The sequence below is a fragment of the Schistocerca nitens genome, chromosome 8 (genome assembly GCF_023898315.1).
Source record: "Schistocerca nitens isolate TAMUIC-IGC-003100 chromosome 8, iqSchNite1.1, whole genome shotgun sequence".
Taxonomy (NCBI): Eukaryota; Metazoa; Arthropoda; class Insecta; order Orthoptera; family Acrididae; genus Schistocerca; species Schistocerca nitens.
In genome coordinates, this window is record NC_064621.1 from 114,536,440 (window position 1) to 114,676,525 (window position 140,086).

Consider the following 140,086-nt stretch of genomic DNA (forward strand, 5'->3'; position numbering starts at 1 on the left):
GCGTTACTCGTTACAGGTACAGAAAAGTGGCGCATACTTTGAGTTATTCCAGATCTAATTATGAATTGAAATCAATAAATTCACAAAAGGAAATTATGCTGTGCTTTTACGTTTCACAAGTGAGTGACTTTATGCTAACATCTTGACATGATTTTCTCATTACAGTATCCAATGTTTTACACTTAAATAATGTTAGATGAGTGATTGTTTATACAGTGCTGTGGATGGAAGAGCATGTGCAACCAGCTAAACTGTAAGACCTTAGTATGTCAAAGTCATCGGGATTTATAATCAATAAATCACTGTCCATTTTTTTCTAATAGAAAACTCAGTGTGTCATCTATAACAATGAAACTGATGATTGTGTCAATTTAGTATCTTACCATCAACTGCACTACATCAAATCGATTTTCAGACACAAGTTACAGTGATTTGTCATTCATTTGCAAGACATCCAAATTTTTTAAACTACTATTAGATTCGAGCAAATATCGCCACGCTAGCTACCGAAGTGGGGAAGCATAAGTAAACGCACCAGGATGCAGCACCCTAACCATCAACATACGTCAATTCGGAGAAATTTCCTTGCCTGCTTCTTTGGCCGCGAAAAATAATAACACTGAACAGAAGCAAATGAAACGAAATGTGTCACATAGTTATAGTGCAGCAGGAGTTTGTATTTTCAGTCCAAGTTCAGTTTAAAAACTTTCTTTTCTTATTCAATAAAACAAACCATTAATTTACAACCATCCTCAAGCAAAGTTACATGAACGATTGTTATATTCAACTGGCTGTGAGGAGCGTGAGTGAACAAACAGGGTAATAAATCCGAAATCCGTAAACTGCACGTAAACTTGTAGTTGGCCGTAAATTAACGATAAAGTTCATAACAAACAATGTGCAAAATTGCAACATTACTGGGAGAAATTGTAGCTAAATTATACTTCTGACAATTTTGTGCACCTTGATGAATATTATTGTGTGTTTCGAATTCAGTTATACGGAGAAGTAAAAATTAGCATTGGGAAGAAAAAAGGAAGGAAGAAAAGTACCAGGAAAGAAGAAGCGCACAAATATAGTACGGAACAAAACTGACTGAATGTACCTAATGTCTGACGTCGGATACTGAAGTACATCACCATTCTTGCATGCAAAATACTGGAAATAGAAAGACATCTACTTACCTTTATTTTCTGTATATTAACCTGTGAGTCATTATAGTCATAAGAACGTAATTTAGCTATGGATGTCGTAAAGTCACTAAAATTCGTTGTTTGTCTTGAATTCAGCTTTTCACTGTCATCAGTATATGTTGATTCTCCAGGTACACAAGAACAGGAGTGTAAAATCGATGTAAGTTTATCTCATTCCCAGACGAATCTCCGTATATGCTACCCACATAATGAAATTTAACGTTAGTTTCGCACAGGACAATTCGCAAATTATCTGCCTTTTACGAGTAGTGTTCTTCAGGTATGCATATCTCTTATACATGAGCTGCACAAAGACAAACCATTTCGTTATACACTGACCCTCCATATTTCCTTCACAAATTAAAATCACAGACTTAACAGCCAAGTTATTAAGCAGGGCACTCACGTCATCTTGTTACATAATATGTCAGTACACGTTAATTACAAAGTGAAAATAACCGATGAAGACACTGTATTGCCAATATTTGTAGTTACATTTACCAGAAAAACTCACAATCATCAATATCATTTGTAGGGGAGACCGGGACATGTTTACGCCTAGGGCACGTTTACCCAGAGAACTTTTCTGGAAGTATTCTTGCTAGGGCGCTAACGGCGATGAAGGATTACCATTGCCATCTGCTGAGGTCTCTCACAAACTTCACGCCACCAGTCGGGTGAAAGTTTTATCGCGAAGAACATATTTGTGCTTTTGTACAATATGATTACATTTTGTTAAATGTTCAAATGTGTGTGAAATCTTATGGGACTTAACTGATAAGGTCACCAGTCCCTAAGCTTACACACTACTTAACCTAAATTATCCTAAGGGCAAACACACACAGCAATGCCCGGGGGAGGACTCGAACCTCCGTCGGGACCAGCCACACAGTCCAGGACTGCAGCGCCCGAGACCGCTCGGCTAATCCCGCGCGGCTACATTTTGTTACTCAAATATCGAAGCTCCTTGGAAACATATCTTTTGGAATAGAGAATAAGTAAATAGAATGTTCGTTTACAGTAGATTATTCTACTTTTCAATGTACATTTGTGATTGCCATCGTAATATCCCAGTCAAGGTAACTTGAAGACAACTGCAGTAACAAACGCAATTTAAAAAATGGAGGCTCAGAGGAATAAAAGATAGAAATTGCTGAAAAAGCTATTTACACCTAACGAATCTGAACCAGAAAGAATTAATTATATGAGAGCAAGCACTGATAACGGCAACATATTGCTAAAAGCAAGAATAAGAAAAAATGTGGTTAGGCCTACTTTCGATGTCGTCATTAGTGTTGTGCCCAAAGACTGGTTTCCACGTGGTAACTCTCCGTGCTCCACTGTCGTCTGCCATCCTCTTTAGGTCCGCATAATTTCTGCTTCCCTTCATGTCTCTCTATCATCTTGTATCTGCTCCTTCCTATCAGTCTCCTCTCACAAACAATTTCTTCCAATGCGCCTGTTATCTAGCACTTCGATCTCAATGAATCTATTACACAGTTTTCTTCCTTTCTCTTATAACCTGCAGCAGTCTCATAAAGAGGATGAAAACTGCCTTTGTATTTACTGCATGAAAAGATACGAGCAGTAAAAAGGGAATCAAGAATGTGACCGTGGTTTGGATTTAAAAGATGGGCTCATGACGACTGTGCCGCAGGAAACGTAATATTTTTTGTGTATATAAATTGCGACTCGGACAGTGATGAATAGTCATTTAATTCACATTAAAACTTCTATGTAAGGTACATTGTGCTAATAGGCAGAAATTCGCCAATAACCTTTGTTTACGGCCAGAAAAATTGTTGTGTTTCTTCATGCTGTTTGGTGTAAATAGGCCTGTAATTTTGTAAGTAAAACATATGTTGAAAATTTTAGAAGTCTGTTTTGTTTAATCGTTAATGTATTCTGTATGTGTAAATGTGGCTGCCATAAGTGCATAAACCTGTCGCCATACCTGGAGCACGTTTACACACTCGAGCTGAGCCTAAATAAAATTATTCTGCCCTCCGAAATGTAATCTTGAATCAGATGTATGCATACCAACTTACATCACGTTATGAAATTAAACAGTATTAAACACGATAAACCTAACGAAGAAAATTTAAAAATTCCGAAAATAAATCCGCGTAAATGCGCCGTATATACTGCAAAAACCCACTCGATGAAGGTGTAAAGACATATTGCATGCACATTAACTGATCTGCTTAAACTGAAACAATGTGAAGGTGGTATTTTAAGGAAGGGATAATATACGTGGGGATACTTTTATTTGTCGTATTCCACATATTATAATGCGTGCTTTTACAAACGTATTTTGGGAGATATGTACATCTGTGTTAACAGAGAAACACCATTCTTACTACTCTTCTGTGACCCTGGTGAAATAGGGTAAGACATTGAGTGGTGCCGAGTAGTTGGTGAGCCAGATGGGTCCCTCTATGATGGGGTGCTCGGGGTCCACCTCGTCCGTCCAGTTACCACTGGGCAGGTAGATGTCGCGGCTAACGGCGCCCTCCTCCAGCACCGGTGCCACCAATATGTCCTCTCCCAGCAGGTACTCTGCACACAAAATATTAAAATACGACAAATATGTAAAATCCAGTTTTATCTGATATTACAAAACAAGCATATTTGACTCAGCCCACAGGGGCTAATACTTCATAGCGATTCATCGATCCCGCCAGCTCTCACCACTAGGGCGCTGCACCTTCACTTTGTATTGTGTTACATCAGCGAGAGTTTCTTTCGCAGTTAGTTTGATACTCCGTACGTACAGTACTGGCCATTAAAATTGCTACACCACGAAGATGACGTGCTACAGACGCGAAATTTAACCGACAGGAAGAAGATGCTGTGATATGCAAATGATTAGCTTTAAAGAGCATTCACACAATGTTGGCGCCGGTGGCGACACCTACAACGTGCTGACATGAGGAAACATTCCAACCGATTTCTCGTACACAAACAGCAGTAGAGCGGCGTTGCTTGGTGAAACGTTGTTGTGATGCCTCGTGTAAGGAGGAGAAATGGGTACCATCACGTTTCCGACTTTGATAAAGGTCGGATTGTAGCCTATCGCGATTGCGGTTTAACGTATCGCGACATTGCTGCTCTCGTTGGTCGAGATCCAGTGACTGTTAGCAAAATATGGAATCTGTGGGTTCAGGAGGGTAATACGGAACGCCGTGCTGGATCCCAACGGCCTCGTATCACTAGCAGTCGAGATGGCAGGCATCTTATCCGCATGGCTGTAACGGATCGTGCAGCCACGTCTCGATCCCTGAGTCAACAGATGGTGACTTTGCAAGACAACAATTATCTGCACGAACAATTCAACGACGTTTGCAGCAGCACGGACTATCAGCTCGGAGACCATGGTTGCGGTTACCCTCGACGCTGCATCACAGACAGGAGCGCTTGCGATGGTGTACTCAACGACGAACCTGGGTGTACGAACGGCAAAACGTAATTTTTTCGGATAAATCCAGGTTCTGTTTACAGCACCTTGATGGTCACATGCATGTTTGGCGACATCGCGGTGACCGCACATTGGAAGCGTGTATTCGTCATCGCCATACTGGCGTATCACTCGGCGTGATGGAAGGGGTGCCACTGGTTACACGTCCCGGTCACCTCTTGTTCGCATTGACGGCACTCTGAACAGTGGACGTTACATTTCAGATGTGTTACGACCCGTCGCTCTACCCTTCATTCGATCCCTGCGAAACCCTACATTTCAGAAGGATAATGCACGACAGCATGTTGCAGGTCCTGTACGGGCCTTTCTGGATACAGAAAATGTTCGACTGCTGCCCTGGCCAGCACATTCTCCAGATCTCTCACCAATTGAAAACGTCCAATGGTGACCGAGCAACTGGCTCGTCGTAATACACCAGTCACTACTCTTGATGAACTGTGGTATCGTGTTGAAGCTGCATGGGCAGCTGTACATGTAGACGCCATCCAACCTCTGTTTGACTCAATGCCCAGGCGTATCAAGGCCGTTATTACGGCCAGAGGTGGTTGTTCTGGGTACTGATTTCTAAGGATTTATGCACCCAAATTGCGTGAAAATGTAATCATATGTCAGTTCCAGTATAATATATTCGTGCAATGAATACCCGTTTATCATCTGCATTTCTTCTTGGTGTAGCAATTTCAACGGCCAGTAGTGTATGAAATGGCCACCGTTCCCGATAGAAATTGTTTTTTACGACATTTAACAAACACCTTTCTCACCTGTAGATAGTGGCCAGATGGATCGCAGAAACGTTGTGTCAGTATGAGTGTATGATCGTGCTGCAGACTCGACCAGCATGTTAGCAAGGTATTCTGTTAAATTAGTAGTTGTAATGAAATCATAGAAATAATTTCGACTTGTATGTAATAATGTTGATTATTATATGACTGATTGAGCGGGTCCGAACAGGTCCGGAAAGCCCAACGCTACCGACCGGCAGTAGTGTCATCCTCAGCCGGTAGGCGTTACTGAATGTGGATACCGACAAGCATGTGGCCGGCACACAGCTCTCTCGTCCGTTGTCGCTTTTCGTGACCGGAGCCGCTACTCGTGTCAAGTACTTCCTCAATTTATTTCACCAGGACTGAGTGCACCCCGCTTGCAAACTGTGCTCGGCAGATCGGGGACCGGTGTTACCACAGCGGCAACACCGGGTCCGGTCAGATCACCGAAGTTAAGCCCTCTCGGGCTTGGCTAGCACTTGGATAGGTGACAATCCAGGCTGCCGAGCGCTGATGATGTGGGATGCGCTCAGCCCTTGTGAGGTCGATTGAGGAAGTACTTGACTGAGAAATAGCGGCATCGGTCACGAAAACTGACAACGGCGGGGGGAGCAGTGTGCTGACAATATCCTCTCTGGTATTCGCATCCAGTGACATCTGTCGGCTGAAGGTGACACGGTGGATGGTCGGTGCCTTTGGGTCTTCCGTTGCCTGTTCGGACGGAGTTAGTCACATAATAATCAACATAGGCAACATGCGTTTTGGTACCGGTGCTCATTCCTTACATTACAAGTAAATAACACGGCTTTAAAGCTTGTAATTGGGTTGGAAACCTGAATGTGTAACTATAACCATTAAATAGCAACCTTCTGCCATATCTAAGTACTTGACTCTTAATACAGTGGATATACTGCTTGACAAGGAGAATATAATATACCCAATCCCAAAGAAAGCAGACGTTGACAGATCTGGAAATTACCGAAATATCAGTTTAATAAGCCACGGCTCCAAAATACTAACACGAATTCTTTACAGACGAATGGAAAAACTGGTAGAAGCCGACCACGGGGAAGATCAGTTTGAATGTGATTTGAGACTTTCTCGGCGTATTCCATTCGTGAAATCTTCTCGGGTGATCAGCCGAGTAAAGGCGTCGTCTTCTCGCAACGTTTCGAAGGGTTTCGTACCCATCATCTTCAAGCGAAGTGTCGAGATGCTGCTGCTGCTGCTGCTTACATCTATTACTTTCCCCTCTTTGGGGAAGTGTGAGGGGGAGTTTGTAGCCTTTCGGCTTTTACTCCCCTGTGAACGTGTGTGTATGTGTTTTTCTTTTTTTTCTATAGTTTCTTTGGTGTCTGTGACTTGAGATGTTTGTTGTGAGTGAGTCTGGTACTTGCCTGAGGTAGGCGAAAAGATTGGTGTTATGTGGGAAGGAACTGGATTAGGGATTGGGTTTTGGGATTTTCTCTTCGACTTAATCGTCGAAGATCGTCATAGGGCGCTTATGCTTATCGCGGGACATGTCATACCGACCTAGGGAGTGGATGAGCGCGTTACCGGATCTGGAAGAACCCTCATAGAAGGCCCTTGCCAGATCCTGGAAACGCTCTCTCAGGAGTGGGATTTCGGCTGCGGCGTGCAAGTCGTCCGTGGGGAATCCATAAGGTAGACGCAGCGCCCTTCTGAGGGCGCGGTTCTGCAGCCTCTGGAGTTTGTCCAGGTGCTGCTTTGCCGCGTATCCCCAGACAGGGCACGCATACTCCATCACCGGCCTGATCAGGGCCTGGTATACATTTACTGCTACTGGGCAAGGAAGGGAGCTGGTTGTGTTCAGGATAGGGTATAGGATGGACATTCTGGCGCAGACCTTCCTGTGGACCTCGTCTATGTGGGGTTTCCACGTAAGACGAGAGTCCAAGGTTACGCCAAGGTACTTGGCGGTTCTGCGCCAGGGGAGTTGGATTCCATTTAGGTGAAGGTGGAGGGGGGGACGTTGAGGAGGTTCGCGCCTTCCGAGCCTGCGGGTAATCAGCATTGCCTGCGTCTTCTCAGAGTTGATGGTGATGCGCCAGCGACGGGCCCATGTTTCCGTGTCATCTAAAACCTTTTGTAGCCTACGGATGACCAGGTCCTTGTTCGCGTTTCTCGTGTAGAAGGCTGTATCGTCGGCGTACTGCGCAGTGTGCACCAGGGGGGCCGTTGGTGTGTCCGCAGTGTACAAACTGTACAATACGGGCCCCAGGACCGATCCCTGTGGCACCCCAGCACGAATACGCCTTCTGGTGGAGGTGGCAGTTTCTACTTTGACGGAGAAAGTCCTATTCGTGAGATAGCTCTTGATCAGCTGAACTATGCTCCCGGGAAACCCTTGTGTATACAACTTGTAGAGTAGCCCTCTATGCCATACTGAATCAAAGGCTTTGGCTACGTCTAGTAGCACTATCCCGCAGTAGCCTCTGTGGTTGAAGCCCTCTGTGGCTGCTTCAACCATTCTCATAACCTGTTGTGGGGCAGAGTGGTTTCTGCCGGAACCCAAATTGGAAATCCGGCAGAATTTGCTCTCTGGTGATATGTTCTTGTATGGGTCTTAGTTGGAGGCGCTCATAGATCTTGCTGAGCGTTGGCAAGAGGCTAATCGGCCTGTAGTGCTGCGGGAATAGAGGGTCTTTCCCTGGTTTGTGTATCGCGACCACTTCCGCATGTTTCCAGCAAGCTGGGAAAACACGGGATCGAGTAATCTCGTTGAGGACGTTCGCGATGTGTGTGATTGCTGTAGGTGGGAGATTTTTGACTAACTGATTAGTGACACTGTCGTGCCCTGGTGCCCTTTTTGTAGGGAGGGACCTGATTACTCTTGCCACGTCCTCGGGGGCAAAAAGTATGGGTTCGTCCTCTGGGTCCTCCTCGGCATTGAGGAAGACAGTCAGTTGACGACTGACTACCTCTTCATGCTCTTCATCCTGGGGTTCTGCCGCTTGGAACTGCTTCTCTAAGGAGTCGGCGAGGGCGTTGGCCTTTCCAGCATGGCTGTAGACCAGTTTGGCACCTGCTCTGGAGGTTACTCTAGAATTCCAATCAGGATGTTTGGCATTGAAGTCTCCCCCTATTATGAGTTTGCCTTCAATTTGCCCTAGAGCAGCTATGTCTCCCTCATCTAACTGGTCATGTGGGGGTCGGTAGACTGCAACAATTGTTAGGGGTCCAGTGGCAGTGGTTACTTCCACCGCCACTGCTTCGATTTTGTTGGTAGCTGGTAAGAATACCTGGTGGTGGGGGATCCCTCTTTTTACATATATGGCCACTCCTCCGCCTTGGGTTGGCCTGTCTTTGCGGTAGGTAACGTAGTTGGGAACTGTCGCTTTTATTCCCGGTTTTAGGTGGGTTTCTCCCATCATGCATATGTCGATGGAGAACTCCTTCATGAGTTCTCTGAACTCGACCGCTTGATTAACAATGCCGTCTGCGTTAAAGACGCACATTGTCAGGCCTTGAATATTCGGTCGTCTATTCATGATGGGGTTTTGGTGCTACTGAGGAAGTCGCAGAGGGGAGCGACTGCTGGACTGTTGCCTGAAGGGCGACGAGGATCTGTGTGTTCTGCCTCTGGGCTTCCCTGAATTCCTTCATCATTTCAATGACGAGGTTCATGGTCTGCACCATTACGCCTAACAACTGATCCCTGGGGGGGGAGTGTGTGTGGAGTTCCCTAGGTCTTCCTCCGTCGTGGTGGACCTGGTCGTTGTTGCTGTGTGTTTCCCGGTGTTGTTCTTGTGATAGTGTCTGGTGTTGTGGTGATTGGGCCACGCTTTCATGGTTCCTCGGAGGAGAAACCACTTCCGCATATGTCGCCCTCGGTGTGTCCGGCCTTGGTTTTCCCCAGGCCTTGTCTGTGTGTGTTGTAATGTTTTGGTTTCTTGTGTGTCTGGATGGGTTCGTGGTGTTTTCTTTTCGTGTGTGGGGGGCGGCCTTTGCGCCCTTTGCCTGCTGTGTGTGTCTTTTATGGACCTCACAACCTTGGTAGCCCGCTGTGTGGTTTTTGCCACACAGCGCGCACCTTACTTGCGGGTCCGTGTGTTTTATGTTGCACGTACGTGCGTCGTGGGCCTCGGCGCATTTTCTGCACCTCACTGCCATTGAGCAGTGTGCCGCAATGTGGTTGAGGCCCTGACATCTGAAGCACTGCACCGTCTTGTTTTTGCGGCGCAGTGGTTCAGTGGTCACAGGGACCGCCAGGATCGTCTTAATGTCCCTTTTGTTCTGTGGGACGTCTGGCAGTGTGACCTGATACAGGGGCCATTTGCTGCCTATGTTTCCCATCTGTTGGACCGCCTTGACGATGTACCCCTGGGCAGTCAGGTCTGTTTTGATCGCCTGGGGGGCCACTCGTCTCGGTAGGTCTCTTATGACTATGTTTCTGTTACGTGTTTTTGTTGTAGGGAAAGTGTAGTGGGGTATGTTTTTGCTGTTGAGAAGTGTTTTTATTGTGTTGTAGTGCTCGAGTGTGAGTAATGTTATTTTTATTTTGTCACCACCAGCAGGTTTTGCTTTGAAATTGCCTCCCCCGATTGCTGTTTTTAGCATTTCGAAGAGTTCCTCGTAGTTCCGAGCGAACTCCGCGACGATCGGAGGGAGGTGGTGGGTGACCTGGTTTTGTGTTTGTGTTGTTTCTTGCGGTGTCTCTGGCTCATCGGCCACCGCCTGGAACCTGTTTGGGGTGGGTTCCACTCCCCGGGCCGGCAGGAGCCTCGGCTGGCGAAACGTTTTCTTCGCCAGCACGAAACCATCCGCATCCTGCCCGGTTTCGTGGTTCCCTTCCAGTGCCGGTGTTTCCTGGTCCCCTCCCAGGACGACGACAGGTGCTGTCGGGGGCGCTGGCTCCTCAGAGGGTGTGGAAGTGGTTGGGGTGGTGGTGGTGGAGTGTTTTTTCCCCTTGGAGTGCTTCTCCTTCTTGTCCTTCCTTACACGCCGTTGCTTGGATGTGGTGGACTTGAGTGGGGGGGATTTGAGGAACTGGGATCGGGTAGGGGGTTGGGTGGCAGTTGCGGGTTTGGGAAGGATTTTAGCCGGCTGACTGGACTTCTGCTTGCCGTTCAGGTTGCGGATGTGGTCAGCAAGGAGGCCACAGCTGTTGGCAAGCAGGAGAGGGCTGAGGAGTGGGGAGGGAGGGGCGGGATCGCAAATCCTGACGATGTATTTGTCTGTCTGCGTTTTGTGTAGTTTTGCCATGTCGGTACGGGAAGGGGGCTTGCTGCCAGGTTGTTGTCAGTTGCAACTTTTGTTGGCACCGTTGGGTTTTCCGGTTGCAGAGCTGACCCTAACAGCACGATGGCAGACGCGGAATTCTGGACGGGGGCGGCGGAAAACCTCTCTGTGGTTCCGCGGCCCGCTTCCAGGTCCTGGCCTACTTTTTCCCTATTCTTGGGGGGGGGGGGGGGCAGAGACTGACTCTGCGGCAGCTGAAGTGCTCGAGACGGCCGGCCGCGCGGCCCGCGGCAACAAGAAGGCGCGCCTCGTGTCATCGGCGGAAAGAGACCGCCGCGACCCCAAGGCGCCACCCAAGCTCGGCACATCACAACGACGAGAAGACACGACAACTCTGCCAGGCGACGCCATGCAAAATTTTCTCCCAGTGCCGTCCGTGCTAAGACCTCGACGCAAGTGCCCGTCAATGTTTTAATAAAAACAAAGCCGGTGTACACTCCTGTTTGTACTCCCGTGCAAGCGGGGGCCTATGGCTGACAGTACGCGAGTGAGAGGAGCGATGCTCAACCCTCGACTGCTACTCAGCGAGTGTGTGGTGGGAGATAGGATGCCAATCGAAGGTGTTGAGTGGATCGACGGAAACACATATGCAAGCAGTGAGATCCACAAGAGAAAAGCCACGGAAAAACAATGTGGCAAGTTCACCAGACTGTCTGGAGCCCGGCAACATGCCGACCACACAACCAATGCCAAGACTGTCATCAATCTGGCAGGCAAAGAACTGGACGAGACCACAATATCAGTGCTGTCGAGAGGACTTAACTTTGCTCCAGTACCCAGGACACTACCTAAGCGAGACATTATCAGCAGCATCGAGCAAGCCGTGCGCGGCCTCCCTACGGAGGCAGCTGAGGAAGTTAGGAGAGAGACGTGCAGGGTCCTGGAGAAGGCAAAAATGCCCAAGAACAACATAGCGTCTGCTGAATGGAAGGCTCTTAAGGCCCTACGTGAGGATGAGGACACTGTCGTTCTAGCTGCTGACAAAGGCAATGCCACGGTGATACTGAGGAAAGAAGATTATTGGCAGAAGATAAACTCACTGCTACAAGATACTGCCTACAAGCAACTGGACAAGGACACGACAGCTTCCGTGACTCGCAAGACCATCGCCTTGCTCAATGACTCTGGACTGGAAAAGGACGTCATCAGGAAGCTGTACCCCAGAGCACCGGCACCACCACGGCTATATGGGCTCCCTAAGATCCACAAAGACGGAGTTCCATTGCGACCCATAGTGAGCACCATCAACTCACCGACATATGGTTTAGCCAAGTACCTAGCACAACTGCTCAAACCGATCGTGGGTCACTGTGAGCACCATGTCAAGAACTCGGCGGAGTTTGTGAAGGTACTACAAGGCTTTCGCCTGGATAAAGAAGATCTTCTTGTCAGCTTTGACGTCACCTCACTCTTCACACGAGTACCGCTGGAAGACTCCCTAGCGCTGCTCGAAACACGCTTTAGTGAGGACACAATAAAGCTGTTCCGGCATGTGTTAACAAACACCTACTTCAAGTGTGGAGGCAAATTTTATGAACAAGTGGATGGTGTAGCCATGGGGTCCCCCTTAGCTCCAGGCATCGCTAATCTTTACATGGAGCACTTTGAAGACATAGTCCTGGACACCGCCCCATTGAAACCTAAAGCCTTTTACAGATATGTGGACGACACTTTTGTCGTGTGGCCACATGGCAGAGAGAACCTGCAAGACTTCCTGCGACATCTCAACAGCATACACAGCAACATACAATTCACCATGGAGGTGGAAGAAAACGGAAGCTTGCCCTTCCTTGACATTCTAATCAAGAGGCACCCTGATGGCACCTTGGGTCACGCTGTGTATAGGAAGAAGACACATACGGATTTATACCTTCATGCACAGAGTTGCCACCACCCAGCACAACGCAACTCAGTGCTTAACACACTTGTGCACAGGGCCAAGTCTATCTGTGATGATGACAGCCTACCTGCAGAGTTACAACACCTAAGGAAGACCTTCCGCAGCAACGGTTATAATGAGACGCAAATCTCGCGCGCCCTACACAAGAGCAGGAAGATAGACACACCAGAAGAAGAAGATGAGACCAGATGCCTGGCATTTCTACCATACGCGGGACCGCCAACAGCCAAGATTGCCCGCATTCTGGAGAAGCACAACATCAAGACAATTTTTCATGCCCCAAGTAAAATTAAGGACATACTTGGCTCAGTCAAAGACCACCTAGGACTGCAGACTCCGGGCGTATACAGTATTGAATGTGAATGTGGTACGAAATACATCGGACAAACGTAGCGCTGCATCACGCAGAGGCGCGCGGAACACATTAGAAATGTACGCCTTGGTCAGACAGAAAAATCGGCGGTAGCGGAACATAGCCTTAACGAAGGACACACCTTCCTCTTTGAGGGTACGAAGAAGCTGTGTGACGCTAAAGGATTTTGGGACTCAGTTTTCAAAGAGGCTGTAGAAATTCGGTTGAACAGCAACCTGATCAATCGAGACACTGGTTTCCAACTTAGTACAGCCTGGAATCCCGCAATAACTAAAATTAGAAGAGAACGCTCCGGCACGAAGACGGCAGCGGCCACAGACGTATTAGGAACCGGCAGGGACTCGACGCCCGGTCCGCGCCGCGAACCACCCACCACTGGCGCGGCGGCCGATTCCGCAGGTACCTGATTGGTCGGCGCCCGGAATCAGTCACTGGTCCAGGAGCCTTTATAGGACCGCGCAACACAGCATCTCGACACCCACCTAAAACCGGGAATAAAAGCGACAGTTCCCAACTACGTTACCTACCGCAAAGACAGGCCAACCCAAGGCGGAGGAGTGGCCATATATGTAAAAAGAGGGATCCCCCACCACCAGGTATTCTTACCAGCTACCAACAAGATCGAAGCAGTGGCGGTGGAAGTAACCACTGCCACTGGACCCCTAACAATTGTTGCAGTCTACCGACCCCCACATGACCAGTTAGATGAGGGAGACATAGCTGCTCTAGGGCAAATTGAAGGCAAACTCATAATAGGGGGAGACTTCAATGCCAAACATCCTGATTGGAATTCTAGAGTAACCTCAAGAGCAGGTGCCAAACTGCAACAACTAGCGCGCACCCACCACTTCGAAACATGGGGTCCAGTCGAGCCCACACATTTTCCAAAAAATGGAGGCAGGCCCGACGTGTTAGACATAGCTCTCACTAGGAGGATCGCAGGGTTTGTGGCCGCAAGGACGATCAACAGAATGTCCTCCGACCACAACCCAGTGATTCTGGAGGTCGATGTGGGAGAATGGGTAGCACTCCCACGGTACCAGACGTCGTACAAACGTACAGACTGGGAGCGATACCAGGAAACTGTCGCCTCTGATATCGCTCGCGCTCCGCCACCTACTGCCGAAACAGTAGAACAAGCGCTACAAGACCTAACAGGCACCATCTTGCAGGCAGCGGAAGAAGCCACCCCTCCACAAAGGGATGGCCCACCGCCGCAAATACAGCTCCCGGAACACTTGCTAGCTCAAATTCGACATAAGAACAGAGTGGCAAAAGAGTGGAAGATCACCAGAAATCAGGCCACCAGGAGGCTGCTCAATCGTCTACAGAGAGAACTGAAGGTTGCGCTCAATGAGCACAGAAACCAGCAATGGCAAAACCGCCTCACAGCTCTCAAAGTAGACGATCATACTCTATGGCAAGCGACCAAACAGTTTACAAAACGACGCGCTAGGATGCCGCCACTGCATGGCGAGCGCGGACTGGTCTACAGCCATGCTGGAAAGGCCAACGCCCTCGCCGACTCCTTAGAGAAGCAGTTCCAAGCGGCAGAACCCCAGGATGAAGAGCATGAAGAGGTAGTCAGTCGTCAACTGACTGTCTTCCTCAATGCCGAGGAGGACCCAGAGGACGAACCCATACTTTTTGCCCCCGAGGACGTGGCAAGAGTAATTAGGTCCCTCCCTACAAAAAGGGCACCAGGGCACGACAGGGTCACTAATCAGTTAGTCAAAAATCTCCCACCTACAGCAATCACACACATCGCGAACGTCCTCAACGAGATTACTCGATCCCGTGTTTTCCCAGCTTGCTGGAAACATGCGGAAGTGGTCGCGATACACAAACCAGGGAAAGACCCTCTATTCCCGCAGCACTACAGGCCGATTAGCCTCTTGCCAACTCTCAGCAAGATCTATGAGCGCCTCCTACTAAGACCCATACAAGAACATATTACCAGAGAGCAAATTCTGCCGGATTTCCAATTTGGGTTCCGGCAGAACCACTCTGCCCCACAACAGGTCATGAGAATGGTTGAAGCAGCCACAGAGGGCTTCAACCACAGAGGCTACTGCGGGATAGTGCTACTAGACGTAGCCAAAGCCTTCGATTCAGTATGGCATAGAGGGCTACTCTACAAGTTGTATACACAAGGGTTTCCCGGGAGCATAGTTCAGCTGATCAAGAGCTATCTCACGAATAGGACTTTCTCCGTCAAAGTAGAAACTGCCACCTCCACCAGAAGGCGTATTCGTGCTGGGGTGCCACAGGGATCGGTCCTGGGGCCCGTATTGTACAGTTTGTACACTGCGGACACACCAACGGCCCCCCTGGTGCACACTGCACAGTACGCCGACGATACAGCCTTCTACACGAGAAACGCGAACAAGGACCTGGTCATCCGTAGGCTACAAAAGGTTTTAGATGACACGGAAACATGGGCCCGTCGCTGGCGCATCACCATCAACTCTGAGAAGACGCAGGCAATGCTGATTACCCGCAGGCTCGGAAGGCGCGAACCTCCTCAACGTCCCCCCCTCCACCTTCACCTAAATGGAATCCAACTCCCCTGGCGCAGAACCGCCAAGTACCTTGGCGTAACCTTGGACTCTCGTCTTACGTGGAAACCCCACATAGACGAGGTCCACAGGAAGGCCTGCGCCAGAATGTCCATCCTATACCCTATCCTGAACACAACCAGCTCCCTTCCTTGCCCAGTAGCAGTAAATGTATACCAGGCCCTGATCAGGCCGGTAATGGAGTATGCGTGCCCTGTCTGGGGATACGCGGCAAAGCAGCACCTGGACAAACTCCAGAGGCTGCAGAACCGCGCCCTCAGAAGGGCGCTGCGCCTACCTTATGGATTCCCCACGGACGACTTGCACGCCGCAGCCGAAATCCCACTCCTGAGAGAGCGTTTCCAGGATCTGGCAAGGGCCTTCTATGAGGGTTCTTCCAGATCCGGTAACGCGCTCATCCACTCCCTAGGTCGGTATGACATGTCCCGCGATAAGCATAAGCGCCCTATGACGATCTTCGACGATTAAGTCGAAGAGAAAATCCCAATACCCAATCCCTAATCCAGTTCCTTCCCATATAACAACAATCTTTTCGCCTACCTCAGGCAAGTACCAGACTCACTCACAACAAACATCACAAGTCACAGACACCAAAAAACTACAGAAAAATCACACACACACGCTCACAGGGGAGTAAAAGCCGAAAGGCTACAAACTCCCCCTCACATTTCCCCAAAGAGGGGAAAGCAATAGATGTAAGCAGCAGCAGCAGCAGCATCTCGACACTTCGCTTGAAGATGATGGGTACGAAACCCTTCGAAACGTTGCGAGAAGACGACGCCTTTACTCGGCTGATCACCCGAGAAGATTTCACGAGAGGAGAAGATCAGTTTGGATTCCGTAGAAATGTTGGAACACGTGAGGCTATACTGACCCTACGACTTATCTTAGAAAATAGATTAAGGAAAGGCAAACCTACGTTTCTAGCATTTGTAGACTTAGAGAAAGCTTTTGACAATGCTGACTGGAATACTCTCTTTCAAATTCTGAAGATGGCAGGGGTAAAATACAGGGACCGAAGGCTATCTAAAATTTGTGCAGAAACCAGAAGACATAAGAGTCGATGGACATGAAAGGGAAGCCTATCCCCGATGTTATTTAATCTGTATATTGAGCAAGCAGTAAAGGAAACAAAAATTTGGAGTAGGAATTAAAATGAATGGAGAAGAAATAAAGACTTTGAGGTTCACCGATGACACTGTTATTCTGTCAGAGACAGCAAAGGACTTGGAAGATCAGTTGAACGGAATGGACAGTGTCTTGAAAGGAGGATATAAGATGAACATCAACAAAAGCAAACGAGGATAATGGGATGTAGTCTGATTAAATCGGGAATTAGAATAGGAAATGAGACGCTTAAAGCAGTAAATGAGTTTGCTATTTGGGGAGCAAAATAACTGATGATGGTCGAACTAGAGAGGATATAAAAGGTAGACGCAACGGCAAGGAAAGCGTTTCTGAAGAAGAGAAATTTGTTAACATGGAGTATAGATTTATGTGTCAGGAAGTCTTTCCTGAAAGTATTTGTATGGAGTGCAGCCTTCTATGGAAGTGGAACGTGGACAATAAATAGCTTAGACAAGAAAAGAATAGAAGTTTTAGAAATGTGGTGCTACAGAAGAATGCTGAAGATTAGATTGGTAGATCATATAACTAATGAGGAGGTATTGAACAGAATTCGAGAGAAGAGAAATTTGTGGCACAACTTGACTAGAAGAAGGGATCGGTTGGTAGGGCATATTCTGAGGCATCTAGGGTTCACCAATTTGGTATTGGAGGGCAGCGTGGGGGGGAGGGGGGATAAAAATCGTAGAGGGAGACCAAGAGATGAATACACTAAAAAGATTCAGAAGGATGTGAGTTGCAGTGGGTACTGGGAAATGAAGAAGCTTGCACAGGATGGAGTAGCATGGTGAGCTGCATCAAACCAGTCTCAGGACTGAAGACCACAACAACAACAACATAGTGCTTCCGTCTGTCTCAAGTCATTTCAGCCAAGTATATGAGTGTTTCAGGAAAAAATGATAACAGTATTTTAAAATATTGTTTATTTTAATTCACAAGTGAGTTTCGAAGCTTTAATATTTTGTAATTTCTCCTGCATGTCAATTTCTTAGAGATATGAGATGTAAAAGTAGGTCTATATTATTTAGTACCTAGCAGCAACACTATGTTTCGAGGACAAGCGTATTCTTTACACATGAAGACACATCATAAGCAATGAACAATTAAGTCACATTAAAATCCGTAGTAGCGTCAGGACATCCCAGTGATGGTTGAAGGATCTGATGTAGCCACAGGATTGTCTTTTGGCGTCAGAGTAAACGTCTGCAACTACACCAACACTGTCTTCATAGCGTCTCTGCGGTTAAATAGAAAGCTGTTGTCCATTTGTTTCACTGAGTTACGGGTTTCGCTTCCTCTGTTTTTAAGTATCTTCAGTAGCCTGTTTTGTTTCTTACTGAAAACGCATGTATGTTCGTTTGTAGCAGCTTTTTCTGTGTTGCCTTCCTATAATTGGGTTAGAAAAACAAATTTGTGTAGAATTTACTCAATGTTTTCACGTGCTTTGGTTACACTCACTAATTTGTGTGGTTCTTTTTTCGAACCTGTGCCGCATTGAGTTATCCAGACATTCCAGGATGTCCGTGAACATTTCCTCATGTACACCTCACGTCTCACTAGCTTGCTGTCTATAACGTTTCTTTACTGTGTGTATTTGTTATATGACGTATTGCCAATCGATAACACGCGTCCTGCTGTCCGGTTGTATTCCAGTGGCTGTAAGCAGTTCAGTTTTCGTTTGTTTATAATGTACTGTACAGTGTGGTAGGAGGGAGGAGGGGGGGGGGGGGGCGGAGTTGCGACACGGAAATAGGAGGGCGACTTTATATGGTGAATATCGGTTATATTAGTTTGTGTGTTTTTAAATGGATGAAAGATGAGACGGAGGGCTGATTGGTTGAGTTTTTTTGCTGTGGTTGTATGCTATGCTTCAGCTGTATTGTTTCAGTGACCACAGAAAGAGGTGAGTTCCTGCATTCATTCTTTTCGTCATTCATGAATTTCTCATTCATTTCAAGGCCTTGTATATGGGGAAATTTTCCCGTACGTTATTACCTTTCTGTTACGATTTTCCATTGTTATTACTTTATAACTTGTTTCATGTTTCTTAGTTTTTGCACTTGCGTTATTCAGTGATGATCTAAGTTTGATAGCTGTGTTTACACTGCTGTCTTCTTATATGTACCTTCTGCCTTGTTATAAAATTACTGTCTGCCATCCCCTATTATACTGCTTTGCTGTCTGCGTCTGCGGCGTTGCGAGCCGGTCCAGTGGTGCCATTGTGAATCGTTCTCGGAATAAACTCCATGTACATCGCTATTAGCTACACTGGTACTGCAAACTGGCTGAGGAAAAGAAGTGTAGAAAATGTCCAGAAAATAAATGATGTGAAAACGACCAAAGAACACCAGTTATAAATGGCAGAGTTAATGGGACAATAGTCATAAAGGTTGACGAGTTTACTCCTTCTCCCCGAAGTTCAGAGGTAGGTTGGAAATGCATCATGTCAACCCTAGTCGAGGCATGATACATCTTTGGACAGGACACAATCCTAATGGTATTTATCTCTTACAAGTCGATCTCATGTAGAGGGGCGTCTGCGAAGGTGAAAATGAGAAAGCTCCAGAATATGTTGTCTTCCACTGCGCATTATTTAGCACCTCTAGACAGAACATCCCACAAACATCCTATCTATGCACGGCTGTAGGAGCACCGCGAAAGTAATCTGTAGTTGACGGTCTAGCTAACAAATCTCAAAGCGACGGATAGCTAAGTATAGGAAACGATGTCGCCACGCACTCCCCAGGGTGCAGTGGGTGCAAAATAGGGAGAAGGACTACAAAGTGATGGCGAGTTAAGAGGGAGAGTCAAGCATCTATGGTGACGTGTTCAGTCACGACGTCTGGCAAGTCGAGCTCACACCCCCATGGTTAGATGTCCACATCCACAGCGACACTTACACTTAAACCCTATCTGTTCCTACAGATCGAACTCTTAGTTTTCAAAACGATACATTGGTGTTACAGTTATAATACCAGTAGTTTTATCATATTATCAGTGCAAAATTCAATTGAAACTTTACATACAGTTCACCTTAGCTAGCAGCAACATCAACCCTGCAGGGGTAGGAAAAGGCTTTAAATCTACACAGCCTGTGTCACACCTCCGGGCCCACTTGGAAATAATAATAGCATGTTAGTAACCAGTCATAGTGTGCAGACTCGATGTGCATTCCAAGACTACAACCCCAGACGGCTGCAAAGGGACATGCTCAACATCATTTCATAAATGTTATTGTTTCTTTTCGCGTACTATCTTTTAGTTATATATCTTAAATTTGCCACGTTTTTCATATACAAAATGGGCTACACAAACCGCAAGTAGTTATTGCACATTCAAACAACGGACCTTACCGTTGGTGGGGAGACTTGCATGTCTCAGCGATACAGGTAGCCGTATCGCAGGTGAAACCACTACGGACTGTTTCTTTTGAGGGGCCACACAAACGTGTGGTTGCTGAAGAGGGGTAGCAGCCTTTTCATTAGTTGCAGGGGCAATGGTCAGATTGACTGATCTGGACTTGTAACATCAACCAAAACGGCCGTGCTATGCTGGTACTGCGAACGGCTGAAAGCAAGGGCAAGCTACAGACGTAATTTTTTCCAAGGGCGTCCTCTTGAGTAAAATATTCTAGAGGTAAGATAGTCCCCCATTCGGATCTCCGGGAGGACGACGTAGTTATCAGGAGAAACAAAACTGGCGTTCTACGGATAGGAGTGTGGAATGTCAGATCCCTTAATCGGGCAGGTAGGTTAGAAAATTCGAAAATGGAAATGGATAGGTTAAAGTTAGATATAGTTGGAATTAGTGAAGTTCGGTGGTAGGAGGAACAAGGCTTTTGGTCAGGTGAATACAGGATTATAAATACAAAATTAAATAGGGGCAATGCAGGAGTAGGTTTAATAATGAATAAAAAATAGGAGTGCGGGTAAGCTACTACAAACAGCATAGTGAAAGCATTATTGTGGCCAAGATAGACACGAAGCCCACGCCTACGACAGTAGTACAAGTTTATATGCCAACTAGCTCCGCAGATGCTGAATAGATTGAAGAGATATGTGACGAGAAAAGAGAAATTATTCACACAATTGGAGGGGACGAAAACTTAATTGTGATGGGGCACTGGTATTCGATAGTAGGAAAGAGAAGAGAAGGGAAAATAGTAGGTGAATACGTAAGGGGGGGAGATAGGTGGGGGGGGGGAGGGGGGGAATGAAAGAGACGGCTGCCTGGCAGAATTTTGCACACAGCGTAATTTAATCATCGGTAACACTTGGTTTAAGAATCACAAAACAAGGTTGTAGATGTGGAAGAGACATGGAGACGCCATTGGTTACATAAAGGTTATGCAGAAATTTAGGAAGCATATTCAAACTGTAAGACACTGCAGGGGCATATGTGGACTCTGACCACAATTTATTCGCTATTAACTGTAGATTAAAACTGAAGAAACTGCAAAAAGGTAGGAATTTAAGAATATAGGACCTGGATAACCTGAAAGAACCAGAGGTTGTAGAGGGTTTCAGAGGGATCATTAGGGAATTATTGAGAAGAACAGGTGAGAGAAGTACAATAGAAGAAGAATGGGTAGCTTTGAGAGATGAAAGAGTGAAGGCAGCACAGGATCAAGTAGGTAAAAAGACGAGGGCTAGTAGAAATCTTGGGGTAACGGAAGAGATATTGAATTTAATTGATGAAAGGAAAAAATGTAATAATGCAGTAAACGAAACAGACGAAAAGGAATACAAACTTCTCAAAAATGAGATAGACAGGAAGAGCAAAATGGCTAAGCACGGTAGGCTAGAGGACAAATGTAAGGGTGTAGAGGCATATATCACTAGGGGTTGGTTTAAATGGCTCTGAGCACTATGGGACTCAACATCTTAGGTCATAAGTCCCCTAGAACTTAACCTAACCAACCTAAGGACATCACACACACCCATGCCCGAGGCAGGATTCGAACCTGCGACCGTAGCAGTCCCGCGGTTCCGGACTGCAGCGCCAGAACCGCACGGCCACCGCGGCCGGCATCACTAGGTGTAAGATAGATACTGCCAGAGGAAAATTAGAGAGACCTTTGGAGAAAACAGAACCACATGCATGAATATCAAGAGCTCAGATGGAAAACCAGTTCTAAGCAAAGAAGGGAAAGCAGAAAGGTGGAAGGAGTATATAGAGGGTCTATACAAGGGCGATGTACTTGAGGACAATATTATGGAAATGCGTGAAGAGTTTGACAGAGCACTGAAAGATCTAAGTCGAAACAAGGCCCCAGGAGTAGACAACATTCCATTAGAACTACTGACAGCCTTGGGAGAGCCAGTCCTGACAAAACTCTACCATCTGGTGAGCAAGATGTATGAAACAGGCGAAATACCCTCAGACTTCAAGAAGAGTATAATAATTACAATCCCAAAGAAAGCAAGTGTTGACAGGCGGGAAAGTTTAATAAGTCAGGGCTGCAAAATACTAACACGAATTCTTTGCCGACGAATTGAAAAACTGGTACAAACCGACCTCGGTGAAGATCAGTTTGGATTCCGTGGAAATGTTAGAACACGCGAGGCAATACTCACCCTACGATTTGTCTTATCACATAGATTAAGGAAAGGCAAACCTACATTTATAGCATTTGTAGACTTAGAGAAAGCTTTTGACAATGTTGACTGGAATAATCTCTTTCAAATTCTGAAGGTGGCAGGGGACAAATACAGGGAGCGAAAGACTATTTACAATTTGTACAGAAACCAAATGGCAGTTATAAGAGTTGAGGGGCATAAAAGGGAAGCAGTGGTTGGGAAGGGAGTGAGACAGATTTGTAGCCTCTCCCCGATGTTATTCAATCTGTATATTGAGCAAGCAGTGAAGGAAACAAAAGAAAAATTTGGAGTAGGAATCTAAATCCATGGCGAAGAAAGAGGTTTGCCGACGTCATTGTAAATCTGTCAGAGACAGCAAAGGAACTGGAAGAGCAGCTGAATGGAATTGACAGTGTCTTGAAAGAGGAATATAAGATGAACATCAACAACAGGAAAAGGAGGACAATGGAATGTTGTCGAATTAAATCAGGTGATGCTGAGGGAATTAGATTAGGAAATGAGATAATTAAAGTAGTAGATACGTTTTGCTATCTGGGAAGAAAAATAACTGATGATGGTAGAAGTAGAGTTGATATAAAATGTAGACTGGCTATGGCAACGAAAGCGTTTCCGAAGAAGAGAAATTTGTTAACATCGAGTATAGATTTAAGTGACAAACTGCCTATTGCCTTCTGTCTCGGGTTCTTCGGCCGACGTTCATCTAATGATTTTTCTGACGTTTCGCCAGCACGAGTGGCTGGCATTGTCAAAGCTTCACCCTCCATTGCCGGTGGTGAACTGGAGGCGAGCTCGCGGCCGCAGACTATATGTACCTGGCGCGCCAACGTCCGAGGGCTTCTCCGCGGTCATTTCCGGTGCGGTTCTCCTCTTGCTACCTGCGACGGTCGTTCGCTGCAGTACGGGAAGCCAGGATCCGTTTACCTTAAGGCTTTCCTCTTTCTTGTTGAAACTGTTCGCGTGTTTTTGGATTTCTACAGCTTCTCTGAACAAGCGCGTATGATAGTGCTTCTCTACAGCCAGAACTTCCGTGTCGGCGAATTTTATTACGTGGTCGGTCTCATTCAGTGCGTGTTCTGCCACGGCCGATTTCTCCACCTGCCCCAACCTGCAATGTCGCTTATGCTCTTTGATCCTGGTGTTAATGGATCGTCCAGTCATTCCGACATAAACTTTTCCGCATGTGCAAGGTATACGGTATATTCCCGACATTGCAAGTGGGTCTCTTTTCTCCTTCGCCGATCTAAGACACTCTTTGATCTTCCTTGTCGGTTTGAAAATCGTCTTTACGCCGTGTTTGCGCAATATACGGCCGATTCTGTCCGTCACTCTGGGAATGTATGGCAGAAAGGCCGTACCCGACATTTCTTTTTCTGGTTCCTTGCTTCGCCGAGTGTTTGGCTCTGTTACACTTCTAATGTAATCTGTGGAGTACCCATTGCTCCTCAGAACAGTTTCCAGGTGTTGCATTTCTCGTTTGAGGTGTTGAGGCTCACATATTCGTCCTGCTCTCGTTACGAGCGTACTAATCATGCCTCTTTTCTGGCTCGGGTGGTGGTTTGACAGTTTGTGGAGGTATCGGTCCGTGTGTGTCGGTTTTCGATACACGCTGTGTCCCAGGTTTTCGCCGTCCCTTGTGACCAGCACATCTAGAAATGGCAGTTTCCTGTCCTTTTCTACCTCCATGGTAAATGTTATGTTGGCATGGAGGCTGTTCAAGTGTCTCAGGAATTCACCGAGCTGTTCTTCACCATGGCTCCACACCACGAAAGTATCATCGACGTACCTGTACCACACCTTAGGTTTGCAAGTCGCCGAGTCCAGTGCCTGTGCTTCGAATTGTTCCATGAATAAGTTGGCCACCACTGGACTGAGAGGACTACCCATGGCGACGCCTTCCAGCTGTTCGTAGAAATCGCCATTCCACGTGAAATAGCTCGTGGTGAGACATGCATGGAAGAGCTTTTTGATGTCTTGCGGGAACATGGAACCGATGTGCTCCAGAGCGTCGCTGAGTGGCACTTTCGTAAATAACGAAACAACATCAAAACTGACCAGGATGTCGTTTGGCGCAAGTTTCAGTTTCTTCAGCTTCTCAATGAAATGTCCTGAGTCCTTAATGTATGTGTCGGTCTTTCCCACGTGTGGCTGTAGCAGAGAGGCCAAGTGTTTCGCCAGTTTATACGTTGGTGAGCCAGGAGCGCTCACGATCGGTCTCAGTGGAACGTTGTTCTTATGGATCTTGGGTAATCCATACAGCCGAGGTGGTAGGGCTTCTGTGTTGCGCAGGTTTCTCTGTATGTCCGCCGGCAGAGAAGACGCCTTGATTAATCGATTCGTATTCCGAGTGATACGCTGCGTCGGATCTGCGCTTAGTTTTCGGTACGTCGTCGGATCTAATAGGTCTCGGATCTTTTGCTCATAATCTTCGGTCTTCATTACGACGGTCGCATTCCCCTTATCGGCAGGCAGTACCAATATACTCTTGTCGGCGTTGAGATTCTTAATGGCTTGTTCCTCTTCTTTCTTCAGGTTGCAAGCTGGTGGTTTTGCTCGGCGCAGTATCCTGGCTGTTTCAGTGCGTATTTCCTCTGCCCTTTCACAAGGAAGGGTCCGAATGGCTGCTTCGGTGTTGGCAATGATGTCCTCCATAGGTATAGTTCTCGGGATGATAGCGAAATTCCCTCCTTTTTGAAGGACTGACACTTCCTCTTCGGTCAATTGTCGTTCAGTGAGGTTGACCACTGTGTGTGACATGTCGGGAATCGCCTTGTCGGTCTGCTTCCGACATCTTTCAAACTTTTTCTTTTGCCGCTCGGTGCAGCGCTCGAGTTCGTTCTGCATGCTCCTGTGAGTGATGCTGTCGATCTTGTCCCAGTCGTCTCGATGCATTCTGCTACTTAGTTGATAGAAAATGTCCAGAAGTTCCTGATCCGTTCTTGACACGTCTCTCCGTGTTGTATGTATTCGCTCACGAAGAAAAGCTCGTTCCATTCTGTCGTAGATACGATGTGCTTGGGCGGTGGTGAATAGGCGCTTGCATCTCAAGAACTTCGGTGTAGCACATTCATCTCGGCACCGTGACAGAAAGGCGAGAGAGGACATCAGTCGCGCTTTCTTCTTCCGTCGTTGGTCAAGGCGTCGGTACAATCTGCAAATCTCCTCCCCGTAGAGGCGTAATACAAAATTGTTAAGGCTTTCGTGGCCACTTGTTGACAAACTGCCTATTGGCTTCTGTCTCGGGTTCTTCGGCCGACGTTCATCTAATGATTTTTCTGACGTTTCGCCAGCACGAGTGGCTGGCATTGTCAAAGCTTCACCCTCCATTGCCGGTGGTGAACTGGAGGCGAGCTCGCGGCCGCAGACTATATGTACCTGGCGCGCCAACGTCCGAGGGCTTCTCCGCGGTCATTTCCGGTGCGGTTCTCCTCTTGCTACCTGCGACGGTCGTTCGCTGCAGTACGGGAAGCCAGGATCCGTTTACCTTAAGGCTTTCCTCTTTCTTGTTGAAACTGTTCGCGTGTTTTTGGATTTCTACAGCTTCTCTGAACAAGCGCGTATGATAGTGCTTCTCTACAGCCAGAACTTCCGTGTCGGCGAATTTTATTACGTGGTCGGTCTCATTCAGTGCGTGTTCTGCCACGGCCGATTTCTCCACCTGCCCCAACCTGCAATGTCGCTTATGCTCTTTGATCCTGGTGTTAATGGATCGTCCAGTCATTCCGACATAAACTTTTCCGCATGTGCAAGGTATACGGTATATTCCCGACATTGCAAGTGGGTCTCTTTTCTCCTTCGCCGATCTAAGACACTCTTTGATCTTCCTTGTCGGTTTGAAAATCGTCTTTACGCCGTGTTTTCGCAATATACGGCCGATTCTGTCCGTCACTCTGGGAATGTATGGCAGAAAGGCCGTACCCGACATTTCTTTTTCTGGTTCCTTGCTTCGCCGAGTGTTTGGCTCTGTTACACTTCTAATGTAATCTGTGGAGTACCCATTGCTCCTCAGAACAGTTTCCAGGTGTTGCATTTCTCGTTTGAGGTGTTGAGGCTCACATATTCGTCCTGCTCTCGTTACGAGCGTACTAATCATGCCTCTTTTCTGGCTCGGGTGGTGGTTTGACAGTTTGTGGAGGTATCGGTCCGTGTGTGTCGGTTTTCGATACACGCTGTGTCCCAGGTTTTCGCCGTCCCTTGTGACCAGCACATCTAGAAATGGCAGTTTCCTGTCCTTTTTTACCTCCATGGTAAATGTTATGTTGGCATGGAGGCTGTTCAAGTGTCTCAGGAATTCACCGAGCTGTTCTTCACCATGGCTCCACACCACGAAAGTATCATCGACGTACCTGTACCACACCTTAGGTTTGCAAGTCGCCGAGTCCAGTGCCTGTGCTTCGAATTGTTCCATGAATAAGTTGGCCACCACTGGACTGAGAGGACTACCCATGGCGACGCCTTCCAGCTGTTCGTAGAAATCGCCATTCCACGTGAAATAGCTCGTGGTGAGACATGCATGGAAGAGCTTTTTGATGTCTTGCGGGAACATGGAACCGATGTGCTCCAGAGCGTCGCTGAGTGGCACTTTCGTAAATAACGAAACAACATCAAAACTGACCAGGATGTCGTTTGGCGCAAGTTTCAGTTTCTTCAGCTTCTCAATGAAATGTCCTGAGTCCTTAATGTATGTGTCGGTCTTTCCCACGTGTGGCTGTAGCAGAGAGGCCAAGTGTTTCGCCAGTTTATACGTTGGTGAGCCAGGAGCGCTCACGATCGGTCTCAGTGGAACGTTGTTCTTATGGATCTTGGGTAATCCATACAGCCGAGGTGGTAGGGCTTCTGTGTTGCGCAGGTTTCTCTGTATGTCCGCCGGCAGAGAAGACGCCTTGATTAATCGATTCGTATTCCGAGTGATACGCTGCGTCGGATCTGCGCTTAGTTTTCGGTACGTCGTCGGATCTAATAGGTCTCGGATCTTTTGCTCATAATCTTCGGTCTTCATTACGACGGTCGCATTCCCCTTATCGGCAGGCAGTACCAATATACTCTTGTCGGCGTTGAGATTCTTAATGGCTTGTTCCTCTTCTTTCTTCAGGTTGCAAGCTGGTGGTTTTGCTCGGCGCAGTATCCTGGCTGTTTCAGTGCGTATTTCCTCTGCCCTTTCACAAGGAAGGGTCCGAATGGCTGCTTCGGTGTTGGCAATGATGTCCTCCATAGGTATAGTTCTCGGGATGATAGCGAAATTCCCTCCTTTTTGAAGGACTGACACTTCCTCTTCGGTCAATTGTCGTTCAGTGAGGTTGACCACTGTGTGTGACATGTCGGGAATCGCCTTGTCGGTCTGCTTCCGACATCTTTCAAACTTTTTCTTTTGCCGCTCGGTGCAGCGCTCGAGTTCGTTCTGCATGCTCCTGTGAGTGATGCTGTCGATCTTGTCCCAGTCGTCTCGATGCATTCTGCTACTTAGTTGATAGAAAATGTCCAGAAGTTCCTGATCCGTTCTTGACAAGTCTCTCCGTGTTGTATGTATTCGCTCACGAAGAAAAGCTCGTTCCATTCTGTCGTAGATACGATGTGCTTGGGCGGTGGTGAATAGGCGCTTGCATCTCAAGAACTTCGGTGTAGCACATTCATCTCGGCACCGTGACAGAAAGGCGAGAGAGGACATCAGTCGCGCTTTCTTCTTCCGTCGTTGGTCAAGGCGTCGGTACAATCTGCAAATCTCCTCCCCGTAGAGGCGTAATACAAAATTGTTAAGGCTTTCGTGGCCACTTGTTGACAAACTGCCTATTGGCTTCTGTCTCGGGTTCTTCGGCCGACGTTCATCTAATGATTTTTCTGACGTTTCGCCAGCACGAGTGGCTGGCATTGTCAAAGCTTCACCCTCCATTGCCGGTGGTGAACTGGAGGCGAGCTCGCGGCCGCAGACTATATGTACCTGGCGCGCCAACGTCCGAGGGCTTCTCCGCGGTCATTTCCGGTGCGGTTCTCCTCTTGCTACCTGCGACGGTCGTTCGCTGCAGTACGGGAAGCCAGGATCCGTTTACCTTAAGGCTTTCCTCTTTCTTGTTGAGAAGATCCGAGACCTATTAGATCCGACGACGTACCGAAAACTAAGCGCAGATCCGACGCAGCGTATCACTCGGAATACGAATCGATTAATCAAGGCGTCTTCTCTGCCGGCGGACATACAGAGAAACCTGCGCAACACAGAAGCCCTACCACCTCGGCTGTATGGATTACCCAAGATCCATAAGAACAACGTTCCACTGAGACCGATCGTGAGCGCTCCTGGCTCACCAACGTATAAACTGGCGAAACACTTGGCCTCTCTGCTACAGCCACACGTGGGAAAGACCGACACATACATTAAGGACTCAGGACATTTCATTGAGAAGCTGAAGAAACTGAAACTTGCGCCAAACGACATCCTGGTCAGTTTTGATGTTGTTTCGTTATTTACGAAAGTGCCACTCAGCGACGCTCTGGAGCACATCGGTTCCATGTTCCCGCAAGACATCAAAAAGCTCTTCCATGCATGTCTCACCACGAGCTATTTCACGTGGAATGGCGATTTCTACGAACAGCTGGAAGGCGTCGCCATGGGTAGTCCTCTCAGTCCAGTGGTGGCCAACTTATTCATGGAACAATTCGAAGCACAGGCACTGGACTCGGCGACTTGCAAACCTAAGGTGTGGTACAGGTACGTCGATGATACTTTCGTGGTGTGGAGCCATGGTGAAGAACAGCTCGGTGAATTCCTGAGACACTTGAACAGCCTCCATGCCAACATAACATTTACCATGGAGGTAGAAAAGGACAGGAAACTGCCATTTCTAGATGTGCTGGTCACAAGGGACGGCGAAAACCTGGGACACAGCGTGTATCGAAAACCGACACACACGGACCGATACCTCCACAAACTGTCAAACCACCACCCGAGCCAGAAAAGAGGCATGATTAGTACGCTCGTAACGAGAGCAGGACGAATATGTGAGCCTCAACACCTCAAACGAGAAATGCAACACCTGGAAACTGTTCTGAGGAGCAATGGGTACTCCACAGATTACATTAGAAGTGTAACAGAGCCAAACACTCGGCGAAGCAAGGAACCAGAAAAAGAAATGTCGGGTACGGCCTTTCTGCCATACATTCCCAGAGTGACGGACAGAATCGGCCGTATATTGCGCAAACACGGCGTAAAGACGATTTTCAAACCGACAAGGAAGATCAAAGAGTGTCTTAGATCGGCGAAGGAGAAAAGAGACCCACTTGCAATGTCGGGAATATACCGTATACCTTGCACATGCGGAAAAGTTTATGTCGGAATGACTGGACGATCCATTAACACCAGGATCAAAGAGCATAAGCGACATTGCAGGTTGGGGCAGGTGGAGAAATCGGCCGTGGCAGAACACGCACTGAATGAGACCGACCACGTAATAAAATTCGCCGACACGGAAGTTCTGGCTGTAGAGAAGCACTATCATACGCGCTTGTTCAGAGAAGCTGTAGAAATCCAAAAACACGCGAACAGTTTCAACAAGAAAGAGGAAAGCCTTAAGGTAAACGGATCCTGGCTTCCCGTACTGCAGCGAACGACCGTCGCAGGTAGCAAGAGGAGAACCGCACCGGAAATGACCGCGGAGAAGCCCTCGGACGTTGGCGCGCCAGGTACATATAGTCTGCGGCCGCGAGCTCGCCTCCAGTTCACCACCGGCAATGGAGGGTGAAGCTTTGACAATGCCAGCCACTCGTGCTGGCGAAACGTCAGAAAAATCATTAGATGAACGTCGGCCGAAGAACCCGAGACAGAAGCCAATAGGCAGTTTGTCAACAAGTGGCCACGAAAGCCTTAACAATTTTGTATTACGCCTCTACGGGGAGGAGATTTGCAGATTGTACCGACGCCTTGACCAACGACGGAAGAAGAAAGCGCGACTGATGTCCTCTCTCGCCTTTCTGTCACGGTGCCGAGATGAATGTGCTACACCGAAGTTCTTGAGATGCAAGCGCCTATTCACCACCGCCCAAGCACATCGTATCTACGACAGAATGGAACGAGCTTTTCTTCGTGAGCGAATACATACAACACGGAGAGACTTGTCAAGAACGGATCAGGAACTTCTGGACATTTTCTATCAACTAAGTAGCAGAATGCATCGAGACGACTGGGACAAGATCGACAGCATCACTCACAGGAGCATGCAGAACGAACTCGAGCGCTGCACCGAGCGGCAAAAGAAAAAGTTTGAAAGATGTCGGAAGCAGACCGACAAGGCGATTCCCGACATGTCACACACAGTGGTCAACCTCACTGAACGACAATTGACCGAAGAGGAAGTGTCAGTCCTTCAAAAAGGAGGGAATTTCGCTATCATCCCGAGAACTATACCTATGGAGGACATCATTGCCAACACCGAAGCAGCCATTCGGACCCTTCCTTGTGAAAGGGCAGAGGAAATACGCACTGAAACAGCCAGGATACTGCGCCGAGCAAAACCACCAGCTTGCAACCTGAAGAAAGAAGAGGAACAAGCCATTAAGAATCTCAACGCCGACAAGAGTATATTGGTACTGCCTGCCGATAAGGGGAATGCGACCGTCGTAATGAAGACCGAAGATTATGAGCAAAAGATCCGAGACCTATTAGATCCGACGACGTACCGAAAACTAAGCGCAGATCCGACGCAGCGTATCACTCGGAATACGAATCGATTAATCAAGGCGTCTTCTCTGCCGGCGGACATACAGAGAAACCTGCGCAACACAGAAGCCCTACCACCTCGGCTGTATGGATTACCCAAGATCCATAAGAACAACGTTCCACTGAGACCGATCGTGAGCGCTCCTGGCTCACCAACGTATAAACTGGCGAAACACTTGGCCTCTCTGCTACAGCCACACGTGGGAAAGACCGACACATACATTAAGGACTCAGGACATTTCATTGAGAAGCTGAAGAAACTGAAACTTGCGCCAAACGACATCCTGGTCAGTTTTGATGTTGTTTCGTTATTTACGAAAGTGCCACTCAGCGACGCTCTGGAGCACATCGGTTCCATGTTCCCGCAAGACATCAAAAAGCTCTTCCATGCATGTCTCACCACGAGCTATTTCACGTGGAATGGCGATTTCTACGAACAGCTGGAAGGCGTCGCCATGGGTAGTCCTCTCAGTCCAGTGGTGGCCAACTTATTCATGGAACAATTCGAAGCACAGGCACTGGACTCGGCGACTTGCAAACCTAAGGTGTGGTACAGGTACGTCGATGATACTTTCGTGGTGTGGAGCCATGGTGAAGAACAGCTCGGTGAATTCCTGAGACACTTGAACAGCCTCCATGCCAACATAACATTTACCATGGAGGTAGAAAAGGACAGGAAACTGCCATTTCTAGATGTGCTGGTCACAAGGGACGGCGAAAACCTGGGACACAGCGTGTATCGAAAACCGACACACACGGACCGATACCTCCACAAACTGTCAAACCACCACCCGAGCCAGAAAAGAGGCATGATTAGTACGCTCGTAACGAGAGCAGGACGAATATGTGAGCCTCAACACCTCAAACGAGAAATGCAACACCTGGAAACTGTTCTGAGGAGCAATGGGTACTCCACAGATTACATTAGAAGTGTAACAGAGCCAAACACTCGGCGAAGCAAGGAACCAGAAAAAGAAATGTCGGGTACGGCCTTTCTGCCATACATTCCCAGAGTGACGGACAGAATCGGCCGTATATTGCGCAAACACGGCGTAAAGACGATTTTCAAACCGACAAGGAAGATCAAAGAGTGTCTTAGATCGGCGAAGGAGAAAAGAGACCCACTTGCAATGTCGGGAATATACCGTATACCTTGCACATGCGGAAAAGTTTATGTCGGAATGACTGGACGATCCATTAACACCAGGATCAAAGAGCATAAGCGACATTGCAGGTTGGGGCAGGTGGAGAAATCGGCCGTGGCAGAACACGCACTGAATGAGACCGACCACGTAATAAAATTCGCCGACACGGAAGTTCTGGCTGTAGAGAAGCACTATCATACGCGCTTGTTCAGAGAAGCTGTAGAAATCCAAAAACACGCGAACAGTTTCAACAAGAAAGAGGAAAGCCTTAAGGTAAACGGATCCTGGCTTCCCGTACTGCAGCGAACGACCGTCGCAGGTAGCAAGAGGAGAACCGCACCGGAAATGACCGCGGAGAAGCCCTCGGACGTTGGCGCGCCAGGTACATATAGTCTGCGGCCGCGAGCTCGCCTCCAGTTCACCACCGGCAATGGAGGGTGAAGCTTTGACAATGCCAGCCACTCGTGCTGGCGAAACGTCAGAAAAATCATTAGATGAACGTCGGCCGAAGAACCCGAGACAGAAGCCAATAGGCAGTTTGTCAACAAGTGGCCACGAAAGCCTTAACAATAGATTTAAGTGTCAGGAAGTCGTTTCTGAAAGTATTTGTATGGAGTGTAGCTATGTATGGAAGTGAAACGTGGACGATAAATAGTTTAGACAATAAGAGAATAGAAGCTTTAAAAACGTGGTTCTTCAGAAGAAAGCTGAAGATTAGATAGGTAGATCACGTAACTAATGGGGAGGTACTGAACAGAATTGGGAGAAGAAGATTGTGGTACAACTTGACTAGAAGAAGGAATCAGTTGGTAAGACACGTTCTGAGGCATAAAGGGATCACTAATTTAGTACTGGAGGGAAGCGCTGGAGGTTAAAATCGTAGAGTGAGACCAAGAGATGAATACAGTAAGCAGATTCAGAAGCATGTAGGTTGCAATAGTTACTCATAAATGAAGAGGCTTGCACAGGATAGAGTAGCATGCAGAGCTGCAAGCTGCATCAAACCAGTCTCTGGACCACAACAACAAACAAAACACACACACACATTATATATATATATATATATATATATATATATATATATATATATATATAATGTGTGGGTGTGTGTGGGTGGGTGTGGGTGTGAGAGAGAGAGAGAGAGAGAGTGAGTGTGTGTATTTCTTCTGATTAAGTGCTGTAAGTGATTTTCTCGTAGTTTTTACGATTGTTAATTGTATCCACAATCGAATGTACCTAGACAGAAACCTATGAAATTCCTTCAGTAAACAAAAAAATAACAGTCTTGGCACACTACTAGCCATACACCTGTCTTTTTATTTGTGTAAATGTCGATGTGGTATCTTTCTTGTTCTGTATGCTATGTGAAGTTTGTATTTCTTCAATATATTTCTTATGTCATGTGTTGATTTGCGTGGTTACTCTACACCGTTTATCCTTTTTAGTCTTTGGACCAGTGTTTATGCTTTCTGTGCTTGTGTGTGCTGTAGTGTCGATGTTGGTAGTGGAGTTTTGTGATCCTAGGAGTTTTTCATAATTTGTCTGTGAATTGCAGTTTTATTCAGTGTGCCATAAGCTGAAGAACTGCTAGTTTGTGGTTTTGTGGCTGGGTTGATGTGGCTTGTATAACTGTATCTGTTGCTGCTGGTTTTATGTAGATATCAAAGTTATCTCCCTTCATTGTTATATATAGAAAATGTAATTGTTTCCATCAGAAAAGAGCGTTATTTGTTCCATTAATGTCTGCATATTAACACAAATGGCATATACAAGTCATTGACGGCACAAAAAGCAAAATGTATAAAACATGGAACAGTGCCTCATAATTTGTTTCACAAGTATCAGCCTCTCACCAGAGAGTGCAGTTGATTTTGTTGCCACTGACTTAAATTGACTCTTGAGAAAGTATGACTTGTGATTACAATCACATTCCTTTTAAAATTTGTTGAATTTAATTGATGAAAGTACAAAACATAAAAGTGCAGGCAAAAGGCTATAATCGCCCCTAAAAATGGTATCGTCATAAACTTCATAATGGCAAACCGGGAATGGTTAAAGGGGAAGTAAAATATTGTATAAAGATGCATTACGGTGAGAAACATAGATGCCATGTATAGGAAAATTAAAGAGAAACAGTTGTATGAGCATCAAGAGCTCAGATGGTAATCCAATGCAAGTAAACAAGAGGAGACACAATGCAAAGGAGGTGGAAGGAATAGTAGTAGGACTACAAAATTGAAAGTAGCGTTATGGAAGAGAAACAATATGACGATGAGATAGCAGAAATTATTCTATGAGAAAATTTGTTAGCTCACTGATAGATCCAATCAAAATAAGGCATCTGATCTAGAAGACATTCCACCCAGATTATCCTCAGGTGAACATACCATGACGAAACTACTTCAGCATATGCACGATATATTAGATGGGCGAAATACGTTCATATTTCAAGAGGAATGCAATAATTCCAGTTCCAAACAAGGCAGACTCTGACAAGTGGGAATATACAGACCCAACAGTTTCATACAGCATGGTTGTAAAACACTGACATGAATAATTTTTAAGAAGAATAAAAAGAAGATGAAGTCGGTCTCGAGATTGATCAGTTTGTGTTTCAAAGAAATATAGTTGCATCCGATGCAATACTGACACTGTAATTTACCTTAGGCTGACGGAAGGCAAATTTACATTTATAGCGTGTTTTTGACACTGTTGACTTGGATACATTCTTTGAAATTAGAATGGCAGAATGGATCAAATGTAGTGACTGAAACTTTCTTTATAGTTTGTAAAGAAACCGGACTACAGCTAAAAGAGTCGAGGAAAATGAAAAGGGGACGGTTATCTACACATTATGTCAACATGAGATATCGTGTAAGGGAAATATTTTACATGGCATATACCAATTTGTAATGCCCTGTGGTGGTTTCCTTCAAGACACATTGCAAATCTGTTACAATTAACAGAGAGGGAGTGATAAAAGTTGCCTGTTCCTTTGCAGTTTCATTTTTTTCTCATAATATTTCCGGTTTTTTTTCAGTCATGAGTTGTCTTTGAAATGCTTTGAGAGTTTCTGTTATAGTCAGCTTCGAACAGTCAAATAAGCGCCACCGATGCATTTCATATCTGTCTAGGACCTGTATATTTAAGCGTGGATGTTTATTCACTGGAACTACATCTTGCCGATACAGTATAACTTGGATTTGTTTTCTAGTTTGTTCCACTTTGCATATTTGGAATTAGGGTGTTCCTTGTCAACGGTTCATTGCATCATAAGATAGCAAGTTGTGTGATTTTGTTTGATGATTGAATTTTGTAATCTGAAGTGCAGAGTAAAGAAATCACCTTCACCGACTACCTGTCCCCCTTTCTACATATGTACTTGCTGAGGAGGAGTTGTGTTAAGGTAGGCGTTTTCATCTGATTAAAGAGTGCTAAGTATGTTATGATACATGCATACCATGGACTTAGAAAATTTTGTAGTTGGAGCACATCCAGTGTAGTGTTGAGCATACTAAAGGGAGTTGGAACTTTCTGTGCTTCTGTGATCATTCAGATGATGCTTGTGGTAAATAATTCCCTGTATTAGTTTAATAATTTCACTTCTACGGCACTGTCGTAATAAAATCTATTTCTCATACCACATTTTCTTTTATTAAAATTCTGGTACTGAGAAAATATTTTGAGCGGTGGCAGTGTTATTCTTTGTCTTGGTGATCTGGTGGAGTAGTGGCAGGTTTAGTGGAAAATATTTCACTTTTGTATATAAGTTGGGCTTGTTGAATTTTGTTGGAATTGAGATAGGACGAGACAGTTTACAGTTTCTGTTTAGTCATTGGTGGTTTTATTGTTCACTGTATGATGGAAAACCTTGCAGGTAGTCAAAGAGAGGCAAAAAGTGGTCGTTTCTGGAGATGTCAAGAGAGAAGGGAGAAGTGTCTTATTCTGGAACCCTGTGCAGAGTTACTTCTCAAGGAAATAAAGGTGTGTCTTATAGTGATTAAATCAATATATCAATTAGTTACATAGAAAGTGATGCAGCCAGTGACACCAATGTTATAACTCAACAGAAGTGAGTGCAATAGAATTAACTGAGAGACTGGAGGAAGATGCAAAAGAACAACAATCCAACTTTATTTCTGTACAGGGACAGATACAGAGTTAAGAAGAGAAATTTGAATCCACTGGGAAAGATGCTGCAAGGTCATACAATGTGCATACTGCACAAAAATACAGTTAAGGGGAAAGTTAACTTCTGGTCTAGGTGAGAGGGATTTTACACCTGACAAAAACTTGCCAGTGTTCAGAAAGGCCAGGTTAATTTTTAGGAGATTGCCTCTGAACAGAAAAAGCAGTTACTAGGTGATTCAGATAATTTAAGAGAAGAATATGAAAAGAATAAGCAGATATGTGAGCAAAGTGAGTTTAGAAGTTTGTTCAGAAAGTCGTCAAATTCAGGAAAAAGTTTAATAAGAGGAAGATGTATCTGAGAATAGGTAAGAAAATCAAAAAACAGTTGAGAAAATTAATTACTTGGCTATTTCACAATTGGTTGTTGGCACTGAACAATGTTCCAGTGGTATTGTACCTGTGCGTGTTTGAGGATCTGAAGAAGTGAGGTCATTATAGATATTTAAGGAAGAACAGGAGGAGATTAACAGGAGCAGAAGGGAAACAGAAAAGGAATTAAATGAGAACGTATCTAAAACTGAAGAAGAATTAGGAATTGTATATTAAGTTGAACTAATCAATAATGAATCATGATTAGGTGTTACTGTGCCAACAGATGATCAGCAAAATGGTGATGGTGATATACATAATGATATGACCAAGGCTGTGGCTGTTGAGGTTTAAATCAGTTACTAATACAAGAAGTAGAATATGTGATGACAAGACTTGGAATTAAGTTTGCAGAATGGTAAGGACAGTTGTTGAAACTGACGTGAATGCTGTAGAGCCTAACTGGGAGTGAATCACTCATAAGACTGATGTTATACACTCTGGAAGCAGAGAGAACCTTAGTGTCTGAGTGGCACCAATAGAGTTCTTAAATGGGTGTACACTGAAGGGACTCTCCAGTGTCTTTCATTTGTACACTAGTCCATAGTTTTTGTTTTGTGAGAGCAACCACGCAGTTTACATGTGGTTTCTCTTGAAGTGTTCTCAATTAATAGTTTATCTAAGTTGCCAGCCAGTTTTCCCATGTGTTTCTTGTATTATCTTTCTTTGTGTGGTAAGATTTTTGTGGATGATAAGGCACATATCATGTAATTGATGTTAAACTTATACATGGGGCTGCCACATTTGAGGTGAAGGGTGCTGTTAATTTTCAGATGATGGTTAGTGTTCTTGTGATGGATGTAGTTCTAATGTATTTTTGTGTATTTCCTCGGTATTAACGTTATAATCTTTGGTAAGCTGATTTTCTGTGTACCTGAAATCATTTTTTCGCACCGTGGGTGAAGTATGGTATCTTGAATATGAGTAATATTTTATATGGTATCTAATGTTTTCATAAGTTTGCCACAGATGTTTGATTCTTGATGCATGTTTTGATACAGTGATAGATTATTTGAGTATTGTGTGACCCAATGATTTATTACAGAATGCTTTGTTTTGATTTATGTTTCTATATTATTGATAGTCAACCACAGTAGGGAGTGTTTTCTATACACTGAGATGTTGTTGTTCATGGTGGATGTTGAATAATGAAGAAGAGTATTAATAACAGTGTGTCTAGACTGACTTCGTGTATGTGTTTGCGTGTGAATGTAGAGCAGGATCTGATAGTGTCTTGACTGAAGAGCGGATATCAAATTGAACTCTTAAAGGAGCATACACATGTTTGACTAGCACTAACTTTGTAACTGTTCAAACAGGATAAACTTATTTTCTTTGCTGTTTTCTTTGTCTTGTTCTGTTCTATACCTTTATGACAGTGTAACTTTCTCTATAGCATCGTTGATGCGAAAGTTGTGTGAGACAAGTCACCTGTATATAAGTATGTATCTGCATAAGTGTTTGGTAGGCATGAGAGATTTTGGTTTCCTGATGAGGTTTATTATTGAAACTTTTGAAATGATTAATTGGTTTGTGAGTACTTGTGTGGTTTTATATTCCTGTATGTTGTATTGTGTCATGGGTGTTCTGTACAGACTGTGGTTCAACAAATGAATGAGAGTCTGTAAAGTTGTTTTCGAAACTGGATTTTATATGAGTTTTAAGTAATTCCCTCCTGGGGAGGATGGTATTGTGGTTTTTCAACTGTATTGTATTACTCAAGAGATTATTTGGAATGCATATGGATTAATACAATCCCTCCAGAGTAGAAAACTCTTAGTTTTCCTCAGACAGAGGTGCTGTGGAATGATTTTGCAAGTTATGGATAATGATTCGAGATGGGCAGTAATCACAGAGGGCTGTAAAAGACTTCCAGTAGTCAGTTGAACTGATGATTGCCAGTGCTTAATGAGAGGCTTGTGATTATATGAGTAATGTTGACGTACCTGAATAGCTATTGGCCAGAAATGATAGGATCATGCCTAATTTTGATATTTTTGTGTGTGTATTTGCTTATGAAAGTTGCATTATAGTAGTTTCAGATAAACAAGGAAGTTACTGGTAGCTTCAGTGAAGGTGTGACCCTCTTTCTCATGAAGATCTTTAAGGAAATTTCTATATGGAGCGAGGCTAATGATATTTGGTATTCACACTGAGGCCATATTATGATATTATCTGAAGGACTGAAGACAAGAATTTGAAAGTTTTGGTTCATGATGAGCATGGTGATTTTTTAAGATGAGTATTATGGGATAAACTTCTATGATGACACAAATTCAAGTTTTTTTTCAGATGATTTTGTATTTTCAGTGTGAAGTGGATTATGATCAACTATGTTATTACAGGAAATGTAGATGACATGGAATATTCTGTTGTGAGAATTAAGTGTAATTTGAGCCATTAAGTATGTAGGTCTGTGTGTATATGGATGTGTTGTCCTCCATTGGTGTATTGTTTGTACGTGGATGAGATGATGATTTGATGAAGAGTATTTATGTGCATTGGAGCTAATAATGTAATAATATTTTTTTCTCAGATACCTAGTTACCTTAGCGTTGTACATATTTCATGTCTATGATTTGATACTATGATATTCCTTGTAATGTGCTGTCTGATTCACCTGTGTTGTTATACATGCTTTATACTTCTGTTTGATGAGTTCTCTCATTGAATTGCATAGTTTATTTCTAGTTTGTTTGTTCATTGTGAACATTTTCGTATCTCCTTTGTGTGGATCTCTTTATTTAGTGAATATCTTAGTTCGTTGCACTTTGTATGGTCGTTTTTCTTTCTTCTTGCCTTTTTCTGTATCCAAGGAACAATTAACTTTTTTTTGCTCAAAATATTTTTGGTTTTCTTGGATTGGAAATTGTGTTTGAAATACTTAGCGACTTTGTGCTATAATGAGGTCTGATTACATTAGCTCTTTGAACAATCTCTCCACTGTTGCATTTCCTATCTTTTTAGGTCGATTTAGACCATCACCAAGTCGGAGATGACAGTTTTTGGCATGATGAGGTATTACATTTCAATTTGTATTCGCCATGGTGGTAATATTCTCATTAAATTTTGTTCTGTTTCATTTGAGAGACAGTGTGGCTTTGACTGGTGTCGATGGGACCTAGTTTTGAGTTTCTGAAATGATGACTGAAACTGATGAGTTCTTTTCTACTACATGCCATGGTGACCAATAGGCGAATGTATAGGTTATTACCGAAGTGTATTCCACCTATTTCATAGTTAACTTATGATTACTTCCCATTCATGCCTATGATAATACTCTTGTGTATGGTGAAATGGAAGTGCAACAGTTGCTCACTTCTTGTTAAATGTGTGTTGATTACAGGACCAAATATTATCTTTCAATCCATCATGCTGTAGACTCAAAATTATTATCCTAACCTACATTATAAAAGAATTATTGCCTTCTCATATGTTTTGCATTGACAGTACATAACTCTGTTTGCGCTTTGCAAGAATCTTTTTTGTATTTCCTGTACTGAAGGTCTAAAACAGGATCTTTCTCATAATTATTTCACTGAGTTCAAGCCACTTCATTTATTATCTGTAGTTGATGCTGATAAATGCAGCCACACTACTATATTTTGTATATTTATTACCTCCACCTTCGTCACATAAATGCTCTAAGATGGCACAGACAGTTAATAACATTCTGCATTCGCAGACCATTAGTCATACACACTCACTTTCTTTGCATGGAGTTTGGATTCAGATGGGGAAAGGTATGTCACTGGCTGCTATTTTGGAAGATTTCTGAATGCAGTAAGGGGTGTGAGAGGCTCTCTAATTGCTTTATTAGGAGGGTGTTACGTTCTGACCCAGGAAAGTATTGGTTTAACTACTCTTTCAAGTCTAGATTCAGCAAGTGCAGATAAGATGGGACATCGTCATTTCTACTGCTTGAGGCTATAAGTTAAAAACAAACAAAGTCTACTATTTTTGGAAAGTTTCTTGGTGTAAAATTACTTATTTTAATTTTGGGATAGTAATCTATGCAAAATTCAATTCTGTTGCGCCTGCATTAAGTAAATGAGTATGCGTGACTTTTCCTGAAGTTTCCAGTTTGTTTTCTGGACTATACAGGTGCATGTATTACAGCATAGCTTAACAGCCTTTACTCAGTAACAGTTCATGGAAGTACGTCAGTTTTCATCGTAAGCACACTCGTGTTACAAATTGCAGATTAAATTTTAAAAAACTGCTTTAAAATAGTTCATTAAGGAAGTGAGGTCTGTATAAGCTGAAGGAAATGGAAGTTGTTGAGAATTTCAGAAGGTGGAGTAGGCAATGTTTTACTAAAACAGGAGAAAGAATACAGTAAAAGAAGAATGGGTAGTTTTTAGAAATGAACTAGTGTAGGCAACAGAGAATCACATAGGAAATATTTATTTCAATTGACGAAAGAAAAAATATGTAAATGCATCGAATAAAGCAACCAAACACGAGTACTGACACCGAAAATATTAGAACGGCAGAAAGGGCAAAATTTCTAAGGAGGAATTGATAATTAAATCGACACCTTAGCTGCAAACAGTCATTGATATACATCATTGGGGACATGTTGAAAATGTGTGTCCCGACCGGAACTCGAACCCGGGATCTCCTGCTTACATGATAGACGCTCTATCCATCTGCCACCGACGGCACAGAGGATAGTGAACCCGCAGGGACTTACTCTTGCACGCTCCCCGTGGGACCCACATTCCCAACATGTCCACACCACTACATTCGTAGTGCGCCTAATAGATGTTTTCCCATCACGCTCATTATTGGTGGCAGATTAATCTACCGAGTCCCGTACGAGTTGAGCCATAGCGTGTGCGTTCGCACAAGAAGGTCGATGGCCGGGCAGCCATATTTTAACTATATATGACGGTAGTATCTGTTCCCGAAAGAACAGATACCAGTGATGGCCGTGCAGCTCCTCGAGAATGAAATGATAATTAAATCGACACCCTAACTGCAAACAGGTGTTGATATACATCACTGGGGAACTGTTGAAAATATGTTTCCCGACCGGGACTCCAATCTGGGATCTCCAGTTTACATGGCAGACGCTCTATCCACCTGCGCCACCGAGGGCACAGAGGATAGTGCGCCTGCCATGTATGCCATGTAAGCAGAAGATCCCGGGTTCGAGTCCCGTTGGGGGCACACATTTTCAACACGTCCCCAATGATGTATACCAACGCCTGTCCGCAGCTAGGCTGTCGATTTAATTATCATTTCATTCTAGAGAAGCTGCACGGTCATCAGTCGTAACTGTTCTTTCGGGAACAGATACTACCTTCATATATTTTCTAAGTAGGAATATCTAGGGGACAAATGGAAAAGAAACTTCAGTAACTATATGAAAAATAGATACCGCCTATAGGTAGTTTAGAGAGGCCTTCCAAGATAAAAGACGCAACTGTATGAATGAGTATCAAGAGCCTCGATGGTAAAACAGTAAAAAGCAAGGAAGCTTAAACGTGAAAGATACAAAGGTGAATGAAGACAATATCATGGAAAGGGAAGAGGAAGCAGATGATGATGATGATATATGGGATACAATACTGGGAGAACACTTTGGCAGAGCACTGAAAGAGCTAAGTGCAAACAAGGCCGCTGGAACAAACAACATTCCCTCAGGATTTATGAAACCCATGGGATATCCAATCGTTAGAAAAGTATTGAACGTAATGTGCAAGAATATGGGAAAGCTGAAATACCCTCAGAACTGAGGAAGACTGATTCGAATTGGGAAGAGCACAAGTACTGACAGGTGTGAATACTACCGACTGTCATTTTAATAACTCATGTTTGCAAAATATTGACATGAATTATTTCCAGAAGAAATGAAAATTGGTAGGCGCCGACCTCGGGGAATATCAATTTGCGTTCTGTAGAAAAGCGATACTGATTCTATTAGTTATCTTAGAGGATGGTTTGAAGAAATTGAAACCTACCTTCAGAGTGTTTTTTAGATTTAGAGAAAGTGTTTGACAGTATCGTCTGGACTACACTCTGTGAAATTTTGAAGATAGCAGGGGGTAACATAACAGGGAGCGAAATGTTATTAGTAACAAATAGAAAAGCCAGACTGCAGTTGTAAGGGAAGAAGAACATGAAAGGGAAGAAGTGATCGAGAAACGAGTGAGACTGTGTTGTAGCCTATCCTCGATGTTACTCATTGTACATCGATCAAACTTTCAAGGAAACGGAGAAGAAATTTGGAAAAGGAATTAAAGCCCAAGGCGAGGAAATAAAAACATTGCAGTTTGCCGATGACATTGTAAGTCTGTCAGAGACAACTAAGGACTTGGAACAGCAGATGAACGGAATGGACAGTGTCTTGAAAGTAGACCATAATAGGAATACCACTGAACGTAAAAGTATGGTAATGGAATGTAGTCTAAGTAAATCAGGCGATGCCGAGAGAATTCGATTAGGAAATGAAACACCAAAAGTAGTAGATGAGTTTTGTTATTTGAGCAGCAAAATCATTGATGACGGTGGAAGCATGGAAGATATAAAATGCAGAATGGCAAGAAATTAGTTCTGGAAAAGAGGATTTTGTTAACGTCAAACATAAATTTAAAAGTAAAGAAGTCGTTACTGAAGATATTTGTCTGGAATGTAGCCTTGCACGGCAGTGAAACGTCAACGATGGACAATTCAGGTAGGAAGGTAGGAAGGTAGGAAGAAGATAGAAGCTTTTTGGAATGTCGTGCTACCTAAGAATGAAGAACATTAGATGAGTACATTGAGTAAGAAATGAGGATTTAGTGAATCGAATTGGGGAAAAAAATCTATTGTACAACGTGAACAAAAAAGCGGGTGGTCGATAGACACATCGTGCGTCATCAAGGAACTGTCAGTTTGATAACTGAAGAAATTAGGGTGGGGTAAAAGTTGAAGAGGGAGGCCAAGAGACAAATATACTAAGCAGGTTGAAATGAACGCAGGTTGCGGTAATTCTGCAGAGATGAGAGGCTTGAGAAGGATAGGCTAACATGGAGAGCTGCATCAAACCACTCTTCAGACTAGAGACCACAATAACAGTTATCCTTAATGTGGGACTTAAATATAGCAACAAGGTGCTCGTAGAATTATAAACATGAGTGTGACAGCTAAGGCTCGGAGATAAAACCTGCAAAAGGAGAGGAATAAGAAAGAAGTCGTCAGATGGAGAAAGAGAGTGAAACTCGAAAGACGGCGTGAGGTAACACCTGCGGCGTGGGAAAGCTGTACACACGGTACCTGAGTTAATGCCCTGGGCGGTGGTGTCGTTGGCGGCGATCCACCAGATAGGCGGGTTGATGAGCGTGCCGTTCTCCGCGGCGGCCTCCATCAGCTCGACGATGCGCGGCGCGTACCGGGCGTGCAGCTCCGCCAGATCCCGGCTGATCTCCACCGTCTGCAAGACAGGTCACCCAATACAGAACGTACGTTACCTGTGCAATAACACGTTCCAAAATACCATTGTTTGCTCACAGAGACCGAATTTAAATCTACACTACTTGCCTTTAGAACTGCTAAAGAAATGCAGATAATAAACGGGTATTCATTGGACAAATATATTATACTAGAACTGACATGTGATTACATTTCCACGCAATGTGGGTGCATAGATCCTGAGAAATCAGTACCCAGAACAACCACCTCTGGCCGTAATAACGGCCTTGATACGCCTGGGCATTGAATCAAACAGAGCTTGGATGGCGTATACAGGTACAGCTGCCCGTGCAGCTTCAACACGACACCACAGTTCATCAAGAGTAGTGACTGGCGTATTGTGACGAGCCAGTTGCTCCGCCACCATTGACCAGACGTTTTCAATTGGTGAGAGATCTGGAGAATGTGCTGGCCAGGGCAGCAGTCGAACATTTTTTGTGTCCAGAAAGGCCCGTACAGCACCTGCAACATGCGGTCTTGCATTATCCTGCTGAAATGTAGGGTTTCGCAGGGATCGAATAAAGGGTAGAGCCACGGGTCGTAACACATCTGAAATGTCCAGTGTTCAAAGGGCCGTCAATGCGAACAAGAGGTGACCGAGACGTGTAACCAATGGCACCCAATACCATCACGCCGGGTGATACGCCAAAATGGCGTTGACGAATACACGCTTCCAATGTGCGTTCACCGCGATGTCACCAAACACGGATGCGACCATCATGATGCTGTAAACAGAACCTGGATTCATCCGAAAAATGACGTTTTGCCATTCGTGCAACCAGGTTCGTCATTGAGTACACCATCGCAGGCGCTCCTGTCTGTGATGCAGCGTCAAGGGTAACCGCAGCCATGGTCTCCGAGCTGATAGTCCATGCTGCTGCAAACGTCGTCGAACTGTTCGTGCAGATGGTTATTGTCTTGAAACGTCCCCATCTGTTGACTCAGGTATCAAGACGTGGCTGCACGATCCGTTACAAAAAAAATGGCTCTGAGCACTATTGGACTCAACTGCTGAGGTCATTAGTCCCCTAGAACTTAGAACTAGTTAAACCTAACTAACCTAAGGACATCACACACATCCATGCCCGAGGCAGGATTCGAACCTGCGACCGTAGCGGTCTCGCGGTTCCAGACTGCAGCGCCAGAACCGCGCGGCCACTTCGGCCGGCGATCCGTTACAGCCATGCGGATAAGATGCCTGTCATCTCGACTGCTAGTGATACGAGGCCGTTGGGATCCAGCACGGCGTTCCGTATTACCCTCCTGAACCCACCGATTCCATATTCTGGTAACAGTCATTGGATCTCGACCAATGCGAGCAGCAATGTCGCGATACGATAAACCGCAATTGCGATAGGCTACAATCCGACCTTTATCAAAGTCGTGATGGTACGCATTTCTCCTCCTTACACGAGGCATCACAACAACGTTTCACCAGGCAACGGCGTTCAACTGCTGTTAGTGTATGAGAAATCGGTTGGAAAGTTTCCTCATGTCAGCATGTTGTAGGTGTTAACCCCGGCGCCAATCTTGTGTGAATGCTCTGAAAAGCTAATCATTTGCGTATCACAGCATCTTCTTCCTGTCGGTTAAATTTCTCGTCTGTAGCACGTCATCTTCGTGGTGTAGCAATTGTAATGGCCAGCAGTGTAATTACTTCGAGCTTTTTGACAAATAGGATAGATTGAGTAACATGTAGGTCAAAATAACATTCTATCCCATACACATACGGTAGGGGAAAAGTTTACTTCTTTGGCACCGCACATTTAACCCCTTCGGGACACAAGGCCCGCATATGTGGCCCGATTGTCACGTCACACACCCAGCGCTGTATCTAGGGACTGGCTTGGAGTATCAACACGGGACGGGGCGCATCCTGACCAAAGGGTAATTCTTCTCACTAATTTCAGGTGGGGATCGTCAGCGCTTTCTTGCTATATGTCATCATAGCAAAGAAAAGAGGGGAGACACCAAAGAGTCTTTTGCAGTTTTTAAGAGTCTCGTCAAGGAGCTTGTGGGCGACGTCAGGGCTCAACCAACCCATCGAGGAAGAGGCCACGCTCTGAGCATGGTGACCTACACAGCAGGGACGGCCTGTACCATGCTATAGCAAGAACAGGCACCGGAAAACAGGGTGACTGTGTCGTTTGCAGTGATCGCTCCAAGGTAGGAGGGCGAAACTTGTTCGTCCAACCCCTCTCTTTATGTTCCTGAGCGCTTCACCAGGTATCACAAAGTAGCAGAGTACCGAGAGGATTTGTAAAATGTGGTTGCATATGGAAAAATCATTATGCCAAAGTAGTAGTTTGTTTTAAGCAAATATTATGAAATTTTGTAGTTTATGGACATAAATCCCTCAAAATGGACTTTTTATTTTTCTCCCCACGGACGTCCTATTAGAGATAAAATTGTATTTTATATGTCCTTTTAAAGCTAAAACTTTGAAGAATAAGATACAACTAATTTTAATATGTCTAATTCAATGCACCACCTCTCAAAAAAAAGGTAAAAAAATTAAATATTTCATTTTTTTCTATTTTAACACTACCACCAAGTGCACGATATGGAATAATGAAAATAGTATGCCAGTAAAGAGCGTGTATTAGCTTCATTTACAAAAAAATTACACCTATAAGTCAAAAACTGTAGAATTTCTAAGCGATGAAAGAAACCTTAGGGATATGGAACCCGCATAGCGCCTCCGTATTGCTCCGCTTTGGGGAAACTCGTCCCGAAAGGGTTAAACTGACTTACTCAATGCCTCTCACACCCGCTTCCCAAAGCATGCTAGCTATCTTTATTAGATCTATACGTACTTTGTATTTATCGATTTCCAGTGCTTTAAGATGTACCCCTTGGTTTTTGAAGGAAATATGCTCATGTCGATAGCGGATAGTGACGAAACATAAGGCACTAGACCACACATAGGTTCAATTATGTCGTGACAGCACAGTCTGAATCGCTTTCCACCAGTCGAAAGTGACAAGAGGCTCTTGTAAGGCAAGTTTCTCGGACCGAACAGGAAAACGGTATTATAAACTTTATGTACCACTGTAACTAATATTGTGGAAGCATACGATTGTGCAACCCGCAGTTTGCGCTCTATCGGACTTTAAAAATGTACATCACTCTCCTCAACAAATTGCATAAAACAACATGCAGAAACAGAATAGGTCCTTTAGGCGAATACAGTACCTGTACAGTCCTCTAATCACATTCTTGAGCTGCAAAATCAAATACCACTCGACTCACATTCTGGAATTCAGTATCATGTGCGGGAGTATTGTACTTCGTCGTTTCTACAAATATTGAAGCTTAGGCTGATACGCTGGAAAAAAGCTGGTTATGAAGAATAGAATGCAGTTTCATAATGAAAATTCTATTTCCTAATTTAGTGTTGACGGCACTGCAAGAGAGTCCTTATACAATCTGTTATCCTTCTTGCTTATACTTTATTTTTCCGAAGAAATGTGCATTCAAAGATTGTACGTATTTCGTTCTTTTTGACTGAACGATAATGGACACAATTTCCTTCATTTCTTCATTGAGACAGAATGAGTTGTTTTATCTCCAATTCTTTTATTACCGCGTCCTCTAAATGGGTCTTCATTCTGTCTTTGTTTCATAATCAGATATTACTTTGGTGTACTTTATATAGACGGATGTCATCAATAACGAGCTATAGGTGCAACTTTAAATGTAGGTGTATAATACGAGGGTGAGTCAAATGAAAACCTCAAATATGTTTTTAAACATTATTTATTGTTCAGAAGCGGTACAAAGCTGTATCACTTTTCGACGTAATCTTCCCCACGCTCAATGTAAATCATAGAGCGCTTACAAAGTGCATAAATTCGTTTAGAAAAAAATTCCTTTGGTAGTCAGCGCAACCACTTATGCACTGCGTGGGGTACCTCTTCATCAGAACGGAACTTCTTTCCTCCCATTGCATCTTTGAATGGTCCAAACATATGGAAATCACTTGGGGCAAGGTCTGGTGAGTATGGTGGATGAGGAAGACACTCAAAATGCAGGTCTGTGATTGTTGCAACTGTTGTACGGGCCTTGCATTGTCATGTTGCAGAAGGACACCTGCTGACAGCAAACCACGTCGCTTTGATTTGATTGCAGGCCGCAGATCCGCAGATGTTTTTTTTTTTTTTTTTTTTTTTAGGATATCTGTGTATGATGCACTGGTGACAGTGGTCCCTCTCGGCATGTAATGCTCCAGAATGACGCCTTTTTCGTCCCAAAAGGGAGTCGGCATAACCTTCCCTGCTGATGGTTCTGTTCGAAACTTCTTTGGTTTTGGTGATGAGGAATGGCGCCATTCCTCGCTCGCTCTCTTCGTTCCGGTTGGTGGAAGTGAATCCAGGTTTCGTCCCCAGTAGCGATTCTTGCAAGTAAGATATCACCTTCTCGTTCAAAGCGCCGAAGAAATTCTTCACAAGCATCAACACGTCATTCTCTCATTTCAGGAGTCAGCTGCCGTGGCACCCTTCTTGCAGACACTTTGTGAAACTGGATCACATCATGCACAGTGTGGTGTGCTGACCCATGACTAATCTGTAAACATGCTGCAATGTCATTCAGTGTCGCTTGGTGGTTTTCCTTCACTATGGCTTCAACTGATGCAATGTTCTGTGGAGTCACAACTCGTTGTGCCTGACTTGGACGAGGAGCATCTTCCATTGAAGTCACACCATTTTCGAACTTCCTACTATATTCATAGACTTGCTGCTGTGACAAACATGCATCACCGTACTGAACATTCATTCGTCGATGAATTTCAATAGGTTTCACACCTTCACTACGCAAAAACCGAATAACAGAATGCTGTTATTCCCTGGTACAAGTCGCAAGTCGAGCGGCCATCTTTAATCTGATACTGCGACGGTATGTGTGTATGTGCACTATGCTGCCACCTACAGGCCATTCTGCAAGCTGTTTGTAGCACGCTTACCAACTTACAGGGTAAGGGCGCGAAATTTCGATTTGGTATTACAAATTTAATGTTTTCGTTGACACACCCTCGTAACTATCATAAATATATTCAAGACGATCTTCCGAAAATTTTGTCAAAATACTAACAGTATTGGATTTCTTTTTTGGTGAACGTTCATAGTCACCAGAAGACTTAGCTTCTCTTTCAGGAGTACTGTTTCCGCCACTGCCACCAGCACTGCAAACTATAACACTGTTAATCGCGTTATCGTCCATAAAATTGTTTTCTTCGTCCACTACCCTATCCAGCGTAACAACAGTTAAGCAGTCAAATCAATATTCACGTTTCTGAATAATTAGATTCTCCAAAAACATTGCGAAAGTGTCATCATCCTGACCTACACCGTCTTCTGTTGGATAACTCCTTCTTAATTTGGTAGCCACAATATATAAAACATTCCAAACATTAATAGTTTAGTTCATTTTTGCTGTATATGTATGAAAATGCTGTCACACGTATGTTAAGCACGTCCACTACTTGCACAGGTAACTGACTGGTGTGTTCACTCCCTTTTCTCCAAGACTACAAGCACTGTTGTGTACAAACCAAGAGCAACCAAGTCACACGACTTCTTGGGCATAGCTATAAATTAGCCTCTTAGGCAAAAAAATTATGTACATATACAGAAGACAAAAATATGATGTACATCTGTAGATTTAATGACAAGAAATAGTTTCACAAATTGAGCAAGTCAATAACTCGTTGGTCCACCTGTGGCCCCTGTGCGGGCAGTTATTTGTCATTGATTGACAGAAGTGTTAGGTATATTGCTGAGGGATGCCGTGTCAAATCCTGTCCAGTTGGCAAGTCAGACTGTCAAAACCCGAGATGATTGGCATCCCATGGCAGTCTGGGACGTCTTCAGACATATCTCAATGATTGGAGTTGGCTTGTCTTCAGTGATAAGTCCCGCTTCGAATTGAGCCCCAGTGAGCGGATTTCTCCCCAAGTGAGAAAGTTTGGACGACATATGGGCAGGGACCTCCAATCATCTCGGGAGTTTGACGATCTAACGTTCCATTTTTTCAGACTTTGGCACAATATCCCTCAAGAGGACATCCAACAACTCCATCAATCAATGACAAGCCGAATAACTGATTGCGTAAGGGTCAGAGGTCAACCAAAGCGTTATTGACTTCCTCAGTTTGTATAGCCCTTTCTTTTGAAAACTGTGATCATTTGTTTGTCGGTACATGTACATTACATCATAAAACATTCTTCCGTCTCATTCGTATAATTTCTTCATCGTGCGTCTTTGCCTTTATAACTCTAGCCAGCGTAAATGATTTTTTTCTCTTAATGTTTTGTATCAATCAACATATTTTGTAATAAATGTAATTACATAAAAATATTTTAAATGCATGTATCATCATCATCATCATTGCACAGTTCTAGTTTCTTGGGTACTGCTAATGAGCCTTTCCCACTTCCTTTGTCCATGTACAACCTGTCATAGAGAGATCAGCACCGTTCTTCCTCCGGCGGCGATGTCATACTTAATCATCTCTATCCAACGTCTTCTGATCAGTACGTTTTACTTCCACTCTCTTTCTAAATTTATTATGGTTGCTTCTGTAGACTACAACCTCAATACACCGTACCACTTGGATAAAAGGAATGAAAGATTCCATGTTTCTTCCTCACCTCTTGACTCCTCAGCTTACCCTTCTTTGTCTTTTGGAAGGTGAATCTAAGTAATTTGCTGATGCCAGTGGTCTTGCTAACTCTCTGTTCATGACGATGCTTGCTAACTCTCTGTTCATGAGGATGCTTGTTTCCATAAGATAGATCAATACTGGTATGAAGTATCAATGGCTCGTCAGTGATTTTGCTTTTGCTGGAATCATGTCGTCCCAAAACAACGTTTCAGACTCATATATCTGATCAAAACTCTTTCTGATGTATCTGCATGTACCACTGTTATAACAGAGCGCATTTCGACTACCTAAAGTGAACAATGGAGGGGTGCGGTTCAGTTGTGACTAGGTGATTATTGTTTATCTAACATGGATAGTGGGTTGGCATTAGGCTGAACGACAAGGTTAAAACGTTCAAGTTAATGTCTGAACCAAATCAGTGTGAACCGCAGAAAGACAGTAGCAGTTACCGAGAAAACTCTCAGCTCTGCGCTGTGCGCCACACTGTAGCTGCCACAGTATCATTCTGTGGAAGACGTACGTAACGAGCCTGGGTACATTATTTTTAGCGTAGGATCGTCAAATACCGTCATTGTGCATCTTTGTCGCCACACTTCTCGGAATCTCACTACGAGGTGAAGTGTAGCCAGGGGAGAGATTTTTGAAACACAATGCTGAATAGGATCAGCCTTTCAATTACATAAAGTATGTACTGTCGTCTGTTTCCGCGGTGGTGCACTGGTTGCAGCTGTTGAAATCAGTAAAAGCTGTATTTTGTATAGAACGAAACTTGGTCCTCTATTTCACAATTGCATGTAAGACAACCAGAGAATGGGTAAATAAAATTTCTATGGAAGTGATACAGGAGGAGAAGATCAACAGGACGAAGAGAGCGCTGGATGACACCTTCTAGGGATGCCCTGTGCCTCACTAGCTGCAGTTTCGCCTCACGTGTGACACCAAGGTGCATAGGTGGTCAGGGTGGCACAGTCACATACCGTGCAGTAGTACATAAGGAGGAGCAGGCCTGACGATCCCCAGTCGTGATGAGAAGGACTTGTAGAAATGGCTGATTCTCTCTTCGGATCCACGTTCCATAGGGTGGATAACGAACCCAACCTTCTGTGTAGGCAGTATATAAATTAGAAATGGAGAAACGCAGCAAAATATCGTACGATATCAGTAATGATGGTATTGCAGGGAAAAAAGGGGGTTTTGAAAGCTGTACTATCAACACTCTGCATCATTCCAACGCAATTTGAATCGCGCGCCAAAAACACATCAACCAATCAGAGACTGTGCTCGACATCTATTGAGCTTCCCATGGTGACACAGACAGCATCCCAGAGTGCCCCAGAGAGCTACAACACTAAGAAGAATCGCTTCTCGGCTTTTGGCAAGATCAAAGTTTGTAGTATTTGTGGCCCTTAAAAGGGCCGTTTAAGGACAACTGCTTTCAATGATTATACAGAGTACAATCACCCACAATGCGACAATCTTCCAAAGAAGAAGGACCACTAGCCTTCACCCATAAGTGAACGCTGCAATCAGAATTTATCTTACAACGTCTACGACAAGACAAAGACAAACTCCCGTGCGGAAATAGATAAGAACCCTCACTAGCAATAATAATCTCAGAAACCGGTATAGTACGGTAAGCTAAGAGTTTCAAAGGATTCCAAACCGGCTCTTCCTGCATTGTTACAAGCAACGATAGCTACAGTTAACCATCCGTTACCCAAACTGGAGGAAGAAGAAACTTTCATTAAAGAAAAATTTAACTTAGCACCACAAAATAAAGTAGGTCCATGAATAAGAACAAATTGAGTAGTTTTACCAACTCCTCTTATTTCGTTCTTTTTACCCTTCGCAGATGATGTCGAAGCACCAAGGGTGCCGTCCACATTGACAAGTGATTTGTAAACCAGCATTCGCCGGCGACGACGAAAACAACGTTTACGCATCTTTGTCGTATACCTTTATTAATTTCATAGTCATTTGGAATCAAATTTGAAAATTACTTTTACTCTTAGTACGAAACAGATCGAAACCGCAGCGTCCCAAAAAAAGAGGGAAAGTGTTGAAGTTGGACAGAGAAAGTTATGCACGTAATAAAGAAAGGACCCCTTTCATTAGCATCTCCACCACCTGTCAAATATATACCCCGTCGACAAGCAGGATGCATCGCGCCTCAAGTACTCAACAATGCTCCTCGCAGTCGACGCACCAGTGTGGACATCGATTCCTCATTTATGGCCACAGTTATCCAAGTTCTTGTATGCCCATCCCCGTGACTGGAGATCTGGCGGACTACATCCGTTCGCTATTTTAAGAAAATGAGACACCTACAGCCGCCCTTTTGATGTCATTTATTGTACAGCTACCAGTGTCGGCGCTCCAATGCACCATCTTTAGGACTTAGCTGACGCTGTGATGTTGTCTCTCCAACTGTCAACAGCTGATGTTCGGAGAGACAACATCATAGTAACAGGCAGCCTGCCTAAACCAATTATGTTTGCCACTGATGCACTGTGTAATGGTGTTAACCCCTTCAGCATCAGCTAAGGCCTGAAGATGATCCACTGAATGGCCGAAACTGGTAGCCGTACAATAAATGACATCATAATGATAGCTGTAGGTGTTTCATTTTCTTACACTTACCCACTTTTCGAGCCTCCGTTGGCGACTTTCCTGGGACCCTGATAATCTGTATGCACTGTAAAGATCGGTAAGCAAAATCATGCGAGTGAAGCCGTGACACCTGGGCCCCGCGACGAGAAACTGGCGTGGCAGCTCACCAGTCGCTGTTGGTGTTCGTCACTGATCCGGCAAACATTTGTCGCTCTGTGGACCGTATATTCGCTCCTTCAGCCCACGAAAGTCGTCAGCTGCCTCTGTCGTCAGCACGTTGTTGCCTGCGGCAGTCAAGTCTGTTCGCGTCGGTGGGAAGTGAAGAGTCCATCGCATCCATCGGGCAGTCACCATTGCACTCCGCCTAGTGCGTTGAGGTCGTGCTTCTTGCCATTCTGCGGTCGACCGAGCGAGGTGGGGCACTGGACTCGCATTCTAGAGCATGACGAGTCAAATCACAGTCCCACTTTCCAGATTTAGATTTTGAGTCATTGCACCAAATTGCTCCAGGCAAATTCAAGAGTTGAGCTGGCGGGGTTGCTCGGGTCGCCTTTCGAATTCTTGGCGCCACTTGCTCGATCTGTCGTGTGCTGTCCCTCTGGTTTGAGGTCACTAAGATCTTTGTCCGAGTTTGTTAATGGGAGACGGAGCGTGTTGTGGTGTGTCGAGTTTGGTGGTGGTAACGGAGCGAGGTGGACGGTGTGAGAGGTCAGCCCGGTGACAAAGGCGGGAACGAGTGGTTGCTGGGCGTATTTGTGCCTGACTGCGACTGCCGTCTTCGTGACTAGCCTGGCCAGCCAACTGTGGGAGAGGCACACCGATCAGAGAGTTGAAGCCAGTTTCGCTGTGCTGAATTCTGGGCCCCCTTTGGAACTGGCAAGCTTCAGCTTTGATTCGTGAACTTCAGTTAAATTTTGGATTCTGAGATCTTAACTGTTATTAAAGACCTGCCTGTTTTCTGTTTGGTGATTTCATTTGACTGAAGCTGTTATTAAAGAAAACCTGTCGTTTTGCTATTTGGTAATTTTGCTTAACTGAAGCTGTTAATATTGAAGGCCTGCCTGTTTTCTATTTGGCAATTCTACTTAACTGAACCTGTTAGCGTTATAGGCCTGCATGTTTTATATTTGGTAATTCTACATAACTGAAGCTATTATCATTGAAGGCCTGCCTTTTCTCTTTTAATTAAATTAAAAACTATTTCATAATTTCGGTTAGCTGAAACTCTTATTAATCAACGCCTCCCTGTTTTTATTCCCCCCTATTGAGAGCTGATATCTTAATCTGTGTTGTAATTAACTGAAATTGTGAGTGCCAAAGGCGTACCTGTATCAGTGGTATTTATGCCAATAAGGAAGTGACAGGGAATGAAACATGCTGATACATGGACCCTAACCTTTCTCCTTATATCCCTTCATCCATAATTGTAGGTTTCAAACGAGGTTGCTCTGAAAAGGCACGGAAGATTTCCTTCCCCATTCTCGAATGATTCGAAGTTTATGATCCGTCTCTAATGACCTCGATGTCGACGGAACGTTAAATCCTAGTATTTCTTTCGTTCTGCGGTAGACTGTCTGTGGCGGCCACATAAATCTACGACCGCATCGCAGCACAAGTCAAACCCAGTCAATACATTCTCATTGCCAGCAAGTCACCACCTCTTTCCCTTCAGCCAAGCAGGTATCTCCAATTCAGTTGCATACATGTACAGTGCGCTGGTCACCAGACTCGTCCTAAAAGCTCCTGTCGCTAATCTATCCCCCCAGTGGTACACATGGTCGAATAAATGCAATGCTGAAGGCGCTGCCGAACCATAAACCACTCTCAAATAGTCAAGAGAGGACATGGTTCTCAGTAGGGTGTGTGATCACTTCGGATGGCACTGCATACAGTGCTACGTGCTCCAATGCTGGCCACAAAGTTGGTACGGAGCTCGTATGGTAGGGCGTTCCATTCCTCCATCGTCACTGTTTGACAACTGTCGGATGGTCGTTGGACCATACGGACGTGCTGCAGTACGTTTCTCCAACGCATCTTGCAAAGGACAGATCAGACCATTCGTCGAGTATTCTGTCCTTTCGCCAAATGTTTTCTCGTTCCAAGAACTCATACCGAGGATGTTTACGCTTAGATACAAATAAGTGAGCACATGCCAGGAAGACGTGGAAAACAGTCTTAAATCAATTAACAGACTAAGTGCTTGAAGAGAGGTGTAACAAGTAACAAAAGATGTCTCATTTCCAGAAAGCTACATACCTCTTCATCGAAGTCCCAGGGCACGTAGGAGAACTGTATGGCCGGCATGAATACGTTGGCCTGCAGCCAGCGAATGAAGAGCTCCTTGGTGAGGACGTCGGAGCCGTAGCCGTTGCCGCCCACCATGTCCGGCAGCACCAGAACGTAGCCCACCATGTTCATCTGCAGCAGCGTCGTCACCAGTGTGGGCAGTCCGTTGTCGAAGGTCCACTTGGTGTCCTTGTCGATCATGCGAATGTAGACTGGCAGGTTCTGCGTTCGCTCGCCCGTGCGCACCTCTATCATGGGCCCGAACTGCGAGACCGTCTGCAGGTAGTCGGTCGAGAATTGTATGGGGTTCAGATCAATGGGTTGAATGTCGGGCAGCTGGGGCAGCCAGCTGGTCTCGCCGGCGTCGAACTTGAACGAGTCGATGCCAGTCTCCGCGAGAAGAGCCTTGAAAGAGAAGGCGGAAACCGATAAAAGGTGTAGCGGTAGTTTCCACAAACCACGAACACCACATAAGAGGGGTGTTCAATAAGTAATGCAACACACTTTTTTCTCTAGCAGTTGCGGTTGAAAAAATGCGAAATTTCTTGTGGGACATCGTGGAATATTCCAGCTTCAGCCCCTATAGTGTCATGAATTTTCGATAGGTGGCGGCGCTATATGTAACCTTAAAATTGGGGTCTGCAAAGGAGGTGCGTTCCAAGCAGAGGGCTGTCATTGAGTTTCTTTTGACGGAAAACCAGAACATCGCAAATTTTCATAGGTGCTTCCAGAGTGTCTATGGAGACCTGGCAGTGAACGAAAGCACAGTGAGTCGTTGGGCGAGGTGTCCGTCATCATCGCAACAAGGTCGCGTAAGCCTGTATAATCTCCGGAGTGAAGGCAGGCCGCACACAGCTGAGACTCCTGCGCAACTGGAACGTGCGAACACTCTCTTTCGAGGTGATCGACGGATCACAACCGAACACCTCGCTGCTCAAACGGACGTCACTCATGCACCAGTTGGGGTACTCAGAAGTGTGTGCCCACTGTGCTGCCTAACTGAAAACCATAAAGTGCAACGTGAACCATCAATTAGGGCGGTTCACAAACAACTCAAGTACACATGTTATTCCAAAACGTTATCGAGGAAGTAGGGGCCAGGAGGTGCTGGTGAAATAACACACACTGCTAAAGATACCTTTTTATTTTAAAGACTTTCTCAATAATAAATTTTTAAGTCTGACACTTTTTAAGCCCGCATCTCGTGGTCGTGCGGTAGCGTTCTCGCTTCCCACGCCCGGGTTCCCGGGTTCGATTCCCGGCGGGGTCAGGGATTTTCTCTGCCTCGTGATGGCTGGGTGTTGTGTGCTGTCCTTAGGTTAGTTAGGTTTAAGTAGTTCTAAGTTCTAGGGGACTTATGACCACAGCAGTTGAGTCCCATAGTGCTCAGAGCCATTTGAACCATTTTTTGAACACTTTTTAAGAAAACAATTCCAAAAACAGTTTTCAATAGCTGAAAACTTTTGTTTATGAAAAGGAGATTGCAAGCTATGACGTTAACAACTCCCCAATAATAAGATTTTAAACATGATATACACACACACACATATATATATATATATATATATATATATATATATAACAATTAAAAAAACTCTTTTAAATCGCTGACAAATTTTCTCTATGTAAAGGATATTGCAAGGTATGAAGTTAACAACTACCCAATAATAAGATTTTGAACTTATCGTATATATATATATATATATATATATATATATATATATATATATATATATAAAAGAGAACAATTCCTTAAAGAAAAAAACCTTTAAGCAGCTAGTTTGTACTAAAATTAAAATAGTTGTCTCTTGCCAGTGAAATAACTGATATTACACCTGTCAGTTGTTACAAGATAAATGTGAATAAGCCAGCGCACAAACCTTAACATTAAAGGCAGTTCTCAAAAAAAAATTTTTTAGCTCGGTGAGGGAGTGACACGTCTAAAGGGGCCCAGATCACAATAGTCGGAATAGTTATTGGTGGTCTACGGGGCCACAGCAGATCAGCCCCAAAAACTTGCATTACAAGCCACCATCTCCCCGAGTTACCCAAAACCAGAAGATGTAGCAAGGACGGTGCCTGTACAGACTCTGGACCACAGAGACACAAGACACCGACCCTAAGTCACCCAATCAAGGTGTGAATGAAACGGCCCAACCAAGAAGCAACTACCACATTCCCGCGGACAGGCAAACGCAAACTGTGGTGGGAAGAACCCACCAAAGCCACTGGTGAAGAAACTCATACACTTCACTAGAACTTGAAAAACCCCTTTTATCTCTACAGTAAACAGTACTCAACTTCTCACACTCCACCACAGCGCCGGGAACACGTTGCACTTCCTTATTCTCGTCAGAGCCAACCGCTGCCAGTGGTTTCAACGGCCGATAAGAAGACATACGGCCCCACGCGCTGATCTACTGCACCACGGCTTCTAAGCTTCATAAGCCACGCACATGCGGGTAAGGCAGGCTCAGCCCCTGACAGCCAAGAGGTCGGCCAAAGCACGTGGCGAGCAGCTGACGACCCACAACAGCAGGGCCCCGCTCGCGCCACCACCTCTCTCGATCACAGTCCAGTACGTACCCCTCGATCGTCACGCGACCGTACACTTGCTCCACCTCCCGCCAGAGGGCGGTAGCGATCCAAACAGCGCGCCAAACCGAAAGCGCCACCGCAAACACTGAACGGAAGAACTCCGCCTGCCGCGCTTTCCGAAGAGCCGGACACAACTACGGCTCACCCACCGTTATTGGCTAATGGATTATAGCCTAACCGTTTAAAATAGTTTAACCGTGTGCAACTGATAAAGGCTGAGCGGTTAATATTTACACGGTAGTTGTTTCGTATCAAATCCAACAAAGCTAATTAGGATGTGAGATAGCAGTAATCAGTTCATACTTCGTTGTTAATGCTCTGTATCGTTTGTCTAAACAGCACAAATCAGGCAGTTACTCCCTTCGTCTGACAAACTAATATCGGTTAACTCATCACAAGTCGCCTATTAATGTCGTCACTCGCCAATATTCTTCACATAGTACTGAATGCACAATCCTTACTGCAATCCAAATCGTGGGTGTCGTGCGCGATTGTTGCGTAACCGCTGTGCACAAATGAACACTTAAACACATCAAACAAATCACCCAGTTAACGCCATTTACGTATTTGCTGGAGGTCAGGCCCACGGCTTTGGGTGACACACATAGCGTTCAAACAGTTGTAAACGTGGTCGCCGTCCTTCCGAAATCAGCCCTGCTCGCTTAGCAGCCAACTTACTGGCTCGGAGTCTCAACATTGATTACTCTCTGGCGCACTGGGCGCTCGACTATCGATAGTACCTACTGCGACCCGTGTGAGGCAAAGACATATTGTTCTCAATACGTAGGGGCGGTTGACCCTTTACAACCCTCCATTCAAACCGGACTTGGTTCGCTCTATGTTTCATCTCTGCTCTCATGAACCGTTGGCTATGAAGAAAACATTTTGGCACTGACAAGAATCTGCAGATCGGCGTAGAGGGCGGAAAACACAGGCGGTTACACTGTATGACGAGGGTATTGGAAAGGTGGTACAATGCTACGATAAAAGTCTTACTCGTAGCGGCGCCCAGGTAGAGAAGCAGCTGAAAGTTGTAGTTAACTGTTAGAAAAAGATTTGATTTTCGCTGTGGTTTCCATTTCGCAATCGACCGTTGCTTACTTTCTGAACAGCCCTCGTACATCATCTGCATCCCAGGTGGGGATGCAAGTCAATGCCATTTCGAGTCTGCGACAGTCCGTTGTAGTCGCGATACTAGAAACTGTACATCTCTCTTCATTGGTGCGACGGAATGTAGTTCTCAGATCATATTCTGTAGGTCACTTCGTTGCAAACTGAAATCAACCTCGAACAAGATCCCATTTGTGGCACTCATACCTGTTGTCACAGCTTCCACTCGAGTTCAACATTCTTTTAACTACTTATGTATGCTAACGACGTACAGTTGTATCTAGAGATGCGGACCGAAGAATGTAGAGTTCCTCATCACGATGAGCAGGAAACCCTAGTCTTAAACTAAACTGTAAGACATCACATGGTATCCGTATTACACCAAAAACTGGTCAGCGGACATGTCTGTGAAACAGCTCAAAATGGCTCTGAGGACTTACCTTCTGAGGTCATCAGTCGCCTAGAACTTAAAACTAATTAAACCTAACCAACCTAAGGACATCACACACATCCATGCCCGAGGCAAGATTCGAACCTGCGACCGTAGCGGTCGCTCGGTTCCAGACTGTAGCGCATAGAACCGCACGGCCACTCCGGCCGGCTGTGAAACAGTTTCTCAGTTACTTCTATGGTATTATCCATTCACACTACGAAGAAACAGTAAATTTGCGTCAGAATATCAGCATTATTTTGAATGAAAATCATAATTAGCAAGATCAAAATCTCACAGTATGTAGGAAAAATCTCTCTATTGCCTCTATGCACTCTAAAAGTTTACAGTATTTCCACCTCAAACAAAACAAAAATTAGACTTTCTGTAGCTCTGCCAAATCCTTACTAATGTGATGCAGCTCAACAGACTCGACCTAGCTCTGAATGCGGGACCCTTCGGATGTTTGAGCACATCGGTACTTTCTGTGCTCTGTTGTGGTGGATACGACAGCTTCAACGACACACTGTTTCCGTAGTCACTTTCTTAGACTGTGCTGTCCTCAGTACGGCTCCTCGCATACCAGTACATACATCTACATCTATACTGCTCAAGCCACCATTCGGTGGGTGGCGGTGGGTACTTCTGAAACCACTGTCTCCTCCACCCTTCCCTGTTCCAGTCGCGAATGGCATGTTGTAAGAGCGATAGTCGGTAAACTTATCATCATTACATTACTACAATACCGAACCGGATAAATCTTGCATATTGGCTTTACCAATCCAAACTCTAAATCTTTCTGTATCTCTTTCTTCATTCCAGCCATACGACTGTGGAAGAAACTACACAGTAACCTGCGTCGTTACTCGAAACCATTCTCATTTCAAGAGGAGAGCTGTCTGTTATCTTCCACTTAGCTGCCCTCCCGCAATATCCCAGCTGTTCTGTTCTAACCAGAAGTGAACCAGTAGCTCTGTTGTATTGTCAATACCTATATCTTTTACTGTTTTCTTCTTTCAGCCTCATCTACCGACCTTACAAAATTTATTTCTCGTTTTTCATCTGGCCAGTCAGTTTTTTCTCGACATTTGATGATTTGCTTACTGTTGATATGTGCTTCTGTTAGATATAAATACTCGCATTCGACAAGAACGTAATGAGTGTTGACAGAACCGAAAGTTCTTAAACTCCATATATTCATTACTATAGCTATTATTATTATTTTGCACTTCCATTTTGGCCAACTAAGGAGCTGGTCACAACCTAAATTAGTTCTCATTTGAACATATATGTTCGTCCAATATTCATTCTTCTTAATTATTATTATTATTATTATTATTATTATTATTATTATTATTATTATGATAAGCATTATTTTAAAATGTATTCCTTTATCTCAACGTCCCAATTGCACATTTATTTTTAGGGTGACTGGTTTTGATCAGTATTAGATCATCTTGTAACTTGTGTAGTTATGTAACCACACAGATCTGAAGATGACCACATACTGACTGAAACTACTCATTATAAAAATAAAAATAAAAATGAAGGAAACATATAAGCTTCAACACAACTGTGGGATCTATCATGAATAATACGAATATTATCGTTAGTAATGTCCTAATCTGCTGCTAATAAAATATGCATATTGTAATTGTTACTGTATTATTATTATTATAATTATTATTTGCTATGAATGTTAAAATGTTACACATTAAAGATGTCTTGTTAGATGTAAGATAGCACCTCTTTCGTAAAATTCGTACGTAAGTCCGCTAAGTTAACAGTCACCTGAGCCAGCCCTGCACTAGGCTTCACAATGCTGGGGAACTGGTACTCACTCTCCAACACTTCCTGCAACTGCTGGCCCATACATCTGCCATGTGAACTACCTGACAGCAGAACCTCCTTCTTTCTGTTTGAAACTAAAACTGTCTTAGGGTCTTTAATTAATGAGGTTTGCTGCTTGTTTCCTACACCTAAAGCTACAAGAGGCTCCTCTCCACTGACAGTTGATCAAAGCCATTGGTGATATGCAAAGTACAACTGTCTGAATATCTTCTCCTCCTAGCTGTCTTCTTACCAGCTGCCAGTATCCTTCTCCCCGACCTCATCTTATCCAGTTCCTCCTTTCCGCTTTGTAACTGTAACTGTAGGACACATACCTTACTCTCCTGATCCTCTATTAATTTATTTTTGCTACAAATTTTGCATTTCCATAGCTCTAAATTACACACAATTTCTTGTCTAAAACCAAAAGTTGAAGCGTCCAATGCAACACACAACGAAACTAAACACAGCGAACGAAACTTTTTTACCGAAGTATTTCACTAGAAACAGCGAGGAACAGTGACTGAAAACTACCGTACTAAATTTGATAAATAACTACAACGCACAAATAATTTTATGAAACACAGTAAGGAAAAGTTTCCGAAAGTTTATTAAACCGTTCTTTCACCAGAAACAGCATGAGCCACCGTTTGAAACGACTAAATTTAATAACTGAATACAGTGCACAAACAGCTCTGTCAATATTTAGCTTTAGAGCAGCTACAGCTGCAACTACATGCTGTATTACTAACAGCTAATTCTGTTAACCATTATTCCTGTAGAGATAGAGACTGCGGATGGCTAGAATCAGTTGCTAGTGTTATGTGAGAAAGTCTCACTTTTATTACGCTACTGGCAATTAAAATTGCTACACCACGAGGATGACGTGCTACAGACGAGAAATTTAAGCGACAGGAAGAAGATGCTGTGATATGCAAATGATTAGCTTTTCAGAGCATTCACACAAGGCTGGCGCCGGTGGCGACACCTACAACGCGCTGACATGAGGAAAGTTTCCAACCGATTTCTCATACACAAACAGCAGTTGACCGGCGATGCCTGGTGAAACGTTGTTGTGATGCCTCATGTAAGGAGGAGAAATGCGTACCATCACGTTTCCGACTTTGATAAAGGTCGGATTGTAGCCTATCGCGATTGCGGTTTATCGTATCGCTACATTGCTGCTCGCATTGGTCGAGATACAATGACTGTTACCAGAATATGGAATCGGTGGGTTCAGGAGGGTAATACGGAACACCGTGCTGGATCCCAACGGCCTCGTATCACTAGCAGTTGAGATGACAGGCATCTTGCCTGCATGGCTGTAACGGACGTGCAGCCACGTCTCGATCCCTGAGTCAATAGATGGGGACGTTTGCAAGACGACCACCATCTGCACGAACAGTTCGACGACGTTTGCAGTAACATGGACTAACAGCTCGGAGACCATGGCTGCGGTTACCCTTGACGCTGTATCACAGACAGGAGCGCCTGCGATGGTGTACTCAACGACGAACCTGGGTGCACGAATGGCAGAACGTCAGTTTTTCGGATGAATCCAGGATCTGTTTACAGCATCATGATGGTGGCATCCGTGTTTGGCGACATCGCGGTGAACGCACATTGGAAGCGCGTGTTCGTCATCCCCATACTGGTGTATCACTTGGCGTGATGGTATGGGTTGCCATTGGTTGCACGTCTCGGTCACCTCTTGTTCGCATTGACGGCACTTTGAAGAGTGCACGATACATTTCAGATGTGTTACGACCCCTGGCTCTACCCTTCATTCGATCCCTGCGAAACCCTACATTTCAGCAGGATAATGCACGACCGCATGTTGCAGGTAATGTACGGGCCTTTCTGGATACAGAAAATGTTCGACTGCTGCCCTGGCCAGCACATTCTCCGGATCCCTCACCAATTGGTCAATGGTGGCCGAGCAATTGGCTCGTCATAATACGCCAGTCACTACTCTTGATGAACTGTGGTATCGTGTTGAAGCTGCATGGGCAGCTGTACCTGTACACGCCATCTGTTTGACTCAATGCCCAGGCGTATCAAGGCCGTTATTACGGCCAGAGGGTGTTGTCTGGGTACTGATTTCTCAGGATCTATGCATCCAAATTGCGTGAAAATGTAATCACATGTCAGTTCTAGTATAATATATTTGTCCAATGAATACCCGTTTATCATCTGCATTTCTTCTTGGTGTAGCAATTTTAATGGCCAGTAGTGTACATGCTGTATTACTAACTGTTAATTCTGTTAAGCATCATTTGTGTAGAGGCAGACACGGGGGATGGCTTCCATCAGTTGCTGGTGTTATGTGAGAAAGTCTCACTTTTATTATATACGAGGGGCGTTTGATAAGTAATGCAACATACTTTTATTCTAAAAGCAAGTTGGTTTTATTCTGGAATCCAGTAAACGTTATTATTCTCCAATATTTTCGCTACAAAATCTTATTTTTCAGTAGAATGTTAGTTCAGTGCGACTGCCTTACGCCACCTTACAGGTAGTACCTGTATGCCCTCATGGGACCATTCTACTGGTCGACTCGGAACAACGTCTTGCTGCGTCAGTAACGTCCCCATGAATGTTTGCTTCCCTCAGAGTGTGTCATTCGTTTTGACAGACAGATGGAAGTCGGATGGTGCGAGATCTGGCCTGTAGTGTGGATGAAGAAGAAGAACAGTCTAATGCAGTTGAGCTCCTCTCGGGTGCGCAGACTTGTGTGAGGCCTTGCGTTGTCATGGAGAAAGAGAAGTTCTTTTGCATATTCGTGCAGGCGAACATTATAAAGTCTCTTCTTAAATTTCCTGAGAGTAGCACAATACATTTCAGAGTTTGTCGTTGCACCTTGCGGGCGGACATCAAACAGAGTAACCCCCAGAACACCGTCCACATGACATTACTGGCTGATGCTGCGGCTTCGAACCTTTTATACAGAGGAGTAGACATGTGGTGCCGCTCCATGAATTGCCGTTTTGTTTCGAGTTTGAAGTAATGAACCGATGTTTCACAGCCTGTGACGATCTTCGACAAAAAATTGTGACTATCAGCCTCGTAAAGCGCAAGCTGTTCCGCACAGATGGTCCTCCGTTGTGAGCCGTTGCTGTGTCCGGCTCTTCGAAAAGCGCGGCAGGCGGAGTTCTTTCATTTCGCGTTCAGTGTTTACGGTGGAGCTTTCGGTTTGGCGCGCTGTTTGGATCGCTACCGCCCTCTGGCGGGAGGTGGAGCAAGTGTACGGTCGCGTGACGATCGAGGAGTACGTACTGGGCGGTGGCCGAGAGAGGAGGTGGCGCGAGCGGGGCCCTGCTGTTGGGGGTCGTCAGCTGCTCGCCACGTGCTTTGGCCGACCTCTTGGCTGTCAGGGGCTGAGTCTGCCTTACCCGCATGTACGTGGCTTATGAAGCTTAGAAGGCGTGGTGCAGGAGATCAGCGCGTGGGGCCGTATGTCTTCTTATCGGCCGTTGAAACCACTGGCAGCGGTTGGCTCTGACGAGCATAAGGAAGTGCAACGTGTTCCCTGCGTTGTGGTGAAGCGTGAGAAGTTGAGTACTGTTTATTTATATATATAAGGGGTTTTTCAAGTTCTACTGAAGTGTATGAGTTTCTTCACCAGTAGCTTTTTTTTTGGGGTCTTCTCACTACAGTTTTCGTTTGCCTGTCCGCGGGAATGTGGTTATTGCTTCTTGGTCGGGCCGTTTCATCCACACCGTGACTGGGTGATTTAGGGTCAGTGTCGTTTGTCTCTGTGGTTCAGAGTCTGTACAGGCACCGCCCTTGCTACATCATCTGGTTTTGGGTAACTCGGGGAGATGGTGGCTTGTAATGCTAGTTTTGGGGCTGATCTGCTGTGGCCCCGTAGACCACCAATAACTATTCCGACTATTGTGATCTGGGCCCCTTTAGACGTGTCACTCCCTGACCGAGATAAAGGGATTTTTTTTTTTTTGGGAACTGCCTTTAATGTGAAGGTTTGTGTACTGGCTTATTGACATTTATCTTGTAACGTATATATATATATATATATATATATATATATATATATATATATACACATTCCTCCCACACAAAGAAAGAACATATGTTATGTGGACATCTGTCCGGAAACGCTTACTTTCCATGTTAGAGCTCATTTTATTACTTCTCTTCAAATCACATTAATCATGGAATGGAAACACACAGCAACAGAACGTACCAGCGTGACCTCAAACACTTTGTTACAGGAAATTTTGAAAATGTCCTGCGTTAGCGAGGATACATGCATCCACCCTCCGTCGCATGGAATCCCTGATGCGCTGATGCAGCCCTGGAGAATGGAGTATTGTATCACAGCCGTCCACAATACGAGCACGAAGAGTCTCTACATTTGGTACCGGGGTTGCGTAAATAAGAGCTTTCAAATGCCCCCATAAATGAAAGTCAAGAGGGTTGAGGTTAGGAGAGCGTGGAGGCCATGGAATTAGTCCGCCTCTACCAATCCATCGGTCACCGAATCTGTTGTTGAGAAGCGTACGAACACTTCGACTGAAATGTGCAGGAGCTCTATTGTGCATGAACCACATGTTGTGTCGTACTTGTAAAGGCACATGTTCTAGCAGCCAGGTAGAGTATCATGGCGGTGAATCGAGGAAGTACAGTACATACTGACGAAACTAAAATGAGCTCTAACATGGAAATTAAGCGTTTCCGGAAACATGTCCACATAACATCTTTTCTTTATTTGTGTGTGAGGAATGTTTCCTGTTAATTTTGCCATACCTTTTTGTATCCTTTACATAGAGAAAATTTGTCAGCTATTTAAAAGAGTTTTTTTAAACTTGTTGTCGAGTTTAAAATCTTATTATTGGAAAGTTGTTAACGCCAAACCTTGCAGTCTCCTTTTCATAAAGAAAATTTGTCAGCTATTGGAAATTGTTTTTGAAAATGTTATTTTTTTAAAAAAAAGCCAGGCTTAAAAATTTGTTATTGAGAAAGTACTTGTTGTTTGTGAACCACCCTAATTGATGGCTCAGTTGGTTTAATATGGAGTGTTTCAGGGTGAGCAAACAATTCATCGAAAACGCTGAATGTGCGTTCTCATTGCCGCCGCAGTGTGCGACCGATAATTGTCACGAAAAACGAAAAGCATGACAGTTACGTAGTGCGGACTGCATGAAATCAGGCGAAATCTCTCACAGGCACTCATACTAGGGGCGTGACTCTGTTTTCTAGGCATCTTTACGTGCTCACTGTACTGTCAGAACTGAAAAGAGCGACGTGGCCCGATCGACGAGTATACTAGAGGCACCGTTCATCACGTCTACAGAATTGTCCATTGATAGTGGCCGGGACAAATATCTCACGAAATAATCATCAAACGAAAAAACTACAAAGAACGAAACTCGTCTAGCTTGAAGGGGGAAACCAGATGGCGCTATGGTTGGCCCGCTAGATGGCGCAGCCATAGGTCAAACGGATATCAACTGCGTTTTTTTTTTAATAGGAATCCCCATTTTTATTACACATTCGTGTAGTACGTAAAGAAATATGAATGATTTAGTTGGACCACTTTTTTCGATTTGTGACGGATGGCGCTGTAATAGTCACAAACGTATAAGTACGTAGTATCACGTAACATTCCGCCAGTGCGGACGGTATTTGCTTCGTGATACACTACCCGTGTTAAAGTGGACCGTTTACCAATTGCGGAAAAGGTCGATATCGTGTTGATGTATGGCTATTGTCATCAAAATGCCTAACGGGCTTGAGCTATGTATGTTGCTCGGTATCCTGGACATCATCCAAGTGTCCGGAACGTTCGCCGGATAGTTACGTTATTTAAGGAAACAGGAAGTGTTCAGCCACAAGTGAAACGTCAACCATGACCTGCAACAAATGATGATGCCCAATCAGGTGTTTTAGCTGCTGTCGCGGCTAATCCGCACATCAGTAGCAGACAAATTGCGCGAGAATAGGGAATCTGAAAAACGTCGGTGTTGAGAATGCTACATCAACATCGACTGCACCCGTACCATATTTCTATGCCCCCGGAAATTGCACGGGGACGACTTTGAACGTCGTGTACAGTTCTGCCACTGGGCACAAGAGAAATTACGGGACGATGACAGATTTTATTTAACGACGAAGCGTCATTCACCAACAGCGGTAACGTAAACCGGCATAATATGCACTATGGGGCAACGGGAAATCCACGATGGCTGCGACAAGTGGAACATCAGCGACCTTGGCGGGTTAATGTATGGTGCGGCATTATGGGAGGAAGGATAATTGGTTCCCATTTTATCGATGGCAATCTAAATGGTGCAATGTATGCTGATTTCCTACGTAACGTTCTGCCGATGTTACTACAAGATGTTTCATTGCATAACAGAATGGCGATGTACTTCCCACATGATGGATGTCCGGCACATAGCTCGCGTGCGGTTGATACGGTACGGAATAGCATTTTTCATGACAGGTGATTTTGGTCATGGAAGCACCATACCGTGGCCCGCACGTTCACCGGAACTGACGTCCCCGGATTTCTTTCTGTGGGGAAAGTTTAAGGATATTTGCTATTGTGATCCACTGACAACGCCTGAGAACATGCGTCAGCGTATTGTCAATGCGTGTCCGTACATTACGGAAGGCGAACTACTCGCTGTTGAGAGGCATGTCATTACACGAATTGCCTAATGCACTGAGGCTGCCGGCCATCATTTTGAGCGTTTATTGCATTAATGTGGTATTTACAGGTAATCACACTGTAACAGCATGCGTTCTCAGATATGATAAGTTCACAAAGGTACATGTATCACATTGGAACAACCGAAATAAAATGTTCAAACTTACCTACGTTCTGTATTTTAATTTAAAAAACCTGCCTGTTTCCAACTGTTCGTCTAAAACTGTGAGCCATATGTTTGTAACTATTACAGCACCATCTATCACAAAGCGAAAAAAATGGTCCAACTAAAACATTCATATTTCTTTACGTACTACACGAATATGTAATAAAAAATGGGGGTTCCTATTTTTAAAAACGCAGTTGATATCCGTTTGACCTATGGCAGCGCCATCTAGCGGGCCAACCATAGCGCCATCTGGTTTCCCCCTTCAAGCTAGACATGTTTCGTTCTTCGTAGTTTTTTCGTTTGACGCTTATTTCTTGAGATATCTGGCCAGGTCACGATCAATGGAGCACCCTGTATACAAAGCTTCATCATTTCTCACTGCCGTATCCTTTCGCGACCGATCGGCCCTTACTTTCCGAATAGCCCTCTGAAGTTGCATCGCCTACCTTATGGAGCATCGAATTTTTTCCAGGCCACTTTTATTTTGTCCACACCGTACCTTTCCGGCTAGAAAGTCCATACTATCAAGGAAAGAAACTTTTGCATGACTAGAAACTCTTAGCCTGTCTTGTAGGCATACCAGGTATCACACAGTATGACGCAGACTGTACAAGAGTACTCACCGACAGCCGACCCGCCCACCAGGCAGCCGCTTCTGGGTTTGTGAAGTCGACGACACTGCCGTCCCCGTTCCACCAGGTGGTGTTGGGGCTGCCGTCGGTATTGGTGACGAAGTAGCCGTTGGCTAGCGCCTCAGAGTGGTACGGCTCGCAGTCCAGGTTGATGAACGGGTGGACCCACAGAGTGACTCGGAACCCCAGGTCGTGCAGGTCGTCCACGAGCGTCCTGACGTCAGGGAACGTGGTCGTGTTGAACGTCAGGCTCCCGTGACACGTCTCCCACTGGTCGTCTATCTCTATCTGACTGTTGTTGAAGCCGTTAGCGAGTATCTGACTAGCCAGCTCCCTCACTGTAGAATCGTCAATGTCTCTCTTGTACCGCGCCCAGGTGGACCATATGGGGTGTGTGGTCATTCGCTCGTCAGGTATCCCGGTCGGCTTGCCCAGGAATCTCTCTACAGCGTCCTCGTGTGCCTGTCTCGCGTCGTCAAAGTCGCACGTCAGCAGCTGGAAGACTATGTCAGTCCGATCGACTGGGTAGGGGGCCTGGTTCTCAGCGATGAGACACAGCGCGTCACCCGATTCGTTAGTATGCTGGTCTATGAACAGGGGCACGTTGGGAGAAACGTGCAAGTACCTACCATCAGAGAAAAGCCAATACCTCTCGGCGATGCCAACATTGTCCTGCTGTTTCGTGATATACGGGTAATTGCTGTACACATTTTCCTCTATGGGCCACAACTGGTTGTACTGCTCGAGTCCGCCGTACATATAGCTGCCTTGGTGGCTATGGCAGCTTAGGATTCTAGCACTACCTGGGCCGGGGCTCGAGACAGTTAGGTTGATACATGGCCCAGCGACCTTGGTCGAACTCCTGATAGTGATTTGGGAACTGCGCAGTTGGAAGCAGTCTTCGTCGGGAACCATATCAGTACAGGGCGTTGGAGGGCCCTGATCGCCATCGATTTCGACGTAAGCGATGTCTTCACTGTAGCCATCTGCAAGCATAAAAAGAGGCCATTTTCCCACAAAGTTGTGTGCAGATCTGACTGCGAGAGATAATTTACTGACAGCAAAAAGTACCTTAATCTACATCCATACTCCGCAATCCACCTGACGGTGTGTGGCGGAGGATACCTTGAGTACCTCTATCGGTTCTCCCTTCTATTCCAGTCTCTTATTGTTCGTGGAAAGAAAGATTGTCGGTATGCCTCTGATTTTATCCTCATGGTCTCTTCGCGAGATATACTTATGGGGGAGTAATATACTGCTTGACTCCTCGGTGAAGGTATGTTCTCGAAACTTCAACAAAAGCCCGTACCGAGCTACTTATCTTCTCTCTTGCAGAGTCTTCCACTGGAGTTTATCTATCATCTCCGTAACGCTTTCGCGGTTACTAAATGATCCTGTAACGAAGCGCGCTGCTCTCTGTTGGATCTTCTCTATCTCTTCTATCAACCCTATCTGGTACGGATCCCACACCGGTGAGCAGTATTCAAGCAGTGGGCGAACAAGTGTACTGTAACCTACTTCCTTTGTTTTCGGATTGCATTTCCTTAGGATTCTTCCTATGAATCTCAGTCTGGCATCTGCTTTACCGACGATCAACTTAATATGTTCAATCCATTTTAAATCACTTCTAATGCCTACTCCCAGATAATTTATGGAATTAACTGCTTCCAGTTGCTGACCTGCTATATTGTATCTAAATGATAAAGGATCTTTCTTTCTATGTATTCGTAGCACATTACACTTGTCTACATTGAGATTCAGTTGCCATTCCCCGCACCATGCGTCAATTCGTTGCATATCCTCCTGCATTTCAGTACAATTTCCCATTGTTACAACCTCTCGATATACTACATCATCATCCGCAAAGAGTCTCAGTGAACGTCTGATGTTATCCCCAAGGTCACTCATATACATTGTGAATAGCAACGGTTCTACAACACTCCCCTGCGGCACACCTGAAATAAGTCTTACTTCGGAAGACTTCTCTCCATTGAGAATGACATGATGTGTTCTGTTATCTGGGAACTCTTCAATCCAATCACACATATGGTCTGATAGTCCATATGCCCTTACTTTGTTCATTAAACGACTGTGGTGAACTGTATCAGACGCCTTGCGGAAGTCAAGAAACACGGCATCTACCTGGGAACCCGTGCCTATGGCTCTCTGAGTCTCGTGGACGAATAGCGCGAGCTGGGTTTCACACGATCGTCTTTTTCGAAACCCACACTGATTCCTACAGAGTAGATTTCTAGTCTCCAGAAAAGTCATTATACTCGAACATAATACATGTTTCAAAATTCTGCAACTGATCGACGTTAGAGATATGGGTCTATAGTTCTGCACATCTGCTCGACGTCCCTTCCTCAAAACGGGGATGACCTGTGCCCTTTTCCAATCTTTTAGAACGCTACGCTCTTCTAGAGACCTGCGGTGCACAGCTGCAAGAAGGGGGGCAAGTTCCTTCGCGTACTCACTACATTTGTGGTTCGTGAGTGGTTTCTTCCTTTTTTAATTACATAATACCCTTGTGTATTACTACAGATCAACGAGTTCAATTTCTTACAGCGTTTTGTACAGCATTTGTACTGCATCTCATATGCTGACAATGGCGTTTGCTGTCTACTAACTTGGGTTACAATTAAGATGTAACTATACAGAATCCAAAGGCAAGTTAAACAACAAGGCTGTCTGAGAGAACAAGAATAACAACCTTAAGACCGGGCATGTAGGAATAGACGTTAGTAGGAGCAGCTGGTTACATCATCCCATCCCCATAAACATAAAATAGCATTATTCAAAACTGTAATGCATGGGACTAATACCATCCCGCTAAGCCCTAAGAACAAGAACGAATAACTGAAAACGTTTATGAAAATAACGGTAGAAAATGGTTTCGAGGTAGGTTTAACAGATAGGTTACTTATACTGAAGATGGAGGGGGAGAAAGGAAAGGAAAGGGGAGGAACTCATAATGTCACTTCATGCGGAGTCAGCAGCGCCGAGTGAAACAGTGTGCCGGACCGAAATTCGAACTCGGGACCTCCTGCTTACTAGGCAATTACGTTAACTGCTGCGCCATCAGGACACATTGGTTAACGTAACTGCCCAGTAAGCAGAAGTTCCCGGTTTCGAATCCTGGTCCGGCACACACCTTCACGTGGCGCCGCTGACCCGGCAAAAGTCCCGATGGAGTTCATATCATCTTTCCTCCCTTTTCTTTCCTTTGTTGCCGCCGCCTCCCTCTCAGCTTCAGTTTATATAACATGTATCAAAGTTGCGGGTTCCGTGATGCGTCCTGAAGAGCGGACACCACACATTCATATAATTAATAGGTAGAAATCATGTAACGGTAGGACACTGAACGGAACAAGCGATATAAGTCTGAGGAAACATACAGTCATGCCATATTTCGAAATTATCTCATAGCAACCGGCGAGGTTATTCGACAAAGAAGGAGTTAAAATTGCATTCAGGATGACAAACACTGGAGTGGAGACTGAACCACAAGATTCAAACAGATGAGAACTACATGGCGAAGACAATAGATCATGAAATAGTGGTTGTGAGATGAAGTGTGGCGGTCAAACGTCAGGAAATGTGGGAATAGAATTTAAAGAGCATCACAGCAAAGAGAATGGTTCTTCGGCGTTGGCAAAGCGTATCAATAATGTGCAGCATTCGTTGGGAAGCATTAAAGACAATATGAATGTATTGCAATTTGAAAAGAAAAGTTGGTAATTGTTGTATGTAGAAAAAAATGGCATCTTTTGTGATTTAAGACAAGAATGCCTCAACGTGTTAAATGAAAAGGCAGAAGTGTCCAAGGAGTATGGGGTATCTCTGGGCCAATTTTTGTTAGGTCCTCGTTGAGAAGCAGCCATCCATCTCATCTAAGTAGTGGCCGTCAAGTTTTAATATATAATGCTGGTTATTCTGTATAGACGCATCATAGATACAGCTTTTGCCTTTATGAATTGCTCTCACTTGACACATAAACCTTCAAGGATTTTACTGTACACAACAGCATCATTGGGGGCTTGAATGAAAACGTTACATGATAGTATAATTTTTGGTAAATGATGGTAGTTGCCTTTTAGTTAATAACAGAGCTTTTTTTTTGGGGGGGGGGGGGAGAAGGAGGGTGCGTGTTACGCACCAACATGAGATGTTCAAGAAAGAGTTTCTTTTGTTTGACAGTGCATGTTTGCTGCTGGGCTTTTACTTTTAATGGTGCTTAATGCCATAGTAACTTTAAGGCATGTAATACTACAAGGCAATACACATAGATCTACATGGTTGTCAGAATGTGTAGTACTATGGTGTAATTATTTGTGTTTCCTTTTATTATGAAACTTTATAATGGAATAATCGAGGCCCAAAACATTTTGTTGTAAATATGTTGCACATTTTCGACAACTAGCACGGAACATTCTCTTCATCAAAACCAAGACAAAGTACCATTATTTAGTTGTAATGTGTAATTTTATCTTAACGTGATTATTTTTTATGCTTCATTTATTTTTTAAATTGTTGCTATTTCGGAATTTTTGCTATTGGCTCCAACGATTCAAGACTATGGGTCAGCTGTAACAGTATCATAGATTGGTTTGAAGGACGGCTTCTTTCTATAAAAGCTCAGTTCTCATTGAGGCCTCAGTGAAGTGATATTCATGGTGCTAACACTTCTAAATGACAATTACACAGTTTGTTTTGCCGGTGAAACAGATCGGTAATAGCCGTCCGTCAGCATCTTCGTAACTAGTCGCAGGTAACTGAAGTGAACTGTGAAACAGATCGTTTTATTAAGGGAAACGCAAAAAAAAACAATAACGAGAAAGTAAAACATTTAACCGGACATTTTCACATGACCAGAAGATATTTCGAAAACAATTACTTATTGTCTACATCTAGAGCATATGGATACTCCGCACTCCACCTTAGGGAGAGTAGCAGAGGATACCCCATATCACTACTAGTCATTTCCTTCCCTGTTCCACTCGCAAACAGAACGAGAGGAAAACGGCTATGAATATGCCTCCATATGAGCTCTAATTCCCCGCGTCTTATCCTCGTGGTCTTTATGCGTAATGTATGTTGAAGGTAACAGAATCGTTCTGCAGTCAGCTTCAAATGCAGGTTCTCTAAATTTTTTCAACAGTGTTCCTCGAAAATAACGTCACCTTCCCTCCAGGTATTCCCACTTGAGTTCCTGAAGCATCTCCGTAGCACTTGCGTTGTGTTCGAATCCAGCCCGCCTCTGATTCGCTTCTGTGTCGTCCTTTAATCCGACCTGGTACGGATCCCAACCACGCGAGTAGTACTCAAGAACAGGTCGCATTAGCGTTCTATATGCGGTCTCCTTTACAGATGAACCACACGTTCCTAGAATTCTCTCAATTAACTGAAATCGCCTTTTCTACCACAATCCTCATATACTAGTCCCATTTAATATCACTTTGCAACGTTACGCCCAGATATAAGGCGGTCATTTGGTCATTTTCCATTTCCTTGGAACAGGTCGTTTAATGAAATATGTATGTATCCCAGCATCGTACGGTTACGGACGTTGCAGGCAATAATGAGACATGGAGGTAAACAAGGTCACACGCTCGCTGATCTGCGGCACCTGTTAATAATATTTCAAAATGTAAGCCGACTGTAAAATATGGATGTGCAGAACATTCGCACTTCTCTTTCATTGCTGAGTGATTTTAACAGTATGATGCGTTATCTCGGCACGAGTTGGCACAAAATTGGGACACCGAGCACCTACTCAAGAGAGGAGAGGTTCGAATACAGTGCGGCCATTCTGATCGATAATTTCTGTGACATCTCATCCCCCTTCCTAGCCAACGCCAGGTGAAAGCTGGGATGGAGCTGCCGCAGACGTATTTCCCCACCCTTGTCTGATTGAGCTGGTTCATCTTTTTCTACTGACCACGTTGTCGAAAGGTTACCATCCTTCTCCATTTATTGATCGGACGGTGGTTGAAAGTATTTAGGGCGTAAATTTAAGATCCACATGATCTTTGGATATTTGATAGAAATTGCGAACTGCTTCGTAGGCAAGTTCTCAGGTTTGCCAGTCAAGTGAATTCGTACCAGGCAGATGATTATGATGTAAAGTTTGTAATAGTTATGGAGCTATGAACGCATAAAGAATGAAACAAGAGAATGAAGGTCTAATGCTTGTTCTCCTACACCTGTTTAGTGGTACTGAGATGGCTGTCTAGCTGAGTGAGTCTACATCACAGGTGTATCCTCACCTACAGCAACCTGTATCGGCATTCGATGAAGTGCTTAATCCAGAACACTGATTCAGCATTTATTGATATGGAAGAGTATGCCATCACCTCTGATTTTGTTTGTGAAAATTTCTATCGTCCACATTAGAACCAGCTAACTACTTTGAGTTCAACCAAGAAGTCGAATCCTTTATTATTTGTGAGGAGGTAATGTGTGTTTATGATGCTATGTCATAAAGTGTCTATGCACACGTTACTGTGTATGGCGACGAGATTATCAGTGAGACACGTTACTGACTGTTGTCATAGAATTTTATCTGGTGTCTAGTATAAATCGCTGTTTTAGGATCAACGGTGACGCTAATTGTATATTGTTAAAGTATTTCTACTGTGACCACTTCCCAAATTATCCGAGGAAGTAATATACTCAGGAGTAGTGTGTACTACAGCAGTAACAATTCACTTTGCTTCAAAAGTTTTGAATTTAGATACCGACGTCAATTTGAGCTGTAGAAAAACACATTACTGAGCTCCTCAGAAAGCTAAGTTCAGCAGCTCTTGCTCCTGGTATAATTTCCACATATGAAAGGAGGCAAATCCCATTTCAACGTGTTACATATTTCTATTCACAATTTGTCCATGATATAATTCCCTGGAGTAACCTACCACTTGGAATGGGAATTTCAGTCGTAGGGTAGATAAAAGTGAGGACAGTGTGTATTCTTCATCCAGAGACACAGTGTAGGTACCGTTATAAGGAGATACATATGCTAATTGCACCTTGATAGAACATATATTCGTTAATGAAATTTTATAGACAATGCAACACCCTCTGGAAAGAATGGTAATATCCACAAGAAAAACACTGTACTAGAAAATAATCTTCATTACTCGTTTACTAAAATTTTAGTGCTTAGTAGACAGCAAAACAAATTTTAGATACTATCTTAAATCTATCCTTCTGGAGAAGTTCTTTTGTGCTATACATGATTTTTAACTGAAATTTTGGGGAAACTGTCATATATAATAGAAAGATTTTTATTTTCCTATCAAATTTAAATGTGTTTCATAAATAATGTGTGTCGTACCAAAATGCATAGCTCTTGGCAGTGTTCGTGTCCCTCACCACACATCCTACAGCTGATTTGAATACATTTAAGACGAGCACAAGATTTCCTGAGGGTCGATCAGCGAGAAAGTATTTCTGTCTTCAACACATTTATGCCTCTGTGTGATCTATCAATCTATAAATGCTCAATATGTAACCATAAACACAAACACGTCAGGTCTATGCATCCTGCAAACCGACACAACCAGTATTATTTAGATAAAACTCGTGTAAATAGACTATGGAACATTGAATTAATATCAATTGCCAGTGCAGTATTTTAACAGAAGACAAGAAGTGAAGTCTCGTCGCCAAAATCATGATGTGTCGGAATTGTTTGTGGGTTTCTGAAGCAGATTTCCAAAAAATGAGAGAATACAATCACTCTGAGATTATTATTAAAATGATTATATTCGAAATATTTATGGAAGTTCTTGCGTAATGAAGGGGCAAGTTAAACGCCTTAACACTTCACAATTTGCACTGACCAGCCAGAACATTATGACCACCTACCTAATAGCCGGTATGTCCATCTTTGGCACGGATAAAAGCGGCTACGCGTCGTGGCGGGGAAGCAGTGAAGCCTTGGCAAGTAGCTGGAGGGAGCTGACACCACATCTGCAGACACCTAATTCCCGTAAATTCCAGGGAGGAGGGCGGTGAGCTCTGAAGCCACGTCCAGTAACATCCCAGATGTATTTGACTGGGTTGAGCTCTGGCGTGTTGTTTGTGTGTGTGTGTGGGGAGGGGTGAGGAGTTGAGGGGGGAGGGAGTGCAGCATATCAATTAGGACTTGGCTCGACACTTTGTTCCTCGAACCTCTGTATCATACTCCTGACTTTGTGACAGGGCGTGTTATCTTGTGGAAAAATTCCACGGGCGTTCGAAAACATTGTCTGCAGGCTACGTACGATATTCTTTGGCCATTATGGTGCCTTGCACGAGTTGCACTGGACCCATGGGTGGCCACGTGAATGTTCCCCAAAGCATAATGGAGCCGCCATCAGCTTGTCTCCGTCCTGCAGTACACGCGTCAAGGATTTGTTCACCTGGAAGACGACGGATTTGCGCCATCCCATCGGCATGACGAAGAAGGTATCGCGATTAATTACACTATGCAACGCCCTGCCACTGCGCTAATGTCCATTGCTGATGCCACATGCCTATTTCAGTCATAGTTGTCGATGACTTGATGTCAACATTGGCACATGCATGGGTCGCCGGCTGCGGAGGTCCCTCGTTAGGAGTGTTCGTTGCACTGTGTGTTCAGGCATACTTGTAGGCTGCCCAGCATTAAAGACTGATGTTACTTCCGCCACAGTTCGCCCCTTGTCCTGTTTTACCAGTCTGCCCAACAACACGACGTCTGGATGTGGTTTCACCTTTCGTATATCCATCTTTTTGACTGGAGGTCTTGTGGACCACCGCCGTTCACTTTTGTAAGAAAATAAAACGCCTACAACCGTCCTTATGATCATATTTATTGTGCAGCTACCAGTTTCGGCGCTTCAGTACGCCATCTTGAGGCCTTAGTTGCGCCAGATATTGAAGACACTTGCCACAGCACTCCTCGAACACCCGACAAGTCGTGCAGTTTCCTAAATTCTCGTGCCGAGCCTCCTGGCGATCACAATTTGCCCTCGATCGCGCGCCTCCACATTCTTCACATGGACAGCACACTCACTGATACTACATCCCCCGTGCATATGTCTGACCAGCAGTCGTTCCTCGCCAGGTGAGGCCGCTATCTCCTGGACGGGTTTATACCGACAGTAGGTCGATGGTCATAATGTTCTGTCTGGCTGATCAGTGTACGACCGGCTTGCAATCCACAGGGTTAAAGATAAGTCAAGTCTTGAGGTCAGTTCTGTTGCATTGTACTAGTAGGGAAAGTTGCATACTCGACTGCTGCTAGACTGGAGCTACTCAGCTGGGAAAATGCTGTTCTCGGGCGGCCTGTTAAACACGTGATTAGGGGGCGTGGCGCTCGAGCAGTCGGCGGTAGGGAGGCCCCAGACGCTGCCGATGCCTCTGTCTGACAACAGCGGACTCTACAGGCAACCTCTGTAGGAAATTTAGAACTGCTGAGGTCATCGGTCCCTAGGCTTACACACTACTTAAACTTGCACTAATGACAACACTCACACACCCATGCCCAAGGGAGGACTCGAACCTCTGACGGGGGATCCGCGTGAACCGGGGCAAGGCGCCCAAAACCGAACGCCTACCCCGCGCGGCGCAACCTCTGCAGCCGGAACGATTGCCCGTTGCAAGGTGTTGACAGGCTACAATACAACATTAACCGCTGTACCAATAGGCGTGACGTATTCAAGTACTGCCATGGTGTGTGGTTCATAATTCTTCAGAGCACATCGTAATCGAACAGCAGAACCGGCATTACGAGTGCTGTCCAGGTTAGCCACAAGATTGCCTGAGGATTAGACAACAATCAGGCAGTGTCCAACGGACGTGTGTATAAAGCAATGACGTTCCCACACTGTGACATGGCAAGATTACAGAGATGCGTGGTTTAAATTGTTCCGTCCTTATGGTTGCAGCGAAGACAGTAATCAGGTAAATAATAGCGCGTTACTATCATCGTGTATTCCTGCAAATTGTTACATGCAGTGTGACGCCTCTGGAATACACAGTAGAGCAGAACCTCTACCTATTGTTAAGACAGTGCATTTTGGCCGGGACCATATTTTGATCTGGAGAGTAGTGATCAAATAATCGAGATAACAGATAAAAATCTAGCCTGACAGACGAAATTTCCAAGCAAGATAACGCTTCGTATCGCAAGTGAGAGTGGTCAGGAGAGCATACCCAGGCCCTACATTACGTATTCGTAGGATGGAGTAAGTCTTTATATTCACTCTACGTGACCTACACCACACATCCTCTCGTTGATTTCAATACATTTTGAGAGGAAAATATTTTTATAGTGCTAATTTATATACTTTGTCTTTCTCTTTAATTAATATTTATATTATGCGAAATATGAAACTTTGTACGTATGTAGGTACCGCACATGTGTATTTTCTGTTGTATGGCGCCAGCCGCGGTGGCCGAGCGGTTCTAGGCGCTTCAGTCCGGAACCGTGCGACTGCTACGGTCGCAGGTTCGAATCCTGCCTCGGGCATGGATGTGTGTGATGTCATTAGGTTAGTTAGGTTTAAGTAGTTCTACGTTCTAGGAGACTGATGACCTCAGATGTTAGGACCCATAGTGCTCAGAGCCATTTGAACCATTTTTTGTTGTATGGATGCTGTGTTCAGAGAGATTAATGTCTGTGTAAAGTCAGACGAACATGAGTTGAACTACTAAAGAAGTAGCAGATAGTGAAAAAGGCGTATAAATGTGGCGTAATGAACGTGTAGGCCGGCCGCTGGTGGCCGAGCGGTTCTGGCGCTACAGTCTGGAACCGCGCGACCGCTACGGTCGCAGGTTCGAATCCTGCCTCGGGCATGGATGTATGTGTTGTCCTTAGGTTAGTTAGGTTTAAGTAGTTCTAAGTTCTAGGGGACTTATGACCTCAGCAGTTGAGTCCCGTAGTGCTCAGAGCCATTTGAACCATTTTGAACGTGTAATTCAAAGTGATTAAAGCTGCTCAGATTCTGCAGGAGATTTATTAGCATAAAGGAGTTCATGTGCAAATTTTAAATGACGGAGGAACGTGGCTTCTGCTGAATCACGATGCGTAATGAATCCATACCAAACCACATTTTTTGAGACAGAATAACACTTTTCATTGCTTTCTTTTCTCTGCAATAAAATATCGCGCTTCTACAACCGCACACTAGTGGACAAAACTTAAGGACGAAAGTGATTTTCTCATGATATGTCACTGCCAAGTAACATAGCTCGATGAAACTTGTGAGCAAAAAAAAAAAAAAAAATGGCTCTGAGCACTATGGGACTTAACAGCTATGGTCATGAGTCTCGTAGAACTTAGAACTACTTAAACCTAACTAACCTAAGGACAACACACAACACCCAGTCATCACGAGGCAGAGAAAATCCCTGACCCCGCCGGGAATCGAACCCGGGACCCCGTGCTCGGGAAGCGAGAAAGCTACCGCGAGACCACGAGCTGCGGACACTTGTGAGCCGTGCGCGGCTTGTGTTCATGCCGTTTCTTGCTTGACAGCTTCTCTTTACGGAACTGTCGCCTCGTTTCGTATTCGATTTACTGGCGTCACTAAGTTGCTGGCTTGCCTGCTCGTGAGTGGCAGCAGCAGCGCGTATCGATAAGAGCACTGTCGTATTATCTTTGAAGCGACCGCTAGTATTCCGGGTCGTCGTGTGTCGGCGGTTGAGTCGGGACGCGGCGTCATTGAAGTCCGGACAGCCAGAACTCGCCGACCGTTGGCGACACACATGTACTGTCCGACGGAACTGGAGCGAGAACGACCGTTGGTTGGTCGTTCCGTCGGCCGTTTCATCGGGCGACGTATATTTGGTCTTTTGAGCGTTTCTGGGCCTCGTCAGTTGCTCATCTTGCCCAACGTGGGTCGGTTCTTTCCTTGTGCAGAGATGTCAGGTGGCCAATGGGCAAGAGTTACCTCTGCATGTTTGGGTCCGAGCCAGTGTGCCCGGGTCGCCGTGTCTCCGAGTTCCGAACGGACATCGAGTTGAGTCGGGTTGGAGCTTGTAATGGTACTTGAATTACGTAACCATTACGGCACCTCACCTCAAACTCTCGATACCAGCAATATTCTACTGTGTTTCTGTAAAATAGTTAACATATTTCTGTGACATCATTCAGATTTGATTTCATTAATGTAGAGGTACTTCGATACATCGATATGTATATATTGCAATGATATTATTTTTATGTGTAGTCTTTCTTTTGTCACTATGATCTTTGACGTACTTGTAACTCTGATTTTTGGGCGCGTAAGCGGTTATTAGAGAGTCAAGCTTTGGTCATGTTAAAAAGACGCAAATTGTAGTCAGTTTACGAAATGTGAACTTTAACAGTGAGGAAGATATTTTCAAGTATGTTTTATATTGTGAAGTGATGTTTTGGAACGAGTTACGTGATACTGCAACAAACGTAATAAAAAAGAAGTGTAACTTAAATTCGGAGTGCTGATTACTTTTTTACGTCACCATTGTCCTAACTTGCAAAAGTTTAATCTTCAAGAATGCTTTATGAAACACATCTATAAAAGTTTTGAATATCGCAGTATAACACCTAGGCCTCTTTGCATCCGAGCTTGGAATCATCACTACCTGGATTTTCGACGATTGAGCCATGAGTTCACAACGAGACCAGCGTGGGAAACACGAAAAGATGAGTGCCTAGTTTATCCATTATTTCAAGAAATGACTTTATTAACTGTGGTCTTATGACACCTGCCACATAATATAACTTTGTTGTTGCCCGAAAATGCAATATTTAGTAGCGTGAGCAACACTACAATCATAATTAATTTTTGACCTTTGTTGCGGTAGGGTTGTTAGAAGCTGCAGTGAGCTCCGGACAGCCAAGACTCGCCCGACCGTTGCCGAAACCATAACTTGCGTGGGGATGACCTTGGTAGGTCGTTCGGTCGGTCGTCTCATCGGACGACGTGTATTCGGTCGCCGACTTGTGATTTCTCATTGTTCTTCCACAGTGATAGGTTTTAGAAGTGTTCGAGTTCTTGTCGAAGTGTTTTCGGGCAACTGTGTCTAGCTTGTGCGATTTCGTCTGAGCAGTTATATTAATGCTGCCCGCGCACTGGAGTTGTCAGTCGGTCGGTTGGGACAGAGCCCGGCACGGCGTGTTGTTCATACAGTATTTTTGAGTGGTTATTGTACCTTGGCTGTTTTTAGACGCCAATTTTGAAGACGTAGTGCTGCTGGTACCTTCGTCCTCGGCTGATATTTTAAGTTGTCGTGCCGTTGATCGGCGGAAGAGAATTGATTAGGTTGTTGGTCGGTCCTTCAGCCGTCCCTGGGTCGGGTTTCCATCCAATTACTTAATCTTATTCCCCCCATTCGCATCCCACACGCGCTCGGTGGGCTTAGGCGGAGGAACAGGCAGGCCATCACTTCCCCGAATATCCTCTCGATCCAAAAGCTCCTCTACTTGCGCTGTTCAATGATGTCTTGTATTCTCACCCATAAAAACGAAGTCAGGGCCCTATGCACCCCTGAAAAGACTCACGTGAGAGTACAGTGTCACATTAACCGGCGAGTGTACCTTGTACAAAGATTTGCTGGTCAGCACGGTCATGCGACATTATGCCTCCCTACATCATACCACCTGGTCCAACAAAACGATCATTTCGTCCTTGAGTTTGACGTACTTCGGGCACTGAGATCAAACAAGACCGAAAATCGATGATTGTGAGCAAATTGAAACATTACTGCCGCCTGGATATCCTTTCACATGCTGCTCGAAATTTATTTGTCTTTTTCAGAAATGCTGCTGCACGCAAGCCAGTTTATTGCAAAAAAGAGTCAGCAGTTAATTTAAGGGGAGGTTTACTATCTTTTGGTCCAAAAATCGATTTTTTTTAATCGCATTTTTGGATTCATAAAGTGTTTTGAATCCACCCCTGAAACGGAAACGAAATGTAGGTTATTCAGGGTTGAACAAAAAAATGCACCTGCCTCAAACCGGCCTTTTTCACGCACCAGGTTTTTTCTTTCAGAGGATGAGTTATTGTACCGGTGCTTGGGAGGAAACACACAAAATTCAAATGAAAGTTTGAACGCCTGTGTTTGAAAGCTAGCCCCCAAGCATTTGCATTCTGGTGCGAAGACTGTGAGCCGGCCGCAGTGGCCGTGCGGTTAAAGGCGCTGCAGTCTGGTTCAAAAAAATGGTTCAAATGGCTCTGAGCACTATGGGACTCAACGGCTGAGGTCATTAGTCCCCTAGAACTTAAAACTAGTTAAACCTAACTAACCTAAGGACATCACAAACATCCATGCCCGAGGCAGGATTCGAACCTGCGACCGTAGCGGTCTTGCGGTTCCAGACTGCAGCGCCTTTAACCGCGCTGCAGTCTGGAACCGCAAGGTTCGCAGGTTCGAATCCTGCCTCGGGCATGGATGTTTGTGATGTCCTTAGGTTAGTTAGGTTTAACTAGTTCTAAGTTCTAGGGGACTAATGACCTCAGCAGTTGAGTCCCATAGTGCTCAGAGCCATCTGAACCATTTTGCGAAGACTGTCGAGACTGAGACTTTGCTGGCATTGAGCAGCTTCAGCGAAGGGTCTTCATACCATGACAACGATGGACGTCACCCTGGGACTCTATTCGACGCAGTTGGCCAAGCATTCGGACGACCACCGGATTCAAGAGGCTAAAAACCGCTTGTCACCGGACGTACGAGCGGCTCTGGAGCAGCGCAGGATGGCCTAGATCGAGCAAAACGCCCTCTGTGAGGAAGAGGAAGGACTAGTTTATGGACCCGGAGTAGCAGATTGAACGTAAGTTGCATATTATTGCATTTATATGTAGTTTTTCTCGAAATGAAATTTTTATCGCGCATTATGGTAACTTCAATTCTACTGACCGATTGGCATGATTCTTTGTTTCCGATGAAGCTAACTAAATTGTCTAGCAGTTGTACCACTTTTATTCCGATCCATCAACTATAAATATTTTTACTTGGCCGACGAAGTCGAAAAACCGATGAAATAACTGTATATAGAAACTGCACCGCGCACACCCATGCAACAAAAAAAAAAAAAAAAAATAGTCAAAGCATTTCCAGCGTGATATCGACCTTAGACGAGCTGAAATCTGATTGAATTTCGCATCTCAAATAAACGTAGGCGCAGTCATTTGCGTCGAAATGAAAGGTCGATTTTTACACTTCTACCACAGAAATAGAAGAGGAACTCACGAGAGAAAGATACAAATGTGAACGAGCTCTCTGAATTCGATCAAGAATGATATCCGTGTACGACCCAAATATCCGAGTGCTCACAGGGACAGAGGCACATACAGTGCACAGAAATGCTCAAGATGCACAGGTGATCTTTTTAACGTCGAATGTGACACAAGCGAAGATAACAGTAAATGCGCGAATTGCAGGAGCGAGTACACGCTTGCGAGGTACTCGAAAAGACCTTCGTTCCAACGAACCTAAATCCTACATAAACATAAAATGTATTGATAACCAGACCGCCAGTATACCAAAAGACAAAATATACACCCCTCGGGCATAGGTGTGTGTGTTGTCCTTAGTGTAAGTTAGATTAAGTTAGATTAAGTAGTGTGTAAGCCTAGGGACCGATGACCTCAACAGTTTGGTCCCATAGGAACTTACCACAAATTTCGAATTTCCTCATAACCTACGATCTAATTGGGACAGTCACAACCGCCCCTGTCAATATACTGCCGGAAAGAAAAACCAATTCTGAACTATCAAAGAATAATCTAAAAAGCCTTTGCAAAACAATTAGACCTTGTCCTAACTGGCAATAAGCCACACCTCCACATACAGTCCACATAGAAATTTATGTTAAAAAAACACAAAAAATCTGAAGAGATAGAGCAGACACCAAAATGTACTCCACCACAACCATCTCACAAGAAAAGCCGACCACTAATCGAGCTATAGCAGACGAGAAGCTGACGACTCAAGAAGTCGAAACATCACTGTCCAACTTTAAATGCAGGTACCGCATAGACAGAGTCGCTAAGGAAACATAATCAAAAAAGACAAAAACTACAGGAAAATAAATGGAGCAGTCCTATCGAACCATAGAACAGCCATGGAAGAGGGACTTCAGAAAAATATCACTGCTGACTTTGTCAGTACCAGCGACATCAGGGCAAGGCTACTGGTATTAGGACAACTAACCATCAATGAAAAATTAGCCACACTAGGAGTCTTAGAACAAGAGCTAACAGCCTTAGACTGATCCTACACGTTTACGTGAGCTATGAAGTGGACACAGCGCCAGTATATCATGACTTACCCAAAAGCGGAGTGATAGTATTTCACAGCAAAATAATACTTACCATTAGAATAAACTTAGCAGCGTAACACTCGGACATCCAGGGAATCAACCTTAAGTTACAAACCCATTCCAACAAAAAAATGCAGCTAATAAAGATGTATGTACCAAAACAGGAGCAATTACTAATAGAGCTCCTGCAATACGTCAGACTCCTGGCAGAATTTATAATTATGGACAACATAAGAGCAAGACCTGAAAAATTTTGAGATTCCAGAAGTAATAAGAGCGGAATTGCCCTAGAAACAGTACTGGAAGACAACACAAACTAAGGCACCATCCTTCATCAATCATGTAGGAACGTCTACAGCTGATCATACGTATGTTAAATCTCATTTTATACTTATCTCAACATATCATGGAAGGGAGTCAGCATCGGTAACGACCACCTGCTCCTAACAATAGGTACACATGTACCGGCATCTCCAAAAATCGAAGAAAACGAAAAAGCAATATTTTTAGTCAAAGAAAACTTAAATGTAAAGAACTACCAAATTGACCAACGGGCAATATCTAAAAATATTCAGCAAGCCCAAGAAATAGCAAATGTGGAAGAAGTAGAAAAATACGATAAAGAAATTGTACAAGCAATATCAACAGCGGCATCCGAAAACGCTGTAGTAAAAACAACAAAACCTCATGTAGAATGGATCCAGCAAAGAATATTAAACATAGAAAAGAAAAAGATGAATTTGCAACCGCTTAAAAGTAACCACCGTCGCGAATTCATAACGGAATGGAGGGCCATCTCAACAACTCAGGTAAGCTCTGGGATGGAGAAAAACAAGCAGATCAATAGGTGGTGGCACACATTCAGAAAAGTTACTGGACTCTAGCATAAAGCTGGTTCCCCTCTATATCCTCAAGAAAACACGGTAACAGAAGACCAACGTCGTGAAAATGTTCCCAACCACCAAAAAGGCTCGAATCGCAGCTGAAATCACGAAGAAATAGTAAAACAAGAACGAAGAATAGTACAGCACTCATTACCTCTACCCTCGCAGAGTTGTTAGAATCATACGTAATTCTTACACAGAAATGACAGACTCGTATATTACCCGATCACTGAGAACTAGTTCATGACGAATGAGTGAATAAATTGTTCACGGAAAAAATTTCCTGTAAATGCAAGTGTCAAGGTTCTGCAACCATTTTTAAGTATGATGCAACTGATGAAGTTCTTCAGAGAATCTTGGTAAACAATCTCAGGTCGAGCTACACTTTATCTGAGATTAGGCCTCCAGTTCTCGAACAGTGCGATATTAGTCCGTAAGAAGGAAACTGGCGGATAACGAGCTACATACTTCATTTCTTTTTACAGCTGTAAAGTTTCTGCCACCTCACAGAATTAATGAAAGAAAGATATTTGCAGCAGAGAAAATTTCAAATTCGAGATAGTATTTTCATGTGCATTAATGTTAAGCGGAGTGCGTGGGAATGATCCAACTGTATTCTCGGTAACAAATGCAGCGAATGAAATGTGCAGCTCGATCGTCTTTTCAAAATTATGTAGGACGAGAAAGAAAATATTACTATTGCCTCCTGTTTACGCAGTTCATGTGATGCCTGTGACCATATTCTTATGTCCTTTTTATAGCTTTTTGTTACAGTCTGGGCCATTGGACAGAAGAGCTTGAACTGTCTACATATAGAACAGTGATCAACGTCGTTTCAGGATAACATATATAAAACTCAACACAAAAACGTAATTTTCACGTATCAACAGAGATTCTGGTGTGAAGACAGCTTAGCACACTTTCTGTGTCGCCTATTATTGTATTTAACTGTGTTAAATTAGATCCTGCCTCCATGGTATACGGAAACTTTCAACCGATTCATATTTTACTAGGGATTCTCCCCGGCTTATCTACGACTTGACTACATATTTATATACACAAACTTTCCTTGCGAATGTGTCTGTGTACTCGTATTAGTGAGAACGGAATCAAAAACCCTCTATTGTTCCGGATATTAGCCGTCATATAAATACAGAAAAATGCAGCGGGGGACTTTTATAATATTAATATGCATAGATATACATTGCCTGACAAAAAGCGAAGCACACGAAGCTATGATCGGAAGTCAATGCAACTTCGTACACGTACACAACAGAGGCAGGTATGTAAATGACGACAGTTGCCGTTCTCTGTGACATGTAGAACGCCAACTGTCATCGTATGAGGAGCGTTAATAGCGTCAGATGTTGAGTGATCACTATGAACGATACGGAGACGTGAGTCAGCGTTATCAGCACCTGACAGACTTTGAAAGGGTCCTCAATGGGGGGCTTCCATTTGGACGGCCGTTCAAATAACGCAGTATCCAGATTTGTGGAGCATTCAGACGTGACAGTGGCCTGATGGTGAACTACATAGAAAGGGGAGGGTAGGCATGCTCTTCGGTCGACCACATCTGACCACCATTCAATGGAGGATAACCCTCACATCTGCACCTGCCTTCCGTGATGGACTCTGTGCAACATTATGTGTCGTCCTGCACAATTGGTCGGACTATCGAAATACCGTCCCACGTGCATGCAGCCGTTAACTACACAACACAAACGACATTGTGTGGATAACACTGTGAACGGGAGGCGTGGAATTCTGATGAACGGCGTCGAATTTGTGTTCAACCATGAAGCTCTCTGTTCTGCACTACTCCAGATAACCATCACCGGAGAAATAGGTGGTGACGTGGGGAGACTGCCCATTCTTCCAATGTTTTGGAGAGACGTAGCAGTGTTACTCCTGCCGCCATGATGTGGGGAGCAAGCGGGATGACTTACGACAGAGGCTTAAGCACACCGATACAGCATGGACATTCTGTGCCTCATGTGTTACACCTCATAGGACAGTATTGTAGAAAACAATCACCGTACACACATGCTACGTGTCTCTGTGGAATGTCTTGCGTGATGTTTAGGTACTCTTATGGCCTGCCAGATCCCCAGATTTGGCCCCATTAGAACGTGAGTTTGGTGATCCCGGACCTCCACGTTGTCCCAGCGCCATTAACCGGAATATCACGGAGAGGTTACAACAGGTGTGGGCCAGCTCACCTCAGGAGACGATACAACTGCTGTATGGCACACTCCTCAACCGAATCAGTGCGCAGCGGGTGAAACATCGTACAGATAAGTGGGCCCTTACAGTCATGTTCTTTGCAAATTTTCTCGATATTGTAATCACCGAAATAATAATACATACCCTCTCAACCCGTAAAGTTTCCTTCCTCCTTCGTGCTTCATTTCTCTTGTCAGACAGTGTGCTATTCACATTGCATGAAAAGTAGGCGATACCGGTCCTTCCAGTTACATATCAAAGAGGCGACATGCATGAATGACTACACAGAATGAATCTTCTTCTCACTTCATCTCAAATGCTTGTCGGTTTGTTAAGCATAACTTTTCGCGACTGCTACAGTTCCTGACTGCCCGTCATCGTAGATGATAGGCGACCGATAAATTAACGGAAATAATTCGATCAGCAAGTTGGACATGACTTGTTCAACTTGCAGATCAGATTATTTCCGTTAATTTGACAAGTTAAAGAACAGCTGCGTTACGTGGAGAGAGGCCTTGTATAAATCACTGAGAAATTGCACACACTATATATATATATATATATATATATATATATATATATATATATATATATATATATATATGCGCTCTACATCTCCCCCATTGGACCGATTTCGACTAAACGTGGTGCACATATCATTTACGGTCTGGATAGAATCTCTGTGAGGATAAGAACCACCTGCCTATCAAAGGGGTGGGCATGGGGTGAAAAAGAAGCCTACTACAAAAGCTTCATTCTTCCAGTATTTGAGACTGGTACACTTGGTAACTTACAAGCTTTACACATAATTCCAAACATTCACTACACTTTTTCTCGTTGACAATTCCCACAAAATAATGAAAGGGAAAAAGTTTATAGACTACTAAATTTAAGCTGCTAATGCACTAAAACAGTCTCATTAGACATGAAGGTTAACTTCTTTGCTACTACCTATATTCGTCAAACATTTTGCTGGCAATATTCACATACATCAGTGAATGTACCTGAAAAATTATATCGTTGCATGACACATAGTTCAGAAGAAATAACGTCATAAACTCCGACATTCTTGAAAAACTGCTGGTTCCAGCATGAAGTTTAAATTTATTACTTCTTTGCTGCCAACTCTATTCGCAACACAATCCGCACACACTATGCATATATGCCGCTGAAACTACTTACAGAATTATATCACTTTACGACTCATAGTTCAGGAGATGTTATTGTCGTTGTGGTCTTCAATCCGAAGACTGGTTTGATGCAGCTCTCCGTGCTACTCTGTCCTGTGCAAGTTTCTTCATATCCCTCTGACTCTTGCTTACTTTATACCTCTCTTGGTTCCTTTCTACGATTCTTAACCTCCATCCCTCCATATTTCCCTTCAGTACTAATTTTGTGATCCCTTCACGTTTCAGAATGTGTCCTGTCAACCGATCGCTTCTTTTAATCAAGTTATGCAGCAAATTTATTTTCTCTCTATTTCTCATCACTGCCTCCTCATTAGTTACACGAGCTAACCATCTGATCTTCACCATTGCACAGTAGCACCACATTTCCAAAGCTTCTATTCTCTTCTTGCCTAAACTGCTTATCATCCATATTTCACTTCCATACGTGGGTACACTCCAGAAAAATTAAAAAAGGCTTTCTAACACTTAAATCTGGATTCGATGTTGAATATTGATACTGTGTATTCAAGTTATTAAATTTCTCTTCTTCAGAAACTCTATTTTTTCCATATACAGTCTATATTTTATATCCTCTCAACTTCGGCCATCATCAGTTATTTTGCCGCCAGAACAGTAAAGATCACCTACTACTTTCAGTGGCTTGTTTCCTAATCTGATTCCCTAAGCGTCATCAGATTTATTCTTATTTTGCTTCTATTGAAGTTCATCTCCTACATTCCTTTCGAGACACTGTCCTTTGCTGTCTCTCACAGAATTACAACGTCATCGGCAAACCTCGAAGTTTTTATTTCTTCTCACTTTCCTGTACTGCTTACTCAATACTCAGATTGAATAAAGCAGGGGAAAAGCTACAACATTGTCTCACTCCAACCCAACCACAGTTTCCCTGTTACGCCCCTTCACTCTTACACTGCTGTCTGCTTTATGTACAACTTGTAAATAGCCTGTCGCTCTATGTATTTTAACCCTGCTACCTTCAGAATTTCAAAGAGTCCCAGTCAACATTCTCAAAAGCTTTCTCTAAGTCTACAAATGCTAGAAACGTAGGTTTACCTTCGCTTAATCTGTCTTTTAAGATAAGTGGTATGGTCAGTTTTGCCTCGCTTGTTCCTAGCTTTCTCTGGAATCCAAAATGATCATCCCCGAGGTCGGCGTCTACTAGTTTTTCTATTCTCCTACAGAGAATTCATGTTATTATTTGGAACCATGATTTATTAAATTGATAGTTCAATAATATTTATATCTGTCAATACCTGCTTTCTCAAGAATTGCAAATATTACGCTTTTCTTAAAATATGATGGTGTTTCTCCTGTCCAATACATCTTGCACACCAAGTGGAATAATTTTGTTATGGCTGTTTCTCCGAAGGTTATCAGTAGTTCTGACGGGATGTCATCTATTCAAGGGGCCTTCTATCGACTTAGGTCTTTGCTCTGTCAAATTGTTCTCGCAGTATAATATCTACCATCTCCATGTGTATCCTCTAACTTTCAAAAATATTGCATTCAAGTTCATTTTCCTTATATAGCCCCTCCATATACTCTTTCCACCTTTCCGGTTTCCCTTGTTTGCGTAGTACCGGTTTCCCATCTTATTGATTTCATACCCTTGCTTCTCTTTTCTCCAAAAAGGCCTCTTTAATTTTCCTGGAGATAGTATCTATCTGTCCACTAGCGATACATGCCTCTAAATGATTACATTTGTTCTCCAGCCACTCCTGCTTGGCCATTTGTACTATCTGTGAGTCTCATTTTTAGACGTTTGTATTCCCTTTCGTCTGCCTCATTTACTGCATTCTTATATTTTATCCTTTCATCACTTAAATTCAATATATCCTGTGGTATCCAAGAATTTCTAGTAGGCCTTCTATTTTTACAAATTTGGACCTCTGCTGCCTTTACTATTTTATCGTCTTTCCTGTATTCTCTCCGTTGTTGTAGTCAATCGTTGCTTAATGACCCTATGAAGCTCTCAACAACCACTGGTTCTTTCAACATATCCAGGTCCCGTTTCCTTAATTTCCTAATTTTTTGCAATTTAATCTACAGTAAATTGTAATCAGAGCCCACATCTGTCCTGGAAATGTCTTACAGTTCAAAATCTGGTGCCGAAGTCACAATCTCACCATTATAAAATCAATCTGAAATCTACCGGTATCTCCAGGTCTCTTCCACTTATACAACCTTGTTTCATGATCCTTAAACCATATTTAGTGATAATTACATTATGCTCTGCGCAAAATCCTACCATTCTATCAGGCAGCTAGCTCTTCAATTCCTTTCGGCCAGCCCATATTCACTTATTATTCTTCCTTCTCTTCCTTTTCCTACTATCGAATTCCTGTGCCCCATCTCAATTACATTTTCGTCTCCTTTGACTACCAGAATTATTCCTTCTGTATCACCATATATTTGTTCAATCTCTTCATCACTTGCGGAGCAAGGTGGTCAGTATGGGCTTCGTGTTTATCTTGTCTACGGTAATACATTCACTGTTCATAGTAACTTACCCGCATTCCTGTTTTCTTATTCATTAAATCTACTCCTGCATTACCCCTACACTCAGCTGATGAGAAGTCCTGATCCTGTTGCCACTGAACTTCACTATCTTTTAACTTCAACTTATCCATTTTCCTGTTTGAATTTTCTAACCTGCGTGTCCGATTAATGGATCTGATATTCCACACTTCTACCTGTAGAAGGCCAGTTTTGTTTCTTCCGATGAGGACATCCTCCTAAGTATTGCCCACCTGGAGACCCGTATCCGTGACTATTTTACCTCCGAAATATTTTACCTGACAGGGTGCCATCATTATTTAACTATACAGTAGAGCTGCATGCCCATGCGAAAAACTACGGCACTAGTTTCCCTGTGCTTCCAGCCGTTCGCAGTACCAGCACAGCGAGACGATGTTGGCTGATTTTACAAGGCCAGATCATTCAATCATCCAGACTGTTGCCGCTGCTGGAACCACGCGTTTGTCTTGGTTTTCTACAGATACCACTCCGCTGTCGTTTTGTCGTTGCACTTACGATAGAGCTACACGTATCTTTGAGGCATGCAAGCCGCTGCACCATGTCAAGGACCATAGTTCGTAGAAGGGGGGGGGGGGGGGGAATTTGAGCTCAGAAAACGATCCTACAGGGATTCAGAGTGCGGAGGAGGAGATGGACAGAGGAGGAAGGATAATGTGCACAGAGAGGAGAGGAGCAAAAGGACAGAGAGAGGTGGGAGTAGCAGATGGACAGAGAGAGATGAGCAGGAGGATGTAGAGAGAACGGCGTCTTGGCGGTGTATACAAAGAGGCGGGAGAAGGACATGGTTAGACGGGTGGGGCAGGAGGGGTATAGAGAGGGGAAAGACTAATAGAAATGGAATAGATTTACACAAGAGCAACGCCGGGTACTCAGTAACAACATAAAAACATGCCAGATGGCAGGGAATCGTTGATGGCTACCATCAGTACGGAATTAGCGCGGCAGGTGGCTACACACTCACACTTGTCGGAGGAGATGAGGAGGCGTCCACTGATCTCGTCATAGCGCGCCTCGAGGTCAGCCGCTGCTGTTGACACCAGCGTCCCAATCACCAGAACCACCACCAGCGGCAATGGCGTCGCCCACGTAGCTGCAACACAGACGTGCTGGAAATGCTGATTTGCATGTAGTCTTGTTCAGTGTAAGTGCTTATCAGTTACGTACCACAGCATACTGGTAATACAGAAATACTAATCAAAATATTTGAATACTTAAAGATGGGATTACTAACTATAATAAACTTTTGGTTTCTACTACTCTCCCCACGATAGAATCTACGTTTATTTACTGTACCTTTAGACCTATTGCCTATATTTATATAATAGGTCGCGATTACAAAACTATTGATTTATTGTAATTGGTAACCATTTACGTCAGAATTACAAGCTTATTCCAAAAAACTGCTTTCGGTGCACATAAGCAGGTTTCCTACGAATGTGACGATGATTTTCGAACTGATGTGTACTGAAGTAATAAATCTGCCGTCCTATCCGATAAGGCTAGAGCAGCAAAGATTTCTCCAGAAGAAACTAAATTAAAACGAAATTGATTACCTTCTCCTATGGCTTACTGCGAAAATGAAATGAGGTAAAGCTTAGAAAATCCACGTCCAATTCAACAGGGATTCCATCACAACATATTTACATTCCCAATTTCATTAATTTTCTGCTAGTGTCAGTGTAATAGAAGTTCACTGCGTCGATCATCAGCATCGTACAATAATTAGAGAGTGGAATCTTTTATCGACTTATCGTCTTTCCACTGATCTGCTGCTTGCTCCAATCGTGATTAAAGCATTTTACTCTGCATTCGTAATAATGGATTATCGAAACAGCCGTCGTTGCAGCTGATAGAAACGTTCAGGGTTAAAATATGCATCTATAATTACTCAACGTATCTCTTACTACGGTGATTGTACAGTGCGTAAGAGGAATGATTCGTGTCGATAGTTCACGCGGCTACGCAACAGCGTTGCAGAATGTAGATTAAGGCACCACGTGTTACAGTTACACTGAAAAGCGTCACTCACGTCGCTGACAGAATATGGTTTCGAACAGTTCTCTGTTGCACCGTTCGAGAAGATGTACACTGAGGTAACGAAATTCATTCGATAGCTATATGCAAGTATAAAAGTGACAGTAGTATTCAGTACCAAGGTATATAAGGGTGGTGCATTGAGACGCAGCTGTCATTTTTACTGAGGTGATTCACGTGAAAAGGTTTCCGACTTGATTATGATCGCACGAAGGGAATTAATGGACTTTGAACGCGGAATGGTAGTTGTAGCTACACGCATGGGACATTCCATCTCAGAAAATGTTAGGGAATGCAATATTCCGAAATCCACAGTGCCAAGAGAGTGCCGACAATACCAAAATTCAGGCATTACGTCTCACCACGGACAGCGTAATGGTCGACTGCCTTCACTTAAAGCCCGATAGCAGCAGCGTTCGTGTAGAGTTGTCAGTGCTAGCAAACAAGCAACATTGTGTAGAATAACTGCAGAAATCAATGTGGTGTGTACGATGAATGTATCCGTTAGGACAATGTGGTGAAATTTGTCGTTAATGGGCTATAGCAGCAGGCACCGGATGAGAGTGCTTTTGTTAACAGCACGATATCACCTGCAGCGCTTCTCCTGGGTTCGTGACCATACCGTTTGGACCCCAGACGACTGGAAAACCGTGACCAGGTCTTCTGAGTCAGCTGGTGAGAGCTGGTGGTAGGATTCGGAAGTGCCGCAGACCGCATGGACCCATGCACTTAGGTTGTCAACAAAGAACTATGCAAGCTGGCAGTGGCAATGGCTTCATAACCTGTGGGCTCTCTTTACATGGAATGGACTGCGTACTCTGGCCTTCGATTACTTGGAGACCATTTTCAGCCATTCGTGGACGTCACGTTTCCAAACAACGATGCAATTTTTAAGGATGACAATGAGTCATGTCACTGAACAACAGCTGTTCGTGACTCGTTTGAAGAACATTCAGGAAAAATTCGATCGATTTCAAGAAAATGAAACACCTACAGCCGTCTGTTATGATGTCAATTATTTTATAACTACCGGTTTCGGCGCTTCAGTGCACCATCTTCATGCCTTAGTCTCTCCATCCTCCAACTGTGAGCTCTGTGAGTCGTCATTTGATGGGTGGAGAGACAATATCACAGTCAGTCTGCGTAAACCAGTCATGTTGGCCACTGATGCATCGTATACATGGATCGTGATAATCCCTTCAGCATCAACTAAGGCCTGAAGATGGTGCACTGAAGCGCTGAAATTGGTATCTACACAGTAAATGACGCCATAAGGACAGCTGTAGGTGTTTCATTTTCTTACAGTAGTGAACGGCCGTAGTCTCCCGGACCTCCAGTCACGAGGATGGACACAAAATAATTCGAGCGAATGGTTTGGTCACACGGATCGTCGACATGAATCCCGTCGAACATTTATTGGACATAATCGACAGGTTAGTTCGTCCACAAAATCCTGCGCCGGCAACACTTTTGCAATTGTGGGCGGCTTAGGAGCAGCATGGATCAATATTCCTAAAGGGTACTTCCAACGGCTTGTTGAGTCCATGCCACGTCGAGTTGCTGTGTAGCGTGGGGCAAAAGGATGTCCGACACGGTATTAGGAGGTATCCCATGACTTTTGTCGCCTCATTGTATAATTAAATTATTCTCATAGTCTTTGACAATGCCGTCGCTTTTGGCTGCATCTCTGGTGACGCTTACAGTGGAGTTCACAATTTTCTTCCAGGTCTCACTAGTCGTTTGACAGAGCTTTCGAAAGAAATTCTCAACTTCACCATTTATTGTTGTTAGCAGTAAGGTAATTTTTTATTTGTAGCTTTACACATTCAGTAGCAGTATCAATGTGACTGAGATGATGGTCTAGCGTATGGGAAGGTCGGGGTGCCGGCCGCGGTGGCCGTGCGGTTCTGGCGCTGCAGTCCGGAACCGCGGGACTGCTACGGTCGCAGGTTCGAATCCTGCCTCGGGCATGGGTGTGTGTGATGTCCTTAGGTTAGTTAGGTTTAAGTAGTTCTAAGTTCCAGCGGACTGATGACCTAAGATGTTGAGTCCCATAGTGCTCAGAGCCATTTGAACCATTTGAAGGTCGGGGATTCAGATCCTTGCACGACGAGCCCAGTTTAGGTTTTCCGCTATTTCCCTGCGTCACTTCAGGAAACTTGGAGGGGGGGGGGGGCTGGTTCTTCCATGAGAGACGCGGTACACTGTCTTTGTCCTTCCTGAATTAGTGCTTCGTCTACAAAGAGGACGGAAAGCGTCAGTGAATTATTAAACTCAATTTTTTTCTTTCATTCTCCCTTTCTCCCTTCCCACTTTTCTTTAGCGGTGAAGCGCATTCTATGCCAGCTATCGAAGAGAAACTGATCTACAAAACAATAAAGCATTCGTCACAGTGGAGGAAAGTGTAAATAGTGGATACAGGGAATAAACAACTCCGAAGGATAAAACCTTGCACTGTCTGCAGAAATTTGACTGTTTCGTTTATATTAATTCGAACCACTGGTGTTCTCCAGCCAGAATATTTTATGAAGTAACCGAACGTAAAAAAAAGGGGGCTGTGCAACAGATTTGATGCTCGCTCAGTTCGACATTCCCATCATTAAGGGGAGGTTTATTATCTTTTGGTTCAAAAAATCGATTTTTTTAAATTGCATTTTTGGATCCACGAAAGTGTTTAGAATCCACCCCTGAAACGGATTTTTCCGAATACGGAAAGTTATTGTACCGGTGTTTGGGAGGAAACACAAAAAATATAAATGAAAGTTTGAACGCCTGTGTTTGAAAGTTAGCCCCCAAGCATTTGCGTTCTGATGCGAAGACTGTGGAGATTGAGACTTTGCTGGCAGTGAGCAGCTTCAACGAAGGGTATGCAGCAATTCTGAAGACCATTACAACGATGGACGTCACCTTGGGACTCTATTCGACGCAGTTCCGCCAAGCATTCCGACGACCACCGGATTCAAACGGCCGAAAACCGCTTGTCACCGGACGAACGAGCGGCGCTGGAGAAGCGCAGGATGACCCAGGTAGAGCAGAACGCCCTCTATGCGGAAGAGGAAAGACTAGTTTATGGACCCCGAATAGCAGATTGAACGTACGTTTCATAATATTGCACTTATATGTCAAAACTTCAAACACGTTTTTCTCGAATTGACTTTTTTTTTATAGTGCGGTATGGTAACTAAAAATCTGATGAACCGATTGACGTGATTCTTTGTTTCCGACGAAGCTAACTAAATTTTCTATCAGTTGTACCACTTTTATTCCGATCCATCAACTATAAATATTTTTACTTGGCCGACGAAGTCGAAAAATCGATGAAAATACCCTATTTTTTTTCAAATGGCCGCCGTTTTGTTGCCTATGGTCCAAATAACGTAAGCGAGGTACAACTCCTAACGAATCTTATATACGTCGCTACGTCAACTCAATTTTGATTTCAGACGAGCCGGCTGACCTGTAGCATACCGCGCGCGGAGGTCTACATCGAAATTTTGTTTCGTTCCGACGGCACTTCCGCCTTTGCTCTTATACCTTTCCGGTCAAAAAAATTCCAGTTATTAGAGGAAATATCAATAAACATTTTGACCAAATTTGACATTGATGTCTATAACACATCCCGAGAAATAAATTCTCAAAGAACATGCTTTTTTCGGGCCAAAGATAGTAAACCTCCCCTTAAGATCAAGTATCCTATTCGAATACCAACATACAAATACACATATCTTTTACATTTTGTCCACTTGCTCTTCTCACCTGTCCACATTGCAGCGCAGCGAGGGAATCGTGCACACTGTTGCCGCACTCTCCACTCTCAGACGGTACGCCGTGCGTTTATACCATTAGGACTTATCAGCCTCAGTATAACGACTCATATCAGGTCGTTGAACGACAGATTACATCAAAACGTTGAGCCACTTGATTGAATCTCTGCTTGCTGTTGGAGAAATTATAAAAACACTTATCTTAACCACACGGTTTCCGACATACGATACATTCACCTTGACTCACCTTGTACAGCAAATTACTTGAAAAGTCTTCAAGAAGCCTCGTAGGCCTACCATTCCGTTATAAAATACATCCGATCGGATGATGTATAAAAGAGATTAAGGAAATTGACTTTATGTGTCGTGTATCTTCAGAAATCCTTCAAAATAATAGCTTTCGAACTAGCACGTTGCCTTTAGTTAGTCATCTGATAGTAGCCATGAAGTGGTTTGAAACTCAGGAAATTTTCAAAAAATAATTTCCTTATTTATAGTATTTAGGTATTATTGATAGTGATCACTAACGCAAGCTTGTGTGTATAGTTTGCAGCGGTAAAGTCACGCGATAACATTACAAATAATATTTGTGTATTTTATTGTATTTCTTTCCAGAGGCGTTGCGCTTCAGCCCGCTGGCTGCAATTTATTGATTTTTATGTTATGGCATTTGTAATTGTATTTTGTTTGTATTGTAACGACACTGCTCGTTCAAGACGTTGCCACTAGTTTAGCTTGTTTGTTGAAATATTTTATGTTACATGCCTGTTACATAATAAATGAGTGTACTGAAAATTGTATGTACTTTTAAGAGAGAACTGTTATTCCGGATCAGTCCATGATAATTAGGTCGAAAGCGCGCTTAGTAGCACAACAGATCACTAGTTGTAACAATACAGAAATGGCAGATACTGATGTGTTGGCAGAAGAGCCAACACCGTGTTGCTAGAGGAGGCCGAAATGCACGCGTTTAAGCACACGCAGACTGGCGTGAGGTCTGGAACAAGGTAAAGTAGTTGAGTCTAGTAAGAAAAGAACGTAGTTGCTGGAATACTTAACTTTAATCCATAATTGGAGAACATCGCTCTTGTTTATACATGAATTACAATCTCAATATAAACTGGTAATGGCGCCTTGCTAGGTCGTAGCAAATGACGTAGCTGAAGGCTATGCTAACTATCGTCTCGGCAAATGAGAGCGTATTTTGTCAGTATATCATCGCTAGCAAAGTCGGCTGTACAACTGGGGCGAGTGCTAGGAAGTCTCTCTAGACCTGCCGTGTGGCGGCGCTCGGTCTGCAATCACTGACAGTGGCGACACGCGGGTCCAACGTATACTAATGGACCGCGGCCGATTTAAAGGCTACCACCTAGCAAGTGTGGTGTCTGGCGGTGACACCACAGATACACGGTTAGTCAGGAAAACCTATGGGATGAGAAAGAGTTAGCTTTGTTACTAGCACAAAGTACAGGAGAGGAAAATACCGGTCCAATGGAACTTTTTGAGGATGATAGACACAGTCAAGCCTGTGGTGGGCAATCTGATAGCGAAGATGAGGAACAGAGACACAATGAGGAAATCATAAAGATACAGGATTATAATATCCAAGTGAACGCGTAACAACTAAGAATCGTGGTAGATCGCCGTCAGTGACATTGTCATGAGGCAGCATATCAAAGGCGCGCAGTGATGACTTTCTTGAATACCACGAAATGGAAAGGCATAAGGCGAGAAGGTCACCTAAGAATAGAGGAAGAGAAAGTCACAATAGTAAAAAAGATTTAGGTAACACAGGTGTGTTGCACATTCTTGCCTACCTAAAAGCAATGGGAAGTGAAATGGGAGGTAAAATGGGAAGTAAAATTCAGACGGTCAGCTAAAAAATGGGGAATAAAATTGAAAATATCAGCTCTGAATTGGGAAGCCAAATAAAAAGTGAAAATGATGAAGTGCGCTCTGAAATGAGAAGTAAAATTCAAAACGTTAGTGCTGAAATGGGAAGTAAAATTCAGAACTTTAGTGTCGAAATTCAGTCGATAAAGCATGAAACGAGGGAAGTGAAAAATGAGGTAGGGACGCTCCGAACAAAACTAGAACGAGAGATAGCGGAGGTCAGAAGAACCGCGAACGAGGTGCTATTACTAGTGAGGGGAACAAATCGGATTGCTCTTGAAACATTGGAGAAGACAGAAAATATGACAAAGATTGGTAGAGGTACATTCACGAAGTTGCAGAGGCGCTTGAAACAAGTAGAAACAACGAAGCTGCAAAAGACGGAAATTGCGCCAAATAAGGCATTGTCCGCGGACCTCTCACAATTTAAACAAAACATAAAAAGCTAAATTAAGCAATTATCTCGGGAAGTCAGGTCGCAACCTAGTCAAAAATCACATCTCAGAAAAGAAATAGTAGGCGATTTGGAAATAACAGAAACCGAAAGAGCCAATTCAAACTCAGCACGATCATGTCCAAGCCCAGACGATACTAGAATGTGGTTGAATGTAAGAATTGCTTCTCAACTACAGACTGAAAGCGTATCTGCAGAGCAGAAATATCGCTAGAGATATGGCCCCTGCGCCTACACAGGGCACGACTGGGATGCAAGTTGCGAATACCCTGGGTGTCGGATGAGTGTGCAGACCGAGAATTCAGTAATCTGAAGGCGGCACTCGTCAGTGCTCCTGTTTTATCACGTCCTGACTTGTCGCAGGATTTTTGTATGGCCACTGACAGCCCGAAGACCGGTCTGGAAGTTATGTTGTTTCAGGAGTTGAACAAGACAGAAAATCAGCACACAGAATAATCGCCTTTGGTAGCAGGATACTATCCAAAAGTGAAGGGAATTACTCTGTTACTGAACTTGAAGCCCTTGCAATAGTATGGGGATTTGAAAAGATTAGATACTTTCTGTTCGGTAGAAAAACAGAAGTCTATATAGACCACAGGGCCCTAGAATTTCTCCTAACCACCGAACGTCCACATGGAAGACTAGCGAGATGGGTAGCAGTACTGCAAGAATACCAGTTTTCAACAGCGTATGTGCCTGGTCCGACAAACGTCATTGCTGACGCCCAGTACCGCTCACCTATCGGTATAACAGAAGAGATGGCTGCAGCATTAGATCAAGAGCACTTTTCGTTGTTCTACCTCAAAAGTATTTCAAAACTTCGTCACTCTAACAATGCAAAATATCCAGAATGAGCAGGACAAGGACCCAGATTTAGTCAAAATAAAGGAAAATGGAAGGATCGGACGCAGGCCTGCATAAGACAGAACTATCTCTTGAGGAAAGGGGTTCTGTTTTATAGGGCAACCATTAATGATTCGTTGTGGGTGGTGTGTATACCAAATGAGTTAATAAATAAGCTTATATAGTATACATACCTAAGTTACGCACATTTCGGTCCACGAATATGTATTATGAAAATGAGGAGTGTCTGCTATTTTAAAAACATGGAGAAACATATTAGTACTAGCCATCTGTAAAAACCGCCAAAAGGCGAAATCCATTACTGGTGGGACCCAGTCTCCTGTATACTCAATTATTCCTGAGAAACTAAGGCACATGGCAGCGAATGATTTAATGGGACCATTACCTAACTCACCGTGGGGCATCAATATATATTGGTGGTATTGGAGCTGACATCCAAATTTGTGGCATTGAAACGACTAAAAAGAGCGACTGGTGCAACTGTGAGTAGAGCCATGTGCAGAGACTTCAAATGGGAACTATAGATTGTATTATCTCAGATAATGGACCTCAATATAAATCTGACGTGTGGAAAGAACACTAAGAAGGTATAAAATAAAGCTCATATTTATTAATAGATTTCATCCGAGCTCGGACCCTGCGGTGAGAACGATGAAAGATTTGGGTAATTTATGTGGACTATACTGTGGAAAGAATCATGCTAGCTGGGATTTATTTCTTAAAGATGTCCAGGGTGTGATAAATGAGTTCCCCCACAGCATTACATTGATGGTTCTGAAGAATAGGGACCCTCCACATAAAATTCGAGGACTGATTGATTTTCCACAAAGGACGCGCCAACAACATAAAGCCATAGTGGAGGAGGCTTTGCGCAGTATTCGTGTCGCAGGAGAGAAGTACAAGGCATGTGGTCCAAAAGGTGCACGTAAGGGAATTTGTAGTTGGACAAAAAGTCTTAGTTAAGTCTTGTAGGTAGTCCAATAAACAAATGAAGCTATTTCAAAAGTTCTTCAAGAGATACAGCAGCCCTGAACGTATAAGAAGACTAGCGCACGCAAATGCGGTTGAAATTGAGTCTGTGACATGAGGAAAATCTTTGGGACTGCATCATGTGAGCCATCTCAAGCCATTTATAGAATACGTAGGAAGAATTAAAGTGAACTTGTATGGCAAGAATAAAGTATATTGTACATAGTTAGCAATTAAGTTAAGTTATTGCACTGAAGGGCTATGTAGATTTATCAATATTTACTGTGCTATTATCATGTTAAAAGAGGTACCTCAGTGCATAAAAAGGGCAGGATGTTGAGGGTGACAAAATTAGGGCATGTTTCTTTGTGTAGGCTATAACCCTGTGTACAGCAAGCTGAGCGTACAATTTAAAAGGTGTTTGGAGTTTAAGATGCTCTATCTGTCCATGAAGAAATAAAGTAAAAATGAGAAACGTGTGGTACTGCAAAAATGTTGTAAAGATGTGTGAATAGGTAAGTTTGTTACCCAGTTGATGAGGAACGTATTAGCAGAGGACGTCAGCATTTTGAAAAAAAATTTAGAACTACTTCATGAAATTAGTGTCTATTTTCCATATTTAGCAAATGTGAAATGAGTGACTTGTTAGTAGTGGTTTGCGCTGACACACAGGTGTGTCGTAAAAGTATGATTTGTCTCCATTCAGAGAAACGAGAGTTCACTAGGTGGCCTGCTCCATGTGGCTACGTGAGAGCGCACCGTTATTTATATGTAGAAGTGTTGTATTTATGTCTGTTCAGGGAACTGGAAGAATTGTGTACATGGTGGCCAGTTCTGCGGAATACCGTATGAGCACACCGAAATATTGTTTGAGTGTCATAGCGACGTGAAATGGAAGTAATAAGGGGATATAGATACGTAAAAATTAATAAAAGAAACACTAAAATCTTCATATTTGCAGGTACCACTAGTAAAATAAAAAAGGAAGAGTTAACAACAGATGAAGGTAATAGCAGCAGCTCCGGAAAAAGGACAGTGACAGAGACGCTATTACTGAGTAAAAACATGAAAGAAGGTATGTGACAGTATGATTAAAGAAACTATTAGTAATTTTGAGCTAAACTTGCTTCCACAGGAAGCACACCGAAGCATGAAATGGAGAAGAGGCCCGCCTAATCATTCATTCGTGTATGTTTTGTGCAGACGGGCACTTCATTGTTCACAGATGTTCACAACGACATCCACGATGAAACCAAGAGCCATGAGATCGGACGATCTGTGATACCCAACGACAGTGTAGTACTTTGAATAGGGTTGTAGTTAGACTAGTATAAACATTCTACTGGCCAGCAGCTTAACAAGTAGTTTAACAAGTAGTATTTGCAGTTATTAACACTGGGATCTGGTGATGACCGTAACTCTACTCTTATGTGTATTTTTTCATAAGTTTATAGGTGCTGTCAGATATTTAATAATTAAATTACATAGATTGAGGAATATGTTCATTTACAATTAGTATTAACTTTGTGCATGAAATTTTGATCAGAATAATAAGAGTAAATAAGTGAGCGTTTTGGCTGATTGTACAACTAGAACAATAATAAATGTAAAGATAAATGATCTGACTGGTGAGTGTATCTTTTTAAAAAAAATTATATTTTATAACAGAAACATATCAATGATTTTGTGTTATGTATAGTATTTGTGTAAATTGGAAACTAATTGTATGTATTAGTGGATACAAGTTTCACATAAAGAAACTTTTGCAAGACACACTGGAAGCATCAACGTGATGTGCGGATGGGACTGGAGGCTAACGGCACAGCTGCAGAGAAAAGCGAAAGCAAGGGACACCATCAATAAGCCAAACCCATGTTGTGGACATGGGCACACAGCACGCCTGTTCAAATGTGGCTACTGAAGACCTCGGGTGGCAGGCAGTGATTGAGCAAGCAAGTAGTATGTGGCAATCTGCGGCAGATGTGATGGGTTGGGTCAAGATGGGTGTTTAAACGGCTACTACACGATGCAGACGAGATAAACAAATTCACACATGATACAGTCAGTTAATCCTACAGCGCAACTAATAGCTGTACGGAACTGTGAACTCTATTTGCTTTTCCTTCTGCTGTTCTCCACCAAACAGAGTCTGATAAACATCATAATATGTAGCAGTCAGTCACCAGGCACAGAATTCTGAGGAATCTGAGTCACATACAAAGACTCAAGTTCCATGTATAATGTCATCAAACAGATAACCTACTTGTTCACAATTACCAATATCATTTTCCAAAATACAATATTTGTATCAAGAAAAAGAAGCGACGTGAAGAACAGAAGAGTAGGAACACAAACATAGTAAAAGGAAGAAACACAAAGAACTGAAGACTAGATACCATTACACTTCTCTTAGCCATTGCAGAAGAATTTTAGGTGACCTATGAAGATCCTACCCGACTGTACCTCTCTCATACTGTGTGAAAATTCGACAAAAACTTGGCTGTTTCAAAACATACACCCACTTACTTTGCTGTATATTCCGAGGATCCGTCCACATCATCAACTCTGCGAGAGACTTGTAACCTGACTGGATGAATAATGGGCTGAGGGTCCAAAGACTGACTTACAAAGCCACCATGACCGATCTCAAACAAGTGTTGAACCAATCTTCTCTTACTAAACTTCACAAAAACTGTAGCTCCATCCCCATACACAAATTAAGATGAAAGTGTGTTGTGAAATTCGATTGAACGGTTACACCCACTAACTAACAGTTTCTGATATATTTATCATTTTTGTAAATATCTTGTACTTATTCTTCAGGGTAGTCTTAAGAAAATATTTATGTATATATTCATGTAAAATTATTTTTTGTCATTCTCTTTGATGATGATGCTATGTGATTGATTCAACGTTTTTAAATATTTGTGTATTTATTTATGTACAGGTAAAATTATTGTTTGACATTTTCTTTGATAATGTTGCTATGGGTTTTAATGTTTTAATGTATTACATTTTCATACACTGTGAACAAGAACATTAGTTAAAATTGGTGGTCGATCCTAAGTCTAATTACAAATATCGGTTGTCACAGTAAATGTAAATGCAGTTTGTCAAATAACGCCTTAGAAGATTTTTGAAATGTTTAAAAAGTATACACATTAGGGGAACACTAGACTTGGACAATCGGTTTGTGAAAAGATTTTTTTTTTTAATGCAAGCCAAAAGCATAAATATGACCACGTAAAATTTATCCAGGATGTTTCACAGAATTTCATATAATTGTGTAATGACCAATAGGTAACCTCTAGAATAACTGATGCAACTACTTGTTTTGCATAGTACTAGCTAAATGAAGCACACGTAATTTATTGGATATTTTGCATATTACTACCTAAATGAAGCACACGTAATTTATTGAATGACCACCTTGAAAAGATTAGGATACTTTAATATTTCTTGCCTATATCTTAGGGATGGATGAATGACAGAGAATATGAGCCTTAAGTCTAAAGAAAGATGGGAACTGTCGTTTTTGAAAGAGCATAAAAAAAGGTTTGTAATGTTAGTTAAATTTCTTTTGATAACATGGGTTATTTTGCGTGTTATACAATATTCGAATTGCCATGTCTCGAAAAATTGTTCCCGACATAAGGAGCAGACAGATTGCATAACAAACATGTAGTAAATAAATTTATGGCAGTAAGCCCATGAATGAACGCAGAAGGACTGTAGAAGAACATATCATGATTCAATTGTCCCTCTGCACTCGTATTCTTATTAGTTTGCTTGTACAGACAATTGATGGTTATATTGTTTTGTACGGGATGAGATAATACTATAAAAATTACCCTATCCTTGTACAAAAGAGTTCATTATGTGGGGATATTGTAAGGTGGCTATGATTTCGCACCTTACAAGCACCCATCTACATATATTACCGTTATTTAGAACGAGAATTAGGTATCATATGATAGATTGAACATCGTATATATGAATATTTAAAGAAGACTGACATTGTCACGTACACCTTGTAAATAGTTGCTAACGCTTATAGCATGAAAGGTGATGGAGTGTCTTTATTATCAAAACGACATAATGAATTATTGCCTATACTACTAGAGGTTGGAACGCCAGTGGAAATGAAACAGCAGGCGTAACGCAGGCCCTGGGTGGAAATGCCTGCACAGGTGTGTTGGTCCTGCTTAACAGCCCTAGCCAGACGGTGGGGGCACCTGAGCGCTGAAGCACAATAGAGTGGTGGCTGGCCGGATTGTAGCTAGGCTGGAAGGATAACCTGAAACTCTGAAATTCTTGGACGCAGCCGAGAGGAACAAGGAAGTGTTACTTCAGAAATCACGCAAGCTGGGTTCTTTCCGAGGATTTTTACTCTGAGAAGCGGGCCACGAATTCCTAATTAACGGAGATGGGTATTTCCTCACAAACTATCCGCGCTGGACGACAAAAGACTAAAATATGTTCAGAAGAATCTGTAGGGGGAATATTCCATGCTTTCGAGAATATGATTCACCTTCTGCTGTTACGAGGGAGGGGGGGCCGAGCTTCGAGAGAAAGAGTTCTTCCGAATTGAGCGCCCGTGTTTGAAGATCGCTTAGTATCAGACGGACTTGCTGCCTTTGCTCTCAGTTTATAGTTAGAACAGTTAGGCACTGTACTTTGCGAACTTACACGATTCTGGACTTCGCCAATGGGTAGGGAGTCGTAGTTGAGTACGCAGCGTTCAGTGATTGAGAGCACTTTCTCTGTCTATACTCACGTAGAGACGTTATCTGAATTCCGTCCTTGTGGCTGGGAGCTCGCGTTTCTTGTCTGTAGAACACAGAGACGAGAAGACAGTATCAGATCATACTAGTCAGAGGACCGCCTTCTGCCGTCAATCCCCTAGAACTTAGAACTACTCAAACCTAACTAACCTAAGGACATCACACACATCCATGCCCGAGGCAGGATTCGAACCTGCGACGGTAGCAGCAGCGCGGTTCCGGACTGCAGCACCTAGAACCGTGTGGCCACCGAGGTCGGCTATTTAAAAGGGGTTTTAATCTATAATGCATGTATAAGCAGAATTGACATTTATCATTTAGTACTTACTAGTTTCCTTAATCATTCGTTTACATAATTTATGTGTTAAAGAGTAACAAAGAGGAAATAATATCACCGTTAAGAAATCCTTAGATCTGCTTCAGAGGGTTGTTAGACAGGGCCAAATCTTCATTTTCATGTTCAGTATTTTCCGTTAGGCACATTCATTTTTACACCCTCCTGGAGTAGCATCTTGGAATGTGTAAAGTATACTTGCGGCAAGAGGCAACAATACCTTTACTGCAGAGCAGCAATGACGACAATGGTGATGTCACTGATGACAATTCCACTAAAACCGATTTACTGCACAGGGCTTTCCGAAACTTCTTCACCAAAGAAAACGAAGTAAATATTCCAGAATACGATCTTAGAACAACTATCAATATGAGTCACTTAGAAGTAGATACACTCAGTGTAGCGAAGCAATTTAAATCGTTTAATAAAGGCAAGGCCTCCAACCGACATTGTATATCAATCGGGTTCCTTTCAGAGTACGCTGGTACAATGGCTCCATACTTAGCAATTATATACAATGGCTAGCTCTTCGAAAAATCCGCACCTAAAGACTGGAAAGCTGCATAAATCATACCAATAGTAAAGAAAGGAAACGTGAGTAAAACACTGAATTACAGACCTATGTCACTAATGTCGATTTCCAGTAGGATCTTGGAATATACACTGTTTGCAAACATTATGAATTACCTCGGAGAAAACTATTTATTGACAAACTGTCAACACGGATCGAGAAAATATCGTTCTTTTGGAACACAACTAGCTCTTTATTCTCACGAAGAAGTGTGTGCTATTGACAGGGTATGTCAAATTGATTCCATATCTTTAGATTTCCAGAAGGTTTTCGACACCGTTCCTCACAAGCGTTTCCTAATCAAACTACGTACCTATTGAGCATCGCGTCAGCTGTCAGACTGGAATCGTGGTTTCCAGTCAGAAAGGTCCCAGTTTGCTGTAACTGATGCAAATTCATCGAGTAAGAGAGAAGTAATGTCTGGAATTCCCGAAGGAAGTGTTATATAGCCCCTCTGCTACTCCTGAGACAATCTCAGCTGCCCTCTTATATTTCTTGCAATGATGCAGTCATTTGCCGTGTTGTAAAGTCATCAGATTATCAAAACCAATTTGCAAATCGATTTGAACAAGATATCTGTATGCTGTGAAAAGTGGCAATTGACTCTATATAATGAAAACTGTCAGGTCATCCACATGACTGCTAAAAGAATTCCGCTAAATTTCAGTTATACGATAAATCAGACAAATATAAATGTTGTAAATTCGACAAAATACTTATTGATTTCAATTGTGAATAACTTAAACTGGAGCGATTACCTAAATAATGTTGTGGGTAAAACAAAGCAAAGACTGCAATTTATTGGCAGAACACTCAGAAAGTGCACCAGGTCTACTAAAGAGACTGCTTACAGCCCGCGTGTCCGACCTCTTCTGGAGTTTTCGTGTGCGGTATGGGATCCGCATCAAGTGGGTTTGACAGTCGATATCAAAAAAGTTCAAACAAGGGCATGTCCTTTTGTATTATCGCGAAATAGGGGAGAGAGTGCCACGAACACAATACGTGAATTATGGTGGCAATTATTAAAATAATGGAGTTTTTCTTTGCGGCAGGGTCTTATCGTAAATTTCGATCACCAGCTTTCTTCCCTGATATTATGAAAATATGCAATTGGCGCCCACCTACATAGGGAGAAATGATTATCATATCACACTGAAAAATTTAAGTGCTAGTTTTTCCCGTGTACCGTTCGAGTGTGGAACGGTAGAAAAATAGAGTGAAAGTGGTTCGATGAACCTCCTGTCAGGAACTTAGTGTTGTAGATGTAGATTTAGACGGAGTGACGGGAAGGATAGAGGTCCTGGTAAGGTCGCTATAGATATATGAATTCAAAATGAAATAGGGGTAATGTTGAAGTAGAACTAAAAATAAATACGTATATGGGTAAGATACTACGAACCAATGCCTACATATATGCCAACAAAGTCCGCAGAAGATGTAGATGTTGAAAGAATATATTATAAGGTAACAGAAACTATTCAGATAGTTAAGGCAGACAAAAATTTAACTGTGATGGAGGAAGGAGATTTTGCAATAGAGAAAGAAAGATGGAAAAAATAGCAGGGAATGAGGGCTGGGAGAATGGAATGAAGGGGAAAGCAACGACAAAGAGTTTGAACCAGGTTTGACATTGTAAAACATTTTCAGAAGCAGATGTTGACTTTGACTATAATTTATAGGTTATGAACTGCATATTAAAACTGAAGAACCTGCAGAAAGGTAGGGATTAAGCAGATGAACGTGATACAAACTGAAGGAGCCGTAAGTTCTCAAAAGTTTCGTTGTTGTTGCCGCCTTCAGTCCGAAGACTAGTTTGATGCAGCACTCCATGTTAGTTTATTTCTGCAAGCCTCTTCATCTCTGCCTTAATACAGTTAACTTCATAGATTTGAGCTCGCTTACTGTATTCAAATTTTCGCCTTCTTCGGCAGCTTTTACCTCTCATACTTCCTTCACCTCACACTACCTTTTACCCCACACATTTCAGTAACGCTTCGCTAGATGTCTGAGCTATCCATTTGGTCTGCAAAATTCTTGTGTAGCACCACATTTAAAAAGTTTCTATTCTGTTCTTGTCAGAACTTTATGGTCCACTTTTCATTTCCATACAAAGCTATCCTCAAAACATATGTATTAGGCATTAACAAATTCCACTGTCACTAAGTTTTTATTCGTCTCATTGAACTTTGATATCCACCTAACATATTTCCTCGGTTTCTTTCAGTACTTTCTCAGTGTGCAGATAGATAACAATGGGAATATGTTACATCCTGTCTCTCTGTCGTCTCAGCTACAGCTTTCTTTAACGTCTCTCTCATGGAACAAGTCTGGTATCTGTAACCAGCTGAAATAACCTTTCTCTCCTTGTATTTTGTGTCAGCTTCAAACAAAATATCAAAGTGGGTAGGCCAGTCAAAGTTGTGAAAATCTTACTCTAAACCTACAAATTCTATAGACGTAGGCTGTCCTTTCTTCAGCATATCTTCTAGGATAAAACGTAGGGTGAATATTATCTTGTGGATTCCTACATTTCTCTAGAACCCAACCTGAACTCCCCCCCCCCCCCCCCCCAAGGTCGGCTTTTAGCACCTTCTCTATTCTTCTGCAAATAATTCGAGTTAACGTTATGCAACCATTAATTATTCACACCTGTCAGTAATTCCCGGAACTGGAATTATTTCACCCTTCCTGAGAGTATTTCACGTCTCGTATACTGCCGAAAAAAAATTAGTACGCCCTTTAAGAGGTTTCCAACTAACTCAAGATTTATTTTCAGAACACGTTGAGATTTACGGGCGTTGCGTGGGTGAGCATTATCCTGTTGGAACAATAAATCACTTTTGTGTTTCAAGAACGGCAAGAAAACGGGCCACCAACATTCTGAACGTACCGAGCGCTGTTTAGTGTCTCCTCCAAAAACACTAAAGCTGAACGAGAGTTGTAGCTTATCGCACCACATACAATAAGGCCTGCGGTGGCTCACTGATTCTGAGAAAGTGTCGTCTACTAAATAGTCCTCGTTCAATTTTAGGTCTTTCAGTGCTCCTTCAAATTGTTCTCGCAGTATCAAATCTCCCATCTCATCATCACCTGGTTCTTCGTCTCTTTCTACAATATTGTCCCTAAGTTTGTTTCCCTTATAGAGGCCCTTTGCGTATTCCTTAAAATTTACGGGTTTCCCTCTTTGCTCTGTTCTTGCTTGCTGTCTGAGCTATTGACATAATACAGCAGCTTCTCGTTTCTCCAAAGGTCTCTCATGTCCCTATATAAGGCATCTATCTTACCCCTAGTCCTTCTCTACAACCTTGCAGTTATCGTCTAGTCGTTCCTGCTTAACAATTTTTTACTTTCCATCTCTGTCATTTTCAATTTAAAAGGGTCTGGTGCAGTTGTTAGGCCGGCCAAAGTGTCCGAGCAGTTCTAGACGCTACAGTCCGGAACCGCACGACTGCTACGGTCGCAGGTTCGAACCCTGCCTCGGGCATGGATGTGTGTGATGTCCTTAGGTTAGTTAGGTTTCAAATGGTTCAAATGGCTCTGAGCACTATGGGACTCAACATCTTAGGTCATAAGTCCCCTAGAACTTAGAACTACTTAAACCTAACTAACCTAAGGACATCACACACACCCATGCCCGAGGCAGGATTCGAACCTGCGACCGCAGCAGTCCCGCGGTTCCGGACTGCAGCGCCAGAACGGCTAGACCACCGCGGCCGGCTTAGTTAGGTTTGTTCGAAGTTCTAGGGGACTGATGACCTCAGAAGTTAACTCCCATAGTGCTCAGAGCCATTTTGCAGTTGTTAGATCGGTGACTGCTGCTACAGTGGTAGGTTATCAAGATTTAAATGAGTTTGAACGTGGTTCTGTAGTCGGTGCACAAGCGATGGAACACAGAATCTCTGAGGTAGCCATGAAGTGGGGATTTTTCCATAAAACCATTTCATGAGTGTATCGTGAATATCAGGAATCCGGTAAAAAATCAAATCTCCGACATCGCTGCGGTCGGAAAAAGATCCTGCAAGAATGGGACCAACGACGACTGAAGAGAATCGTTCATCGTGACAGAAGTGCAAGCCTTCCGCAAATTACCGCAGATTTCAGTACTGGGCCATCAATGAGTATATGAGTATATCTGGGATGCCTTGCCACATGCTGTTCAGAAGAGATCTCCAACCCTTCGTACTCTTACAGATCCATGGACAGCCCTGCAGGACTCACTGTGTCAATGCCCTCCAGCACTACTTCAGAGCCGGTCGGAGTGGCCGTGCGGGTCTAGGCGCTACAAGTCTGGAACCGAGCGAACGCTACGGGCGCAGGTTCGAATCCTGCCTCGGGCATGGATGTGTGTGATGTCCTTAGGTTAGTTGGTTTAAGTAGTTCGAAGTTCTAGGCGACTGATTCCCTCAGAAGTTAAGTCGCATAGTGCTCAGAGCCATTTGAACCATTTTTGAACTACTTCAGATATTCGTCGACTCCACGCCATATCGTGTTGTTCGCGGGGAGCCCTACACGATATTAGGCAGGTGTAGCAGTTTCTTTGGCTCTTCAGTGCATACAGGCATGGAAAGAGATTAGTACATTAGTACATGCGTCACCATGCATAAATATGCGTGCATGCCGGGAGCTCAGTCTGACAGGATGAGTATGTATAGACAAAACATTCGCTTGTGCATGGAAGCGGAAATTCAAACACTCGAACGTAAGGAACAAGAATAGCTGTTACTGAGAAGGGGGAGCAGCATAAGGAGAAGAAGTGCGAATATATAAAACTTCACGCTGCACCGAAGTCCGATTAGTATACAACAAACTGTCGACTAAGCATAAAGTCATCGAGGCACCGAAGGCAGTTAGAGAGAAGTTACTGTTGTTGAGGTTAGCACGTTTGAAGCGGGAGCAGACACTGCGAGAAACCTTTTAACCAGTTACTGAATCTCTCGATGAACTCTAAGCGAAATTCCGAAACGATGACCATGACGTTATTCCGGATTTCATTAACCGTCACAGCCAAAACATTCGGTCTTAGTGGTGTGAAATCATACATGTTGGGCACACAGCCTATAAATTTAAATGAGAAAACGTTACAGATTGGCGATAAACAATTTCAAAGAACATCCGGTCTACTGGATCTTATTTTCCTAAGACCCACAAAAACTGTAAATTACTCTCCTAAAGATGTGGAAACGTATCGTGAAATATTGCTTTTATCTGATCTGCATAAGAATGCAAAAGAAGCAATGTGAAATACCATTATAAGACCCATTTTGAATGGTGAAAAAACAGCAGTGGTGATGGTATTGACATTCAGCATAAAAGAGTGAGCAAACGACTCCCGCAGTATATATATTACGATGATCCCAATGAGCTAAGAGACCGGCTACGACTGCTCATGGCATCAGCTGCCTCTGGTAATGCAGCTCATTCAAATTAAGTTGTTTTAATCATTTCTGAGCTTAGAGGGAGGGACATCATCAAATAAGTATGGAGACCGTCGTTCGAGAACTGTACAAACCAGCACGCAAAACATACCCTCGAAGGTATGTTATGATTAAAGTCTGGACGACCTGTGTCAGGCTGGTCTTGCCGACATGACGGAATATTCACGTGTGAGGAACGGATTGAAATACATTTTAATGGTCATTCATATTTATTCTAAATTTGCCTGGGCATTACCCGTGCAAGCGAAAATGGGGAAGGATGTCACGCATATATTTGAGCGATTGCTGCAGACGGGGCGAATCGAAGCCCAGACAAACTTCAAAGAGATCACGGCAGCGTGTTTTCCGGTAGGTATTTCAAGACTGTGATGGAGCAGTGTGGATAGAATACCCCACTATTCGACATTCGCACGCCTGAAGGCGAGTGTCGTGGAAAGTCTGAACAGAATAGTGGAAGCGCAAATGTGGATGCTATTCAATCTTCGTGGCTGACACAAATGGACCGATATCCTCCCGCAAATAATTGCGCAGTATAAACGAACCAAACATCCTACAATAAAAATGGGACCATCGATGTTCAAGGAAATAGACAAGATACAGAATGCAATGGTATTAAAATGCTAGATCACGCAAACAGCAATTTAATATAGGCTGTTTAGCACGTATTCAAAACACAAGACACCATTTTAGAAGTCATACGTGCCAAACTGGTCACCCGATATATTCACAGTTTCCAAAGTGGAAAGAACGAATCCTAGAACCCACCTATTAAAGGATAGCAGTGGTTCTGAAATTGTAGGATGCTTTTACACAGAAGAATTGGAGAAGAATTCGGAACTAGATGTGTGTCTCATACGCCGTCGAGGGAGTAGGGCATTAGTTAAATGGCTTGGTTTTCCCACGTCACAAAACAGCTGGATCGATGCTGAGGATTTTATATATTACAGAGTGCGCAGACCAAAAATGTTCAAATGTGTGTGAAATCTCATGGGACTTAACTGCTAAGGTCATCAGTCCCTAAGCTTACACACTACTTAACCTAAATTATCCTAAGGACAAACACACACACCCATGTCCGAGGGAGGATTCGAACCTCCGCCGGGATCAGCCGCACAGTCCATGACTGCAGCGCCTGAGACCGCTCGGCTAATCCCGCGCGGCGGTGCGCAGACCACAACCACCTCAGGCGCATAACATGCATAATAGAGGAGGCGGTATTCTCGACAAACTACCAGTCTAATTCTACATTCGTGGATGTGAGGACAGTGGCCCTAAAACAAAACTTCAAAAGCGATTGGCACGTGGTGATAAGGAGATAAAGCTAAGACTATAAGTGCGAGAAGGGATATCCATGGATTCGTTGCTGGGGTATAGGCAGACAGTTATGCAAAATACTTTTGGGTACGTTTTTTGAGAATTACGTTGAGCAGCTATCTCGGCGACACACACGCAGTGGAAATACTTTAGTCCTTGCAGCTACAAATAGGCGTGCCCTTATCTGCAGTGTCACTATAGAAACGGGGATTAGGGATCAGGATGTCATTATAACAGCTATGGTTACGAAAGGTAATAAATCAGTTAAGAGGGCTAGGAGAGTGTTCCTGCTAGATAGAGCAGATAAGCAGTTATTAATATCTCACTTAGACAGCGAACTGACATTACTTAGTTCGAGTAAGATGGATGTAGAGGAATTATGGACAAAGTTTAAGCAGACTGTAAATCGTAGTATGGAGAGTTATGTGCCTAGTAAGTGGATAAAAGATGGAAAAGACCCACCATGGTTTAATTCGGCGAACGATGAGGAAGCGTTCAAAAGGGAACGCACAACTGACGACAAGCTAAAATTAGTACAGATTCGTGCGGCTGTGAAAAAATCTATGCGCGAAGTAGGCAGCTACCACCGTCACACGTTGGCAAAAGACCTGGCAGAGAACTCGAGAAAATTTTGATCGTATGTAAATTCGCTAAAAGGGTCTAAGGTTTCCACTGAGTCCCTTGTTGACCAGTCTGGTGTGGCAGTTGAAGACAGCAAAACGAAAGTTGAAGTTTTAAATTTCACGTTCAAGAAATCATTCACCCAGGAGAATAATACAAACATATCGTCGTTTGACCGTCGGACAGACTCCCGTATGGACAACATAGCAATTGGCATACCTGGCGTAGCTGAAAGATTTGAAAGCAAATAAATCAGCAGGTCCGGGGGAATCCCAATTCGGTTTTACAAAGGGTACTCTACGGTATTGGCCCCTTACCTAGTTTGCATTTGTCTTTAATTTCTCCCCCAGCATAAAGCCCCAAGCGACTGGAAAAAAGCGCAGATGACTCTAGTATATAACAAAGGCTAAAAGAACGGACCCGCAAAATTACAGAACAATACAGCTAACTTCTGTTTGCCGCAGAGTCCCTGAACGTAATCTCAGTTCGAATATAATAAACTTTCTTGAGATTGAGAAGCTTATGTCCACCAATCAGCATGGTTTTAGAAAACATCGCTCGCGCGAAACTCAGCTTGCTCTTTTTCTCACGTGTTATGAAGGGGAACAAGCAAATTTCATATTTCTAGATTTCCGGAGAGCATTTGACACTGCAGACTGATAACAGAGGTACGAGCATATGGTATAAATTCACAGATATGTGAGTGGTTCGAAGACTTCTTAAGTACTAGAACACTGTATGTTGTCCTCGACGGCTAGTGTTCATCAGAGACAAGGGGATCGTCAGGAATGCCCCAGGGAAGTGTGGTAGGTCCGCTGTGGTTCTCTGTATACATAAATGATTTAGCTACAGGGTGGGCAGCAATCTGCGGTTGTTTACTGATGATGCCGTGTTGTACGGCAAGGTGTCGAAGTTGAGTGACAGCAGAAAGATACAAGATGATTTAGACAAAATTTCCAGTTGGTGTAACGAATGGCAGCTAGCCCTAAATGTGGAAAAATGTAAGTCAATACTGATGAATAGGAAGATCAAACCTGTAATGTCCGGATACAGTATTACTAGTGTCCGGGTTCACACAGTCTAGTCGTTCAAATATCTGAGCATAACGTTGCAAAGCGATATGAGGTGAAACGCGCCTGTGAGAAGTGTGGTAGGGAATGAGAATGGTCGACTTCAGTTTATCGGGAGAATTTTAGGAAAGAGTGGTTCACCTGTAAAGGAGACCGCATAAGCTACTCGAATGTTTAGGATCCGTACCAAGTCGGATTGAAGGACATCGAAGAAGTTCAGATGCGGGCTGCTAGATTTGTTGCACTAGGTTCGAACAACGAGAAAGTGTTATGGAGATACTTGGTGAACTCACATGGGAATCCCTGGAGGAAAGGCGACGTTCATTCCGAGAAACACTATTGAGAAAATATAGACAACCGGCGTTTCAAGCTGATTGCCGAACGATTCTATTGCCTCCAACATACATTGCTCGTAATTACCACGAAGATACAAGAAATTAGGACTCATGCGGAGGCATACAGACAGTCGTTTTTCCCTCGCTCTGTTTGCGAGTGGAACAGGAAAGTAAATGACAGGTAGTGGTCCGCCACGCATCGTACGGTGGTTTACGGAATATCTATGCAGATACAGATGTAAGTCAAAACACTGCAGCAGTTGAAAAAACTATGCGTGGTAGAGTTAAATAGGGCATGAGTGCGAAGAAGTTCAGACAAGTTATGAGCGCTGCACGTAGACGCTAAGGAAGAAGATTGATAACCAAAGCGTGCACGATAAACTGTATCCTGACAGAGTTATATGCAGTGAAAGCACCCTGAAGCAGAAAGAAGCGAGAAAAAACTATCGATTAAACCACCCAGGGTTCTACAAATACCAAATACGTCGGGTGGAATTATTCCCTTCCTCATTCCTACCCTAGCCGGTCTCTCAGCAGTAGGGTCACTAGCTGTGGGTAATGCAGCTATTGCCAGGACAGTCAAGAACACACAAAACGCTCAGGAGCAGCTGCAGGAAGCACGAAGACATTACTGCATGATGGAGGCAGCAGCCATAGGAAAAGGGCTACTATACTCGAAACCATACATGTAAGGACTAGGTCTCTTCATAAATAAAAAAAAAGCCCCCTAGCAGTCCTAACAGACAGAGAGCTTAAAAATACAGATCTGCTTAAGGTTGTTAAGAAGGAATTCAAAATTCCGAGATTCCGAGGTGTGATCATGCGGAATACATTAACGAAGACTATGTGGAAATCAGAATAACGCGGAATTGTGAATGTGGATGTAGCATATGTTAAAAAAAGAAATATAAATAACGCCTACCATTTCGACTCATTCGACGACCTGCAACCCACGGAAGAATTACAACGATACTTCACAGGCAGAGTATATGTGCTGTATAATTTTCGACGCTACCAAGTCTTAAATACATTCCGGTGTGGTCATCTGTGCATCATGTTCCTCCTGACGTTCACGAATGATATATATGGAAGGGTATTAATCATCCATTCACCAATTGATGTTTACATGCTTTAAAATAACGATCGTCTCTATTACGTGCGAATTACTTCCCACCAATTGATTTGAGCATTGGAGTATCGTGCTGACTGGACTGAAGATATACAACACCATCCCAAATATCACAAAGGCTAACAATAAACTGCACCTGGAAATTAATGGTAAAAACGAAATTGTGGAAATTGTATCTGATTTCAACGAAGATTTTAAACAGTCTGGACAAGGGATTGAGACCTATGCAAATATCAGTGCACTTAAGTCTGAAATAAAGACAGTGAATGCATCGATTGACTTAGCAGAAAGGTTCAATAGGCCCACTACTGGGTTTCACAAAGGGACAGGATTTGAAGACGGATCCCAGTAAATTTTACAAATCTGATCAGACAGTGGATATTCTCCCTGTCTGCACGACCCGTGTTGAGAGTAACATCACAACGAAGTCGTATCTCAAATAGATTGATTTATTCAATTTACAGATTCTTCCCATCATTTGTAACAGAGTATACGATTGCTGAGACTCCTAGCAACGGTATATAACTTACAGTGACAGTTCAGACATTGATCTACCTGGAGCTGCGTATTGTGGACCAGAATAACCAACCTGTTCACTTTCGTGGTGAAGAAACTATTGTATGACTACGTCTAAGATCGGCTGGGTTTGCCGGAAGGCGGAACATGAAATCAAATGTTTGTGAAATCTTATAGGACTTTACTGCTAAGGTCATCAGTCCCTAAGCTTACACACTACTTAACCTAAATTATCCTAAGGACAAACACACACACCCATGCCCGAGGGAGGACTCGAACCTCCACCGGGACCAGCCGCACAGTCCATGACTGCAGCGCCTCAGACCGCTCGGCTAATCACGCGCTGCGCGGAACATGAGTTTTAACAGAGTGTCTGATCATCAAGCACGGCAATGCATAGCATGTAACATGCCCCAAGACTAGCCTCGAAGCTGGTAAAGAGTTCTTGTAGCGGCCGCTGTGGCGGAGCGGTTCTCGGCGGTTCAGTCCGGAACTGCGCTGCTGCAACGGTCGCAGGTTCGAATCCTGCCTCGCGCATGGTTGAGTGTGATGTCCTTAGGTTAGTTAGGTTTAAGTAATTCTAACTTCTAGGGGACTGATGACCTCCGGGATTTCGAAAACGCACATTATTTAAAAACAAATTCGCACTTTTCTCATATGACATCCTGAAAGCCATGGATCAAAGCAGCCAGGTGCATGCTGTATGTCTTGATTTCTATAAAGCATTTGATTACGTACCACAACAACATTTATAATCAAAAGTATGGTCATTTGTCTTACCAGGCGATCTTTGCTACTGGATTGAGGATTTCCTGGTAAGGCGGACGCAGCATGTTGTCTTGGACGGAGAGTCAACTTAGATGTAACTTCAAGTGTACCTAAAGGAAGCTTGCTGAACACCTTGCTGTTGATGTTGTATGTTAATGACCTTCCAGACAATACTAATAGTAGCTTCAGACTTTCTGTATATGATGCAGTCATCTACAATAAAACATTCAGTCAGATATACATAAGATTTCAAAGTGGTGGAAAGATAACCAACTTACTTTAAATTTTCAGAAGTGTAAAATCGTGTATTACACCAAACGAAAAAATCTTGTGTCCTAAGACTATAGTATCAACGAGTCACACTTGGTATCGGCTAGCTCATAAAAATACCTCGGAGTAACAACACTTAGTAGGGACATGAAATGGAACGATCACATAGTCTAGCCATGGGTAAAGCAAGTAGCAGATTGAGGTTCATTAGTGGAGCACTGGGGAAATGCAAGCAGAAGGTCCACTTGCATATCGTCCCATAGAGATCGTAACGACAAGGATTAGAGTAATTACAGCGCGCACAGAGCCATTTAAACACTTATTCTTCCCGTCATCCATAGGTGAATGGAAAGGAAAAAAGTCTTAATAACTGGTACAGTGGTATGTACCTTCCGACGTGACCTTCACAGCGCTGGAAGAGTATTAACGTAGATGTGGAATGACTAGTGTAAACCCTTTAGCTGTATTGTTGTGCTTAAGTAAATGTGTAATAACGCATCTCAGGTTGTTGTAATCGGTGGTTAAAACATCTGCTTGATGCACATGCACATGATAGTACTGACATATTTCCGTAAGGATAATTTCATATCATCTAGAGTCAAGCTGAAAACGATGTCAGGTAATTGCAACGGCATCGGCAGACGCCTAAAAGGACACTGAATGCCTCCAGTTCTCTTCACAGTTTAGTTCAGTTGAGGGTATTATTATTAATCCAACTGCATGTGAGCCGGTGGGTTTCTGGCGCCAGGCGATATCGATTCTTACTTCCATCTTTGATCGTTGTCCCTGCGCCTTGTTCTCTTTGCGTCTTTGAGGCAGGCTATTTATGGTGAGGCGCGTGCGCAAGTCGAGGAGAGTGGGTCCGCGCATGAGCCGAGTCAGTCTTTTACGTGACGTGCTTTCGATGAGGAGTTGGCGACACCATTTCACGTGGCACGGCTGTATGCCGTGAGGACCAGTTGAGTTGGAGCAACGAAGAAGCATGGCACGCTGCCGGAAAGTATTAAAGTTGTATTGAGACGGCTGGCCAGTGGCGACCAGGATTTGCTAATACCTCGAGAGCTATGTGGATGGATGGCGTGTGAATTTCACATGAAGAAAAAAAAATTAATAGACAAGCTTTCGTGGTGGGTTCCTCCTTCTACATATTGTGAATACTACTGTGTACATAGGGACTGTTCGACTGTTGCTGTTTCTCGTGCTAGTGGCCAGCAAAACATTCACTGCAGTGGTGGCGAGGCGAATTATGTACCGGAACGATCATGAAATTATGTTACTAAAGTGGCTAGAAATAGCGCCTCGCATTTGTAAGTTTGGATTTGGTGCTTAGTCACTCGCTGAAGGTAGCTGGTTCACTTGAACGTCATTTCTTAATTTAGTTATAGATTTAGAATTTTCTGGTTTTACGAATTGGTGGTAGTTTTTGTTTCTTAATAATTTCTTGTGTGTATGAAGGCAAGTGGCCATGATAAATATAGGTCACTTGGTGATTTATGGTCGGATAGAAGCCGTGTGTATTTTGGTCTGTGGCCATAGGGGCCGTGCTTATTGCATTAGCGACCTATTGAAGTGACATTAGTTTTCTATTGCAATTTCAAATACCTATCTGAAGGTTGATTGTCACGTTAGGTACTGCACGTTTGATTTATGTGGTGTCAGCCATTCAGCAAAGACAGATTATCTTGTAAGGTAGACCTTAAGTCATTGGGTGTGGACTGACACATCTTTTCACGTAGTATCTAGATTTTTTGTTTTGTCTCTTTGATCAAAGGAAACTAAGCCCCTTAATTCTGTTCATTGGTTAACTTGTAATATGTTTATATTAAGGTACTGCTTTTCTATATATATATTTGTGTAACTTGTATATACTACAGTGTGTCTGCCGCTCATGTTTTCCTGTTTTCAGAAACGTGTATAGTGGTCGACGCGAGCAAACCTCGTCCCGCGAGCTTGCAGTGTGATGGAAATCTCAGGATTTGAACTCAGTGCCGTCCGGACCCCGTTAACACGCGACTTCTATATTCCATTCAACAAGAGGCTTGTTTTAGGCACAAGATTTCCTACTGCCCACAGTTGAGTACTAGTTCACCCTCTGGATCATGTGTTTGTGAAATCGTAACGGATTAACGTTTGCTCGCGTCCGTCACATGTTCATCAAATTGACGTTTTGCCTTAAGCTTGCATAAAGTCTAGAATCTTCCGGACGTTGAGTGTAGTAGAATGCTGAGTGTAAACAGAATAATTAATAGTACCCTTCAAGTCAGATATCACCAAATTAATTTTACCTTTTCAGTAAGTGTAAAACTGAGTGAGAAAGGCGATAGCCGGCATTGTAAAAATTTGGTTATCTATTTCATCTATTATTTTGGTTGTTGTTACCGGTACGTAAAGGGGCCGTTGTCACAAGGGTGACGGTTAATATTGTAAATACTAATTGTGGATAGGGCCTTGATATGCAAATGTTGTTAATTGATTAGTACTGCTGATGAATACATGTATATGTGTAATCAATAAACTACAAACTGGTTGTGTTACTGGTATACAAGGTTAGAGTGTGCAATCACTACATCAGCGTGTATGTTCATTACAACTATAATAAATTAAATATCTTCTTAAAAAAAACATCTGCGTGAGCAGCACAGTCTTACTTCAACGAAAACCGACAGGTGTGCACCAATTGTTGAGTTTATGAAAAACGAACAATGGCACACGAGACGCAGACATGACAAATCATAAATGTTCACTTCATTTAGTTATGCGCAGCTTATGTTAAGCTTTCGTTCAGTATCATTGGTGTTATGATCATATTTTCCGATCATGTGCAGTTTATTGACAACACAATGTCAGTTAAAACACTAACAAAGTTTTGCATGAAAGCATTTCATTTCACTTCATTAGTGATGCAGTGTAACAAAACTCATAGCTCGTAAAATTTTGGCACCTGGTACTCTCACATTGTTGAAACACTTGTGTTAGACATATGCATACGCACTCGGGTGAAAACTGTAACCTCGTATATTCATTCAAACTTGTGACGTTCAGTTCTCACAAAGCAACATTCCCAGGAGTAAATAAACGATTTTGATTAAATTCGGCAGGTATGTAGATGGGTGAAAATAATGTAATACATATTTCTTCTTTTTTGCCAAGTTTCACTTTTGAGTGGTAAAACATGACCTGAAAGGTAATTTGGGGCATTAGGTTTAGAAGCAATATCTGTGAAAACATGATATATAAAATTTTTTGTTTCCTATAAAAGTTGAAATATAATTAATGTTCTTGAAAACTATACAAACAACTTTTGTAATATTTCTAAATTTTACGAAACACCCCTAAAATGTTTCTCACAATGTAAATTAAAGAAGCTTCCATGCCACATCCATCCATGCATAATAAAGCTGGTTCCTGGAATATCATTTTTCGAAAATAAGCTGTACATAATGTTCTATTGGAGTATTTTCAACGTCATAATTAAAAATACATAATTTACATTGCTTTTAAGCAATGAAATATAGATGTTAAAAATGAATAAAATGGATAAATATATAGCTGAATGAAAATTTGTTAATCAGCTATAGCTGTGTTTACTGGAGACCTTGTAGATTCACACGCAATTAAATTTGTGAAATTTGTGATCATTTATCAATCGTGACTTGACCCCTTTAAAAAAAAAAAAGCAATTCAATTGGAAAACTGGTACACTGTGATGATAATGGCCAACCAATATTTCGTCAAGACCTCCTTACTGCACACGGAATCGCTTAATTTTTTTTAACTGTTGCGTTCATGGTTTCCTGCGGTGGAAGTTGTGGCAAATGTTATTCAGTAGATTTTCTTTGATGGAAGGGGTAAGAATGATTTGTTACCAAGGGTCCCATTCAGTATGAGCGGTGATCGGCAGTTATTGGTTGATGGGATGTTGATCATTGTTTTCCTCATGCGATACATCGATCGGCACGGAGGCAGTGTTACGCCATCGGCTTTCGCTTCTCAAGTTGTTAGGGTGGTCTGTTCGTTATGGTATGACTTCACTATTCATACCCTTAGGATGTTTCCAACGTTTCAGTGGTCTCTCTTACCTTGCACTTCCCCATCCTGTCCTGTTTGGTACGTATCACTAAATTTCGTCTTTTCGCTTTCGTCTTTCTGGTGTTCGATAACCGCCAATTTGTCGTTCCGCCATGTTGAATACAGCGCTAGCGCTATCGGTTGCGTGTTGGTATCTGCCTGCCATTTTCGTCGAGTCCGCCTTGTAGACGCCTGCAGTTGCTGGCTCGCTATGATGCCATTCAGGGAACATTTGGTCACGTATCTGAACCAGCAGCGTTGACGTAATGGTGCCGAACTCATCACTGTTGCTTCAGAGGCCTCCATAGTTACCTGATAACGGGGGCAGGGGAGAAGTCGCTGCTACGCCACCACTGTCTCTGTACGTAGTATTTGAATTAAGTTGATGGCGGACACAGTTCAGCTGGGTCGCACGTATCTCGTGGGACAAGTTCCCGTAGGATGCGAAGAGCTTCCCCTCCTGGTACGTTAGCAAGTGGGGACTTTACGTAGGAACTAATCATCACGTCCGTTGATAAAAATTATCTCTGCCTTCATGTATTCATTAATGTGCTCTTGCTTCTCCGCGTAAGAATACTCTCTCTCGACCAGACATAGCAAATTATAAACTAATTTCTCTGAAGGTGATTTAATCCTAGCACAATACAGCAGTTTCTCCATTAGCAACGGCAGATCGGTCCACGGAAATTGGGGAAGAAATATCAGATTTATCCACCAGTAGTCTAGGAGTAGCGTCTTTGATTAGTAATCAAAACGTCCCCGGTCCCGGGCTCAAAACCCGCCACGGCTTAAATTTTGGTTAATAATCAACATTTGGCAGCCGAAGACTTTCGACATAAGAAGTCACATTCAGTCTGCTAACGACCTTGTCAAAGAGGGCTGGGAAACTGCCCCTAAAGGCGGACGAATCAGCAATGATCAACGGCATGAGGATGCAGCAGGCAATGGAAATCACTGCATTAAAGACACATAACGTATATCCAGAGGACATGTTGCCTGTAACTGAAAAAGTGTCATGATGATCTCTCCATTGGCTAAAGATTCCGGAATAGTCCCCCATTCGGATCTCCGGGAGGGGACTGCCAAGGGGGTCGGGACCATGAGAAAAAGATTGAATAATCAACGAAAGGATAACGTACTACGAGTCGGGGCGTGGAATGTCAGAATCTTGAACGTGGTAGAGAAACAAAAAAATCTGAAAAAGGGCCCGCATCTCGTGGTCGTGTGGTAGCGTTCTCGCTTCCCACGCCCGGGTTCCCGGGTTCGATTCCCGGCGGGGTCAGGGATTTTCTCTGCCTCGTGATGGCTGGGTGTTGTGTGCTGTCCTTAGGTTAGTTAGGTTTAAGTAGTTCTAAGTTCTAGGGGACTGATGACCATAGCTGTTAAGTCCCATAGTGCTCAGAGCCAATCTGAAAAGGGAAATGCAAAGGCTCAATCTAGACATAGTAAGGACCAATGAAGTGAACTGGAAAGAAGACAAGGATTATAGGGTAAGGAAGGAGTATAGGGTGACATCACCAGCAGCAGAAAATGGTATAACTATAGTAGGATTCGTTATGAATAGGAAAGTAGGGCAGAGAGCGTGTTACTGTGAATAGTTCAGTGATACGGATATTGTTGTCAGAATCGACAGCAAATCAACACCGGCAACGATAGTTCAGTTACACATGCCGACGTCGCAAGCTGGAGAGGAAGAGGTAGAGAAAGACTATTGAAAGGGTTACGCAGGAGGGATATGAAAGTCTTATATGTATGGGGGACTGGAATGCAGTTGTAGGGGAAGGAGCAGAAGAAAAGGTTGTAGGAGAATATGGACTTGGGACAACGAATGGGAGAGTAAAAAGACTACTTGAATCCCGCAATAAATTTCAGCCAGTAACAGCGAATACTCTGTTCAAGTACCACGGGAGGAAGAGGTATACTTGGGAAAGACCGGGTGATATGGAAAGATTTCGGTTAGATTACGTCAGATAGAGATTTCGCAGTCTGATACTGGACTGTAAGCCGTACCCAGGAGCAGATATAGATTCAGATCACAATGTAGTAGTGATTAAGAGTAGGCTGAAATTCAAGAAATTAGCCAGGAAGAATCAACACGCAATGAAGCGGGATACAGAAGCACTAAGGGATGACGGGACATGCTTGAAGTACTCTAAGGCTATAGATACATCAGTAAGGAACAGCTCAGTAGGCAGTATAGTTGAAGAGGAATGGACATCTCTAAAAAGGGCCATCACAGAAGTTGGGAAGGAAAACATAGGTACAAAGAAGGTAGCTATGAAGAAACCATGGGTAACAGAAGAAATACTTCAGAAGTACAAAAAAGTTCTGGGAAATTCAGGAATACAGAAATACAAGTCGCTGAGGAAGGAAATAAATAGGAAGTGCAGGGAAGCTAAGACGAAATGTCTGTATGGAAAATGTGAAGAAATCGAAAACGGAATGGATGCCGGAAAGTCAGATTCAGCATAAAAGAAAGTATAAACAGCCTTCGGTGACACAAAAAGCAAAGGTGGTAAGGGTGCAATGGGAATTCCATACTTAAATGCAGAGGAGAGAGCGGATGGGTGGAAAGGGTACACTGAAGACCTCTGTGAGAGGGTAGATTGTCTGATGTTATAGAAGAAAAAACAGGAATCGATTCAGAAGAAATAGGTGATCCAGTATTAGAACCAAAATTTAAAAGAGCTTTGGAAGACTTAAGATCAATTGAGGCAGAAGGGATAGATAACATTCCATTAGAATTTCTAAAATCATTGGGAGAAGTGGCAACACAATGACTATTCACGTTAGTGTGTAGAATTTATGTGTGGACTGTATGAGTCTGGGGACATACCATCAGACTTTCGGAAATATATCATCCAAACGATACCGAAGTCTACAAGAGCTGACAAGTGCGAGAATTATCGCACAATCATCTTAACAGCTAATGCAACCAAGTTGCTGACAAGAATAATATAGAGAAGAATGGAAAAGAAAACTGAGGATGTGCTAGATCAATTTGACTATAGAAAAGGTAAAGGCACGAGAAAAGCAATACTGACGTTTCAGTTTATAATGGAACCAAGACTAGAGGAAAATCAAGACATGAAAATGATTGAAATGGCTCTGAGCATTATGGGACTTCTGAGGTCATCAGTCCCCTACAACTTGTTGTTGTTGTGGTCTTCAGTCCTGAGACTGGTTTGATGCAGCTCTCCATGCTGCTCTATCCTGTGCAAGCTTCTTCATCTCCCAGTACCTACTGCAACTTACATCCTTCTGAATCTGTTTAGTGTATTCATCTCTTGGTCTCCCTCTACGATTTTTACCCTCCACGCTTCCCTGCAATACTAAATTGGTGATCCCTTGATGCCTCAGAACATGTCCTACCAACCGATCCCTTCTACTAGTCAAGTTGTGCCACAACCTTCTCTTCTCCCCAATCCTATTCAGTACCTCCTCATTATTTATATGATCTACCCAACTAATCTTCAGCATTCTTCTGTAGCACCACACTTCGAAACTTTCTATTCTCTTCTTGCCCAAACTAGTTATCGTCCATGTTTCACTACCATACATGGCTACGCTCCATACAAATACTTTAAGAAACGACTTCCTGACACTTAAATCTATACTCGATGTTAACAAATTGCTCTTCTTCAGAAACGCTTTCCTTGCCATTGCCAGTCTACATTTTATATCCTCTCTACTTCGACCATCATTAGTTATTTTGCATTCATGACTTATTAAACTGATTGTTCGGTAATTTTCACATCTGTCGGCACCTGCTTTCTTTGGGATTGGAATTATTATATTCTTCTTGAAGTCTGAGGGTATTTCGCCTGTCTCATACATCTTGCTCACCAGATGGTAGAGTTTTGTCAGGACTGGCTCTCCCAAGGCCGTCAGCAGTTCTAATGGAATGTTGTCTACTCTCGGGGCCTTGTTTCGACTCAGATCTTTCAGTGCTCGGTCAAACTCTTCACGCAGTATCGTATCTCCCATTGCATCTTCATATACATCCTCTTCCATTTCCATAATATTGTCCTCAAGTACGTCGCCCTTGTATAGACCCTCTATATACTCCTTCTTCCTTTCTGCTTTCCCTTCTTTGCTTAGAACTGGGTTTCCATCTGAGCTCTTGATATTCATACAAATGGTTCTCTTCTCTCCAAAGGTCTCTTTAATTTTCCTGTAGGCAGTATCTATCTTACCCCTCGTGAGATAAGCCTCTACATCTTTACATTTGTCCTCTAGCCATCCCTGCTTAGCCATTTTGCACTTCCTGTCGATCTCATTTTTGAGACGTTTGTACTCCTTTTTGCCCGCTTCATTTACTGCATTTTTATATTTTCTCCTTTCATCAATTAAATTCAATATTTCTTCTGTTACCCAAGGATTTCTACTAGCCCTCGTCTTTTTACCTACTTGATCCTCTGCTGCCTTCACTACTTCATCTCTCAAAGCTACCCATTCTTCTTCTACTGTATTTCTTTCCCCCATTCCTGTCAATTGTTCCGTTATGCTCTCCCTGAAACTCTGTACCACCTCTGGTTTAGTCAATTTATCCAGGTCCCATCTCCTTAAATTCCCACCTTTTTGCAGTTTCTTAGAACTACTTAAACTTAACTAGCCTAAGGACATCACACACATCCATGCCCGAGGCAGGATTCGAACCTGCGACCGTAGCAGTTTCTCGTTTCCGGACTGAAGCGCCTAGAACCGCTCAGCCACCGCGGCCGGCCAAGACATGGTAATAGCATTTGTCGACCTGGAAAAAGCGTTCGACAACGTAAAATGGTGCAAAATGTTCGAAATTCGGAGAAAAATAGGGGTAAGCTATTGGGAGAGACGGGTAGTATACAATATGTACGGGCGCCAAGAAGGAATAATAAGAGTGGACGACCAAGAACCAAGTGTTCAGATTAAAAAGGGTGCAAGACAGGGATGTAGTCGTTGCTCCCTACTGTTCTGTCTGTATACCGAAGAAGCAATTATGGAAATAAAAGAAAACTTCAGGAGTAGAATTAAAATTCAAGGTGCAAGGATGTCACTGATACAATGCGCTGATGACGTTGCTGACCTTAGTGAATGGACTGAATGGAATGAACATCTAATGAGTACAGAATATGGACTGAGAGTAAATCGAAAAACGACGGAAGTAATGAGAAGTAGCAGAAATGAAAAAATCGATAAAATTAGCATCTCGATTGATGGTCACGAAGTAGATGAAGTTAACGAATTCTGCTACCTGGGCAGCAAAATAACCAGTAACGGACAGAGTAAGGAGGACATGAAAAGCAGACTAGCCCTGGAAAAAAGGGCATTTCTGGCCAAGAGAAGTCTACGAGTATCAACCATAGGCTTTAAATTGAGGAAGAAATTTATGGGAATGTAGGTCTGGAGCACAGCATTGCATGGACTGCGGGAAAACCGGAGCAGAAGAGAATCGAAGCATTTGAGATGTGCTACAGGCGAATGTTGAAAATTAGGTGGACTTATAAGGTAAGGAATGAGGAGGTTTTGCGCTGAATCGGAGAGGAAAGGAATATGTGTAAAACACTGACAAGGAGAAGGGACAGGGTGATAGAACATCTTTTAAGACATCAGGGAATGACTTCCATGGTATTAGAGGGAGCTGTAGAGGGCAAAAACTGTAGAGGAACACAGAGCCTGGAATACATACAGCAAATAATTGAGGACGTAGGTTGCAAGTGCTACTCTGAGATGAAGAGTTTGGTACAAGAGAGGAATTCTTGGCGGGCAGAAGACTGATGACAAAAAAATCCATCAAGTGAGAGTTATTTTACAACACAAAGACGCTCTGTGCCCAGGAAACTTGAACGTTAACTAACCACGCCGCGAAAGCCCTAGCACTTACGAATGTTGTAGCATTCGCCATTTTTGCTCTTATTATGGCAGAGCCGGTGGACAAAAAGTATTTGTCTATCCTCCATCAGGCTCCTCAGACGTCTACTAACTATAGTTCCCGACTGTTCGATTTTTTCCAAGGTGTTACAATTTTCCCAAAGTATATCTTCAAACACTCTCCGCTACGACTGGTAAGATGGAACTCTGGTGAGGTTTCAATCAATAGCTCTCCAATGTCTAGTTTTTAAGTTTATGACTTCCCATTTTCTTTTTTTAAAGACAGTGTGCTTTAAGTGATTACTTTAGAAGCCAGTATACACACAGTCTGTGCCTCCAATTCAGTTGAGTCGTTGCTTTCTGCATCTCCATGGTACTGGTATTCATTGAATCTTGCGTCTTTAACGACTGTATACTTAAAAGCAAGAGGGCTTGGATGTCTGTCCACTTCTGCACCTGCTTCTTGAAAAGGCTGGCGGGAGAATAAGGGTCAATCATTCTACTGTAAGCCTTTGCCTGTCATGTGAATCGAACCCAGGAGCTTCATATCGGCACTCAGTGCATCAAGCGTCAGCATCTATCAAGAATTCATTGTCATTTACCATTTGTGTCGGACGATATGCGTTGGTCAAAACAATAGTCTCTTTGATGTAAAAATAAGTTTGTTAGAAGTCTTATGTACTTTTACATGCAGTGTAATATGCTGTTTAGTTGCTCTGTAATTTGTGTCCACAGAGAAAAATTTTTATCACTTACAAATATTCAAAATGATTTGAAGTACGTGTAATTAGCTTTTAATACAGTGGGCAATCTGTCAACATTGTCTTAGAAGGATCTTTCGTCATTTTATTCACTTACATGTGAACGTCGCAAGGCCACCTGGCCTTCGCCCCCCCCCCCCCCCCCCCACCCACAAAGATGACGCCACAGCATGGCTGAAAAAGTATGAACACACTTTGCCGCTTCAGAAACGATCCCCAGTAGTTTTCAACGACCCGTACTATTTCGACCCTGTATACCTCAGCAAAAATTGCAGTCGCGCTCGCACTCCATTGGGATCAGATCATGTTCAGTGTGGTTGCAGACCCACGATGTCTCCGTAGAAAAGGGTTGAATCGTCTGCGGGGTATCAGCAGTGCCAACTTTTCTCAAAAACGTCGTTCTCTTGCTTATTGCTGCTGTTTTCGGTCGCGAATTGTGTGTAAACGAACGCCGATTTTAAGCCACTGCCTATGGCCTTTTCGAGCAGATTTTGAGAGGCGGTATGTCAAATGTTTTCCTGGGTCACCCATAAAAAAACTGCTCTGTTAACGCTGGGCGTCGCGGTTTGGACCGCCGTCGCAGTGGCATCAAAGAATGGATGACATATGAGTATGGGTGGATATGACGACCTTCCCATCGTGTATCATGACCACGGTGACGATGGGCATAATTGGGGTGAAATTTGGTGCCTACCTTATGCTTCACTTGAACTTCTATTCTCTGGCCTTTTCTTCGTAGGTGGCTGCATCTTGCTGTTCAAAACGTCGCCGCGCCCCAGGGTGACGTTACAGAGCGCTATCATTGCGGATCAAGGTTGTTGACACCTCTGAGCCAAATTACACGCTTCTTGTTCGCTTTGGGAGAAAATAGGATTGCTTCAAAATAGTGGCGCATTAATTCTCTTGCGCACTGTATACAGGAAAACGTCATTTCAGCTGCTTCGAATTTGATTTTTCTCCTGTATGTGTGCGAGACTTCAAACAGGTAGATGGCGGAGCCGTAGTGAATCTTCAAAACGGCGTTTATGCAAGACACTCAACGTGCTATAACGGAATTCTTGGTGGTGGAAAAAGATATCGTGGTGAACGTTCACACATGTTTGTGTGCAATGTATGGCAATGACTCGGTAGATTGGAGTACTGTTGGGCGATGGTTAAAGGGAGTTAAGAAGTTTGAATGTGCTGCTCCGTTATCGTTCATGTCCGGGGAGTCCACAACCACTGCTCCCGAGATGATGAATCTCGTCGATGCCATTATTCGTGCAGAGCCGCGCATCATAGCTCCATAGATGGCTCTACAGCTATGGATGAGCATTGGAAGTGGGTATGTAATGTCAAGATATTACATAGTCAAAGACGGGCTCCACGGATCTTCACTATAGACGGCAAGATTCAAATAGGATGCATTTCAACTGAGCAAATATAGCAGTTTGAAGCCAGTGGAGAATCATTTCTGTCACGGTTCGTGACAGGTGACGAAAACTGGGTCCATCACTTTGAACTGGAAAGAAAGAACCAGTCACTGGAGTGGCGCCACCGGCAATCACCATGAAAGAAGTAATTCAATGCTGGTCCTTCTGCTGGCAAAGTTATCGTAACAGTCATTTGGGACGGTGACAGTTTCATCCCCGTGGATGTGTTGCCAAAAGGGTGTACCGTAATTTAGAGGCATATGTGAAGGCTCTGAATAATGTCAAGAAATATTTCTGGTGGGTTCGGTCTGACGAAAATCTGAAAAAATTCATACTTCATCACGAGAATACACGCCCACACACAAGCCTCAAAACCTGCTAGCACGCCGCCAAATTGAGTAGGATATCATTACATGATCCAACATACAGTACTGACCTAGCTCGCTTGGACTTCCATTCCTTCGGGCGATTGAAGATGTTTCTACATCGGACTCACTTTGGTGAGGGCTAGAGCGTTATTCTTGTGGACAAAACATGGCTATGGACAAGGACAAGAGCTTTTACCTAGAGGGAATAAATACCTTACAAAACGATGGTGTAAAGGCATACTCCGTGACAGAGACTATTTAGAAAATTAGGACATGCAAAGGAAATTTTGACTCCTATTCCCACCAGATTCTGACTCCTAAGACTAAAGTTATTCTGGAAAAAGAGCTGTGGAATATTTTTTACTGAACGACTCTCGAAGAACTCAGAAACAGGACTTTTGGAGCAGAGATACATACGATGCTGTATTGCAGTTTGACACTGTAAATTATCTTATACAAGCTAAATGGATGGTGTTTAGTGATTAAGTGATTACACTATTGGCCATTAAAGTTGCTACACCACGAAGATGACGTGCTACAGACGTGAAATTTAACCGACAGGAAGAAGATGCTGTGATATGCAAATGATTAGCTTTTCAGGGCATTCACACAAGGTTGGCGTCGGTGACGACACCTACAATGTGCTGACATGAGGAACGTTTTCAACCGATTTCTCATACACAAACAGCAGTTGACCGGCGTTGCCTGGTGAAACGTTGTTGTGATGCCTCATGTAAGGAGGAGAAATGCGTACCATCACGTTTCCGAGTTTGATAAAGGTCGGATTGTAGCCTATCGCGATTGAGGTTTATCGTATCGCGACATTGCTGCTCGCATTGGTCGAGATCCAATGACTGTTAGCAGAATATGGAATCGGTGGGTTCAGGAGGTTAATACGGAACGCCGTGCTGGATCCCAACGGCCTCGTATCACTAGCAGTCGAGATGACAGGCATCTTATCCGCATGGCTGTAACAGATCGTGCAGCCGCGTCTCAGTCCCTGAGTCAACAGATGGGGACGTTTGCAAGACAACAACCATCTGCACGAACAGTTCGATGACGTTTGCAGCAGCATGGACTATCAGCTCGGAGACCATGGCTGCGGTTACCATTGACGCTGCATCGCAGACAGGAGCGCCTGCGATGGTGTACTCAACGACGAACCTGGGTGCACCAATGGCAAAACGTAGTTTTTTCGGATGAATCCAGGTTCTGTTTACAGCATCATGACGGTCGCATCCGAGTTTGGCGACATCGCGGTGTACGCACATTGGAAGCGTGTATTCGTCATCGCCATACTGGCGTATCACCCGATGAGATGGTGTGGGGTGCCTTTGGTTACACGTCTCGGTCACCTCTTGCTCGCATTGACGGCACTTTGACCAGTGGACGTTACATTTCAGATGTGTTACGACCTGTGGCTCTACCCTTCATTCGATCCCTGCGAAACCCTACATTTCAGCAGGATAAAGCACGACCGCATGTTGCAGGTCCTGTACAGGCCTTTTTGGACACAGAAAATGTTCGACTGCTGCCCTGGCCAGCACATTCTCCAGATCTCTCACCAATTGAAAACGTCTGGTCAATGGTGGCCGAGCAGCTGGCTCGTCACAATGCGCCAGTCACTACTCTTGATGAACTGTGGTATCTTGTTGAAGCTGCATGGGCAGCTGTACCTGTACACGCCATCCAAGCTCTGTTTGACTCAATGCCCAGGCGTATCAAGGCCGTTATTACGGCCAGAGGTGGTTGTTCTGGGTACTGATTTCTGAGGATCTATGAACCCAAATTGGGTGATAAATTAATCACATGTCAGTTCTAGTATAATATATTTGTCCAATTAATACCCGTTTATCATCTGCATTTGTTCGAGGTGTAGCAATTTTCACGGCCAGCAGTGTATTAATGGAACACTCTGGTGCTGAAGAGTTTTAAATTGTAGATTATAAAATAATCTGCGACGTAGATCTGAACTTCTTTACCTTTGAATTAGCCAGTAGTGTAGTATGACAATGTGACACTGCGCAGTATAGCAAAATTGTGACTCTTTCAACGGATATTTTCGAGCAACTGAACAGAAAAGCCGGCCGGTGTGGCCGTGCGGTTTTAGGCCCTTCAGTCTGGAACCGCGTGACCGCTACGGTCGCAGGTTCGAATCCTGCCTCGGGCATGGATGTGTGTGGTGTCCTTAGGTTAGTTAGGTTTAAGTAGTTCTAAGTTCTAGGGGACTGATGACCTCAGATGTTAAGTCCCATAGTGCTCAGAGCCATTTGAACCATTTTTTTTATCAGAAAACTTCGATATAACAGCTTTGTTGGAAAAGACGTTAACATTATAAATAATATATGAAACTCAATTCTACTAACTCCTAGAAAATTGTGTTTGCTGGAAACTATCAACTTTTTCGAGGCTGGATTAAAAACGAGGAATTTAAACTTCATTACTTTGGACGCATCTGTGTTCTACGTCATACACGCAATAGCGTAGCACACTTCCTACGCGGATTTCAAATAGCTGTCAGAGGAATCAAGACATTTTGAACAATGGAGACATCAAGGGAATAACTGATAAACGATCAGTAATATATGAATTACAATAAAAATGTTTTTATGAACGCCGGAAACTATCAGTTCATCGTAAGTGACATAAAAATCGTTATAAGCTGCTGAGATCGTAATCTATAACCACGGAACCGTACTTTAACGAAATCATCCGGTTCTCGCTGTTCAATTTCCTCGATACGAATGTCCGGGAATGGTTGAAAGATCACTCAAGAAATGCAACATGACTCATCCAGACAGCAAAAATATGTTTCTTTGAGTGTTACACCATCAACTGCCCTGCCGGACTGGATACATTGGTTACCCTCTAGATTACTAAAGTTAAGCACCATTGGGCATGCCAGTACTTGGATGGGTGATCGCCCAGATACGCCTCGCGCTGTTGAAAAGTTTCCTTTTGGCCTTACGGCAGAGGAGACAGCAGGGACTGTGGGCTTAGATCCCTGATCACTAGACTTTGTGCGTACGTCCTTAATTAAATTCTAGAGTCTGATAAAATGAGGGCATCTGTCCGTCCGTCAGATAGGGGCGTAAAGCTAAGCGGCCTCCTTGGTGCTGTTCGAGAGGCTATGTGCTGGCACCGGGTTTCACCCTCTCCCTTCCCTCATCATCTCCAGCACAAACATGACACTGCACTACGCAACACATCTATTGCGCTTAGTGAGGTGGAGCAGTTGTTGGCACACTGGACTCAAATTTGGGACGACTACGACTCAAACCGCGTCTGGCCATCCTGATTTACGTTTTCCGTGATTTCCCTAAATCGCTTCAGGAAAATTCCGGGATTTCTCCCTTGCAATGGCGCGGCCGACTTCCTTTCCCATCCTTCCCGAATCCGGTGGGACGTGTGACATCGCCGTTTGGTCGCCTCTCCCAGATAAACCAACCAACCGACACCCATTGTAGTCACCTACACTTCACAGGTACATTTACAAACACAGCTCTCACACTTCGCGAAGGAAAGGTGCCTGGTGACGCTAATGATGTGAAAAAGCTTTCCAACCAGGCGGCTGAACTACCCTACAGGGTCTCGTAGACAGACATGCCATACGACTTAACTTTTTACTGCCCAGCTGAAAATGTTGAGAGTGGTACGAAATTGGATTGGTCAGTCATATTTCTTGGAGGTTACGTGATGTTCTTTGTTTTCTGTATTTATATGGAGCTGCACCAGTGATCAGTGCCTTTTATAGTTTGGTGTAATTTGCGTTGCCGCTTTCTGTCCTTAAATCTTTTGTCCCATGGGCAATATATTCTAACATAGTTGCAGGGGTATGATTACGTGTGACTTTTCGATCCACAAAGTCTGCCATTTAACGCAAGTTGAAAGGTCGCTGTTCCTGCATAAGAGCATATTTAATTATAATTACTGATAGATAATTTGCTCATGTTGTTAGTGTAAACCTTCAATCATGTACTTTATATCAATGTCAAGGAGCTCGTAAAAGATAATTTAAAAACAATGATTGTACATTCAGAATTAATTCGGAAGAAAAACTGTCATTCTCTCTTCCATCTGCTCAGGATATCTGATTTGAGTTTGAGCTTTTCCTACAATTATCTGATGCCTGTGTCTTCCTCTACAGTTTTTGCACTCTACAGCTCCCTCTAGTACCGTGGAAGTCAAGAAACCATGGGTAACAGAAGAAATACTTCGGTTGATCGATGAGAGATAAAGGTACAAAAATGTTCAGGGAAATTTAGGAATACGGAAATACAAGTCACTGTGGAATGAAATAAATAGGAAGTGCAGGAAAGCTAAGACGAAATGGCTGCACGAAAAATGTGAAGAACTAGAAGAAGAAATGATAGTCGGACTGACTCAGTATATAGACAAAATAACTTTCGGTGAAATTGCAAACAAGGGTGGTAACTTCAAAAGCGCAACAAACTTTCCACTGCTAAACGCAGAGGGGAGAGAGGATAGATGGTAAGAGTACACGGAAGGCCTGTATGAGGGGAAAGATTTGCCAGAGGAGATAGAAGAACATACAGGAGTCCATGTAGAAGAGACAGGATCACAATTTAAGAGAGCTTTGGAGGACTTAAGATCAAATAAGGCAGAAGGGATAGACAATATTCCATAAGAAGTTCTAAAATCATTGAAATCATTGGAGGAAGTGGCAATAAAACGAGTATTCACGTTGGTGTGTAGTGTGTATGACTCTGGCGACATACCATATGACTTTCGGAAAAATATCATCCACACAATTCCAAAGACTGCAAGAGCTGACAAGTGCGACAATGATCACACAATCAGCTTAACAGCTCATGCTCCAAGTTACTGACAAGAATGATACACACAAGAATGGAAAAGAAAATTGAGGATGCGCTACATGACGATCAGTTTGGCCTTAGGAAAGGTAAAGGCACGAGAGAGGCAATTCTGACGTTGCGATTAATAATGGAAGTAAGACTAAAGAAAAATCAAGACAGGTTCATAGGATTTGTCGACCTAGAAAAAGCGTTCGACATTAAAAATTGTGCAAGATGTTCGAAATTCTGAGAAACATAGGGTAAGTTGTAGGGAGAGACGGGTAATATACAATATGTACAAGAGCCAAGAGAGAATAGTAAGAGGGGACGACCAAGACCGAAGTGCTCGAATTAAAAAGGGTTTAAGATAGGAATGTACTCTTTCGCCCCTGCTGTTCAATCTGTACATCGAAGAAGCAATGACGGAAATGTTATGGCACAAGTAAAAGATGCTTTTTTATTCCAGTCTCTGATCACAAATGAATACTTTAGATAATGACCATCTTCAGATCTAAAATATATAAATATATACATCTAGTGAGCAGTGTGTCTTTTAACATAAAACAGCAATGTGTATCACAATATACTGTCATACACCAGGGAAATGTGCAGATAAAATATGGTATGACGTACCTTTTTTACACAATGTCCTGAAGTGATACGGTCGTAATGGCATCGTCAAAACATATAAATATAATCAGCAATGCATCGTCATATAGATTTAAAATATGGTGTAGAATAGGCCACATCGTCCACATAGTGATTATTGCCAACTAGCTACTGAGGTACAGTAGCATCCAGAAACCTGTTTGCCTACACCCTCCCTAGATGTCACTACTGGGGGTTGCTTCTATGTAGTCATCATTTACGCAAAAACATAATCTGATAAAAGCACATTAGATAAAATGCATGTAGCAGACTTGATGACTATCACAGAAACCAATTGTGATACATTAAAAGATGAATGCAGTTACCCATATAAAATTATTAAAAGAAAATATATGAAGAGTATAAGTCCGACCCTTTTTTTATGGTCAATTTACGGTCAACAATTAATATAGCGTAATACATTGCCTGTGGCAACCTATAAATTGCTTATGAAAGATAAAATGTCTATATGACAGCTGAAAAAGAGACAGATCAATGAACAGCGCCCTCTGTTGGGTCGGCCGCTAGGATCTTATGTAGGCGCGCACAGATCGTAAAAACTTAACCAATAGAGGGCTTTACATACATCGTGACATGTCTCCCACAGAAGTCTTTTAAACAACATATAAGCATTCAATAAATAAAATTATATAGTTTGGCTATACATTCCATGAGTAGGTAGGAGATAATCAGTTACAAGATTAGAGCGACTACTGGTAGGAAGTAAGGGAAATGCCTTCTGTTCTCAACATAACTCATCAAGTAAGGCTAGGTATAAATACGCGTGACCTGGACACACTACGACGCCACCGGCAACTCCAGCGACACATTCGTAATTTGCTCGCGGCTAAGAAACGCCGGGACTGGCGATAGACATGCACCCGTTTAAATGCTACCCTACCTATCAACTCGTCCAAGTTCTGCTCAGCCTTCCGTCGCCTTACCGGAACTAAACCCTCCCCCTACTATATTCTCCATGACGATCACCCCTTCCCTGCCACCCTTAGTAAGGCCAATCACTTTGCCTCCTCCCTCTCCGATGCTTTCTCCATCCCCGATGATCCCCAGTTCGATTACTCCCTCTTCCCGGATGTCCGCGATCGAACTGACACCTCTGTCCCTCCCCTCGCACATGGTTTCCAGTACTTGGACAACATTGCACACACGAAACTCAATGCCCCTATAACTACAGAGGATCTCATTGCTACACTCCACACAAAACGCAACACCGCTCCTGGTCACGATCGTGTCACCTACCGTAACCTTCTTGAAGCTCCTGTCTCTTTCCTCTCCACCCTGGCCAGGCTTTACAATGTAGTCCTGTCCACCGGTTACTACCCCGACCTGTGGAAAACCTCCTGTATCCTGATGTTCCTCAAACCTGGCAAACCGCCGTCCGCCGTCTCCTCCTACCGTCCCATCAGCCTTACCTCGGTCTTCAGCAAGGTTCTGGAATCTATCCTCACCCGACGCATCCACCAGCATCTCCGCCAGCACCGCCTCCTTCCCGTTACCCAGTGTGGCTTTCGACCGTCCTTCTCTTCCGACGACCTTCTCCTTCACCGCACTCATCTCCTTTCCGAATTCCAGTCGCTCCGCAATCTTCCTCTCCCTGGACCTCGAACGTGCTTATGACCGAGTATGGCATTCCGGTCTCCTCTTCAAGCTCCAAACCTTCGCCCTTCCCATCAACTACGTCCGTCTGATCGGTTCCTTTCTCTCCCACCGTCCTTCCTACGTCACCATCCATAACACGGATTCCTACACCTTTTTCCCCTCCGCCGGTGTGCCCCAAGGCTCCGTCCTCTCACCCCTTCTGTACCTTTTGTACACAGCGGACATGCCGCCGCCGTCACCCCCCGTCCACCTTCTCCAGTTTGCCGATGACACCGCCTTCCTTGCCATTGCCCCCACCCTGCAGCGCTCCCAATCCCATCTTGACCGGTTCACCGCTTGGTGCAACCAGTGGTTGCTCAAGGTCAATCCCTCCCAAACCCAGGCGATCATTGTAGGCAAAACAACCCCTTCCTTCCGCCTCCTTGATTTCTATCTCACCATCTATGGCCGTCCTATCGCCCTCATTCCCACCCTTAAGTACCTTGGCGTCACCCTCGACCGTCGCCTCTCCTGGGCAATCCAAGCCAAGGCACGCTCCCGACTCCGTCTCCTCAAGCTCCTTTCCGGCCTTATGTGGGGTCTGGACCCCTCCACCATCCTCCACACCTATAAATCCCTCATCCGCCCTATTCTTTGTTACGCCCACCCGGCCTGGGTCTCCGCCCCCCCTACCTTTTATCAATCCATCCAAATCCTTGAACGCCATGCTCTCCGCCTCCCCTATTGCATCCGTCTCCCCTCCCCCACGCGGATCCTATATGATCTCATCCCCTTTCCCCAGCTCCTCCTTTTCCTTGAGAGGATACGGATCCTGTACACCTCCCGCAAACTCGATCCTCCTCATCCGCTTGTCTCACCCATCCTCTCCCACCCCCACCCGCTGCCGCGCCTGTATTCCCACGTCCCACCCGGTCTCCATCACTCGCACACGCTACGTGGACTTTCGCGCGGGGGTGATCATCGACATCTGTGTCTCGTGTGTGTGACGTCGTTTTGTGTTTTTAGTGTCCGCCGTCACGCTTGTACGTTCACTTGTGCCGTCGGATTCATCAGTGTTCTGTGCGCCGTGTCACCGTATTTTCAGTGTCGTTATCGTCGAGTGTGAACGGCTCCGTGTTTTTTGTGTATCTGTGACCACTATTTTTTGCCCGTCACTATGTTCATTTTCAT

General features: G+C 43.8%; 1 protein-coding gene across 1 annotated transcript; it reads right to left on the reverse strand.

Annotated features, from left to right (window-relative positions):
- Positions 1-3,443: 3,443 nt before the first annotated feature.
- On the reverse strand, positions 3,444-98,146 carry LOC126198994 (myogenesis-regulating glycosidase-like). Its single transcript, XM_049935667.1, has 6 exons — positions 98,041-98,146; positions 93,212-93,340; positions 69,131-70,125; positions 55,668-56,102; positions 43,944-44,100; positions 3,444-3,752 (listed from the first exon to the last, which is right to left on the reverse strand). The coding sequence occupies exons 1-6, from the start codon at positions 98,048-98,050 to the stop codon at positions 3,553-3,555; spliced, it is 1,926 nt and encodes a 641-aa protein (XP_049791624.1). The 5' UTR covers positions 98,051-98,146; the 3' UTR covers positions 3,444-3,552.
- Between the last annotated feature and the right edge of the window lie 41,940 nt (positions 98,147-140,086).

Coding starts and splice junctions, on each gene's coding strand:
- LOC126198994 (XM_049935667.1), bottom strand. Junction 70,126..93,211: donor CCTCATCTCCTCCGACAAGT/GTGAGTGTGTAG, acceptor TTATGCTTGCAG/ATGGCTACAGTGAAGACATC. Junction 56,103..69,130: donor GGTGGGCGGGTCGGCTGTCG/GTGAGTACTCTT, acceptor TTCTCTTTCAAG/GCTCTTCTCGCGGAGACTGG.